This window comes from Sciurus vulgaris, assembly GCF_902686455.1.
Source record: "Sciurus vulgaris genome assembly, chromosome: 5".
Taxonomy (NCBI): domain Eukaryota; kingdom Metazoa; phylum Chordata; class Mammalia; order Rodentia; family Sciuridae; genus Sciurus; species Sciurus vulgaris.
This window is the reverse complement of record NC_136465.1, coordinates 37731079-37875257: the sequence shown is the minus strand read 5'-3', so window position 1 is coordinate 37875257 and position 144179 is coordinate 37731079. Positions and strand designations below refer to the sequence as shown.

At 40.7% G+C, this 144179-nt stretch overlaps 2 protein-coding genes and 1 long non-coding RNA gene across 5 annotated transcripts; 2 read left to right on the top strand and 1 right to left on the bottom strand.

Moving 5' to 3' along the window:
- Positions 1 to 32691: 32691 nt before the first annotated feature.
- On the top strand, positions 32692 to 33380 carry LOC306661461 (calmodulin-1-like). The gene has a single exon (XM_079140464.1). It carries the CDS (start codon positions 32766 to 32768, stop codon positions 33213 to 33215), a length of 450 nt encoding a protein of 149 aa, XP_078996590.1. The 5' UTR covers positions 32692 to 32765; the 3' UTR covers positions 33216 to 33380.
- Positions 33381 to 74192: 40812 nt separating this feature from the next.
- Positions 74193 to 134926, top strand: ACSL1 (acyl-CoA synthetase long chain family member 1). 3 transcript variants are annotated; one of them, XM_079142973.1, is made up of 21 exons: positions 74193 to 74353; positions 93618 to 93844; positions 106874 to 106988; positions 110453 to 110517; positions 113519 to 113620; positions 115897 to 115996; positions 116207 to 116385; positions 119486 to 119518; positions 119646 to 119697; positions 120212 to 120285; positions 122901 to 122978; positions 124476 to 124610; positions 125680 to 125814; positions 126456 to 126551; positions 127553 to 127625; positions 129179 to 129267; positions 129888 to 130004; positions 131009 to 131152; positions 132642 to 132743; positions 132860 to 132931; positions 133257 to 134926. In XM_079142973.1, the coding sequence occupies exons 2-21, from the start codon at positions 93650 to 93652 to the stop codon at positions 133395 to 133397; spliced, it is 2097 nt and encodes a 698-aa protein (XP_078999099.1). In that variant the 5' UTR covers positions 74193 to 74353; positions 93618 to 93649; the 3' UTR covers positions 133398 to 134926. The 3 variants fall into 3 exon arrangements, with proteins under 3 accessions (XP_078999099.1, XP_078999097.1, XP_078999098.1); XM_079142971.1 differs by lacking the exon at positions 122901 to 122978 and adding an exon at positions 122752 to 122829; XM_079142972.1 differs by lacking the exons at positions 74193 to 74353; positions 122901 to 122978 and adding exons at positions 91792 to 91910; positions 122752 to 122829.
- LOC306662830 lies at positions 75676 to 86742 on the bottom strand. The gene is made up of 2 exons (XR_013764276.1): positions 83112 to 86742; positions 75676 to 78593 (listed from the first exon to the last, which is right to left on the bottom strand). It is a non-coding gene; the product is annotated as an uncharacterized lncRNA (long non-coding RNA).
- Positions 134927 to 144179: the final 9253 nt, after the last annotated feature.

Sequence of the window (144179 nt, the reverse complement as noted above, 5' to 3'; positions counted from 1 at the left end):
CCCACCAGCAATGTATGAGTGTACCTTTTTCCCCACATCCTCTCCAACACCTATTGTTGCTTGTATTCTTGATAATCACCATTCTAATTGGGGTGAGATGGAATCTTAGGGTAGTTTTGATTTGCATGTCTTTTATTACTAAAGATGGTGAACATTTTTTCGTATGTTTGTTGATTGCTTGTAGATCTTCTTCAGTGAAGCGTCTGTTCATTTCCTTAGCCCATTTGTTGATTGGATTATTTGTATTCTTGGTGTAGAGTTTTTTGAGTTCTTTATATATTCTGGAAATTAGTGTTCTATCTGGAGTATGAGTGGCAAAGATATTCTCCCACTCTGTAGGCTCTCTCTTCACATTACTGATAGTTTCCTTTGCTGAGAGAAAGCTTTTTAGTTTGAATCTATCCCAGTTGTTGATTCTTGCTTTTATTTCTTGGGCTATGGAAGTCCTGTTGAGGAAGTCTGATCCTAAGCCAGCAAGTTGAAGGTTTGGACCTACTTTTTCTTCTATAAGATGCAGGGTCTCTGGTCTGATTCCGAGGTCCTTGATCCATTTTGAGTTGAGTTTTGTGCAGGATAAGAGATAGGGGTTTAATTTCATTCTGTTGCATATGGTTTTTCAGTTTTCCCAGCACCATTTGTTGAAGAGGCTATCTTTTCTCCATTGCATATTTTTGGCCCCTTTGTCTAATATGAGAAAATTGTATTTATTTGGGTTTGTGTCCATGTCCTCTATTCTGTACCATTGATCTACCTGTCTATTTTGGTGCCAATTGTTACCCTCTTTTATAAAAATGAGCCTTCCTGTGCTTAATCTATTTTCTAAATGACCCTTTCTCTGCTTCTCTCCATCCACACAGGCACCCACAGAAGGTGTTGTTATGTTTGTGTTAATGTCAAGTTTGTTGGTAAAGTCGAATCTCATTGTCTGAATGCAAAGGAGAACCCGTCTCCTGTGGTTCCGTGGGGGACACTCACAGGAGGGTAGTCACCACACAGCCCAGGGAGGTTTTTCTTTCCCCTGGATTTTTGGAAGAGAACCTTACGATCCGTTTAGCTACTGGTGTGCTTGGATTAAGAAATATCACAGGAGGTTAGGGATGTAGCTCCGTGAGAGCACTTGCCTAGCATGCATGAGGCCAAGGGTTCAATCCCTAGCAAAAAAAGAAAAGAAAAAAATATATATCTCACAGAGTACAGAGCAAACAGGCTGGTAAAGTCGCTATGTTCTCGTTGGATTGAATAACATTTTTATGAATTTACTGGTACATATTTCACGTCATTAGAAATGGCTTGACGTGGTATACTAGCTTGTGTGTTTTTTATTTGCTTTCGTTTACTGAATTTTTGTTCTGATTTTTCAGAATCTATACTGTGATAAGATTTTTAAAAAGAAAAGTAGAAGAGGAGGGAAGGGGAATATCAGTGCACAGAATGCCTGTGAGTTACGAAGGTTGGGTGGGAAACTTTGCTCTAGGAAGCTTCCTGCAGGTAGAGTCACCTTACGACTGAGTCAGTGCGAAAGGCAAAGCAAGCTGCTCTTGCTTTGGGGCTCTAATCGTTTTAAAGCACTATCAGTAGTTCACTGAAGTTCTGATCCAGAACTTCAGTGAACTACCGATAGTGATCCAGGATCCAACAATTGCTGTGTGAGAACATAAACTCCTGCAATGGCCACAGAAGACAGACATACCTTAGTGCTATGACTCATTCTAAGAAAGTCTGGAGTCACTACTAGGGTGCAGAACAGTGTCCAGGGAACAAATTAGGGCTTGGCACTATGGAGATTCCTCAGAAAACTTGGAATGGAACCATGATTTGACCCATTTATTCCAGTCCTCAGCTATATCCAAAGGACTTAAAATCAGCACACAACAGTGAAACAGTCACATCAATGTTTATAGCAGCTCAATTCACAATAACTAAGTTATGGAACCAACCTAGGTGCCCTTTAACAGATGAATGGATAAAGAAACTGGTATATATACACAATGGAGTATTACTCAGCCATAAAGAAGAATTAAATTATGACATTTGCTGGTAAATGGATGGAACTGGAGAGTATCATGTTAAGTGAAATAAGCCAATCCCCCCAAAAAACAAAGGCTGAATGTTCTCTCTTACATGTGGATGCTAACATACAATAAAGGGAGGGGAAGGGAAGAAAAGAAGTTCATTGGTTTAGACAAAGGGGAATAAAGGGAAGAAAGGGGGATGGGAGTAGGAAAGACAGTAGAATGAATCAGACATAACTTTCCTATGCTTATGTTGTTATGGGGCGCAACTTAAGAACAGACCGATCACCACTGAGAAGTCTAAATTTGAGTCTTTATTAAGCCAGCTGGCTGTCTCACACAATGGCCCCAAAAATGACTATTGGGAAAACAGTCTGACCACAGGTTGTAGGAGTTCTTATACCAAAAATCACATCAATCATAAGTGTCTGTTGCTATGATTCAAAATTATACATTAATATCATGAGATCATCAACAGAGGGGGAAGTGGGTCAAAATGACCCTTACCTAGTTACAAACTAAAGAATGGTTACTAACATCCACACAATCACCATTCACATGGTACATTGTTTAGGAGCAATAGGAATCAAAAGAGAGCAATTTTTCATTACATAAGATTTTTTCATTACATTTTGTATTACTAACCATGTCATGCTAAGTAACTGATGATGGGTACAGAGGTGGGGTGTTCCCATGGAAGAAGCTTATTTCCTACATAACATGGAGTCTCAGAGCAAAATGGAGTCTGTTTAGTCATTTCTCCCATAGTCTGGCCTATAACATTCCCATGGAGCCAGATCTGTCAGCCCATCACAATCATGTAGAACCACAAGAATGGGAAGTTCTACTCCATGTATGTATAGTATGTCAAAACACACTCTACTGTCATGTTTATCTAAAAAGAACAAATTAAAAAATTAGGACTTGGTCTTAAGTAGCCTTTGCCCAACTTTAAATCTAGATAAAGAGTCTTTGGTCTTGACCTAATATGTCACTAAGATTCCTTGGCCTGCCATTCAAGGCCACCACAAGCCACGGTCAACAAATATTAGCAGCCTTAGACCCACGTCTTCTCCACACTGACCTCTCGTTCAGTGGAAACAGAGCACTCAGCTTCTCCATCCATGCTGGTTGGCATTTCCTCCTCTTGCCCTTGGCACAATTCTTTCCTTCAGAAGGAGTCTTTTAGGACCTGGAAGGGAACGTTAGAACTTTCGTACTTTAGTCAGCTTTTTTGCTGTTGTGACTAAAAGACCCAACCAAAACAACAGTAGAGAAGGAAGAATTTATTTGAGGGCTCATGGTTTCAGAGGTCTTAGTCCATAGAAGGCTGCCCCCATTCCTAAAGGCTGGAGATGAGGCAGAAAATCATGGCGGAAGAGTGTGGTAGAGGGAAGCAGCTCACATGGTGATCAGGAAGCAGAGAGACTCCATTCACCAGATACAAAATATATGCCCCAAAGTCGCGCCCCCAATGGCTGACCACCTCCGGTCACAACCCACCTGCCTTCAGTTACCACTCAGTTAATCACACCAGGTGATTAATTCACTGATGGATTAAAGCTCTCATAACCCAATCATTTCTGAACCTTCCTGCATTGTCTCACACGAGCTTTTGGGGGACACCTCACATCCAAACCATAACAATTCACAATGCTTTTTTTTTTTTTTTTTTGTGGTACCAGGGATTGAACCCAGGTGCACTTAACCACTGAGCCACATTCCCAGCCCTTTTTTGACTTTTATTTAAAAACAGGATATCACTTGAGTTGCTTAGGGCCTCACTAAGTTGCTGAGTCTGACTTTGAACCTGCAATCCTCTGGCCTCAGCCTCCCAAACTACTGGGATTAAAAGCATGTGTCACTGTGCCTGGCTGTAATATTCTTTTTTTCACTGATAAGAAATTCTGAGTCTGGGGCGTCTGATCACTTTCTTTTCTATCCAGTCCCTCTTGCAGCCTGCAGCACCCCTTGTGCAATTAGGTGAGGCCGGGTGACTAAATTCTAGCCAATGGAGGGTGAAAAGAAACAAAGATGACTTATGTCCCCTGCTCTGCAACACTGCTAGCAATTTAATGGGCTGTGTGTGGCAGGGGAGTGGGACTTCAAATGGCCTTGGCCTTTGATGGTAAAAATGGGAGCGCTAAAGGATAAAAAGAGACTAAGACCCTGAATCACCACCTGGAGAACTACCCACCTGTCAGGAATTTATATCACACCTCCGGAAGTCTGCGTGTTACGGCAGCTATCCTATTTTCATTAATATCCCCGAGTGGAGAGTTAATATTGTACAAATGCATTATGTTCTTATACGTTTGGGTCCTCTCTCTTCAATTAGACTACATATTCCTTTGCAACGCATCTATTTAAAAGTCGTATATTCATAGAAAGCCTAGCACAGAGGTATGCACCTAATGAGCCTTCAGTAAATACCAAATGATTTAACAGACTTCAAATGGGATGCAACTGGGTGTTTGTGGTTTGTTTTGAACAGTACTAAGTTTCTCCCTTGGTAATCACAAAGGGCTAGCTCCATCCAGGACTCCCAGTGATCCAAAATCCAAGGTTGCTCAAGTCCCTTATATAAAATGATGCAGGATTTGCATATCCTCCCACATAATTTTAAATACTCTCTAGATTACCATACTACCTAATACAACTTAAATGCTATGCTGATATTGTTAAACTCTTTTAGAGAATGACCAGAAAAAAGAAGTGTGTACATGTTCAGTACAAATGCAACTCTGCTCCAATCGCTGGTTGGTTGAAGCAGAGGATGTGGAACCCCCATGGTAGAGAGGGTTGAATGTATATGGTTGTCTGTTCTTGCTTACTTTAATTCCTTGCTAAGGAATTTGGGACCCAACATGCTTTTAGAAAGTTGAAATCTAGTGGAAAACAATAAAATGAATATGTTAAAAAATTCATTTAGAATTTCATTGAGAGATATTTACCACTTTGAACCTAGAGATTATTGAGTTTAATGCAAGGTTCAGTCAAGATAAAACAGGACCAATAAGTGTTGGCAAGAATGTGGGGGGAAAGGTACACTCAAACACTGCTAGTGGACTGCAAATTGGTGCAACCACTCTGGAAAGCAGTTTGGAAATTCCTTAGAAAACTTAGAATGGAACCACAATTTGACCCAGCTATACCACTCCTGGGTTTATACCCAAAGGACTTAAAATCAGCATACTACAGTGACACAGCCATATCTATGTCTGTAGCAGCTCAACTCACAGTAGCTAAACTATGGAGCCAACCTAGGTGCCCTTCAACAGATGAGTGGATAAAGAAAATGTGGTATACATACACAATGGAATATTATTCAGTCTTAAAGAAGAATGAAATTATGGCATTTGCTGGTAAATGGATGAAACTGGATACTATCATGCTAAGTGAAATAAGTCAATCTCCCCAAAAAACAAAGGCTAAATGTTCTGATATTCAGAAGCTGATGCATAACTGGAGGAGCGGGTAGGGAAGAATGGAGGAATTTTGGATTGGGTAGAGGGGAAAGAGGGGATGGGGGGAGTGTAGGGGTGGAAAGGATGATGGAATGAGACGTTACTACCCTACCTACATGTATGATTGCACAAAGGGAGTGATTTTGCCCCACGTACAGCCAGAGAAAAGAGAAGTTGTGTTCCTTTTGTGTACAATGAGTTGAAAAGCATTCTGCTGTTACATATAACTAATTAAAACAATTTTTTTTTTAAAATGACCATGAGTTGGGAGGAGGTTAGGGGCCTCTTGATCCAACTGTTTCATACATTGTGTGACTTTCAATTTCCTTGCCTATAAAATGAAGTCAGTGGTTTATAAATTATATATATATATATATAAATATAAAATCTGTCTGTCTCCCCTGTACTTCTGATGCACAAGCCAGATTTGGGCCTGGTGGACTAGGTGATCTTATCCTCTGAGTCTATGCTGTTTAACTTGGAAACACAAATTAATTTTGCTGATCTTAGAACACAGAATTGAATAATCCATCTCTAATGGGAGAAAAAAATGGAACACTTTTAGCTAGTTCAGATGAAATGGAAAAATAAACATGCTTTAACATGATTTGGTAGAGGAAATATTTTCTTTAACAGGATATTAGAGAATCTGTCAAGAGTTATTACATAGGGAAGTCAAAGGTTCCATTGCAGGAACTCAATAAATATTTGTTGATTAACTGGTTGATGTGCTAATTCAAGCAGAGAAGGAATTTTGTCTCTGTTTTGAAGTCCAGATTTCTAATTGCTCATTCAGGATAAAAATGTGCTTTGTGTTCAGCTAAGCAACCTAAACTGTCTATTCCATTATTCAAACACACACCAAAACGGACTTAATGTAGCCTTTGGCAACCAAAGATAGGACTGCTGCATCAGACTTCTTTCAGGCAACTATTGCCAATTACTTTTAGTTATTGAAAGATATATAATCTGTGTGCTGAACTTGACCTAGGTTTAAATCCTAGCACCTCAGGAATTTTGAGAGTGGCCTTGTTCCCCGTCTGTGGATGTTTATTTTACCTTGGAGTGAAACCCAAAGGCTGGCTATGGCAGAACTTTCTACGATGGAAAGGATCCAAGGTCCTTTAAAAGTGCAGCAATCAGAGCTATTGATTCTGAAAGTAAGCAATTTCCAGTGGTCCCAAAGAATTGTCCTAGTCTAATAATTAGAATGTGTCTTCTATTCAACACATTCCAATTTTTTTCTACTCAAACATATTCAAAATGTGTTTTTATTCAAATGTTCAAAATGTTCATCCTTCAAAATGTATTTCTCAATAAGTCAGCCCCATCCCAAATCAGTGGTTCCCACCCTTATTCTGCAGACTTGGAGGTCATTTGAAGGATGCATTCGCTTTTCATGTAAATTCGAATTATGCACATTTTGAATAAGGCCATTTAAAATAGTAATCAAGTATCACTGACTGGGCAACATTTGAAGTAGTGGAAATTCCTCCAAATGTGTTTGATTTGTCCAAAGTGGTATAACAAAGCCAGAGCACTGATCTGGTGACACTGAGACCACACTTAAGTCTTTGTCTGGTCACAGTATGGTAACAAATTCCCACAACCTCTGGTGAATGACAGTAAACCAGGACACGAATGAGGAGCAAAGGCTTTCATGAGTCATCTTGGTGACAGTGGATATTTGAAACATTCATTGTTTCAATGATTTAACATCTTTTCTATCCTATGCTGATAGCAGTAGCTGGTAGTACCCGTAATGTCCTAAAATGATATGAGATTACACGAGATTATCATGGTACACTAAGAAGACCTAGCCTGGCCTTGTCCACAGTGCAGCTAATTTAGGAGAAAGACTGCAAAATAAAAGGGATAATGCCAGTACCTTTTTTAAAAAACATCATTAAAGCAAAAATATGCTACTGCAAGTATAGAATGACGCGCTGAGAATCTATCTCCTTTTTATTTTGTGAGTCTATCTGTGGAAAAATCAGGCTTGAGCTAGGTGAATTTTGAATGATGTCGTTCTTTAAGAATGCAATCGCCTTCAAGACATTTCATGTGTGTACATCCCTCCTAGATTGCAATCTCTCTTAGGAGGAAGCAGAAACCATCTGTTATTTTTATATTCCACACTCTTAACGACCTAAAAACAATAGTAGTGGCACTGTGCTAGAAGTTTACTATTTACAAAGTGTTTTTGTCTCAATTCGCCCTCATGATGACCCTGTGTATGAGTTCTCTTGTTTCCCCATTTGACAGATGAGGACCCAGATGTGTAGAGATTCACTGATTTGTGCATGTCATTAAACATGAGTGATGGGTAAGAGAACTGGTTTGGGAGAACTGTAATCTGCAGGCATTGGGATGGACTTCTAACTTGTACCTCTCTGAAGCACTGCCTGATTCCTTCCTCTGCATATAGACATATTTTGGCAACAGGGAGAATAAAAACCTCCCTCCTTCCATCTTTCCTGCATAATCTATGTAGTAGACTGTAGTCTCCTACCTGTTTTCCTGAGGAATCATGCAACACTTTGTTTGGAGCCAACTGGTGATCAAGAAGAATCCCTGGTGGACACCAGTATTCAATGCATGGTAATGTATCCCCTAGAGACGGAGAGAAGAGGAAGTCATGTCAGAGCCATGGGTCCCCATGAGAGCAGTGGAGAACATCAGGGACCGTATTTTGTTTCCATCATAACAAATCATGAGATCTTGGACAGACCTTCGATCTCTTCAGGACTTAATTTCCTCATTTGCAAAATAGGACCAATACTGGCTCAAACTACCTAGCAAGACTATTGTGAATGAAGGGACCCTCATTCTAATCCATGCCTCACTAGTGCAGGATACCCCAGGACCTATAGTGAGCCAGTGGGGTGACCAACTGGCACCCCACTGCCTGGTGGACATAACAGCTTTGTTATTGTTGATTTTTAGAAATAAGATAGGTTTTCCAAATTTTGAAAACAAATAGTGAATGTGATATGCCGGTCAAAGAAATGGAAATACATATTTATAAGCAAATATATTTTGCTAGTTTTTTACAGATAGAAAATTATGTCTCCTTTTGGTCTATCAACTAAAAATCTATAAAATCATCCAGATATAAGGACTGAAATAAATTGTAAGAATTTATTTTCAAAATGCCCCCACTAGATAATTTAGATGTTTCCATAAAGAATCTCCTCTCCTTGCTCTGAATTGTGCTTACGGTACAGTTCTGCCAAACCAAAGGAGATTTGGCAGAGAACTTGTCCTTGTCATCCAGAACGCAGGGCATGGCCGAGCAAGCAACAGGGGAGAAGGAGGTATTCCTACATACGTACCACCCTGGGGAGGGGGCTGGACAAAGGCAGACCCCCAGCAGAAAGCATATCGTCCTTGGCTCCAGTCCTGTCCCTCCCTGCTGCCTCTGGTGGGCATCTGATTTCACCTGAGTTACTATATTAGTGGGAAGTGATTACACATAGTGGGACTTGCTCTGGGAAAGAACAGCAGTGTCACCTTGTGATCTTTTGATTCTGGCTGCCAGGAAGGCATGTTTGAATATGAATCTCTGATAAAACCCGACTTAGGAGCTGAAAGTAGTTGAGTACTCATTTCACATTCCTTTCTCTTGAACCTGAAGTTTCCTGGGATGGTCTTGGCCGGCGGCCTATGGTCACCAAATTCTTAATTTGTTCTAAATACACTGAATTATGTATAAGTCAAGGGTTTATACATTTGCATATTGAAAAAAGTCTTCCCTCTTATTCATTGTGAAAATGTGGTATTTGCAGAATTCTCAAATTGCAGATGATACAGTGTTTTTAGTCAGCTTTTTCTCTGCTGTGACTAAACAATCTGACCAGCACAATTATAGAGGAGGAAAGGTTTATGTGAGGGCTCATGGTTTCAGAGGTCTTAGTCCATAGAAGGCCAGCTCCATTTCTCAGGGCTCGAGGTGAGGCAGAACATCATGGCGGAGGAGTGTGGCAGAGGGAAGCAGCTTGCATCATCAGGAAACAGAGAGAGAGAGAGTCTCCATTCTCCAGATACAAAACATATACCCCAAAGCCATGACCCAATTCCAATCTCCTCCAGCCTCACCCTACCTCTTCAATTAATTCCATTAGGGATTAATTCACAGATTGGATTAAGACTCTTACAACCCAATCGTTTCTCCTCTGAACCTTCTTGCATTGTTTCACATGTGAGGTTTTGGGGGACACCTCACATCCAAACCATAACATCTAGTATAGTTTTTGATCCATTCCCCCACCTCCAATTTAGCACCTTTAGAATAAGAAAGGTCCTTTTCTGAAGTTGAAGGAGGGGAGGTTCAAGAAGATCACACGATTTGTGTGAGGCCACTCAGTCAACCATAGAAGAGCCAGGACTAGAAAGAGCAATTTCTCTGCATCCTTTTCTTAGAACATCACTAGCATGACCTGGATATCTGTCAGATGGACCATACCACAGCAATCAGAACCTGGGTCTGGGAGAACCTCCTTGAATGGAATAGCCACACTAAAAGCTTTTGTAGAGAGCAAGTAGAGTTTGAGAAAGAGTCAAGTCTTTGAAAGCTGTGACTGCAGAAAGAGGTGGTATTTTCAAAGCTGTTGGAACTCAAGAAAAGAAGCTGGGAGCGGTTGATGTTGGGAGATTGTGCTGATAGATGGTGTTTGGTACCAGACCCCAAGCTCTGTGCCCCATCTTTGGGACAGTTTTCCTGCCCCTGGAAAAATGTTTGATCTTAGAAAGTCAGAAACTCAATGCCATGGGGACTGAAGTGGTTATCAAAAGACAAAAATGCATATTTGAGTTCAAAAACAGGACAAGAACCCAATGATCAGGTCAAAAAGATGGAGTTGATTTTGGGGTGCAAAATGAAAAATCAGGGACCAGAAAAAGTGTCAGAGAAGTGGAATAAATCTGCTAACCTTGTAGATAATTTTTATCCCAGAGGCCAGTCTGGGGTTGAGCCTGCAGATTTGGGACATTTAAGGGGTGTGGAATAGGCACAAAGGTGAAGCTGCTGACCAGGCAGAACTTTGCCTGGACTTTTAGCCCCAATGCTGTTTTCTATTATTTATCTGTTAGCTCCTGGAAAGCTGGAGGCTTTTCACCTCTGTGCCTTATACAAAAGGGAGAGGAAAGGAATATGAGGTTTTGATTTGCTCTTGTGAGTTCCACGAAAACCTATGTACACGTATGATCACACAAATGCTATGAATCTACGTCGTGTACAATCACAGAAACGAAATGATGGACCCCATTTGTGTACAGTGAATCAAAATGCAGTCTGTAAAAAATAAAAAATAAATAATTTAAAAAATAAAATAAAAATAAGCTATTATCTAAAAAAAACCCAAACAAACAAAAACAAAAAACTAGCTAGTATATGCCAAATTGTTTATCACATATTAAATAAGTCAAGAGGGAACTCGTAATCTTCAGACAGACTCTTCTATGGCACAACTTAAAGTTCTTCATAAATACTTAGAAAAATGGAAATTTAAAAAGCATAACATTAAATATGGGCATTTAAAAGTATAGCATTTAAGAGGTATGATCTAGTGGAAGGTCTTAAGGTCACTCGGCAAATGCTCTCAAAAGAGATAGTGGGATCCTGGCCCTTTCCTGTCTTTTCTTTCTGCCATGAAGTGAGTGATTTTTCCCCACCATTTGCCCCTACCTTCATATATACTGTCTCAACACAGCCCCAAAGTAACAGGGCCAACCAATCATGGACTTGAACCTGAGCTTTCAAAACTGTGAACCAAAATAAACATTTTTACTTTATAAATTAATTAGCTCAGGTATTTTGTTGTAGTGATAGAAAGTGGACACTCATCTTTTGTCTAATCCCACCTTCACTGTCTCAGAGCAATAGAGAAAGTCTAATATTCTTCTCACTATCTGGGCACATAAAATTATTTGGGATCAAGTCATAGCAAGTTAACCCTTTTCTTCATAGAAAATAACATACTATAGAGTTTCCTATGATCTCCTTGTAGAAGGAAGAATAAGAATAATGTTGAGTTGATTTATAACTAGTGAATGATCAGTTCTTTGGATTTGAATGCCATTGTATTGGCTTGAAGGAGATCATTAGATCTTTGCTCTTGGCCAGGGACAAAGTGACAATTTCATGAATAACATGGAGGAAGCAGAGGAAGCAGGCTTATCAGATCTGTAAGTGTGGGTAGGTTAATTAAAACCAAATAATAAATGCCATGTAAATAATGGATAAACAAAATCCAATAAATAGGAGCTAGGGTTGTGCCTCAATGGTAGAGTGCTTGCCTAGCATATGTGAGACACTGGGTTCAATTCTCAGCACCGCATATAAATAAAAATGAATTCAATAAAGGTCCATCAACATCTAAAAAATATATTTTAAAAAGCCTTTTAAAAATCCAATAAATGTTCACAAGGTTGTATTAATGATTTTAGCTGTGCTTTAAATTCAACAGGGAAACATTTAAAGAAAAAATTATGGCTACAAATTGTTTTAATTTCCCTGGGAATATAAAAGAAGAAGAAAGAAAAGGAGAGAAATGATAAGAAAAGGAAGGAAAAAGAGGGGCAATGTCACATGACTTGGAGCCTTCATGGATATTTTGATTTAGTATGAGGTTGATTTATGTGAAAAATAGTAAGGAAATGTGCCAAACTGTTAGCTATAATTAACTCATATTTAGGGACAGCCTGATAAAAATCTGCCTTGTTACTATATTTTCTGCTTATGTTTTCTGCAGTCATACGTATTGCTTTTTCAATCAAGGAGGAAAAGTTGATTTTTTTTTAAAGGAATTAAGAGTTGACTGACTACTTTGCCTGAGCTAAGGGTATAATGTTGTTACTAAAAGGTCTCTTGGAATCACAGGTTACATGCACATGAGCATAGTGCCACTTAAGGTCAGTAATGGCACCATTGTGCCCTCACGGAGCTCATCGCTGGAACTGCGTTTTATTCTGTGGGCCATGTAATGTCAGAGACATCATCCAGCATGAAATGAAGAATCTGCAACTAGGTCCAGTGAACTGAGAACAAGTACCTTGTTTGGAAAAGAAGACTTAAGGAGTCATGACAAGTATCTCTTTTTATATGTGAAGTTCTGTTAGGTAGAAGAGGGGGCATCTTCTAAAGTCAGACAATCACCAAAAGGAATCTATTCTCAACATAAGAAAGAACCTGAAAAAGTAAATTGGGCTAGAAATGGGATAATGTTTATGCCAGTTGTGAACCCTTATATATTCTGTAGGAAAGACTTCAATGTCCTATGGTCAATTTATAAATTCATGGAGATGCTCATTTATTCAATACATATTTATTGAGAAGATCGTGTATTTCAAGAAAGCTGGATTAAGTGACCTTTGGAGAGTTCTTTCTTATCAAATTGTGATTCTGCTCAGTTCTGGGTCCCTTATACTATGACTTCATTCAAGATAGATTGTATTGGATCCGAACTATCCAAGAAATATTTTTCAGCATCTACCATGAACAAGTACAAACTTAAAAGATTAAGTTTAAGGTGTGTGAATTCCAAACCTGCAAAGTAAGGCCCTCATTAGCAGTCACAGGAAATCCTGAGCAATCCTGAGAATCCAGATCCAATTCCAGACAAAGGCATTTTGCTTGACTAATCAGGTCAGGGAGCAAGAGAAACCCAAACAAGGGGTCAACAACCTTGAGAGAATATGAAAAGGATTTAAAGCCAGGACTTAGTGCCAGCAAGGCACCAAAAACAAGCATGCTAAGAAGGTCTAATCAGCATGAATGGAAACAGATGATGGGAAGAACTACCATATTTTCTTATAGAACATCTCTCCACCTTTCTACCTTCCTGTCCTCCTGGTATCTGCTCTATTTTGCAACACTAACCCTGTCCCCACTACTACCTCCATTTGGCTCTAAAGTCAATTTAGTCTTGAATTCTGATCGGATACCTAAGAAGTGATGGAATTTGAGGCATGTCCTGCTTTGCTAGAGGGTCCCTATAAAGAAATCTTCTTTCTCTTTTTTATTAGCATTTTTCCAAACTCTTTATCTCCTTGATTGCACACTCACACATGCACGAACTCACATACATACACATACAGTTTCTCTGAAGCACAGGGACATACTCTACTTTAGGCAAGAGGACCTGAGTATAGCTTCTTTTGTGCCAGTCTAGCTCATACGCAGGGTAAGTGGCACGGAGTGAAGACACAGACTTTTGAGAGTTGAGAGGAAGCAAGCTTGTGGTGAGCAGCTTGCAACTCGTTTATTGCGGGAACAGCTATACATTTTGTAGGTTTCTTGCTCAATCACAATGCGCCACTGGGGATCACCAGGTGGTCATAGGACCACCATGTTCCTATATGGGTTTCCTTGGTAACACTGAGTCAATTTGGGGGAGTTGTGTACTTTCCTAGGTGGCTGAAGCGGAACGCTCCTCCCTGCAGGTTTACACACTTGGGACGTTCACTGCTGCCAGCCAAGAACTAGGATTTCTCCCAACACCAGAGTGCAGGTCAAGAGACAAGAGAGGTTCTCACAGGTAGTCTGCCCATCAGGTCAAGGTCAAGAGTCTTAAAGGAGGTTCGCGTGGAATCCCCATAGCTCCTTTTCGACTCTCGTATGAATTCTCATCCCTAGTTGTCCCTGGGAAATGTCAGTCCTCCACCTCTCTGGGGCAGGTCTCTCAAGCTGGACTCACTTCTTAGAGTCAGGACATTGGCCAAGGCCAGTAAGCAAGGAACTGACCATACTAAGATTAGTATAGCCCAGCACAGGAATCCCATAATGTCCTGAGGAAGATGACATTTATTCCCTGGGCAAGTTTTCTATATCTGGCATTATGTAATCTGATATATGTTTGTGTATATACATACACACACACACACACACACACACACACAACACACACACACACACACATACATATATATAATATATATGTTTGAAAACCCTGAGTATATCATTCTAGGGTTGTATAAAATGAGAATGATTTTTTAAAATTTATTTTTATTGTAAACAAATGGGATACATGCTGTTTCTCTATTTGTACATGAAGTAGAGGCATACCATTTGTGTAATCATACATTTACATAGGGTAATGTTGTTTGATTCATTCAGTTATTTTTTTCTCTACCCTCCCACCCCTCCCACCCCTATTTTCCCTCTATACAGTCCCTCCTTCCTCCATTCTTGCCCCCTCCCCTCCATTATATGTCATCATCTGCTTATCAGTGAGATCATTCTTCCTTTGGTTTTTTGAGATTGGCTTATCTCACTTAGCATGATATTCTCTAATTTCATCCATTTGCCTGCAAATGCCATAATTTTATTATTCTTTATGGCTGAGTAATATTCCATTGTATAAATATACCACAGTTTCTTTATCCATTCATCAATTGAAGGACATCTAGGTTGGTTCCATAATCTGGCTATTGTGAATTGAGCAGCTATGAACATTGATGTGGCTGCATTTTTGTAGTATTCTGCTTTTAAGTCCTTTGGGTATAGGCCGAGGAGTGGGATAGCTGGGTCAAATGGTGGTTCCATTCCAAGCTTTCTGAGGAATCTCCACACTGCTTTCCAGAGTGGCTGCACTAATTTGCAACCCCACCAGCAATGTATGAGAATGATTGAATTTAAGTGACTTATTTAATATTGTCAAGTAGCAGGTAGTGATGTCAAAATTCAAGCCTAAATCAACTTTAGACCAAAACTCATACTGTTGTTGAACTGGAATGAATTGACCTCAACCAGTCTCCATACTTCAACAATGAATTAGCCTAAGGAATTTTTTTGTAAATAGCAAATTACAACCTAGATTGATGTACAAGCACATTGTCATCTAACCAGAGTATACTCTTGTAGCTAAGCAACTGAGCCTCAGCAAATCATAGTAGCAGACCCCTCAGTCAATTCCCAGTTGAAGACAGTCCAATTATACCCAAATAAGGGGGGAAAAGAACAAAACAAAAAAACACTGCACCAATCAATCAGGCAATCTCTGTACATCTTTTCCTGTCTTTCTGGTTATAAAAGTACTTCATCACATTTTCAGAGTTGGGGACATTCCGAACCATCTTCTGACTGGAATACTGCCTGGTTCTAGAATGTTTTTTCCTTGCTCAGACAAACTTTATTAAATTGAATTCATCTCAGTTTTCATTTTAGTACTGTTTATATGACACCATGCAACCTTTCTGAGAAGTGCTAATAATTAACTGGACTCAGGAGGGTGGGACTGTGAGCCAGAAAAGAATCAAAGACTATTAGCCCACAAGATCAAAGTCAAGAATCCAATATTGACAAGATAGATCTCCCTTCCCTCCTTCCTTTTCCCTTGTCCCTCTGTTCTTTTAGCAGCATGGGAGAGGCAGGGCCCCGCAGAGGTGGGGGAAGCTTGGGATGGGCCTAGAGGTGTACCCAGAGAACAAGGCTCTGTAGATAAAGTAAATGAACCAGAGCTGGGAATTCAACCCCACTTGAAGTCACTGAACATTCAACGGTGCTCAGTGCAGATAGTTCACATCTTCTTCAGGGAATAGGATATTCAGTTCTGATTATTAAATACCAGCAAATAGAGGCCAGAAGGAGGGTTCCAGGCAGCCAGGGCTTGGTCAGTATTTGAGATCAGAGGACAGCAGTGTGAATGAAGTGAATCAAGAAAGGTGTCTAAGAAGCCCACAACAACCACCACAACTATGCAGTTCAGAGTTTGTGGACTGAAAAAGTGAACACAAAGGGTGGTTTGAAATTAGAAGAGAAGAAAAAAGAGTTGAGATGGCATTCCAAGAAAGAAGAAAAATGCCAGAAAAGTCTTGGGAGCAGGAATAAGTGGAAGAGAGAGGGAAAATACCATGGTTCATATCCATGAAGAGTGGGGCCTGGCATTGAGTGGTTGGGCAGCACTGAAAAATAGAAACCTGGGAGGCCTAAGAAGTGTTTGCTTTGTCCTATAGAGATATACCTCTTAGAAGCACTTGGCATTGCTACTTGGGTGTCTCAGAAGCCGATCAAACTTAACTGGTTCCAAACTGAGGTTGAAATCCTGGTTTTTCACATTTAATTGATGGCAGCTCTATCCTTCCACTTGCTCAGGTCAAAAATCTTGAAGTTATTCTTGACTCTTCCCTTTGCCTCACAGATTGAATCCAGTCCATTGGGAAGGATTAGCTGTACCTTCCTGATCTGTCCAGATGCTACAGTGAAACCTCTTCCTGCCTCTCCTCTCACCTCCCTGGTCCAGGTCCTCGTCACTTCCTTCCTAGATCACCATGATGGCTCCTTGTTTGACCTCCCTGCTTCCACTCTGTGCCCTGGAGTCTGTTTTCAGGGCAGTGGCCAGAGGCATTGTTTTTTAAAATGCATATCTGATCAAGCCATGCCCTTACCCAAAACCCACCACTGGGGCCATCTCTCTTTGTGTGGAAGACCAACATCCTTACGCTGTCCCCAGTGACTGTAGTCTTGAGCCTCTTCTACCTTCCACTCTCCCCCCCTTCACCTCCTTCTGATTCTCCCCTACTCACTTCCTCTTCTTCAGTCATGAGTCCCTCTTTGCAGGTCCTCAGCTGCTCCAGGCAGGCTTTAACTTTGGGGTCTTTGTAATTGCTCTTCCCCCTGCCTAGAGTATTCTTCCTCCAGATATTGACCTGCCTTCCTCAGACCTTTTGTATATACTTACTCTAATTTCACCTCTGCACTCTGCTCCTCTCTCTTTATCGAACCTAAAATGATATTCTTTCCCTTAGCACTCTCACCCTTCCTTGCTTTATTTTTTTCATACTATTTATTATAATCTGGTATAACTATGTATTTAATTTATGTCCCTCTCTTGCAATTAGAATATAAGCTCTGTGAATGTATTGGTCCATTTTCTGTAACTGTAACAAAGTACACGAGGCTGAGAATTTTATAAAGAAACTTTAATTTAGCTCATAGTTCTGGAGGTTTAAAGGCATGGTGCTGGCATCAGCTTAGGTCTGGCATAGGCTTCATGGTGGATGACATCATGAAGTGTTGAGAGGAAGAGATCACATCGTGAGGCAAAGAGCAGAGAGAGATGGGGGCCCCACAAAAACCATATGAATTCCTTATGATGGTAGGTCCCGGTGACCTGATAACCTTCCACTAGGCCCCACATTTATTTTTTGGTACAAGGGATTGAACCCAGGGATGCTTAATAACTAAGCCACATTCCAGCTGGTACGTATGCGCGTGTGTGTGTGTGTGTGTGTGTGTGTGTGTGTATATATTCTTTATTATTTTTTTTTTAATTTTGATACAGGAACTCACTAATTTGCTCTGGGCCTCATTAAGTAGATGTGGCTGGCTTTGAACCTGTGATCCTCCTAGGCCTCACCTTTAAAAGATCATACCACCTCTTAACATTGCCATATTGGGGACCAGCTTTCTAATACATGAACTTTTGGGATGCACTTAAACCACATCCAAATCCTAGCAGCGAGGACTGGAATTTTTTTGTTGTTTTATTGACTGCGGTATAGTTAGCCCCTAGAGCAGTGCCTGGTATGTATTCAACAAATCAGTGAGAATGAATGAATGAATGAATGAATGACAGAACACTTGGTCAGAAAGAATGTTGAAACTAGATAACAAGAGAAACAACAACAATAATAACACTTTTTTAAAATTTAAGCTATTCTCTGCTTGTTTCAGCTCCACCTGGGTTTGGAAAGAGTTCTCTTATCATGTGTCTTTTCTCTGTTCACCACTGTCAGATGTTAGTTTTGCAGGTTGGTTGACAGAGAAGGGGTTTTAGACAGTGTTACAGGTTGTTTTACTCAGCTTTTCACCACTGTAACCGAAATACCTGGCCACGATAATTTTAAGGGGGTGAAGTTTATTTGGGGCTCTTGCGTTCAGTGGCCTCATTCCATAGATGGTTGACTCCAATGCTCTGGGCACAAGGCAAGGCAGAATATCATGGGGAAGGGACCCGCTGAGGAAAGTTGCTCAGCTCATGGTCAGGTCAGGAAGTAGAGGGGGTGGGGAAGGGGCCACAGGGCATACCCACAATGCCCCACCTCTTCCACTCATGCCTCACCTGCCTACAGTCAGTCCATTCAAATTAGGATGGATTAGACTACACTCTCATAATCTAATCACTTTACCTCTGAACGTTCCTGCATTAACACAGGAACTTATGGGGAACACATATTCAAACCATAGTATAGATTGAATTGTGCACCTCCCAAAGTGATATGAAGTCCTAATCTTCAGTCCCTTACAATAAGACCTTATTTAGAAATCGGTCCTTTACAGAGGTAATCAAGTTTAAGTTAAGTCCTTAGATAGGCCCTACTCCAGCGCAACTGATTTCCTTACAGAAAGAGGGAATTTGGACACATGCAGAGGGAGACAAGATGAAGCCACACACAGGGAGAGGATGATGGGCCTGTGAAGATGGTGGCAGAGGTTGGAGTAACGCCACCACAACCAAGGAATTCCTGGAGCTACTGGAAGCTGGAAGAGACAAGGAACAGATTCTCCCTTATAGTTCTCAGAAGGAACCAACCAGGCTGACACCTGATCTGTCCTGAACATCTCACCTCCAGGACAGTGAGGCAAAAAAATCCTATGGTTTAAGCACCCAATTCATGGTCTCTGTTACGACAGTCCCAGGAAACTAGTACAGAAGGAAAGCTTCCTCTTCACCAGGCAGGCAGCCTGATTTGGGTAGAAAATAGAAACCCCAGACCTCATCTTGCCCCATTGCTGGCAGGTGAGATGGGGAGATGAACGGGGTCAGTGAGCCTGTCAGTGGGGGCAGAAGAGCAACGTGAGGGTGGAGTGCAGCAGAGCACACCAAGGTTTTGCTTCCCACCTTGGCCATGGCCTTGTCCTGTGCCATAAGTGAATCACCCCATCTTTTAGGTCATCGTACTGTCACTTGCACAATAACTTTCTGGACTAGATCTTTTCCAGTGGCACTCCTTGTTCCTTGGTTCTGTGAGCTCCTTGGAGGTCTGAGCATCTGCAGAAGGCAAGAGGGAAAGACATTTGATGAAATGGTGACCAGAAAAATATTTTCAAAACAACTATTAATTTGCAGAGCTCAGCTGAACAATTTAAAAACTTTGTATGAAGTTCTCCTTAGCTGGTTTCTCGTCAGCATTTATTTCTAGCCTGGACGATGCCATTGATAAAATGAATGGAGAGGCGAGTCTGGGCTGCAGTAGGTGTTGGGCCCAAAGTGGTAACTACTAAATTAAGCCATCCGAGGCTGCCCAAGTTCAATTCAAAAGTGGAAGTGGAAAAAATATCACAAAAAGGGAGAGGACCAAATGAAGATAATTTTTAGTCTGTCAGAGAATAGATTTATGCAGAAGGGCCCAAAATAATACATAATTGGCAAGCTTATTGTCAACTCTGCCACTTTAGTCCCAGTGGTATTATATGTCAGTTGTACAAATTGCTATAAATAATTATTAGTTTTGTAAAAATTATATGCAGACAGAAAAGCTAGTGTCCTTATGGGAGCTAGATCTCTGAAACATCCAGATTTGGAAACAATTTACACTCTCCAAAATTGACCCCATAGTCTGTATCATCAAGGTATTTTCTTGAACAGTGTATCTGTCCTTAACGAATTTTGCTACTGGACTAATTCTTTTCTTCCTGCTTTATAAAATGTAAAGACTTTTTCAAAAGACATAAACTATTTTTTTTCCCATTAGGGACATCCATTATCTCTCCATTAGTCCATGTACATCACAAATTTTCTCAGAGAAAATGCCCTATATATTCAAAATAAACCAAACACTCTCTTTAACAAAGCAGAGTCATTTGCATTTGGTCCAATCCTGTTCTTCCAAAATTTTAGAATCTCCATGTGTCATATAACAAGTGAATTGCAGATTTGGAAGGTATGTAAGAGATTACTTCACCTTATTTCATTCATTCATTCACTCATTCACTCACTTCTTTAACTGGTCAGTGGTCTCCTCCAGGACCCATGTGTCTACCAATTTTCTGGCAAATGCACTTGGTCACAACTGTTCTTATATCCTGTATGTTTACTTGGAGCCTCCAGTAGACCAAGAGCTCCACAGGAGGATGTGGATCTACTCTCAGCACCAGAGTTCTCAGTGCTTACATGGTGCCCAGCACATGTAAAGCTCAATTTATGTTTGCTGAAAGTTAATTGAGTGACTGACTGGTAGGTGAATTAATGAAGGTTGAATATCCTAAGCTGTTCTGGAAAAGTCACCTAAGAGAAGATAGTTCTGAATTCATTCATGTTCTTCTCTTGCCTTTAATCACTTTCACCAGGAAGTTCAGAAACCAATAAATGTCCATCCACCATTGCAGACCATTAAAATCCAGCAATAAGTGGGCAAATAGATCCTGTAGAGCGCTCGACGAGCGTGTGCACGGACCACGTTCGAATCCTGCGACACCTGGGAGAAGAATCAATAAGCAAAAGTCCAGCAGCAAATCTTAAAATGACCAAAGCATTCATGAATATTTTATTTCTCATTTTCAACAGGTAAGACATGTACATTATTCCAAAGTTGAGAAATCTCATTTCCACCTGTCCTCAGGTACTCTATTCCCCTAAGACTCTCATTTCCCATCCTCTGTAGGTAGGGACCACAGGGACTAGTTTCTCTGGAACAGTTCCAACCTGGGCCTGTTGTCTTGGTATAAATATTAATAGTGGCCTTTTCACTCTCAAAAATATTCCACTTTGTGACTGAAGTTGTGACTCAATGGTAGAGTTCTTGCCTGGCATGTGTGAGGCCCTGAGTTCGATACCCAGCACCATATATAAATAAATTAAATAGAAGATCCATTGACAACTGAAAAAAAATTTTTTTTTAAATTTCACTTAAGCAAAAAGTACTAAGATTGTCCTATCTATAGTTAATTACTACTTCCTTCCAGCCTTTTTATTTATTTATTTTTATTATTTTTGTGGTGCTGGAAATTGAACCCGGCGCCTAGGGTATGCTGAGCAGGAGCTCTACTACTGAGCTACACCCCTAGTACTGAGCGTTTCTTTATGCAAAATCAAACAAGAAAGAATTTATATTCACTCGCCTAGACCCTGCTTTGTTTTTTCTTTTTTGTTTTTTCCTTTTCTTTTTCTTTTTTGATAGCGTGTCTTGCTATGTTGCCTAGGCTGGTTCCAAACTCCTGGGCTCAAGTGATCCTTCCACCTCAGCATTCCAAGTAGCTGGGACTCAGGGGACTGTCCCACCCTTTCTCATGCTCTCTTATGTTTTCTTTTCAGCGCTTTTTCTTCTTGATGGCATGGAGCCCTTTTTGTAGAAATGGTCCCCAACTTTCCTCCCTCCCTCCCTCCTTTCCTTCCCTCCTTTCCTTTTTCTTTTTGCAGCTACATGGCCCGCTCTGTGGATGACTATGGCTTATTACCCAGTTTGCTGTTGATGGGCAAAGCAACTGAGCTCTTTCCAATTGTCTCTTATTACAGTCACTGTAGCAATGTTGTCTGTAGGAGAGTACTCAGGAGTGGGATTGCTGGGTCAAATGGCAAATGCATCTGTAATACAGATAAATATTGCCTGATTTTCCTCTATTGAGGCTGTGACATTCTACAAACTTAAAAGAGATCATGTTTTCCTATAGCCTTGCTCTTAAATGTCTCACAGGCTACATGACTTGATCCAAAATTAGAAACCACCACCCAGCAGGGAACATTCTTGGCATATCCCTTTCCCAGAACCAGACCTGGCTCCCTAGACCTGCCAGAGAGAAATGCTAGTACATTAATAAATTGTCCCAGTAGTGATACAATCAGGTAATTTTTGCAAACATTCTTTAGACAAATGCTTTCATGGACACCAAGAACGTTCAGTATTTTCCAGTCTTTTTATTTTTCTCAATTATTAGCAGTTTTTGCATTAAATCTCTGAGCAATCTGGTGCTTCTTTAGCCTGATATATGCAGGGAATTATTATGGATTATGGAAAATTGCTGTGTCAATAGAATGTTGGGACTGCAGGAATTAGGTGTGTAGCATTTGGGAAGTACTTAAACTGTCATCATGCTTTTCAAATCCTTCTGGCTAATATGGGAAGGTGGGTTAATTACCCATGCCCTGCAGTTAAAACGGCCCTGCTAGAATAAGGGAAATGAACCTAATGGGAAGCTAAAAATGAGGCTATTATTTAACTAATTAATGAAGATTATCTCAAATGATGGTCCTTGGCCACCTACCTGTGAATCATGGGAGGTGCTTGTTGATACAGGAGATTCCTAGAACACTTTCTATCTACTCACTTTCTCAGTTTCTCTAGCCAGTCTCTTCACATGCCATTGTTCTGTTCACAATCACCGTTATCCATAATTGTTGACCAGAAACCACATACAGGACACTAGACCAATGCTCTGGTGCTTTTAGATTCTCTCACCTTGATTTTTAGAGAGGATTGCTTTTTCTTTCTTTCTTTCTTTCTTTCTTTCTTTCTTTCTTTCTTTCTTTCTTTCTTTCTTTCTTTCTCTCTCTCTCTCTCTCTCAATTTTTGAAAAATATTTTACTGTAAAAATGTTCAAATACAGATAAAACTAGAAAGAATAGTATAATAACCTTTATGTATCCACCACCAATTTTAACAATTATCTCATTACCAATCTTGTTTCATCTATAAGCCCACCAATGTGATTTCCCCCTCTGGAAATCACAGTCATTTCATTTGTATTTTCTGTCTGCATTTTTTGTTTGTTTGTTTATTTATTTGGTATTGGGGGTTGAACTCAGGGTGATTCACCCCTGAGCTACATCCCCAGTCCTTTTTACTTTTAATTTTGAGTCCGTGTCTTGCTAAGTTGTCCATACTGGCCTTGAATTTGTGATCCTCCTGCCTCAGCCTCCAGAGTAGCTAGGATTATAGGTGTGCACCACCATGCCTGGATGTGACTATATTTTCATATGCATCAGATTCCCTCCTGATCCCAAAAAGAAGCAGTGATGAAAGAGGGGACATGAGAAGCCTCTGGGTAGGTGCAGAGAGAGCATCTTGGAGGAAGAACGGCCCAGCTGGCTGTCTGGTGCATCACCTCTTGCTAAGGGGCTGCAGCAGCCTCGTTTTAGCTGTCCCCGCTCAGCCATGCAAGGACCACATATGAAGGGCATTCACTGAGGCCATGTGCTGGGCTGGGGAAGAGAGACACCTGATGTGGACACTTCTAAATATATTTCAGCTGCAAACAAAGTGTCTTGTTATGGCTTGAATGGTTTTGTTAGATTCCCCCCCCCCCCCCACTCTTTACAGGGTTGCTTTCTAAACTTCACCAGCATTTGCCCTCATTCCTCTGCCCTGTATTGCATTTAAATCCCCAAAGCACCCTTCCTCTACAATCCTCAATATTCTCCCTAAATTGGAAGAAAATCTTTTTTTCTGTGTGTGTGTGTGTGTGTGTGTGTGTGTGTGTGTGTGCGCGCACGCGCCTGCGCACGCGTGTGTCACACACGCTACTGGGGAGTGAGTCCAGGGGCACTTAACCATGGAGGCACATCTCCAGCAATTTTTTAGATTTTATTTAGAGACAGGGTCTCACTAAGTTATCTATGGCCCCGCTAAATTGCTGAGGCTGACTTTGAACTCACAAACTTCCTGCCTCAGCCTCCTGAGCTGCGGGGATTACAGGCCCGTACCACCATGCCTGGCTCTTTTTCTCTCTTTTTAAAGAAGTGAATGGTCATATACAGTATGAAGTCCATTTTTAAAGAGAAAATTGAAGTACTTTATTAACTCTGTTGTAAAATACCATGTTATGCTTTCAAAGCCATGACAAGACATTATTCATAATCCTCTAACATGTTGTAAGCCTTCAACCTGATTGTGGGACTGGCCTAACCAAACTCGAGGACAGAATAGACAATGGTGAAATCAAAGTACTTAGAGTAGATGCTCACGTCACGTTGCACCAGTCACAGAGCCAGCACGGGGGAAGAAGAATGAACCTCCCATAAAAATGCAGGCACTACAAAAGGAACCTCATAATTTCCTGCTAAGTCGTTATGCAGGAAGTTTAAGCTCTTGGATGGTTTTTGGCCCAGATATAGAAGGCGTCTTGCTGTCAGGATTGCTTTTCATGAAATTGGCAATTTCACGTTCTGATTTCTACAAATCTTCACTTCAGTGAGTTCCCATGAGCAAAGATCTTTCATCATCAAGTGGCCTCTGTCTAAAGGAGATATATTTTTTCCAGTCTTGAGACACTACTGTCTTTTGAAAGACCATAGTTTCAGCACAAAAAGCCAAGAATGGGGACACAACGCTCACATTTCTCCGACTAGCCAGAGCCTTGCTGTGTGCCTGCTCCTGCACTTGCTTCAAGACCCCTGGTGCAAACCCCTGAAGCAAAACCAGCTACTGTACCAGGTGCCCTGGGAAAAAAGAAGAGGTGACAGTTTTCATTTTTCTTCTTGCCTCTTTAACAGCTTTATAGATTGCACCTGAATAAAAAATATGAACAAGTAAAGAAGTGTGAAGTACAACAAGTTACTTTTCCACTCCTATATTTGACAGATATTTCAAAGGAAATGATACCCTAGATTAGCAATGATGTAAGAAAATGGGTCACTGATAAAGGGAATACAAGTTCGCACCGTGATTCTGGACAGCAATTTGGCAGTACCTGTCAAAACACCTTTAAAATGCATAGCCTTTAATCTTCTAATCCCTTGTCCAAGAATTTAGCTAACAAAACAGACTGGAGTCCAAACTGTCTACAAAAGATGTTTATAACAAGAGAGATTAAATGTTCAAAAATGTAGATTGGATCAAGTGAGTTGTTATAAATGTGTAAAATGGAAATCACTGAAATCATTAAATATTATGAGATGGCATTACTTTTATTGGCATAGAAACATTCCGCAATACATTTTCTTTTAAAGGTTTCCTTCTCTTTATGATGCTGGGGATAAAATCCAGGGCCTTGCACAAACTAGCAAGCACTGTATCATGAGTTGCATCCCCTGTCCTTTTATGCATTTTTTGTCTGTTTTCTCCATTTTTGCAATATACTACAACTATACATCAACTATAGCTAACAACAGTGAATAGGTACTCTATTCCATTTAATCCAGGTGGACATTGGGATTCTTAAGCTGGGAGTGTTGGCACACACCTGCAATCCCAGTGACTGGGGAGGCTGAGGCAGGAGGACCACAAGTTCAAAGCCAGCCTCAGCAACTTAGTGACCCCAAAGCAACATAGTGAGACCCTGCCTTAAAATAAGATATAAAAAGGGCTGGGGACATGGCTCAATTGTTAAGCACCCCTGGGTCTAATTCCCAGTATCAAAATTAAAAAAAAAAAAAAAAAGAATTCTTAGAGGACATGAATGTTGTTAACAGTTTTAATAAAATGGCACAAAGAAACCTCCTGGTTCCTTAATGAAATCAAACTCAGAGGTCATCATGTGGGTTCTACCTCCATGTGTAATGGTGGCTGGACCAACATTGTTCTTTAGGTAGTCACCTCCATTATCATTCTTGGAGGATTCTCTGGAGGGAATAGTTCCTTATTTAATATTTCTTCATCATGAAGGTCTTGATGGAAAAGTGAAATTAGTGCAGCCTAAATATTAGAAATAAGATGACACAGTGCTCATCTAATATTGAGATGGGTAAAAAAGGAAGGATTTTCCCTATTGTTTGAAATTCCCATGAAGATGTAGGCATGTTTTAGACATTATTAAAGAGAACAAAATGGAGAGCAAACATCCGAAGTGGATGCAGAAAATGCTTCAGAACGATTAGGAATTTGGTTTAAATTCTCCCCAAGCAATGACACATTTATATCTAAATTTATAAAGTTGTCCATTAAATAAACATTTATCAAGCACTTACTGTGTGAAAGCATGGAGATATAAAATGAGCAAATACATCTCTTTTCAATGAACTCCCAATCAATCTCTAGTCCATAAAGTCTGTTTCAGAGGCAGGAATAGTTGTAGTCCCAGCTGTACAGCAAGCTGAGGCAGGAGGATGGCAAGTTCATGGACAGCATGGGCAACATAGCAAGACCCCCTTTCAAAAAAAAAGGAAAGAAAAGGAAAGAAAGAAAGAAAGAAAGGAAAGAAGAGAAAGGAAGAAAAAAGAAAAGAAAAATATCCAATGTGTCAACCCAGCAATTCCGCTCCTGCACCACCCTGCACATCGGTCCTAGGCATCCGCATGTGTGTATTAAAAAAGAACAAGAGAGAGAGGCTTGTTTGAAAACTGAGCTTATTATTTTCATTGGAGGCAGGAGCCAGAGGGGGAGTGTCTTAGTCCGTTTTGTTCTTCTATATGTGAATATCTGAGACTGGGTAATTTATAAAAAGCATGGTCCGATTCCTCACAGTTCTAGAGTTTGGGATGTCCAAGGTCAAGGGACCCACATGGATTACATGTGGCATCCCACGTTGGAAGGTAGAAGGTGAAGAGTGAGAGCAGGAGAACAGGGCAGGGTGGAGGGGGCTGAACTCATTCTTTCTTTAGGAACCCACTTCCTCAATAACTACCTCACTCCTGCCACTAAGGGTGGATTAATCCCTTCATGAGGGCAAAGTCCTTGTGACTTAGTTACCTCTTACAGTCCCACTCTCAACACTGTTGCATTAAGTTTCCAACGCATGAGGTGTTCACTCACGTGATCATGGAGTCTAAGTTCCATGATCTGCAGACTGCAAACTGGAGGCCCAAGAGTGTTGGTGGTGTCCACTGGAGGCCATTCCAATGCCCAAACTCTGAGAATCAGGGGAGCCAATGGTGTAAGTCCCAGTTCTGAGAACCAGAAGTCCTGATGGCCAGGTTGAGACAATGGATGTCCCTGCTTAAGCAGAGAGTGAATTTCCCCTGTCCCTCTCTCCTTCTGTTTGAGCCTCCAATGAATTGGATGATACCCACCTGCACTGGTAATAGTAGATCTTATTTACTCAGCCTACCAATTTGAATTTAAATTTGTTCCAAAAATCTTTCACAGGCACACCCAGAAAACATAACAAAAAAAAAAAAAAAAAAACAAATTTGGGTGTCCTTAACTCAGTCAAGATATTCATCATAGAGGAAAGGAGGAAGGGGTGAGTGTGTATAGAAAGCAGGATTCCTGGGAAGGGGAAAATATGTATTGAGGAGTTACCATCCAAAGCTCTTGTATTTGATTCATTCATGGTAGACTCTTGGATTTGCTAGGTGGGTTGGATGTTTTACATTCTAGGTAGACAAACCCTATTCTCAAAACCTTCAATCACTCATTTGATTACTTTTTTTCACTAAATTGATTAAACTCATTTACCTTGATTCCTTCTGTGCCACATATAAATTGGCCTCCCAATGTTGTGGAGCTGGAGTGGGAGCAAAAATCAAGGCCAAGTCTGGATGCACAGACCACAGCAGGTTTGTTTTTCTTAATCAAAGAGAATTTGATACAAAGTATCAGTAACTGGCTACTTGTGGTAGTTTCTAATTGCTGCTGCAACAAATTACCATAAATTTAGTTACTTCTGACAACACTAACTTATTACTTTACAATTCTCAAGTTAGACGTTCAAAAGTAGTTTCACTGGATGAAATTAAGGTGTTGGCAGAACTATGTTCCTTTAGTGGCTCTAGGGACAAATTGTATCCTCCCTTTTTCCAGCTTCAAGAGATGCCTGTGCTCTTGTTGCTTGACCTTCCCGCATTGCCTCACCTGTGCTTCTGCAGTGGCATGCCCTTCTCTGACTCTGACTCTCTTCTTCCCTCTCAAAAGGACCCTTGTAATTACATGGGCGCGTGCAGATAATCCAGAATTATTTCCCATCCCCAAATCCTTAACAATCACATTTGCAAAGTACCTTTTGCCCTGTGAGGTATCTAGTCACAGGTTTTAAAGATTGGGATGTGGATGGGTATCTTTGGGGAACTGTTACTCTATTCTTCAACTGACAAGGCAAAAATAGAACACTAAGGGGGCGGGGGATATAGCTCAGTTGGTAAAGCACTTGCCTTGTATGCACAAGGCCCTGGGTTCAATCCCCAGCACCACCAAAAAAAAAAAAAAAAAAAAAAAAAAAAAAACCCACTAAGATATCATATGTAGACTCAATCAGCCACTGCAGGGAGGAACAACCTCAGCTAGGCTTGGATTAACAAAGGCAAAGGTGTTGGCGTGCTTGGAACTTAGAAGCTTTGAAAGGGGCCTGTAGAGCAGAAATCCAGATCTCTCGGGATGAAGTGCAGGGGCTGGTCCTGTGCCCCTGAAGCACACTAAGGCAGTTCTCTGAAAGGTAGGAGAAATGCACAGCTGTAGGGGAAGAAGCCAGAGTTCTGATGCTGACCAGAGCAGGAAACAAACAGGAAGGCCACAGGAAGCCATGTCAAGGAGCAGGTCCCTCTACCTTCTTCGAGCTGACCAGGTTTCCTCTAGTGCTCCTCTGCACTGACAGAGTCTTAGAGGGAACCAGCTGGCAAAGGAAAATATGTGCGGAGTCTCAGTTCCAGAATCACAAAGCAGAGCACAGAAGGTAAGTTAGAATGAAATGGAATGCATGATTTTAAATTTCCCATAAAGAAAACTCCAGATCCAGACGTCCTCGCTGGTGAATTTCACTAGATATTTAAGAAAGAAATAAGGGGCCAGGTGAGGTAGCACACACCTATAATCCCAGGGGCTAGGAGGCTGAGGCAAGAGGATGACAAGTTCAAAGCCAGCCTCTACAATTTAGCAACCTAAGTGATTTAGGGAAACCTTGTCTCAACGTAAAACCAAAAAAGGGCTGGGGATTTAGCTCAGTGGTTAAGCACAGCTGGGTTCAATTCCTGGTACAAAAGGAAAAAAGAAAAAAGAGAAGAAAAGAAATTATGCTACTTGTACCTAAGTTTTCCCAGAGAACAGAAAAAATGAGAACACTTTTCATCTTGTTTTCTGAGGCCATTTTTGCCTTAATACCAAAAACTGACAAGAATATAAGAAAGAAAAGCTACAGATCAGTATAGCATGTTTTACATTAGCATGAAAACAAATCTTTAAACCAGCTCCATTGTTCTTCTTGTAAAATACATCCAGAAATGTCTAAAAAGATGACTACATTGTGATGAATTTGGCTTACTTAGGGAATGCAAGAATGGTTTAACATTTGAAAAAGAGTGAAATTTGTCGCATTAACAGAATAAAGAGGAAGACATCAAAGGACTTTCTAGATAAGTGCTGCAAAAGAAATTGACAAAATTCAATGTGTATTCAGCACTGAAATTTTAAGCAAATATAACTAGAAATGCTTGAATCTCATGAAGTGAACCTATAAAAAACTTACACAAACTTTATGACTAGATGTTTAAAATGTTTCTTCTAGAAATCAGACCAAGATAAGTATTTCCTAGCCAATTTGATGAGCAAGATGAAGAAAACAAGTAAAGGACATGAACGGAGATCTGGAGATAGAGCTCATGATAGAGTACTTGCCTAGCAGGTTTGCAGACCTGGGTCCATCCCCAGCACCACAAAATATGAAGAATATGAGCATGAGCACTAAGTCTACCCCTGTTCATGAGTAATTTGGTGCTGTACATAGAAAATCCAATAGAATCTACAGATAAACTTTATTGAATTAGTAAGTTTAGCAAGGTTGTTGGACATACTAGTGTTCAAAAATTGTGTTTTTTCTATCACAATAACAAACAAAAAATCATAAAATAAAAATACATCATTTTATTTAGACAAATGGACAAAACTCAATTCATTGGTGGTTAATGTCAAGATAGTTAATACTAGGAAAGACTGAGAGGATAGGTGGGGAGCACCAGGGTTTCCTGTGCTGCAGGCAATATTCCATTTCTTGTCCTGGAGATGGTTACGTGGGTGTGATTACTTGGGGATAATTCACTGAGCTGTACAAATTGATTTGCTCACTTTGTGTGTGTGTGTGTATGTGTGTGTTTAATCCCTGAGGATTGAACCCAGGGATACCCTACCACTGAGCTTCATCTCCAACCCTTTATTATTATTATTATTATTATTATTATTATTATTATTATTATTTTAATTTTGAGACAGGGTCTTGCCAATTTGCCCAGGCTGGACTTAACCTTGCCAGCCTCCTGCCTACAGGAATTACAGGCATGTACCACCACACCCAGCGCCAACTAAAACTTTTTAAAAACTTCCTTTTCCCTAGAGACATCAAATGGTAATAAGTGCACTGGTTCCCTTTCTTCTAAATTGCCCCAAATTTGTTTCCTTCTGCCAACTGCCATCTCACTGTGAACCTTTAAAAGTTTTTTATAGTCCATCTAATGCATTCCGGGTACTTTTCTAGGTTCAGTTACATACGTCGCACATTTACTCTTTTTATTTATTTGTTTATTTATTTTAGTTGTAGATCAACATAACGCCTTTATTTTACTTACTAATTTTTATGTGGTGCTGAGGATTGAACCCAGTGCCTCATGCATGCGAGGCAAGCACTCTACCAGCAGGCTACAATCCCAGCCCATGCCCATCTACTCTTTACAACTCTGTGAATAAGGAAGTTATTATAACTGAGGCCCAGGAAGGTTTAGTGAACTGCCCAAAGTCAAGCCTCTACCAAACAGCAAGCAGCAGAGCCAGGATTAGGTCCTGGTGTATTTGCGCATTCCATCTTGCTTTCATAATCCAAAGATTAAAAATAGAAAATTCCAACACTTACCTATTCACTTGGGTACTTTGTTGATCTAGCTTAAAAAAAGATACTATAGAAAAGATGTGCCCACATGGAAGGAAAGAAGTCAATAACCTTTCCATATACTTGATATGAATTTTTCAAGTATCTAAAACCTTTTTACAAAGAGAATGTTGTGAAAAAAGCATAGACTTATAGTCAGATGCCTTCAAACCACAGCTTAGTCACTTGACACTTGAATTTTCTTAAAGTTTTTTAACCTATTTGAGCTTTGATTTTTTTTTCATCTGCAAAAAGTGAAAAATAACACCTATTAGTGGTAAGTAAAAAAAAATTGTATAGACTTCATTGGAGATTCCAGATGAGCTGCAATCAGGTTATAAATCCTAGAGAAAGAGGAAAAGATTCAACTTGTAATGCGAAAGACTGTAGCAGAGGGCTGAATTTGGGAAGCACCTGGCACACTGGAAATTCAGGTAGACTCTTACTATGTCAGACCCCCACTATCACCACACATACAACCCACTCATCCCACTTTCCACTGTCCACCTGCCTATCTCCTTTCACCCTGCCCTCCTCATTGCTGATTCCCCTACTGATTGTGTCAGAGCAGCCATGAAAAAATTTGTAGATATTAGGTAATATGTCTGAGGAGAGTCAAGTAACAACTCTAATGTAAATTAGATAAACAAGATACCACTTTTACTCAATCAAATTAGCAAAGACATGTTCAATGATAACCTTCAATGTTGGCTGGAGTACAATAAACTAACTTTTTGCAGCATAACTGGAAGAGTGCAAACACAAACAGACTTTTTGGAAAGCTAATTGACAAGCAAATAGGAAAGAAAACACTTAGATGTTTAGAATATCGTATACTCAGCCACAGTGATTTGCCTTCTAGGAATCTATCCATAGAAAATGTCAGTCACACACTTGGCTGAAGTTTGATGTCTGAGGGTGCTGCAGCTTTGTTCACCATTGTGAAGGTTTGAAATAACCTCAATGTTCAAACACAGAGGAGTGATTCAACGACCAATCGTGCACTTATAATGAGACTGTCACTTAATCAGATGAAATGTTTCCTGATGACAATTTAATAAGATGGAGAAATGTTCATGATATATTATAAATTGAAAAAAGGAGATGCAAAACTAGATGCAGTGGAAACAACCAAACAACCAAATGCCCATCAACTGATGGATAGATAAACAAAATGTAGCATATAGGAGCCATCTCTGACCTCCTGGAGGAAAGGTCTCTCAAGTTGCAAAGAGAGGAACTGAAATATGAGATCTCAGGGAAGATTTTACTATAGGAAATCAGAGACACAGCCTCACTGAGTTGCTTAGCACCTTGCTTTTGCTGAGTCTGGCTTTGAACTTGTGATGCTCTTGCCTCAGCCTCTGTGCCATGGTGCCTGTCTCATCTGGGCCATTTCTGTCAATATTCATATCCTTTAATCCTCACAATGATCCTTTGAGCTCAATTCACAATAGCAAAACTATGGAACCAACCTAGATGCCCTTCAACAGATGGATAAAGAAAATGTGGTCCATATACACAATGGAATATTACTCAGCCTTAAAGAAGAATGAAATTGAGTCCGAGTGGAGCGAGTGAGCTGAGTGGTTGTGCGGTCGTGTCTCGGAAACCGGTAGTGCTAGCAGCATGGCTGACGAGCTGACTGAAGAGCAGATTGCAGAATTCAAAGAAGCTTTTTCACTATTTGACAAGGATGGTGATGGAACTCTAACAACAAAGGAATTGGGAACTGTAATGAGGTCTCTTGGGCAGAATCCCACAGAAGCAGAGTTACAGGACATGATTAATGAAGCAGATGCTGATGGTAATGGCACAATTGACTTCCCTGAATTTCTGACAATGATGGCAAGAAAAATGAAAGACACAGATAGTGAAGAAGAAATTAGAGAAGCATTCCGTGTGTTTGATAAGGATGGCAATGGCTATATTAGTGCAGCAGAGCTTCGCCATGTGATGACAAACCTTGAAGAGAAGTTAACAGATGAAGAGGTTGATGAAATGATCAGGGAAGCAGATATTGATGGTGATGGTCAAGTAAACTATGAAGAGTTTGTACAAATGATGACAGCAAAGTGAAGACATTGTACAGAATGTGTTAAATTTCTTGTACAAAATTGTTTATTTGCCTTTTCTTTGTTTGTAACTTATCTGTAAAAGGTTTCCCCCTACTGTCAAAAAAATATGCATGTATAGTAATTAGGACTTCATTCCTCCATGTTTTCTTCCCTTATCTTACTGTCATTGTCCTGAAACCTTAATTTAGAAAATTGATCAAGTAACATGTTGTATGTGGCTTACTCTGGATATATCTAAGCCCTTCTGCACATTCAAACTTTAGATGGAGTCGGTCAAATGAGGGAACATCTGGGTTATGCCTTTTTTTAAAAAAGTAGTTTTCTTTAGGACTTGTCAGCATGTTGTTGTTGAAGTGTGGAGTTGTAACTCTGCCTGGACTATGGACAGTCAACAATATGTACTTAAAAGTTGCACTATTGCAAAACGGGTGTATTATCCAGGTACTCAGACACTATTTTTTTGTACTGCTGGTCTTGTACCAGAAACGTTTTCTTTTATTGTTACTTGCTTTTTAAACTTTGTTTAGATTTTAAAGAAAATCTGCTTATGGCACAATTTGCCTCAAATCCATTCCAAGTTGTATATTTGTTTTCCAATAAAAAAAATTAAACAATTTACCCCCCCCCCAAAAAAAAAAAAGAAGAATGAAATTATGGCATTTGCAAAGGAAGAAACTGAATGAAACCCAGGAAATGGAAACCATAATCTTCAATCAAATTGCAAGGCAGTGAAGGAGCAAGAGCAGAAGCCAAGTCTCTCCCTACTCTAATCTGACTCCATCCACAGGCTATGTCACCACAGCTGAATCAGACAGGAGGAAGCTCTGTAGAAAGTCACTGAAGTTGAGAATTGAAGAAGTGGTGTAATACTCCCTCCCATCCCCTACCACAGAGCATGGGAGAGGAGCCCCGGGGTGGCAGCACTAGGAGGGGGATTCTGCTTTGGAGCTCCATACCAACCTATCATCATGAATTTCAAGCCAAGATAGATCTAGCACCTGGGAGTGACCTAGTTTCTATATGAATGTCTAGAAGTTATATGTGTGATGCGATCTTTCCCCCAGAAAACAGCGGTGCATGTGAAAACCAGCATGCATCCAGGGCAATGTGTGGCTGTGTTTTGGAGTACTTTGTCCAATGTCCACTTTGATTCAGTCAACATTTGCTTCTAGATGAAGGCAGGGCACATGCATGGTCCCAGCTGACTCCCCTTCTGCTGTACCAGGATATTTCTCAGTGGCACAGGCAAGGTACTGTGGACAGTGAACTGTATATGAAGTGTGGTACCTCCTTTGAAATACAGAGTAGTCATCCTTTATCTGTGGGGAAGTCATTCCACAACTCAATGGACCTCCAGAGAGTGACAAACACTATATATATTTGTGTTCCCTATACTATACATACATATATATTATAAAGTTCAATTTATTAGTTAAGCACAATAAGATAATGAATAATAAAATAAAACAATATACTGTAAAAAATGTAGCATATAGATCTAAAGGAAAATGAATAGCCTTATAAAGGAATGAAATTCTACTATTTGCTACAATGTCAATGAATCTTGAAAACATTATGCAAAGTGAAATAAGCCAGACACAAAAGGACAAATTCAGTATGATTCCATTGTACCAGGTGCCCAGAAAAGGCAAATTCATGGAAATGGAAAGTAGAATAGAGGTTACTAGGGATTGGAGGGAGGAGGTGGGAATGGAGAAATTTTTCTTTAGTGGGTACAGAGTTTCAGTTTGGGATGATGAAAAAGTTCTGGGAATGGACATGATGGTTGCACAACATTGTGAATATACTAGATGCTATTGAATTGCACAGTTGAAAATGGTTAAAACTATAAATTTTACGTTATGCCTATTTTATCGCAATAAAAATACATAGGCAAAAAATACATACACACTATTTTACCAAAAATGCATTCTTTGAAATAGAGGACAACATATGGTTAGATATTAAGATATAATCTCTGAGTATTGACTGATGCATTCAAAAAAGAGAATTGTATTAAGCACCTTCTGTGTGCTGGTTACTCTTCTGGTTCTGGGGATACAGCTTAATAAATAAGACAACTGATCCATTACACTAATGGAGAGGAGAACAGATATTATTAGAAAATGCTTTCTTTTTTGCCCTTTCTGTATTTTCTGAACACTTTTCAATGAGTATGCTATTGTATTTGGGGAAAGATAAATGGCAGAAGGGAGGCAATAATGAAAAGTGATATTAGCTTGAGATGGCTGTAAATTTTCTTCTGCAGTGTGAATACATAGCCCAACAACACACAGAGGACAGATCAGTGATGATGGGTGAGGAGGAGAGTTGATCAGAACTTAAGGAACAGGAGAGAATCGCGTTCCTGCTGTCTCCATCCTACTCTTCTGTTGTTTGAGGCTTTCTGGCTTCCAGAGGCATCTGGTGCACAAGTCCCAGAGTGAATCCTAGCTTGCTGGGTCCCTTTCCTGTGGTAGTTCACATCAATTGTTCCTTTTTGGTGGCAGGATTTTATTGCTTTGAAATTTTTCCTGTAATAAGTTTTAAGTAATGATTTTGACACTCCTTCTACTTACAATAGGCCATTAAACTTTCTAAAGGCTGATCCGAAAATATCAGGCAGAGGTTAATAAAAGCATAGGCTCAGCTTCTTTCCTCTAAGAAATTGCTGCTAATTTTGGGATCCTCTTACAACATAGCAAAACTGAGAATAAGTTTAGATCTTTGTAATGTAAGAAGTCTCCAGGGGCAAAATTTCTACATCCCTTCTCCACCTCCAAATAATAGACCCTAGGTTCATTCCTGTCTGCTCTTGACTGGGATCAGGGGAGGGAGACCCAGTGGAACTCTGCTTCCAGATCATGGTGCACCATGCTGTTTGCACCTGCTCTTTGCAGAGATAGAGGAATTATTCAGACATCTCTTCGAGAGAGCTTACTCATAGCACGTTATTCCTCATTTGATAAAAGAGAGGTCTGCAAGATGAGATCCCAGCATCTTAGGCTGAAAGTATCCTTTGGCTCAGGGATCTATTTTAGGCAGCAACTTTTACTCTTCTGTCAGAAATCTCTCTTATCATTGAAGCAGATTTTAGAAATATATGAATATCCAGTTTTCAGACTGAGTGCCCTGAAGACTGATGCTATGTATAATTCTAGCTTTTCATTGAAATTTTGATTGATGCATATATGATGAATTATAAAACAGGCTTTGATGATTTCATTATAATCTTATTCCCAAGATGCATTTCACTCTCTATTTCCCTGACAAACACAGACGTGTCTTCACTATTTCAATGATTATTTTTCTCTCCAACTCCTGAAACTATCTAATTGTCAGCTTGTGTTGACCATCCCCCCTCATCCTCTGTTCCTGCTTGCTCCCTAGTATCTGCACCCAGGGAAATCTGTGTGTTTTGGGAGCTATAAAGAATGGGCTGCCTGAGTTCAGATCCTGATTCCAGCACTTAATAGTGGTAACCTCTTTGCACCTCAGTGTCCTCATCGGTAAGTTTGGACTAAAAATAGAAACTATGTTATGGGTTTATTAGAAGAGGGATAATGAACATAGAGTAACTGGCCATTGAAGAAGAATTCAATCAAGGTTCATTGCTAGTCATGTTTCTTAAATATGTGCAGGTGGTAAAATTTTCTTGATAGACAATCAGTTCTTGATAACCTCTGTCCTACTCTAGACTTTGTCACATGAGGACAATATGTATAACTAACCTCTGGAAAGGTGAAATCTGGAAGAACAGTTGGTTTGTGTCAGGGAAGAGGTGATTGGGAAGTGTCAACAGCTCCCCTCTTGCCCAACACCTTCCAGCTCAGGAAGCTCTTCCATGTGCCTCAGTTCCTTATACCTTCCAGCTATTTGACCGTCTGCTCAAAAGACTGAACTTAAACAAATCAAAGACGTACTGAGATCAGTGCCCTTACTCAGCAGCTAGCCTTTTCCATATTCATTCACTGAGGTATGTTTGTAGGAAGGTAGGTAGGTAGGTATTTGCAGGGCTAGGGCTAGAACCCAGAGCCGTGTGCATGTTAGGTAAGGGTTCTACCTCTGAGCTACACCCCCAGACTCTCTTCAAAAGAAAGAAAGCTGCAACCTTTTTCCATCTCATGGTTTAAAAGTACAATTTGCCTAGGGTCAAACAACCAGTGAGTGACAATGTTGTGTTGAAATTCCAGGTCTTCAGGGGACCGATCCAGAATCTTTGGGAGACACAGAGCTGTTAGGTCTGTCCTTCACTTCTATTTATTTTACCACTAAACCTACCTTGCTTCTCATAGGCCTTGTCTTCCTCCCAGCCACATCCTCTGATATCCTCACAAACCTGGTGGAGTTTGCAGCCTCAACCCAGGTCCCATGGCCTGCCCACAACTGCTTGGCTCAGGTCCTGCTTCTGGCACCCAACCTGGCCCAGCCCTGGAAACTGAACAGCTCAGTTCTGCATAAACAGACAGATTTCATGGCACAGTCCCTTATCCTCTTGGCTCTTGGGCACTTGAAGTCTACCTGCCTCCATTGCTCCCTGGCCTTGTCAGCCAAAGAACAGACTCCTTTCATGACCTGCTGCTTCAAAAACCAGGGCCCTGCTTTCTTCTTACTTTCTATCACCCATGTTGTCAAAGGACCTATAATATTTTGTATCTCAGTAGACTTGGTTTCTACAAACCATAGGATTGCAGTGTCTTTACAGACTAGAATTTGACTATTCCGGCTGTGACATTGGGCAAATCATTTCACCACTCTGATGACTTTAAAATGGTCATCAAATTATATGATATCTTTATGCTAGAAAATTCTTGAAATAAGGGCTGAGACATCTTTTCTGTCACATGAGTATTCTAAGGGGGGGAAACATGGTTATTCGGCTAAGTCACAAAGTCACTTTGGTCTTTAAGTAGGTCTGTATGTATTCCAGGAGGAGATTCTGGAAATTTGCTCTATCATAAGCAAAGATCTCTAGTCTTTTTTTCTTTTTTAAACTTTTTTAGTTGTAGATGGACACAATACCTTTATTTTATTTATTTTTATGTGGTGCTGAGGATTGAATCCAGTGTCTCACACATGCTAGGCAAGTGCTCTACCACTGAGCTACAACCCCAGCCCCAAGACCTCTAGTCTTTATTTCCAACTCATATCCCTCCTGCTATTGTTTTTGTTTGTTTGTTTGTTTGTTTGTACCAGGGATTGAACCTAGGGGAACTTAAACACTAAGCCACATCCCCAGCCCTTTTTACTTTTAATTTGAGACAGAATCTAGCTAAGTTGAATAGGGCTTTGCTAGGTTGCTGAGGTTGACTTTGAACTTGGGATCCTCTTGCTCAGGCTCCCAAGTGGCTGGGATTACAGGCATGCAGCACTGCACCCAGCTTCTCCGGTCATTGTTTGAGAACCACCTTTTCTATCTCTGTAGCTTATATCACACTGGTCATTTTTATTTTTTACTTTAAAGTCTACCTTTGACACTTTTGTAAAATACCCTCCACTTTGTACATTATGCTACGGGCACGGAAAGCATGATAATTAATTTCAATCTGAAAATAGTTTGGAGACATAAAATAATGAAAATGACCTTTAAAAGGAAATGTCATGCTGATACTATTATGGAAATTTGAAGTCACTGGATTTCAACTATTTTAATGCTCTGTACTGTTTGTCTCTCAATATGTGCTGCAATTGTTGTCTAAATGATTAATTTCATAGTTCCTTCCTCATCTCTGCCTCTGAGACTTTTTGAAAATTTCTTTCTTGTTGAGCAGAATAAGTTCCCACCATATGACTGAGTTATGGTCTTATATTCTTCCTTCAGTGCAGAAGAAAACTTCATTAATTTAATAATGCATCCATTCAACAAATAAACTCCTATAGTCCTCATTTATTCACATGCTTGTACCAGAGAAAGAGTGAGACAGAGAGAAAGAAGTTAGTCTTATACTTTTTTTGAGTTTTCACAATATAAATCCTCTACCTGAAACTGAAAAATTACATATTTATGGGTATGTTGGTGGGCAAAACATGAGCCACTAACTAGATTTTTTAAAATCCAATTCAGTTCTATACTTTTCTCTAGAACAGAACAGATTGACTCATCAAGTCTAGTTCTTTTTCCTGGAAACACAATCATATTAATTTCCCAGTCACCACTACATCCACCTGGGGCCATAGGACTTGTTCTCAGGCAATAGAATGGAGTGCAAATGTTCCAGCCGCGTAGGCACCAAGGCAACTCTTCCCTCTTCCCTGAGTGCTGACAGGAAGATATCCAGATGATCTGGAAACCACATATTGAAGATGGCAGAACTGCAAGAAAGGAACTATGTCCCTGGATTATTATGTGGAAGGCCACCCACCTGACACCTGCTAGACTGTGAGGTAAGGCAGGAGGGTTCTAGAATTGTTTGATGTTGCAGTTAGCAGATCCTAACTCTTCTCTTCCCCTTTGCGTTGAACACATATAAGACTACACATTCTTTAGAGCAGCCTTGCTGCATGGCATGTTTAAAGATGGTGCTTCTACTATGTACTCCTCCTTCATGTTAAGTATTTTGAATGATATTTCCTCAGCAGAAGAAGAAAGGGGTTCAGAGTCATGAGCTCTCACCCTCCTTTCAACGTGCCTTTGCAGCTCGTCCATGGTAGCCAACCTTACAGGTCAGAGTTCAGAGCTTGGAAGTCTATTGAGATCTCCCTCTACTTTGGCATTGCATGAATACAGAAAAATGGGCTCCCTGGTGTGATTCAATCTCAGAAATGGAAGCAAAGCATTCTTACCTAGCCCTTTAACTTCTTTCTGATGATTCAGTCATCTGTTTTCTTTCAAAATATTGCAGTTATCTAATCTCCTTTGTTAGTAGGTAGTTAAGCAATGCTCTGACTTTCCATGACCTAACTCAGGAGGTCTCTGAGCTCATTTAAGGTTCTTCTGCTTCCTTTTCTGACAGTGACAATTTTATAAACATGAACGCCTTGGATCTCCCTCTTCATTATTCCCAGTCCAGCTTCCTATTCATTTATGTCTCCTTATTGTGAGTAGTTTCCTTTCTGTTCCTTGAAAGTGTATCTCAATTTATTTCTATCTTTTCTGATACACATGAAAAAGTTTTAAGTAAAAAGTTCAATACTCCAGAGATCTGTTTCTCTTTTCCACACCCAGCTAGCACCACCTTCCCAACTTCCCCTCCTGTTTCAGGCCTCTTACAGGATCATTGGAATGCAAACCACCAATTGCCAATTCAAATCAAACCACATAATGTTCAATTGCTCATTTTCCCCCCTCAAACTTGTCCAAATATTTCATTTTCCCCATCGGTCAAGGAATAAATTCCTTTGGTACACTGTAGCAGGAGCTTTGAGATAAGAAGAGAAAGAAGATGAGAACTGAAGAAATAACAGCAAGCTCACAAGTAACGTATGAGATTCATACAAGTTATCTAGTGTACTTCAAAAGTGCATTCAGAATTACAGAGGGGCAAGATCAATGTGTGCTACAGTAGTGGGACCATTTGATAGAGTTGGGATTTGGCCCTTAAAACCTGTTACCCTCTCTCAAGAGGGAGTACAAGCAATGTGAGTAAAAGCACAGAAGCAGAAATATTAGTAACAATCACAGCGAGTCCTATGTATTATGCACTTATTAGAGGCCTGTACTACCAAGACCATCACATTTATTATTTATGATCCCTACAGCAAGCCTAAGACTATGAGGTGGGTGTCTGACAAATGAGAGAACTCAATTTTAGAGAAGTACTCAATGCACTTCCTATGTGGCGCTTCACCCATGACATAGGAAGTTGGTGGCAGTTGAGGAGTTACCACTCTGGGAAGTGGAAAGGCCAGGGTGGATTGGTGAGGCTGAATTATGGAGACATTGCCTACTGAACTTGAACTGTTACAGACTTTTCAGTGTATCAGTGTAGCGTGACAAACTTTGGAGTCCAACAAGATCTGGGTCTGTGGTCCTGTTTCATGTCAGCTGTGTAACTCTAGAAACCATGGTTAAACTTGCTGAGACTCTGTGTTCTCCTTACAAAAAGTGCTCGACTGTAGTAGCAATTCATAGAATTGAAAGGATTAAATGAGATAATGTATTTCAAGCTTCTCCTAAAGAACCTGAGATACAGTAAGCATTTAATACATGATAGATGTTGTTGATACTACCACAACAGTGTTTAAGGAAGACAATAGAGAAAAATAACTATTTCCTGGAGATAGCTAAAGAGATGGCTTGGGGTTCTTGGGATAAGGAGAGACAGGTCAGCTTGAACTTTCAAACATGGCAAAGAGCAATCCGCAGGACTTGGTGACTGATTTAAGGGACAAAGGAAAAACCAAGCCCAACAGTTACACATCTAGGAGAATGTGGGAAGTATAATAACATGACCAGAAATTAGGGGGTAAGGAAAAGAGCTAGTTTTGGGGGATGGATGATGAGTTGAATTCAGATATTTGAGTTTCAAATGATGATAATACATGAGGGAGTATATAAGAAATGTCTGTTTTGGTTAAAGTATCTAAAACTATAGATTTTGGGATAATTATATGTTTGTTTATTTTTATACTAGGGATTAAACCCAGGGGTGCTTAACCAGTGAGCCATATCCCCAGTCCTTTTTAAAACATATTTTATTTAGAGACAGGGCCTCTAATAAGTTGCTTAGGGCCTGGCTAAGTTGCCGAGGCTGGCTTTGAACTCCCAATACTCCTGCCTCAGCCTCCTGAGCTGCTGGGATTACAGACGCACGCCACCACACCTGGCTTATGTGTGTATTACTGAAAAATAAAGATGAACTGAAGTCCAGTCTCAAGAGAGGAGACCAGAGGATCAGGACTGGTGCTTAGAGGTGCCCACAGTTGGTGTGGAGGAGGAGTCAATGAAAGACATTAGGAAGGAGAAAGAGGAACAGGTAAGATGATACTGTGGATCACAGAAGTCAAAGCAGGAAAGGATTCTCCAAAAGGAGAGGGAGGTCTACTGTGCCCAAGGTTCACAAGGGGAGACGAGACTGGAGACTAGGACCTCTGCAGTTGGTGCAGTGACAACATGGAACCTAGACTGGGAGGATCTAGGTGGAACTGAAAGACCACAGTCGCAGACTTTTCATTGGGAGTGTAAGTACATAGAAAGAACCAGAAGTTGTAGCAAGACAAAAGAGGAGGATTTTTTTAGTTCTTGGAGGAGCCAATATCACCCATAATCCTCAGTATGAGCCTCAGCTCATCCCTACCCCTTACCACGGCACATACCTTCATGATCTCATTGCTGAACCTACACCCTTGCTGCATTGCTACTGCCACAGTCTTAGCCCGATCTCTATTATCTCTTGTCTTTTTTAGATTTCCTTGTTGCTCAAGGTGAACCCGTCATTAAGGTGAACCCATCCCACCATTTCTAATGATGTCATGATCTTATAACTTTCATCAAGTCCATCTAAGTTTGTCTGTTTCTCCTTCAAAGGTGTCATCAGGAATGAAGAGCTTACCTAATTTGTTGTGTTTTGGTTTGACACAGTTAACTAGAAAAATGATAGCAATTATTATCATTGTTGGCTTCAGACCTCTCCTCTCCAGCACACACTAAGTGCCTCTTCACTATGATTTACACCTGACTGTTTTTTGGAACATGCCCCAGAAAAAAACCTCCCTGCTCTGGTCCACTTCGTAAGTAATTCTTAGAGGCCTACGTCCTTCTCAAAGCGTATCCAGTTGGATTGATCTAATTCCTGCCCGGGTTAAGCTGAGGATTTCCATGATTATTTCCCATCTCTTCCCAAACATGTTTACTGCATTTAACCTCAGGTTACAAATATTACGTGCCAATAAACAATGTAGATATGGTTCCTTCTGTTGTAGCATTTACCCAATAAGCTAACCAGGTGTTAACTTCATTTATATCACCTTCCATCATACAGATCAGAAACTGTCTAATTCAGGGTGTCTAACTAGGGGTCAGTCCCTGTCCTATAGCATCTCTGCAGAATATCATGTTAAAATGGCACCTTATAAACGCCACTTGTTGTTGACTTAATAATGACCATGATCCCATTCCTGTCCTGTGCAGTTCTTTCATGGGGACAGTTTCACATTCCTTCCCTTTTCTGCAAGCTCACTGCAGTCCTCTTAACTTTCTTACTTGTCTATGGCTCTGAGTTCCAGTCTTTCCTTCAGAGAATTTGAATAAAGACCTTCTTTCTTCATATCTACATCACAATGTTTTTCTGCTTCGATTGAATTTTATTCTGCCTTTGGAGAGGTACAACAATTATTTCTGGCTTCTCGGGGTTCCAACGCTGACTCCAAAGCATCCTCGTTCATCTCACAGGGGGATTCTCTGCAATCGAGCAGAGATGTGCACGCAGACTCCCTACCCCCTTTACCATGGCATGAAACATGGACATAACAGTGATTCTAGGTGACCATTCTCCACTCTCCACCCTACCACCAAAAAGCCCTCAAGGTCACCAAAAGGAACTGTAGACTCAAGTATGATCTTGACTAGGATGGCATATTTCTGAGAGGAAGGAGATGATGTAAATGGCAGAGTTGGGTGGAAGATATCTGTTACAATATGAAAGTTTAAGTTCTTCGACTTTCCAGAATGGGGTTGATTCATGACTGCTCCAAAACCAATTTTTTAAAAGGTGAACATCTTCATTGTACATGTGTACATAGAAGAGTTTCATTTTGAACTTAAAATAGAAGAAAATTGCTTTGGTTTATAAAGTTAAGGCCCATCGGATCCGGGGCAATCTTTTTCTAGGTTGGAGAATCAGGGAAGGATCATCATTTTGCAACAGTAGATTAAAGCAGTAGATTAGTGTGGTCCATTAATTCCTGGTGACCCTCACAGAGGATCTGAAAGATCAAAATGACAGTTTTTTTTAAAGATGTATATTTGCCTTTTTCTCTGTTAACATTTTTTTCTTTTTATTTATTTTTTATTGGTGCACAAAGCCAGATATTGATTGAGTTTAAAATGCTAACTTGAACTGTAAATATCTTTAAAAGAGAGAAAAAAAGCTAGTGGGATAAAATTTAACAGGATGAGTTCTGAATTTCAATTTAAACAAATTCCATAAGTACAGGTCAGGGGCTGGCAACAGTACATGCTGTCAAGTTTAGTTGATCGCTGGTCAGCGGGAGACTGTAGTGGGGTATGGCTCATAAAAATCTATCAAAAGCTTATCCTATGTTCCATAGTGGTAGTAATAATCTAAAGCATGTTTGGGTTAAAGAATGCATTCTGATCAGAAAAATGACTTACACAGGCTTAAACATCATAGAGCAAGATGCATGGAGATAGCTCCCTGTGGCTGGGAATTCTGCGTCAGCAGTTTGCTACTATCTCTGGTATTCTCTTAGCCTTTCCCTCATGGTTTCCATCTCTCAGTCACAAATGACTGCTACAGCTTGGACTAATTTCCAAACTGAAGTCAGGGAGAAGACAAAAGAGTGGCCACCACCATGTTGGTCCTTTCCCAAGCATTTCCCAAGACAAGATTTCTCATTGTCTGAAACCATAATCACATGGCCATTCTTAGTTGCATGACTGGCCAGAGAGTCACAATTTGGACTTTCCATACCTGCATTAGACATGGGCAGGAAAGGATTGAATTTGGGAAACCAATCGTGCCAGGTACTTTACTTATATTGTCTCTAATCTCCATAGTAATTCTGAAGAGTAGGTATTTATTACCCTCACATAACTATTAAACTAAATAACAAACAGAGATTCTCCAAAAGTGAAGTTTATTTGAGAACAGCCTTGCGACGGGGATATGTGTGCCACAGTAAACTGTGTGTGTGTTCACAGAGGCTGAGGCAAGGGGGAGTTTTAAAGTGCAAAATGTGGGATATTACATAAGTTGTTTTGAACTGGTTATCCTCAGACAGATGGATCAATAACAAGGGGTGTGTCAGTTCAAGGTTGAATAGGCAGTTGTTGGACAGACATCCTTGTTGAAGTATTTTCTGCATAAAGTTTCACTGGCCATTGTGCAAGGTTATAGATCTGGCAGAGTTTTTTCTGATAGCTCTTGTTAAAAGGCATTATAGGCTTATATCCCTTCCTTCATGACTTCCTGTCTTCATTTATTTCTTGTTAGGATGTGACAAAAATGGCTCCATTTTTGCAGTTTTCACACTGGTGTAGGAAACCAGTAATCCTAGACATTTTACTTAGATGATCCCTAATTCCTACGGCAACCCTGGAGGGTAAGTATTTATTATCCTTATTTAGCAAATGAAGAAAATTAGAATCAGCAACATAAAGAAAATTTGAGGAAAGCCATGCAATTAGTAAATAAGAAAGCCAGGTTCCAATTCAGATCAGGTTGAATCCAAAACCTTTGTTCCCTCCCATGATACCACGTCATGGTGTTCAGGTCATGGTGGCCCAGAAAGGAAGAATCATTTTCAACACAAGTCACCACAAATGTTCACCACATTTTTTACCATTTTTTAAAAACTGAAGCTTAACGTACATAGAGGAAAGGGTATATGTCTTTGTGCATAGCCGAGGAATTTTCCTGTGTAACCAGATTAAGAAACAAAGTATTATAGCACCCCAGAAGAACCCCAAATACTCCCTTCCAGCCCCTCACCCACTCTCACTTCACAAATTCTAAGAGCATAGTTAAGTTTTACCTGTTTTTATAAAACGTCATATAAATGGAATTATACAACTCATATCTTATATATTCCATTGGCTTTAACTTTCCTGGGATCCAGATGGGAAGCCTGATTCTAGAAAAGGACAGAAGTTCAGTTATAAGAACTGAGTTAAAGGTCAAAGGCAGATTAGAGTAGGATCAAGGGTAAATATCTGTTAAGACTTGAATATTAGCTTACGACTTGAATATTAACCTTCAGGCTGGTTAAGACCATTTTGGACCTTGAGCAATGATATGAATCTTCTTTACAGAAAAAGCACATAAGCACAAGACAATAAAATCTTGCTTGCAACGTCAGGGAGTTCACGAACCCTCAAGGAGTTCATTGATGCATTCCTTGGGGATTAGCAGACACCTTGATAAGAACCTTTGTCCTACAGAATGGAGCAGGGCTGAGCATGCAGGTGAAGGTCATGTGATTCCAACCGTGGAGAGAGAGGTGTGTAACGTGGGAAAGGCCCCTGACACAACTCTGCCAATAGCTTCTTTTTCTTCTTAAAATTCTTTTGAAAAAGAAAACACACACACACACAAGCACGAATACAACAAGCTAACTAGTAAATCGAACCTTTTTCCCTTGTTAGAGCCCCTATCTTCTCAGTAACCAGACCCATAATCTCTCGCTCCGGAGACAACCAGTTACCACTTTCTCGTGTGTCCTCCCAGAAATGTTCTGACATAGAATCTGATCTAGTTATTCTACTTACAGTTTCTACCTCTCATAATTCATGCCAAATTTGTTTTCCTAAAACATTCAGATGATGTTTCTTGTCCTGCTTGTGAATATTTAATAGCTCCTTGATACCAACATAATAAAATGCAAACTCCCTAACTTGACTTTCAATGTTCTTCTTCACCAAAACTCTGAAATCCTTCTCTACTGATGAAAACAAAACAAAACAAAACAACCCGAAACATCTTCTGTCCCCGGGGAAGACTTCTACCAGATCCTGTGAACCCAAACTACCCAGCTGTCATTTTCTGTTAATTCTTCCATTGAGATTCCTTACATCTCTTCCTTTCTTTCCTTGACATCTTTTTTCCCCCAGCCTCTGAGCAAGGACTGCTCACTTCAGCCTAGCACAGGGCACGGTAGCAAGTGTCACCTCCTGGAAGCTGCTCATAAGCATTTCATTTTCCTTGCAGACACCTTCATTGACTCTGTTACAAACTCCTTTCTCTGAATAGCTGTGGCAGTGAATCAAGAGATTGAAACAGAAACCAAATGGCTGTGAACAAGTAAGCTACCAAGGCCAGATCCAGATTTTTGTGGGGATGAAGTTTATAATCTAGGGGACCATCTTCAAGAAGCAGAATAGAAAGTAAAAATTTTTTAAAATCAGGTTAAAAAGTGATAATTTATTTAAAAACTAATTAAATGCTGACCAATATCACAAACATCATCCATTAAAAAGTAACAATATTTTTAAATGAACTGCCACCTATGACTTAATAGTATTATTCTGCTCTTCATTGGCTTAGCGTCTCCCTATTGCTGAGGCTCTCTTTGAACTCTTGATCCTCCCACCTCAGTCTCCTGAGCTCCTGGGATCACAGGCGTGTGCCATGGTGCCTGGCTGTAGTGTAATTTTAAGTGAGACTAAAGAAAGGTGATTTAGTCTTTCATTTAGCATGATTGATTAGAATTTGTTCTTTATTATTAATATCAAATGTTATTGATGCATTTTAGGAGTTTGTAAAGTTCAAGAAAATTTCTATTAAGTTTCTATAAGACTTCAAGTCTTTTAAGTTTGCTTATATAGTGGTCAATCATAAATACTCTGAGCTGATTTCACTCATGAACCAGTTTGTTATCAATGTTCTCATTAGAGATATTAGATTTCTGTTATATTTGCTGAAATCAATATCTTAGGACACATCATTAAGAACCTGAAATCTCTTCCTAAATATCTTCATAGGGTTCTCTCCTCTTCATTGGCTAGATCATCAAATAATCCAAAGATTTATTCCTTATTGCTATTCCAAATGCATCTCTTTCTCCTAATGAATTTCTGTTTTTTGTATGATTGAAAATTATTTTGGTAATTCATTTCTTGTAATATACATTCACTCTTCATAATATCTACCACCATCTTCTTGATAACATATGGCAATAGATGAAAATATTTGTATTTTATGGTTCATTTATAATTGTAAATGGTGCATAATTAAGTATATTCTAGTAGAAAAGAATTTTCCTTTGAGCAGGCATTATCTTCTGCTCAGAAGTTTAAAATTTGTTATTTTGAAATTTTTTCAAACTTACAGAATTGCAAGACTGTCAAAACACACTCCCAAGTGCCTTTACCCCAAACTGACAATTTCTTTTTGTTTGTTCTATTTAGTTATACATGATAGCAGAATGTACACTAATGGAGTACAACTTCTCATTTCTCTGGTTGTACATGATGTAGAGTCTTCATGTACATAGGGTAATGTAATCTTATTCATGTAATCTTACATGTACATAGGGTAATGATGTTTGTCTCATTCCACCATCTTTCCTTCCCCCCAAAACTGACAGTTATTCAAATTTTATTACATTTTTTTTGTCATTGTTATTTATGTGTGGTATATATGTTTCTTTTCTTTTTTTCTGTATAATTTGAGAACATATTGCATATACTATGCCATTTTACCCATTAATATGTATTTTCTAAAAAATTATATATATATGTTCATATATAAGTTCACATACATGTCCATACACATTTATATATATATATATATATATATATATATATATAAAGAGAGAGAGAGAGAGAGAGAGAATACCATAACCACAGCATAGTCAACAAATCCAGGAAATTTCATATTTATTCAATATTGTAATCTAACCTAGAGTCTATATAACAATTTCACCAATTATGCATTTATGTCTTTTGTAGTGATTTTTTTCCATTCAGTGTGTAACTGGATGTTCTTTAGGTTGTTCTTTTATCCTGTAGCTATTTTTGTAGAGCACAGGCCAGATGTTTTACAGGATGTCCCTCAGTATAGGTTTATCTGACATTTCCTCATGACTAATCAGGTCATGAATTTGGGTCAGGAATGCTATATAAGCAATGCTGTGTCTTGAGCTTGGAACAATGAATGGTTCCTGGCCTTTTGGGTGTCCTTACCCATTTGAGAATGGGTTGAAAGCTATATGAATCCTCTTTTTATAAAAAAGCACATAGGCACAAAAACAACAAAATCTTGATTGCAGTGTCAGGAAGCTCACAAACTCTTTAAATTTGTCTATGCATTCCCTGGGATTTATGGACACACAAGTAAGAACTTTCATCCTATGAAATGGAGCAGAGTGAAGCACAAAATGTTGGCTTGTGACACTATTTGCTGTTAATGTCTGTCTCCTGGTGAAAGTGACATTGTAAGTTTCTCTATGTAAGAGTACTGTTTTTCTTTTTATAACAAATAACTTGTGGAGAGGTGCTTTGTGACTTTATAAATACCCTGTTCTTCATCAAGTTCTCACTCTTGAGGTTTAGTATCTATTGATGGTTGTTGCCTGAATCAATTTTTGCTGTGTTCTTGTGAAGTGGAGGTATTCTAACTCTATCATTCTTTCTTTATTTTAGTTGCATTCTAATATGAGGTAGAACTTTCCTTCCTTCTCCATTTTTTTATGTATATGTGCATGTTTGTGTGACTGTGTGTGTATTTTCATATGGAAATTTGGGTTCATACTTTGTCCCTTGGGTTAGAATACATTACTATGGCTATGGTTCAGTTGTCTTGGGGCTGATTGGTGGGAGCCCATTTAAGCTGGTCCCTCTAACCTTTTGACATGCCTCCATCATTTCTTTTTTCTTTTTTTTTTTTTTTTGAGTTTTCATTGTTTCTGGCCCAATGAGATAAACAAGATGTTCAAGGATCTTCTTGTACTTTCTCTGTTCCCATCTTAGAATCTGCCTTTTCTCCAAGATGTCCTTGTTAAGCTAAGATCTCGGTGTTAGGTGTGTTCATTGCTACTGGAGTGGCAGAGCTGGATTACATGAGTTTATTCTGATAACTCAATACCCACCTAACTTCACAGGTTCCTTCCTACCTTCTCACATTCCAGATTTGTACCTCCCTTCTTCCACAGGGAGCATACTGACTTGCAGTATCGTTCTATTTACTCATTTGCTTAGTCCAAAACTATACATAATATAGTTTCAGAACTTTTACCCCTATAAAACCCTGAAAAATAAATCTGTTAGAGCTCAAGATTTTTTGCAGTACCTTTTTCTTCCTTTGACTAGGAGTTTATAGTCAAAAAACTATTGCTAAAATAATTGGCGATAAAATTTCCCCCATCATTTTAAATAGGGTTGGACTTATTCTGTTTCTATCTATAATAAATTTTAGGGTTTTCCTTTATTCTTCTTTCCTTTTTGAGCATATTTATTGAGATACAATTCACACACCTAGAATTCACACATTTAAAATATATAATTCAATAACTATTAGTATATACACAGAGTTTGCATCTACCACCACAATTTTCAAACATTCTTATGACCCTATAAAGAACTCCTTAGCATCATTCATCAATTCCCCCATCCTCTCAATCCTCGATGATCTTAATCTTCTTTCTATCTCTATGGATTTGCCTATTCTGACATTTCATATAAATGTAATCAAACAATATTCTCTTTGGTGCCTGTCCTTCTTGACTCAGCATAATATTTTTAAGGTTTATTCATGCTGTAGTATGAATCAGTACTTTATTCTTTTTATGCCTGAGTAATATTCCCTTGTACAGATATACCATATTTTGCTTATCTATTCACCATTCTATGGGCATTTGGGTTGTATCCATACTTTGGCTATAATGGATATGCTGCTATGAACATTGATATACATACAAGTTTTTGTGTGGACATATGTTTTCATTTCTCTGGAGTGTACACATAGGTGTGCATTGCTGGACTATATGGTACTTAGAGATGTTTAACCATTTGAAAGAACTGTTACAGTTTTCTAAAGAGCTTGCACCATTTTAGATTTTCACCAGCAGTGTATGAGGCTCCAATTTCTCCACATCCTCACAAACATTGTTATTATTTATTCTTTTAATATAGCCATCCTACTAATATCTTTGTGACTTTGATTTACATTTCTCTAATGGCTAATGGTTAAAGCACCTTTTTTCGTGCACTAGTTAGCCATTTGTACATCTTTTTTAAAGAATTAGCTATTCAGATTCTTTGTCCATTTTTATGGTTGAGTTGTAATCTATTCCTTATTTATTCTAGATACAAGCCCCCTATCAGATCTGTGCTTATGAAAATTTTCTCATCTGTTTATTGTCTTCATTGTCTTGAAGATACTTTTTGAAGTAAAAAAAAATTAACTGTGGTCATGTCCGATTCATCTATTTTTCCACATGTTGCTGTGCCTTTGGTGTCCATCTAAGAAACCATGGTGATAAATATTTAAACCTACCTTTTCTTCTTAGAGTTTTATATATTTAGCTCTTATGTAAGTCTTTGGTTCATTCTTAATTAATGTTTGAATAAAGTGTGAAGCAGGGATCAAAGTTCATTTCTGCATATAGATATCCAGTTGTCATAGCACCATTCTTTACCTACTAAATTGTTTTGGTATTCTTGTCAAAATAAAATTTACTATTTATGAGAGCATTTACTTCTAGACTTTTGATTCTGTTCCATTGATCTTTTGACTATCTTTAGACCACATTGTCTTGATTACTGTAGCTGCGTACTTAGATTTTGAATCTAGGAAGTGGAATTCCTATGACTTTGTTCCACTTTGTCAAGATAGTTTTAGTCATCCTACGTTCCTTGAATTTCCATATAAATTTTAGGATCAGCCTGCTAATTTCAACTGGAATTTTGATAGGATTGAGCTGAATCTGTAGAGTTATCTGGGGAATATTACCATTTTAATAAAATTAATTCTTTCAATCCATGAACATAGAATGCCTTTCAATTTATTTGGATTTTTCATTTCTTTCAACAGTGTTCTATAGTTTTTTATGGGGGGGGGTTGCACTTCTTTTGTTACATTTAGTCCTAAGCATATTATTTGTTTACTATAAATAAATTTGTTTTCTTAATTTCATTTTTGGTTTAATCACTACTACAACATAGAAATGAAATTGACCTTTTTTTTGAATTTTGGCCTTATATCATGCAATCTTGCTGAACCTCAACCATTTTTATTTAAGTTTGTTCTTTGAATATGTGAAACATTTAAAAAACTTTTAAAACCAAAATTATGCAAAAAAGTATCATCCTTGTAATTTTATATGTCTACTGATTGAAAGAATTCATCATAGACTAGTTTCTGACTATGTACATTTCAAGCCTTATTTTTCCTTCAGTATTCATATATCTTCATTCTAATCATGTATACCATAGGACACAGTATATATAAACAGCATGACTTCTGGTCATTGACTTCAGTAACATAATGCCAAGTGAGTCAGCCAGTAAGCATAGGTGTATTCCTGGAAGTCATTTCTGTACCAGAATGCCCAGTAATAAGTGCATATTGGAGTTACTGAAAACCATATCAGTTTTATCTATACCACCAAAACCACATGTATCTTTAATTCAATTTTCCCTTAACTGGATTTCTAAAATGCTCATAACAACTCCAATGACATCTGACAAAAGATAAATGGGATAGAGGGGAGGTCAAAGTAAAAAGGTACCAATTATAGTTAATGTATCTTACCTGTGATAATTTACAAAACATATGACTGTGAATACGATTCTAGGTTCCTTCTAGTGTCCTAGAAAAAAGTATCAATGCTAGTGAGAGGTTCGGAAGCTAAAGTTTTATTAAATTCTTTGCAAATTCACTCTTATCCAGACCTCTGAGTTTGGTTTCCTTATTTGCAAAATCAGGATAATATTTGCTTTGCCAGTTTTAAAGGTATTGTGTTATATCACGAAATCCTGCATATTTTTAAAAACACTTTATATTATTTATTGCATTCTCACATGCATTTCTATTCTTACAATTATTATTTTGACATGCCTATCATTGAAACATAATGTTTCTCCTCCCCCATATTTAAATTTTGTTAGGTTTGTGACCAGAGCAAAAGTGATATTATAACTCCCAAAGCTAGGTCATAAATAGCAGTAAATCTTTCACCTGGCTCTCTTGGAATACTTACTCTTGAAACCCACTGCTATGAGGAAGTCTGAGCTATCAAGAGCTCACATAAAGAAGAACAGAGAACCTCATCCAACTTCCAGCCACATGAGGAAGCCCTCTTGAATGTGATCCTCCAGTCCCAGTTAAGCTGGCACAGATGGCAATAATGACAAGCTATAGATTTATAAGCAAAATAAATTATTGTGGTTTTAAGCTTTAGACTTTGGAGTAGTTTGTTACACAGCAATAGATAACTGATACACCCATCTGTTTTTCCATTAAGTCCCTCTCTTCTCACTCCAAACTTCTCCTTATTCTGTCATCACACTTTACTATTGTCCATCCCTATGCCTTTTCTCAAGTCATTTCTTCCACCAAAATGCCCTTTGCCCTTTGAAATCTTACCTATTCTTAAAGGTCTTCCTCAAATGCCACTTCGTCTATGAAGTTCCCTTAATTGCCCCAACTGGTTTTGACATCCTCCTCTGAAATCTTGGAGAACTTTGTTTCTGTCACTTATGGTACTTATTATCAAGATTGATATGCAGTATATTTAGTACCGATCCCTCAGAAGGCAAGTCTCCTGAATAATCCATTCTGTGAGTTACCTCTGCTTTTCAGCAAAGTGTGTTCCACACATTTCCATTTCCCACACTAGCCCAGAAGTCCCTTCAGGGCAGTGCACCTCATATGTTTCTCTAAGAGTCCCCTTCTCCTATGCAAAACATAGGACCTTGCAAGAAATAAGCTCCATACATTGTTTAACAAATAATTTGTCAAGGCTTAAAAATTAGGAGTCTGACTAATAAAAGACCAGGTCCACAGAAAATACTCAAGGGCAAAAGGGGAGCTTAAATCTTTAAAACTGTAAATAACAAAAATAATATAGTTTTCTTAAATTGGGATCTTGATGTCACAGGACCTTTTAATTTGAAAGCTTAGGATTCACCTGATTGGTTCTCACACTTTTTTATGCACAAAAGAATCACTTGAAGGAAACTGGATGAGTGGGAACACTGATTCTGGATTTCACCTTGGATGTTTTGAATAAGCAGGTCTGAGTGGGGCTGATGAAGACTTCTTTTTAAAAATATATTAAAGATTTTTAAATTGATATAATAATTATATATATTTATAGGGTATCATGTGATGTTTCAATACATGGAGACATTGTATAATATTCAAATCAGGATAAGTATGTCTATCTGTAAACATTTATGGTTTCTTGCTGGTAAAAACATTCAAAATCCTTTCTTCTAGCTATTTTGCAATTTGCAATATGTTATTATTATTATCTCTAGTCACCCTACTGTACTTCTATGCAATAATGCATGAGAAGACATCTCAGGTTTTTTTTGCATTGGTGGGGATAGTGCTGGGGTCTCACCCAGGGTTTTGTGCATGCCAGGCGAGTACTCTACCACTGAGCTACACCCCTCATCCAAGACGTGTCCTTCTTAATGAGCTCTTGCAGTGACTCGAATGCAGTAGTCTGTGGACCAGTTTCAGAAGCCCTGGTGAGGCCAGCCCCTCTGTCAGTGTTCACTTGGTTCCCTTGTGCTGTGGTCACATGTCCTTTGAAGTGGCTGTGGTTGCTGCACTGCCATGGAGTGGATGAAGTGGCACAGCCAGAAGGAAAGAAAAGCAGGGAAGCCACAACTCTGGGGCTGTTTGATGGAGAAATCTCTGCCTCTTTAATCCTTGGGTGGTGGCGAAAACAAATGAAAGCCTTCACCAGGATCAGCAGGGAGGCGAGCAGCCTGGTTGGACTATCTTCTGTCTGTGGGTGTCCTCAGATGGGGTGATGTGTTTCCTCACAGTCAAGTAGATTATTACCAGTGTGAATCACTCAGGTATATTCAGCCTCCACCCTCGGCTACCTGGTTCCTACCAGTCCAACATCTAATTTCTAATTAGAGCCCCAAGGTTGCACCAAGATTCTAACTCAAGATCACCTGCTTAATATATCTTTTTTCTCCAGCATAGAATCAACCTAGTTCTAAATTTTTCAACTGTTTAGAAATAAACCTATGGCATCTTTCCAGTTTTGCTCCACATCTTCTGGAATCCTTTAGAAGATGAGTGAATCTGCCCGGAGAGCTGTCTGTGGATGAGGTCTCAAGCCACTGCTGACACCTGAGACCTCACTCCATACCTCCTAAGAGGCTGTTCCACGGCCTTGCACATCTCCATAGAATTAGGACTGAGGGATGTCCTTGAACTAAAACACCACCAGTGTCTTCCTCATCTTAGAAGCAGAAAAGCAAAGGAGCAGGGGCAAGTGGTGAAAGCCTTCACCGACTTACCACAAATTGTCACCAACTGTGTATTATTCATGAGATGCAGAATGACCATCAGTGGCTACTCTGAAACACTCTTTATCTCTCTGATCCTTATGCATGTTTAATTTTTATAAATGTCTGCTCAGATCATAGTACAGACCACCAACATCTAAATGACTGAAACCCTGTGAAATTGAAATACTGGAACAGCATGCAGGATTATAAAAATATATAACCACAAGAAGGACAAATCTCTATCATTGCCACAGACCCTCTTTACAGCAAAACACCAGAATTCCTGTCATTCATCTTTAATAATTGTGCTTTGTTGGTTTTGTTCCATGAGCACTCCTATTAACATCATATAAAATACTCTATCACAAAATTTCATCTCATTTGATATAACACTATAAGATAGATACTATTTTAAGATCAAGAAAGCCAAGGTTCTGAACTGGACACAGTGGCATATGCCTGTAATTCCAGAGACTCAGGAGGCAGGAGGATGGAGAGTTCTAGGCCAGTCTCAGCAACTTAGCAAGACCCTGTCTCAAAATAAAAAAATAAAAAGGACTTGATATGTAGCTCAGTGGTAAAGTATCCCTGGGTTCAATCCCCAGTATAAACAAAAAAAAAAAACAAGAAAGCAAGTCTCTGAGAGTTTTAGTGCTTTCGTTTGAATGTCCCCACCAAAACTCCTGTTGAAATTTTATCCCCATTGTGAGCTACTTAGAGATGGGACCAGGCGGGACCTTTAAGAGTTAATTATGTCATGAGGGCTCTGCCCTTATAAATAAATTAATCTATTCACGGATTATTGGATTAATGATTTAATGGGTTAACTCTCAAGAGTGGGTCTTTCCTAATAGCCAGTTTGGACTTTGTTGTGTGCACCCCTCCCATCATGTAATTCCCTGTGCCAACTCTAGACTCTTCAGAGTCCCCACAGCTGGGAAGGCCTTCACCAGCCCCCTAACCTCCCAGCCTCCAGAACCATAACCATAAATTACTTAGCCTGTAATATTCAGTTATAACAACAGAAAACAGACTAAGACATTTAGTGACTTACCTAAGATCACAGAACTGGTAAGTGACAGATCAGGGGTGCAACTCAAAATCTCCATGCCAATACCAGAGCACATTCCACCATGTCACGTGGTACTTGCTCTATGTTTGCACCAAGCAGGACCCACACAGTTTGTCCATGAGACAATCTGGGCATAGGCCTCAGCAACAGATATGAGAAGGCACCTTGAGGAGCTCCCACCCATCCCTGAGAGACATGGGACTGACTGTCTCAAGACTCACAGCCTACCTTGCAGAACTTGCCTTAGACTGCACAAACGCTGAGGAAGCCTCCATTCTATCTGCCTTCCTCTCCTTCACTCAGGGTCAGACTGTATGGTGGTCTAACAGCAATCTTACCTTTCTCCAGCTCCCAGGTATAACCCCAGGCTGCTGCTTCCCAGAAGAATCAGACTGCCACAGCCATCTAATCTTGTACCGCTAATGTCCCTGCAGGGCATATCTGCGGCCTCAGGAGACAAAAAGAGAGTACTCAAACTCTAGTAAAGGAGCAAATAAACCAAGAAAGCAAAAGATAGAAAGGTTAGGTAAACCTCAGCATGCATGCCAATACTGGCCTGAATCTATCCTTGGCCAAAGAGCAATCTTCAAGGGGAAATTTAGGCAGGGAAACTGTCATGGGCATGTATATATATGTGCAGACACCTTGAAATGGCCACGAAGACGTGATGGTTCCTAAGCAGTGGGTCCTCTGATAAAGCCCATCTCACTGTGGAAGACAAGTTATTCCTGTCTGACTTTTTGCATCCTCTACGGTTTGTCCTTGAGGTCTGGTTTTGTTGACCTTCAAACTGGACATTAAGAGGAAGAGACAACTTACCATACTTGTTAATGAAAGATACATCTATGTTGATTTCTCCCGACAGGGAGATGTCAGAGAAGGCATTAGACATTGCATCTGTCATTCGAAGAAGGAAACAGTGTCAAAAACATAATCCCACACACTCTTCTCCCCTAAATCATGGAACAGGCCTGCCATTCTCATGTTTGTTCATCTGCCAAACACATTCTGAACTCTATTGTACCTGGACAGCAGGATGCAAAGAAGAAATGCAGTGTCACAGAGAAACCACCAAGTGTCAGGCAAACGCGGGAGACTACAGGATTGAAACAGCTTTTACTAAAAATATACATATTTTTTTAGTATGCTAACAAATATACTTAGTACAGCAACAATGCTCCCACTTTAAAAATGCACAACAATTATCTTCCAATGGGTCACTGGTTAATCCAAGCATGGCTAGGGACTGCTGGATACAGATCGGTGTAATAATGCCATCTGTAGCCTCAGATGGTCATTCTGGCCCTTCAGGCAGTGCAAACTGGTGGTTTTGCTCCAGGGATAATGATCCTTAGAGTTTCTACCTCACTGACTTACAGTATCTGGGGCCACCAAACAGTCCCCCAGTGTCTGGAGAAGGAAGGGAATTGAGACATCAAGGAGTAAAGTTTCAGTATCCTCTAAATCTGTGCTGTCCATGAGCCACATGAAGCTGCCAAGCACTTAGAAGGTGGCTAATCTGAACCAAGATGTACAGGATATATAAGGTACACAATAGATTTTGAGAGAACGTGACAAAAAAGAACACAAACTCTCTCAGTAATAACTCTTATGGTAATGAAATGAACTGACTTTGGATATGTTGGATTAGAGAAGTAAATGATTAAAGTTCACCTCACTTGTTTCTTTTCACCTTTTTAATGTGGCTATAGAAAATTTCAACTTACACATGAGACTCACATTCTATTGCACAGATGTCTAGATGTCAAACTCAATGAGAGCAGTGACTAATTGGTTTTCTCGATCCAGTTCATAGAATTCAGCACAGTGCTTAGCCCTGAAAAGCACTCAAATAATTATTTGAGGAACAAATGAAAATATGAATGAATAAACGGACATCAGTTATGAATCTCTCTTGAGCATCAGTTCTATGCCTTCCTTAACCTAATGTCTGAGAGGGAGGTAGGAGATTTGCAAACTTATCACCCAAACTAGCATCTCTAGCCCTGACCTTCCCCCAACACAGGGCACATCTGACTATCTACTTGCAAATTCCACTGAGGCATGGAGCAGGCATCCCAAAATTAAAATCTCCAGAGAAGAATTCTTTATTTTCCCCACAAGGTCGTTCCTGCCCAAGTCTTTGTTCTCTTAACACCATGATCTACCTAAAAGGGCAAAAACCCATGTATCCTTCTTGAGTCCTCTATTTCCCTGCTTTTTTCTTATCATTAGCACCATCATCCAACCCCACCCAGTCAAGAAACACTTCCCTCAATTCTATGGAAAAATCTTTTCTAGATATGTGCATTTTCTCTACTATCACTTCATGTCTCACCTGTGCTACTGTTCATTACTATCCAGGTATTGCTAACATCATTTTCAGAATTTCTGTGAGCCTTTATGACCCTTCTGATAAAGACAAAAAAAAAAAAAATGCACCCTAATGACTTTTACTGTGAGATGATGATTTGTATCTTTATTGGACAAATGTACTTTAATATAGAGTAGACAAACTGCAAGATGGAAACAGCTAGGGACAGTCATCTAAATATACACCTGCCTTCTGCTCCATTTATAAAGCTCTCCATGGCTGTAGGGTCCAGAGGCAGGCAGGCCTGGGCTCTGACCCCAGTTTTCTCCAGGGGTGAGCATCACTCTTCACCACAGAGCCCTTTGTGCCAGCTTTTGGGGACCTCACTAAGGGTATTCCCAAGCTCAGAAGCAAGTGAAGCATAACCCTCACCCTTCAGTTGGATGGTACCAAATGTGAAAAAACAATCTTCATCTGCAGGATCACAGAAAAATAAAGAAGTCAAGTTATGGAACTAAGTCACAGGTATATTTTGCTGATTTGGTTGTTTAATGAACTCCTCTTGCTGTAGAACTGCAGGGAAAACGGACTTAACTTAGCAGAAAGGGGGACACACAGAGCCTGAATCTTACACATGGGACTTATGTGTTCTCCCTTCCATGACAGGAGGGCAGGGACCTCTGAAGCTCTTTTCTGCTATCAGACTTGGGGTCCAACATCTTCATGTCCTTCCCTCCCCCGTCCCTAAATTTTACCTTCTCTTAAGACCATCTCCTTAAGGATGTTCTCCTTTAACATCCACTTCCCCTGCAACTCAGTGGGCACCTGAAAACTCACCCCTGCTCTTGTCCTCCTTGAAGCCATCTTTGACCCCGCCTGCATCTGGTCACTCTTATCCACCACCTGCTTGTGTGCATTCCTTCAAAGGTTTCTGGGTCCTGTGGGCACCATCTGGAGCTGGCCCATATCACCGTTCTTCCACATGACCACAATTTTCCCAGGAAAGGTTCTCTCTTCACTCTCTTCCTTACTGAGTCTTACCCATCATGCTCACTGCTGCCAGGTCGATCTTCCAAAGCACCATTTTCTTTAAGTTGTGCTCCCAAATAAGCGTGTGCAGTAGCTCCCTATGGCTTATTCATCCATATTTTATTTATTTATCTGTTTGATTATTTCGTGGTACTGGGAATCAAACCCAAGGCCTCGCCCTTGCTAGGTAAGTGCTCTACTACTGCACTACATTGCCAGCCCTCATTCTTTTTTTTTTTTAATTCGTTTTTATTGTAAACAAATGGGCTACATCTTGTTTCTCTGTACGTGAAGTAGAGGCATACCATTTGTGTAATCATACATTTACCCAGGGTAATAGTTTTTGATTCATTCTGTTATTTCTCCCCTCCCCCCCCCACCCCTCTTATCCCTCTATAGAGTCTCTCCTTCCTCCATTCTTGCCTACTTCCCGCCCCCTATATGTGTCATCATCTGCTTATCAGTGAGATCATTCGTCCTTTGGTTTTTTGAGATTGGCTTATCTCACTTAGCATGATATTCTCCAACTGCATCCATTTGCTGCAAATGCCATAATTTTATTATTCTTTATGGCTGAATAATATTCCATGGTATATATATATATATACCACAGTTTCTTTTTAATAAAATGTGTTTGTCCACTGGGCACGGTGGCACACACCTATAAGCCTAGCAGCTCAGGACACCGGGGCAGGAGAATCGCGAGTCCAAAGCCAGCCTCAGCAACTTAGCAAGGTCCCTAGCAACTTAGCAAGACCCTGTCTCAAAATAAAACTTGAAAAGGGTGCAGGATGTGGCTTAGTTTGTAACTGCCACTGGGTTCAATCCTTGGTACCCCAAAAAAAAAAAAAAAGTGTTCGTCCAACACTGACATTATGCTAGGTGCTGGGAATAACAACGAATAAAACAGACCCAGAACTCCTGGAGTGTGAATGAGCTCTACTCTCTACTGTATGATTTTTTAATATCTCAGCAGCCCCCAGACAGACCTCCGCTCTATGATATCCATAGCATGGAGCTCCTTCCCCACTCGTCTTCATTTGAATTTCGTTCATATCCAAAGAGTCAATTCAAAGTCTCCCTCCTCCATGCTTCTGTGAATCCACATCATTTACCTTCTGCACACCATTTATCTGATTCCTATCCTCCAGTCTTATTTTTTGTAATGTAGTTACCTTTTTATTTGTGTGACTCTTATCCCCACAATTAGATACAAATATAAACACCTCGAGGAGGGTTATCCTATAGAGTCTAAGCATTATATAGCCTTGAAATAATTTTTTAGATGATTCTATTATTTTTATTTATTTGTGTATGTATTTTTATACCTTTATTTTATTTATTTTTCTGTGGTGCTGAGGATCGAACCCCATGCCTCACACGTGTGAGGCAAGCACTCTACCACTTAGCCACAACACCAACCCCTTGAAATATTTTTGATTAATCGATTTATATAGGAATTTACTATTTGAGGAATTTATTCTATTATGGGAGAGTCACAGAGAGGAAATTAGACTATTTATTGTTGTCATGTCAAATTGCTGATCTGAGTCTCTATATTCAAATTTTATGTTAAATATTGAGTAAGCAGATATTTCAAATCTATGCTTTGCACTGAAAAATTGTTTATAAACTATTTGTAAAGCAGGTGTCATGCTTAAAGTCAGGGTGTTTGCTTGTTTTGAGTAGTCCTGGGCATCAAACCCAGGGCCTAGTGCATGCTAAGCACACACTCTACTACTGAGTTATACCCCTAGTCCTAACGTGAGCATTTGATATTTCACTTTTTGTCATTATTTACTGTGCTTAATATAGCATTGAGCAAACAGAAAATGACTGATTTAAAAAAAATGATTGATTGCCATACTTTTCAATATTTCAAAGGTTAATTTTTCTTGGTTAGCTTCACTAATGACTTATTCAAAAGCAGGATAGTGTTTCGTTCACTGCTGCACCAAGCAGGGCCCAGGACAGGCCTGCTCCCATCAGAGGAGGAAAATTGATGAATGTGATGGATAGATTGAAAGATGGTTAACTGGATAGATGGATAAGTGGATGGATAAGGATGTAGAGCGGCAGGGATTTCTTCCAGCCTGGGTTATTAGAAATTTTCTGAAGGAGCTGGTAGTGGAGCTGTGCCTTAAGGTCTAAGGAAGACTTAGACATGTGAGATGAGAACAAGGGCAAACCTAGACGAAGCAAACAACTCAAGTGAATGTTTAACGGACCAGAAGAGTGTGACTAGGGTATAGGTGGCAAGAAATGGAGTGACAGGAAATAAGACTGATGACTTAAAATATCTTTGCAGTTCTTCTGAGCCATTAGAAGGACTTTAAGCTCCCCCAAACCAAGCCAGCTCATGGTTGTACTCCCAGAGTCTAGCCCAGTGCCACCCATGATGGAACAATGGAACAATCAATAATCCGTGGAGGAAGGCTGGCCCTTGACTTCTCCCCTGAAGTCATCTACTATCACTCTTTTCTGGCCCACTCCACCATAACCTATTGATATTCTTGATGCTTCTTGAACCTGACATGGAACCTTTGCATTTGTTCCTTCATTAACCTGAAAATTCCCTTACTGCTGTCTTTCAACATACATCTTGAGCCAGGCATGGTGGTGCACACCTGTAATCCCAGTGGCTTGGGAGGTTGAGGCAGGAGGATCTCGAGTTCAAAGCCAGCCTCAGCAAAAGCAAGGTGCTAAGCAACTCAGTGAGACCTTGACTCTAAATAAAATACAAAATAGGGTTGGGAATGTGACTCAGTGGTGAGTTCAATCCCCAGTACCCAAAAAAAGAAAAAAAAAAAAATGCCACCTTGATACATTTGCACTACTCATTTATTTAATCTATTTCCTAGGAAAATTGTTCTATTGATTTTCATGAAACTTGATCCCTTCCTTCATTTAAATCTTTGCTCAGAATCTCTTTCACTTCCTTGAGAGGCCTTCCCTGCCAGCCTGTGTAGATTACCTCTGCCCTTTTGTCACTCTCAGTCCTTCCAACCTGTTTTACTTCTCTTTACAGTAAATATTGCTACCTTAGAGAGTTGCTTAATGTTGGCTAGACAAGCCCCCAAAACCTGCTAGAATATAAGACCTTGTGCCAAAGACCTCATATAAAGCTAAGGGCTTTTCTTATTTATTGTCATTTCCTTGAAGCCTCGCATAGCTCCTGGCTTATATAACACTCAATACATACTTATTGAATAAATAAATAAATAAGTGACTCAAATATCTACCCTGTCATTTAAGACCTTCCATAGTTGTCCTCCAATTGACCTCCAAGCTAAGTCCTAGAATTTTAAGCTAGAAGAGGCCACGTTAGAATTGTATTACCCAATCAAAGCACTTATAAGAAGAGAAACAGCAAGCCTAGACAGGTAAAGATGGAATTGGAGGCCAAATCACACAGCAAATTAGTGAAAGAACCAGAATTAGAAGCTTGGTCTCTCCAGGTCTACTCCAACCCACACCAGTTCCTGACATCCACGCTCCATAGAGGGATACAAGTGAGCCTTCTAAAATGTACATGTGACTGCTTCTGTTTAAGACTGTGCTGTATCCTTCTTCATTCAGTCTCACCATCCAAGCAGGCTGAGGAAAGCTACCCATTGGTCCCCATCTTCTTCCTATACTCTCCCAACTTCATACTCTATGCTGTTCCATATTCTGAGGCCTCAGCACAAGGTACAATTTATGCCTGGGCTTATTATTATATTCTTGGTGATTCTTATGCATCATACTTAAAAACTTGGCTTTAGGGTCAATTCCCTTGGGAGGTTCCCATTAGTCTCCCACACCAAGACCTCAAGAAGCAAATAATCCCTTTCCCTCAACTAATTCCAATTCTAGCACTTGCCTTATTGAATACAGAACATTGTGACCACTGTCAGTTATTACTATCAAGGATTTAACCCCCTTCCTGCTTGGGAGCAGGGCATCGTATTACCCTGTTTGCAATTGCAGATGACAAAACAAAGATTCCCTTTATCTTTCTCTCCACCCGTGACAGTGAGGGCATGGGTACGGGACCAAAGACCAACAACCAGAAGCTCTTGTCTAGAATTCTGAGCCTTAAGTGATTAACAGATGAGGGGAGGCCTGGATTGCACTTGTGGCCACAGCATCCAGCAGTATCCAGCACGGTGCAAGTGATCACAGCTGCAACAGCAACATCCTGATTAGATCATTCTTCTTAAAAGATAGCTACAGTTTTTCCTGCTTCTTGGCTCTTGAGTCAGAACAGATATTTCAGACTCTAAAATTCTCTAGTTTCCTTCCAGTGAATTCTGGATCCACTCAAAATAGTCACAGTTGGTTTCTGTTATTTATAATCAAGAAGTCAGCTATTTTACACTCAATAGTACTGTGCAAAATAGTAGGTGCTTGGTTAATGAGTTGACAGTAAAGATGAACATACTTGAAAAGGAGACAAATCAAAACAGAACAATTAACCTAAAGTTTAGATGAGATCACTGCATTATTTTTATTTAATATACAAATTATGGGAATTCATGGCATGCAGTACCTCAGTAGGAACAACACCAAGGAGACAGAGATTTCAGAACATTAAAATTATCTAAATCTAGTCTCTCCAGATTATTACCAAAAAGCCAGATCTGGGGCAAAGTGGGAGCCTAGTATACCAGCAGTATACCGCCAAATTGGCAGACTTGAAGAAGACACCCTGAAAGCAGAGACATTCAGACATTTCCAACAGTGAGTCCAAATGTCCAGAATACCATAAGCTGCCTGCATTTCAAATGGAGAATTGTATTAAAGAATAGCCTGGTGAGTATTAAAAAATAGGTATTTTCAGGCAGATACAAAATCAGCATCCACAGAACACATTTTAATAAACTTTAGCTTTGCAGAGTGCAACATTATAATCGATTTTATCCAGTCAGTGACAACATTGATATTTACCTCATTGAACTAATTCCAAAACCCTGTATTCAAGATATTCAGGCCAAAGACACCTTGCTCAATTTTGACTACCCAAGAATATTTGTGATGGGGACTCTTGGGTTCAAATTTAACAGTCAAGAAACAGAATGTATGCACAGAGATAAATGGGTGCCAAACAAGGGTCAGACTTTGATCACAAGATCAAGGTACTAGAGGTATCAATAATACCACATCTTTTTATTAAGTTAATTAGGTAAAATGTTACATGCTAAAAACTTCAGAAGATATTGCATTTCAGGGATAGATTGGCACTAGGTCATCAGATTGGGAGTTTTTCGAGGTCCCATATTTATTCAACTCTATACACCTTTCATGATCAGGGCCAGCTACACACACACACACACACATACACACACACACACAGAGGAACCTGCACACCCCAGCACCTACCATTGTGATTACCACATAGTAAATGCTCAATAAATGTTTTTTAAGCAAATACACAAAGACCTAAACTTAGACTGAAACTCCACCCCATCACTGACTACATGTGTCATACTGATAGTGCCATACAACATATCTGGAAGGCAGGGATGGAGAAGTTAGAATAAAGGTGTTATTATGTGGCAGGCCCCTTACAACCTGAAGTGCTAGCTATTATATCTGGTTTTCAGATGTGAAAAGTGAGGTTCAAAGAGATTAGTCACGGAACTGGAAAGAGCATCAGGCTTTGAACTTAGATCCTTAGAATTACCAATCTAGTACTCTTTCTATTTTACCCAGGGCTCTTAACCAGGGACCCTAAGAAATCCACATAATGCATTCAGGAAATGTTTATGAGGTGAAGATCTGTACCTTTCATCAGAGTCCAAGGTGGTTTAAGACCTCTACAGGGCTTACATGTGAGCTCCTGGTCACATGTTAGACTGGCATCTGCCTGGTGCACTGGAGAGGAAGGTAGGGAGCCAAGGTGGAAGAAGGTGGTAGTGTTTCCAGTTGCTCAGATTCAACATCACTCCAAACTAATATACTGACTCCAGATGGTACTAGTGTCCTCCCTGCAGGGACATAGAGTGACAAATGACCTGATACAAGTTCTAACCATTTTTCACATGCTCCTCAGAGAAACTTACAACGTGTGTGTGTGTGTGTGTGTGTGTGTGTGTGTGTGTGTGTGTGTGTGTGTGTTGGGCAGGGGTGTTAGAGTGGCCATCGGGACAGGAATCAGGCCTCACACACCTGGAGATGGAGCCATGTTGCATTGTGATCCGAAAAAGAAGAGAGAAACCAGTGGAGCTTAACCCCTAGGAACAGAGTGGGAAAACAACCAGAGGTGGATTAAATACTAAATCTAATTCTACTCTGGACTTTTGGTTACACGTCTTCTTGGATATAATACAGAGATTGAAAACTCTGTTTTTATTCATTTAATGGGTGTTTGAACAGTATACACCGATACCCTGGCAGGGTGCTAGGGAGCTCTGTGTAATATTATGTGCCTTCTACACAGGTGCATATTACGCAAACCTATAATCACAATTCAGTGTGACAAGTCTATACCAGAAACATGATAAAGAGCTGCAGGCAAACTCCCAGAGGGGAAAGAGAGATTACACCTAGGGGAACAAGAAGTGGCTCTATTGGAGGTGACTTGTCAGTTCAATTAAATAAACATATAGCAAGCTCCAGGCACTGGATTGGCTTGGGGGAAGAAGGTGTCTAGACTCAGAATGTCTGCCAGGTTGGTGATCTTAAAGAATGGAAATTACAACCTGGCAAAACAAAGGCAATGTGTCTGAACTACAGGCTGACACAGCTCTGGGAATAACAAACTGTGTATATGTATTCTGGGGAAAGGGATATCTAAGTTAGATTTTGAAGGATGAATGAAAATCTACCAGGTTTCATGCAGAAAAATGCATAGACTCAAAGACTTCCCAAAGAGAAGCAAGAATAATAGTAATAGTATTTATAGAGCATTCACTGGGGACCAAGCATTGTTCTAAGTGCTATATAGACATTATCTCACAGATCAAGCCTTTGAGTAGGCCCTATTACTATGTGCTCTTAGGTATACATTTTTTTCAGACTTTAATATCTATGGAATCAGGATGTGTGTGGATTACTTGTAAAGTGGCCATATAATTCCCTTTTCTTATATCCATGTGCTTGGAAAGTTCATTCTCATGCTGATTTTTGACATGAATTTATTATTTGCTTTGGTCAATGGAAATACAGCAAATATGATGTAAGTAGAGGTTTGAAAGACAGTTGTATATTGAGACTTATCCCCTGTGCTATTTGGAGCTGCCTGAGACCAAATTTGAACATGTTTGGATTTGTTTGATGGAGTGATCATGTAGAGAACTGAGGGACCTCAGCAAATAGTCTGTGGACCATCACACATGTGAGGGAGACCATCCTAGAACATCTAACCCCAGATGATCCACCATTGAAAAGTATCTGCAGGAGAGAGCCCAAGAGATACCAGCAGAGGAATCGTCTATCTGCACCCAGTCCACCAGCCAACCCACAGAATGAGGAGCTCATAAATGTCTGTTGTTTTAAGCTACTCAATTTTGGTGTGATTTGTTATACAGCAAAAGCTAACTGATACAAAGTGCATCTTCAAATGATAGTGTCTTGCAATTAAAATGAGCAGCACTTTTTCTTTCTCGGGGATTCATAAAATAATTTGCATTTTATAAATTGTGACTTAGATTTGATGCAATGCCATTTTATACTCAGCAGTTTCAAAAGCTAGGGATCTGGGCATTATTTGCCCTAAGTCTGTAATTAGTAAGTAATGGAATTTGAATCCAAGCAATCTGACATAATACTTTTGGATCTTAACCTGCAAATAGTTTCATCTAGCTGGAGAAAGAAATGACAAACTGGTTGATAAGGAAAGCAGGTACAAGTTATGTAGGTCAACTTAGGAGATTTTGGAAAAAGTTTGAATTCTACTAGTTGAGAAGGAGAAACTGGTTGAGTTAGAAAGATGGAGGAATGAATAAAATCTTGATATTAACTAATTAAAATCCTCATACCAAGAAACAGGAAGTAGAGTGGTGTGGGGGTGTATGGTGGGGTCGAGAATCCCTGGCCTCTTTCATGGCTCTAGGTTGGGTAGAAGTGCAATGGCAGGAAAGGGCTTGAACAGCAAGGCTGGGGGAGCTGGTGGCCTCTGACACAGAAAGAAGAGGGAAATACCCAGAGCAGTTACTGCATTATATTTAAAAATTACATGGGGTGTGGGTAGAGAGAAGGCTATGGCTTAATTAGGGCCACTGAAGACCACGGGATAGTCATTAGTAGTTATAGAACAGTGTTGGTTTGGCGGAAACACCCCTTCTTCCTCACTGCTGGAAACCCAAGAGAGTTATACTTGCAAATCCAAACACTGGCACAGTAACAGTGCAAAAAGATATGCTAACTGGGGGAGATTAACTTTTAGGCTAACATGGTTTAATTTTCAGAGCCAATCACTTATAGCAGCCCCATGAAATTTAGGGAGGGGCCCTAGTAACCTGCTCTCCATAGTTAAATGTTCCTCTAGTCTTTGCAAAAGATGATTTAGATAATTTATCCGTTGGTTTAGCCATCACTCTATTCTGTCTCTTCTGTCACCATCTCTTGCTTGGTAGTGCTGAGATCATTTTTGGAACCCAGATAAGGGGTACTGGTGTTGGTCATATATGTTCCTTTGGGTTTGGGGATCTATATTTAAGGAATTTGCCTCAACAGAAATGTTTTCAGGATGACTCCATCTGCTCTGCCAGCTTACCTAGCATCCTGTAGGAGGTTTGAGGTCAGAGGTTCACATCTCCAAATCAATCTGTCCTAAGGCACCTACCTGGAAGTATGTGGTCAGAGGAAGAGAAATGCAGAGTGAAATGTGCATAGCCAGAAGATATATCACAGAAAATTCTTCCAATCAGCATGCCTTTAAAATGGAGAACAATGGAGTTCATTCTCACCAATATCTAATCAAAACTCTAAAAATGCTGGGCCTGGTGGTGCAAGCATGCCTGTTTTCCCAGTAACTAGGGAGGCTGAGGCAGGAAGATCAAAAGTTCAAAGCCAGTCTCAGCAACTTAGCAAGGCCCTCAGCAACTTAGTGAGAACCTGTCTCAAAATAAAATATAAAAAGGGCTGGGGATATAGCTCAGTGGTAAAATCCCTCTAGGTCCAATCCCTGGTATCATTAAGAAAACAACCACAACTCTAAGAATTCCATCAGTCATGTGAGAAGAATGACTGAAAGACTGGATTTTCTTTCTATTCACGTTATTAAAAATGTCACATGGGGCCAGCAATGTAGCTCAGTGGTAGAGTGATTGCCTAGCATCAAGAGAACCTGGGTTTAATCCCTAGTACTACCAAATTAAGAAAAAAAAAAAAGAGTCCTATGTTACTTTCCTACCCTGAATACATAATCCCAGTCTAACCAAGAGAAAAACATTTGACAAATGCCAAAAGAAGGATGTTTTTCAGAACACTTGACCCATATTCCTTAAAACTGTCAACGTTCTGAAAAACCCCCAGTCAAGAAAAGCCTAAGGAGACATAAGAGACATTACAACTAAATGTAGTGTGGTATCTTGGTTGGGGTCCTAAAATAGAAAAAGGTAAAAATTAGGGAAATCTGAATAATGTATGGATTTTAGTTACAGTAACGTATCAGTACTGGCTTGCTGATCTACTTACCATGCTCATGTAAGACATGAATCATGGTGGAAGGTGGGTGAGAGGTTTGTGAGACTGCTACAATTTTTCCATAAATTGAAAACTGCTCTAAAAAATAAAATTTATTAAAAATCTCATACAAAACACCATTGCTGAGTACACAGCCCAAAACATGGGGGGGAACCTTAGAGTTGTAGTAGAAAATAATTTTCTTAAAAATTTAGGTTATTTTTCTGGGTTTTATGAAAATTTTGGTGCAATTATAACGGGCAACCTTATTTTCCTTCCCACTGCTGGGAAGACCAAAATTTTTAGAATTTGTATTTCACTGTGATTTCTGTTCTCATCCAGAAGAAACATTCACTTTTGTATTCAGCTTTGTATTTGTAATTTTCTTAAAGAGCTCCCATAAATTGTATAAGTTTAAGGTCCCACACACCCTGAATCCATCCTTGATTGACCCTGATTACATGCGAATAGTTAGGAAAATGTCCAATTAAACACGTGAATACTATTACGTAAATACTAGGCTAGGACTAGCAGTGGAATGAGAAGGAATGGGATGGCTCATGAGGATTCATGAGACACAGAGCTTGCCCTCCTGGCACTTACAGTTTCACGAGGGACAGGGATATATGTCTATTTTTTTTTAATGATTATTTTGCATATTCCTTTTTATTATTTTTTTTACCTTCATTTTGTTTATTTATTTATATGTGGTGCTGAGAATCGAACCCAGGGCCTCACACATGCCAGGCAAAAGCTCTACCACTGAGCCACAACTCCAGCCCCAATATATGCCTACTGTAGATGTGGCCTCAGAAGAGATTGAGCATCATTCACTGATGACAACTTTCATCCAGTTGCCAAGACCAGGAATTAAAAGCACATTGACTAACATTAATTGATGTGACTTGACTTGACCAAGCTTGAGAGCATTAGATATAGAAGATCAAGAATAATCACAGCTTAGCAGTTGACAATCCTAAGTGAAAACTTTTGAAACAATGTCATCATCAATCCCCCAGAGGACTTGGACTGTCTTTAGCTTCTCTAGAAGACTGACCAATTAGTTTTAGACGTAGAGATTTGAATCTAGACACAATGAGCCACAAAATTGCGATCAGGTCAAAATGTAATGAAGGCTGGCACACATGAAAAGAGACTCAAACTTCCATTAAGAAATTTGCTCTACTAATTGGTTCTTGTGCACTTGGTTAGAGGAATGTTTGAAAACAGAAATCAGAAAAGAGGATTAAGATCCCTCTCCCTAAGTCACAAAATGGAATGTTCAATTTCGGAGTCTGGAACTTCATTGAATGGGAAAGCTGAGGGCCTGGGCTGTCCAGTCCTCAGGACACTGTTCTATAATAGGTATTATTCCTGTTTACAGAGGATAAAATAGGGCTTAATGCAGATTTGCCCAAACCTAAAGCTTGTATTCTTAACCACTGTGCAATACAACCTCCCATCAAAGTCTTTATCTGATGGACACAGGACAACCCTCCCCTCCAAATTGTGAAACACTTTGAAATGTTAGGGAGAAAGGCTTTTTTACTTTTTTTCTTCAGTGTGAGTGCTGAAAGAGACCTGAGAGACTGAGATTATTTAGTTTGTTTCCTTTATTTCCAGAAGGAAAGTCTGAGGTTGTAAGGAATGAAGTTGCTTTCCAACGTCATATAGCAGCTTCTGCCAGAGAGAGTAGGAACTCAGATCTGATTCCAGATTGTGTGCATTTCCTACTTTAAAGTTGTAAAAGTGTTCGACATCTCCAGTAATTAGAGAAATGCAAATTAAAACAACTCTAAGATTTCATCTTACTCTAATTTAGAATGGCTATTATCAAGAACACAAACAATAATAGATGTTGGCGAGGATGTGGGGAAAAAGGCACACATTGCTGGTGGAGTTGCAAATTGGTGCAGCCACTCTGGAAAGCAGTATGGAGAATCCTCAGAAAACTTGGAATGGATTCACATTTTGACCCAGTTATCCACTCCTCAGTTTATACCCAAAGGACTTAAAATTAGCATACTACAGTAATGCAGCCACATCAACGTTTACAGCAGCTCAATTCACAATAGCTAGATTGTGGAACCAAACTAGATGCCCTTCAACAGATGAATGGATAAAGAAACTGTGGTATATATACACAATGGAATGTTATTCAGTCATAAAGAATAATAATATTATGGCATTTGCAGATAAATGGATGGAATTGGAGAATATCATGCTAAGGGAAATAAGCCAATACCCCCCCCCCCCCAAAAAAAAAAAAACAAAAAAAAAAAAAACAAAAAAAAAAAAAAAAAGGCCAAATGTTTTCCCTGATAAGTAGATGATGATATATAATGGGGGTGGATGATGATATATATATAGAAGAATGGAGGAACTTTAGATTACATAGAGGGAAATGAGGGGGGTATGAAAAATGGTGGAATGAGACAGACATCATTACCCTATGTACATGTATGATTACACGAATGGTATGAATCTACCTTGTGTACAACTTTAGAAATGAAATGATGTACCCTATTTGTGTGCAATGAATAAAAATGCAGGAAAGAAAGAAAAAAAGGAAGGAAGGAAGGAAGGAATGAAGAGAGGGAGGGAGGGAGGAAGGGAAGAAGGAAGGAAGTTGTAAATCACCTGTATTAAGGGTTAAGAGCCCAGGGAAAGGGTTCCAGTTTGAAGGAAAAAAAAATATCTTGAAGTGGAAGAGATAAGATGACAATGGCCTGCATGTTATGAAAAGAAGTGGTGTCCCCATCCCGCATTCATATGTTCAAGTGCCTGAGCACGTGATTTTATTTTGGAAATAGGATCTTTAACAGTGGCAATCAAGTTAAAATAAGGGCATTAGGTTGAACCCTAATGCAATGTGATTGGCGTCCTTATAAAAAGGACATTGAGATATTGTAAAGCGAAGATAATGTGAAGAGCCACAGCGAAAAGACAACCATTTGCAAACCAGAGAGACCTGGAGCAGATTCTTCCTTCTAGTTCTTAGAAAGAACCAACCTTGTCAACACCTTGATATCAGACATCTAGTCTCCAGAACTGTGAGCCAATAAATTTTTGTTGCTGAAGCCACCTAATTTGTGATACTTTGTTACATAGCCCTGGGAAATGAATATACTACAGAACAGGGGAAGTGCTTGAGGGTGCCCTGGGTCTGACAGATTGGTCAAAGAAGTAAGAAAGGACAAGAGAGGATAAAATGATGAAATCATGGGTGGGGAGAAAGAGACCCCAGCAAAGAAACCAAGGATTAGCCAATACAGGATTGCACAGTCTATTCGTTTCTAATAAAAACTTTTTCTCTAATAAAAATGAATGCCTGTTTTTTTTTTTTTTTTTTCTTTTTTCTTTTAAATAGGAGAGAGTAGATCTGGAAGATACAGATCTTGAAGTGGAGCTAGAAGCATCCAGCTGTTAAAGAGGTTGCTGGTGTGTGGGTTGCTCTCACCACAGAGCCCAGCACAGCGTGGAGGAAACAAATACAATGGCTGTCATTAGATGTTCTAGAAAAGTTAGAGATACCCAGAAAAAGTCTTTAAGATATTATTTGCAGCCAGATGCAGTGGTGCATACCTATAATCTCAGTGACTAGGGAGACTGAAGCAGGAGGATCTCAAGTTTAAGGTCAACCTCAGCAACTTAGGGAGACACTGTCTAAAAATTTTAAAAAAGGCTGGTGATGTGTTCCAGTAGTAAAGCAACCCTGAGTTCAATCCCCAGTGCCCCTTCCCTCAAAATGATGTTATTTGCTGGAGTCAATTTGAGTATACTTGAACCTGGAAGGAATACATCTGACCAGTGTTAACCTCAGTATAATCCCACTGTTGTTATGTGCATGCTTTGGAGACAGACCATTTTGAGTTCCAAGTGTAGTCTTGCCCTCAACTGGCATATAACTTGTGTGCCTCTATTTCCTCTTCTGTAAAAGGGGAATGAGGACAGCACCATCTCATAGGGTTATAATGAAGATAGGGTCATGCATGGGCAGTGTCCAATATCAAGCACCCAGTAAGGGGTATGTTATCACCAGAGACCTTTATGGGAACAATAATTCTTCTCATTCCTCAAATTCAAAGCAGTACTAGACAAGAGATCTCTGCTCAATGCAAATACCACTGTAACTGGACAACTATTAGAGCTGAAGGATACTAGCAGGCCTCAGGAACTAAGAAGAAAAGTAACATTTGAGATTTGGGTCTGAAAACAATTGCGTCGGTGTCTGAAAAATCCCCAAAAGTTCATCCCATAGAATCCCTCAAAACTGCACAGCTAAGGCTGAGCAAGGCAGACAGGACCAAAGAACTCAGCAGGTGAATGTGGCACTTGAGCAATGTCTAGTCTCTTTGGCTCTAAGTACCCTGGGGCCTGAGTTGTCCAGGATTGCTTCATGTCTAAGACATTGCGGAAGTCCACACGGGTCTTCCCTGCCAGGGACTGTGGCGAAAGTCAGTGTGGGGACCGTGGTGAAATCGTGCTAAAAGGGGTCGCTTAAGTTCGTGCCAAAGAAAAATGGAAAGGGAAACTCTTTGACCACCAGAGAGAGATTCTCAAAGCAGAACCCCGGACCGACAAGAAGTCAGTGGGGCAGGTGGCAGGGCGTGCAAGGTGCAAAAGGACGTCTTCCAACTCAAGGCATCACAGACCTCGCGGTTTCCGGGCCTTTGGGGCTGAGGCACTACAATTTACCCTTTGCCCTTTCTCAGATTCATTGTGAAACCTGAGGGTAGTTCGGGTGACTTTGCCCGCCACCCGCCTGCAACTCAAGAGCCCAGCAGGGGGGCGGGGCCTGCGGGGCGGGGCCTGAAGGACTGGGCAGGGCTTGCCGGGTGGGGCGGGGCGGGCGCGGCACGCGCACTTACAGCAGCCTGGCTCTGCCGCGGCAGCCGAGGGGGCGCAGCCAGTGGGCAGTGGCGGTGGTGACTCTTTAAATAGCACCAGGACCCGGCGCTGAGCTGGGAGTGGACTGCAGTGACAGCCGCCGGCGGAGCGGCCCGGCTAGCGGAGGAGGTGAGTGCGCCTGCCGCGCGGGGCCGCGGCTGCTCCCGCTGTGGTGCCTGGTCTCGGCGGAGGCGCGGGGCTGAGGTTGCACAGACCGGCCGATCCTCCCGAGGCGGTGCGCGGCGGGGACTCAAGAACAGCTCGAGGCTCCCGGGGACGTTCCTCTTTTCCGGTCTCTGCTCTGCGGCCTCGCTTCCCTGGGCAGCCGGAGCTTCCAGGCCGCCCCAGTCTGTGCTGCTTCCTGTGCTTGAGCCGGGGTTGCCTGCTCGCCGCTTCCCGCTGGCGGCGTGGCCGCGGGGCTGGTGCACGGCGGATCCGAGGGACGCGCGCCGCGGGACCGGCCCCTTGTTGGCGTGGCGGCGGGGACCGTCCTGGCCCGGCCCACAGCAGGAGGCCGAGCCCAGGTGCGAGGAGGTGGTCCTACCAGACCCGGAACGGAGTTCTCTGGGCTCCGGGCATCCCTCTTGCCCCAGGGGCAGGGTCTGTAGGGCGGGCTCAGACCGCGCGTGGAGCTAGACTACGGTGCCTTGGTGCGACGATGGCCCCTGCGCTGAACGCTCGCAGGAGGGTCAGAGGCAGCACCAAAAGCCGGTTGCCATATGTAGAAATTCTCGCGGTGTCTCCAGAGGAGCGTTCACAGCCCCTGCACATAGCCGTGATAGAATCATTGATTTGAGGCACTGGCCATTTTTTGCAATTGGGCAACGAAGATCATCTGTATCACTTTGTAGCGTTGAGGGCCAGCTTTGGTAGATGACTTGAATAAAGACATGGATTAGAATCTAGAGACAGACTCCAGCTAATCAGCGTTGAATGTCAGGGCTTGCAAACCCTATCCCCACTCCACCCAAGCTCAAGGTTATGGAGCCTAATTAAGTATAGCCATTACAAAAGTGCCCTTCCAGTGCCCTGGTTAAGACTTTTAAGCTGCCTCTTGATGCTTTAGTATCCAAAGTACTCCCACTATCAATCAGTACCTTTTAGTTATTGAACTTTGATTAATGTGAGAGAAACTGGTTTAATTGCATAGTTTCTGACACACCTTTCACAACTTAACCTGTAATTATCCCAAAGAAAGCAAGTATGACTTAACACAAACAAACAAACAAAACAAACAAAAACTTCTGGTTGATTCTGTTTCTTTTCAGGTAAACATGGCAGGTTATTTTTGCCCAAAACTTAGTTTGAGTTAATGATCCTGAGTGCGTGGGTTTGAGAAGGTAAAGCTAAAAAGAACCCATCAGTCTGGAGCAAGACAGGGCAGTGTGATACAGTGGAAAACACAGGACCAGGTCTTGGGAGATATTCCTTCTTGTTTGGGCTCAACTGGGAAAATCCCTTCCTAGCCTGAAAACGACTCTTCATTCATGAAAAGTCTGCATTAGACTAAAATCTTTCATGAGCTAAAATTCTGTGTCTGGAAAAGGAAAACCTCCCCTCTCAAAATAATGTGGGCATATTGAAAACCTCTGTTTTCTAAATTTACTGTAATAGAAGACTTTTAAAAATCACCCTTCCCCCATAATTATAAGCATTTGACATATTTCCTTCCTGTCTCTGTTATTCATATTTTGGTAGTAATTTTATTATTATTGTAGGCAACCTGACTCAAAACAAATCTCTGGGCTTTTTAATTTTTGACATTTAAGAGGTGACATGTGACAGATGCAGGTAGGGACAGGCCATCTATTTATACCATAATGGTAGAGTTTTCATAGCTACCTCTTTGCTTCTGAGTCAGGTCCGGGATTACTCAAAGTATATCAACATGCTACAGTGTTGTACTTAATGCCTAAGTCTTAAAACATCTTTAGTTTTGATGTGACAATGTTGTGGAATATGGCTATGTGTTTAGGGAAAGAGCCTGGGAAAATATCTGGTTCATTTACAGCTGGAGATTTCTGTCTCCTAGATTTGCTTTCTGGAAAGAGGAATAGGAATACTAGTAATTTCTAAGTGTTTACACTCGTAACTTCAAAGGACTATTAGTTTTCAAGATCAGTTGAATTTATTGAATCATCTTGTCATTTAAAACAGATGCCCATTATTCCTTTGCATTCACTGTCTCATAACCAAAATCTGTTAGTTTATAATCCATTAGTAATTTTATGGACAGTCTTGTTTGGAAGATGCAATGTGCAAGGCTCCTGTGCTACAGAATAGAAAAGAATTTCCTTTAAGGCAGTTCAAAGCTGCTGACATCCTAAAGACTTTAAGTCATACTCTCCAACAGGCAGGGGTCAGTCAGAAGATAAATTAAGGTGTCAGAATTTTTATTGCGGGTCATCAGTCCAGTTTAAACAAATACATGAGTGTCATTAAAATATGTTTGACACTGATGTCTGAAGAAGAATTTTCAGTGAACAGAGCTAATCTGAAGCTGCCAGTTGTTAAGTACATGTTAGCACTTCCAGGGGCTTCTGAGAACTTTAAAGCCTTGAAATAGCAGCTCAACTTAATGAACTAAAGGCAGAGGCAGTTTTACCAGTGTTTGTGAGAGCAGCTCTGAGATTGTCGCCTTGTAAAATGCTGAATGTCAACTCCTAAGGGATTTTAGTTCGTTTAATCCTAGTGTGATACGTAGTAGCAGAAGGGAAAGTCATGGTATAGTGAGTTGTGTTAATGTTTCCCTGTTCTTGACATCCTGTCATTTACCGGTTATTAACTGTGTTGGAGACAACACAGTGTTCAGCTGGTTGTAACCTTAGAGGAACCAAGAAGTGGAGGATGAAGTAGAATGGCTTCTTCCTTGATGTGGCTAGAAGGATGTCACCCTTGGACAGAAACTCACCTGGAGGTGGGAAAAGGCTCTGTGCCCTTGTGACATCTACCTCCACATGTATTTACTGATTCCTAAATCTTTGATTTCAATATTGGTGACGTGGGTGTTTTCTTCAAGCATTATTTGCTTGTCCTCAAGTTTCAAATAAAAACTTTGAAATTTTTCTAATATCTAAATCAAAACCATTTGCCCCCTCCCAGGTTGTATTTTTTTTCTTATTATAAAAGTAATGTATGCTTACGATAGAAATTTGGGGAAATACAAAAAAATAAATAAATAAATAAATAAAGGTCTTCCAGAGATTAAGTACTATTATAACACTTTGGTGTATTTTCTCTCATTTTTTTTCCTTTACAAATTAAAAAAAATTAAAGCATACATTGTTAATCGAAGACAAAAAAAATTGACAATTCAATTTTAATCACCCAAATTATATTGTGAACTTTTCCTTTATGTTATTATATACTTTTTAAAAAATGAGTTTTAAAGATGACAGCATTATGTACTTTATGAAATATGCTTTATTTACTTCTCCTTGTTGGATATTGAGGAATAACTACTTCAAAGCAGTTTACCAAGATTTGTTAGTTTTTCTTTTTTTAATTAAGGCAGGTCTGCTTTAAATCTCTTGAAATTGACAATGATTTGAAAATTGATTTTATTAGTGTATAGGTTTTATGGACTTTTGGGTTCTAATGAAAAGTTGTTGAAATAAGAATTTCATGGTTTGGAAGGATAAATTGAAAGAAGTTGGGGCAACAGAGTAGAAGATGGGGGTTGCCTTTTAGACCATTTCCTTATTCTGGGTGGGACTTCTGATGAATGTCTTATCTGTCCATTTGCACCGTTTTGGCTGCTGTAGAAATTGGCACTTTCCCCTGAGGTTTGTTGTGGAAGAAATATTCAATATCCATTAAGTTAGAAAGTCGTAAATGTCATTTATTAAACAGAAGCAAGAGAAAGTTGCAGTAGAGACTGGTTTCTCTCTCAAGGCATAGCTGTTAACTTGAAGCAGGGCTCTGGCAGCTATAGGAGTGGTAGCTGCAGTCTGAACAGGGACAGGCTTAGGGATCACAGAGGTGATTGATGATAGCGACTCACAGGTCAAGGCACTGTTCTTGGTGCTTCAGATATGTTAGCTCATTAGTCCCCCAATGACCTTGTAAGGTAGGTCCCACTCTTTCTTATCTGTACTTTACAACAGTCGATGTTCAGAGGTCAAGTTGACCACTCCAGCATTTGAACCTAGACAGTCTGACGTCAGGGCCTCTACCCTAGTTGCTTGGCTCTGCTGACCTCTAGAACTAGAAGGATTCTTAGTGCAGCAGGTGCTGGAAAGTTCCAGGTTATTGAGCTGGTGGCAAAAGAGGACTGTGCTGAGTCTCCTCCTCCTGTATCATTGCTCCTTGATTTTTCTCCATCTCGTTTACAATCTGCCATGAATTTTCCCTTTGTGTCATCAGAGTACTAAAAGAGACAACAAATTTTGATTCAGCTTGGTTCGGTGCATGATGCTATCATTTGCTATATGGTAATGACTTTTTAGAAATTGAAAAAGTAAAAGGCTTTGCCTGCCCTTGAACTTGGTCTTGGAAGCCTGGAGGGCAGTCAGGACACATGATTAATGCAATCAGGTGTGCAGGAGGAAGAGAGCAGCTTTCAGATGTGCACAGGGACCGAGGCTTAGCACAGGTGGTGAAACAGTGCTCTCTATGTAGGAGGTTGGCCTTTCCATGACACATAGGTTTGCTTTCTGCTGCATTTCTTGGAGTTCTTTTACCAGAAACAGACCTCCACATGTTCTAGATCATGTTAAAAACTTGTAACGGAGAAGAGATTAGAATTGTGAATTTTGGGGGAGGGTTTGAAGGCAAAGTAGCATCGCTAGTGATTATGAGTCTCTTTTTCCCAGTGAAATTGTAGGTGGCACTTCAAGATGTAAACTAAATAAGAATAGAGCTGCCCTGGTTGAAGTGGGGAAGCTGGGTATGGGTAGAATCACAGATCACACAAATATGGTTGTATCTTCTGTCTCCCTTGCTGCCTTGGAGGCTCTGCAGGACAACCCCAAGCTCTGAAGCAGCCCAACTCACCCATCTTTCTGAAGTAGTAATTGCGCTGCATGGAGAAGAGGTGACTCAGCCAAGGTTACACAACCTGCCTTCGCCTCTGGCCATGACACACATGGAGTTTTGTTCCTGGGCCCTGTGCCTATTTGAGAAATGGCTGGCCCTCCCTGCTGTCCTTGACTTATGTTCTGAAATCCCATCAAGTCAGCAGGTTCCGCTTATTCTAGCCCATTCTCTGTACAATATTGCCCAATACACACACACATTTCTTCCTTTCGTTCTCAGCATCACCAGGTCAGTTAACCTCTGAAGATGGTGCTGGTCTAGTCTGGAGCCTGTCACCCCTGGATTAGACAGTGAAAGCCTTTAGTTAAATGTGGCTGGAGGGAGGGTGACTACTCTTTTTGGAGCAGAGCTCTGGTTATATCCCTCTTGAGCAGAAACTGTCAGGGCGCCTTTCTGTAAGTCCCCAAATTTTATTAAGGTTGTCTGTTCTGGGACTTCTATAGCTTGGCTCCAACCTGCTGTTTTCCCTACCTCTCCCAAACCATCGCATACTGTGATTTATAGAAGACACATTGGTGGCACAGGGCTGAAGGGTCTGTGCCCCAAGACTGTATGTGGGCTGTCCAGGTGCCCCGCTGGCCATCCTATGTCCTGGAAGAGCCTCTGGGCCCCACGTGCCCACCTTGGCCCATGTGGAATGCATTCCTCATCCCAACCTTATTGCTCAGAGCCCTGTTCTTCAGAGACTCTTCTCATGCTCCATCACTCACTGAAACCTGAGGCTCAGTGACATTCATTCAGCCAGAATGCACCAGCAGCCATGCTGGTGGTGAAGATGTTGAAGTACTCCTGTGCTAGTTAGAAAACAGCTGCTGTGCGGGGTGCTGCACCCCTAATTCAGAAACCAAAGGGCTCATCCACTGCCCGGCAGAGCTTCTGACCTCTGGTCTGGCACAGTGGCTGAGTCTTTTCTGATTGGTTGATGTCTGGCCATGTTGGTTATTAAATATTTTGAATAGCATCCCTGCCTCTATCCTTCATGTGTCTTTTCATGTGTGTGGATCTTGCTTCTTCACATAGACACCTCAGCCACACTCTAAGCCTAGAGCATGCGGGAGACCTAGTCATTGTCATTTCTGTGTTTTCAGCAACTTTTAACATAGCACCTTACTGCTCCTAAGGACGTCATATTATCTGATGTTTGATTGAGCCTAGGAGACATTCAGAGGGCCCCACAGAAATGGCCCCTGACAAGAATACATGTTTTTGTTTTTGTTTTTTTTGTCATATAATGTTACAGGTTTGTCTATTCTGTGCATAACTTAGATCTTATAATTAAGATCCAGGAACTGAAAAATCTGAAGACCAAAACCTATGTCTTCGTTGGGGTGAACTTTGTGTTTAGGAATACATCTGAGGGATTTATTTCTGTTTTGTTTCAGTTATGTTAGATGCAGGTGGCTGCGGGCTTTGCAGGATGTGGGAGGGGAGATTAGTGTCAAATTCTAGATAATCTTACATAACTGTACTATAGTCTTCATTTACCTGGTATTCCTATTTGAAAACTGCACCTTGTTTCTATACCACCAGTGAAATGGTCAAATAGCTCTTTGTTCCCTCTGTAGGACAGTCATGCACATTGTGCCTTAGGCAGTCTTCTGAGGTGTTCCAGCATGTGGAGTGGGTGGGGACCTAGTCTGCACAGTAGTCCAGCCCAGCACCTTATGAAGCACGAAACAGAAGTCCAGAGGGTGCGGCTAAGCAGCCTGCCTTGTAGGTTAGCCTGTAACACTGCACAGTCTATGCTTTCCTCTCCTTTCTCTCTTGCTGGTGATAGCAAGACCTCTCTAGATTCAGGCAAGGTGAAGATCCTCAGCCTTGGGGTAGGATCTGATGCTGTGGGGTAACCAGGACAGATCTCCTTAGATGAGGCCAGTCTCTGAGTCCTGTGTGGCCCCATTGCTTAGATTATTCTTCCTCCAGAACAGCTATTTCTGAAGGAGTCCATTTGACTCCTTCAAAATGACTAGTGAGAGTCACCAGCATGGTTGCCCTCTCCAGAATGTCGCTTTTGGTCACCGGGTGATGCTGAATCTTTGTCTCACCCCTAGATGTGCGTTCTTTTGACAGACTCGGTGGTTTTGCCTCTCAGATGTGGCAGAGCTGCAGTTAGCAGTTTTGTATAGCGTTGCTCATAGGAGGAAACTGACAGTGACTCCATCCAGGCAGGTGATCAACAGAAGCTACAAGTAGTGCACAGAAGACTGACAGATAGTTCTCAACATGGGGCACACTCACTCTAAAGAGGCAGCCAGACCACCAATTAGGGTACAGGATGGAAATATTAGAACTTCCATAGATATTTCTTTCTTTCTTTCTTTCTTTTTTTTAAACTTCATTTAATTTCTTACTTGTTTTACAATATTCAGAAAATATTTGGGGACTGTACATATACAGGTTATGGAAACTATTTAAATATCAGGGATGCTTGTATTTATTAATAATTAGATTGTGTTATCACAAGTTTAAAGAAATAGAAAGTTCAGTCTTTTTCTACCAGCAGCATGGCAAGAGACCTCTGAATGCCAGTTTTACAAAGAAGATGACTCAATGTGTGGGGTATAGAAACTGAAACTCCTCTCTAAAAACTAGGTTGTGATCCATGTTAGAATGAGTCTTTGACTTCAGGAGAAAAACCTAACAATGTGGAAACCTCAGTAAGATTGATATTTTCTCTCTCTCTCTCTCTCTTTTTTTTTTTTTTTTTTTTTTCTTTTTTCTCTGTTTTATCTCCCAAGGCTGGAGCTGTGCTTGGCATATAGTGGATACTCAGTGAATATGTGCAAGTGGAATATAAGGACCTTTTTCATGCTTGACAATTAAATATCATCCTGGGTTAACTGCTTCAAATCAGTGTTTAAGTTGGTCTCCTTTGTTTAAACCTTGGGGGCAGTTGGCAGGATACCATATATGTGCCAGTCTTACTGTTACACAAATGATTTTCTGAACTGTAAATTCATAGAACTGTCAGACCTCAAAAGTGTCATCTGAATGACAGTATGTTTGAGATTGCTTTTAAAAACTTTTTTAAAAACATGGATATAATGAAACCATATTAGTAAAATGTTGATTTTGATTGAATAAGAAGCACGGATAATGCATACATTGTAGTTTTATTATACTTTGTCTACTATTGAATAAGACTTGGAACTTTTCAGAATAAAAATTGAAACAAAGCATAAAAGGAATATAGAGACCCAAAGCTAATGTCACCTATTCAGAGCAGGTCATGACCAAACAGGACGATCTCTTCTCTCCTCCCTCTCTTCTCTCTCCTCTCTCTTCTTTCTCTGTGTTATTATTCTATAATCTTATGCAACTTGTTAGATTTGTTTTGCTTTTAGGCTTCCCAGGGCCAGTTACTGCTTCTGATGGTTACCTTAACTCTCTGTGTAATTTTAACTCACATCCTAGTGTATTACCAGTACCTCTCTTATCCCTTCCCATACAATGAGCAAAATCCTGCTTAACCTTTTCTCTGTCTTTCCTGTTGTCCCATGTTCCTTAAATGCCCTGTGAGTCCTGAAGAACCTTACCACATACCAACATTCTGTAGATTTCATTTGCTTCTGCTTTTTGCCCATAAAGTTTCAAGTTTTCAATTGTGTGAATATTTCAACAAAACTAACACAGGTGCATTAAAGGCAATTGGAAATCATAATCTAAGGCTTATATATACTATATTGATATTGTTATAATTATTATGTTATAATGTAATCATATTCTTATTATAACAATTATATTATATTAGCATATAATTATATTACATGTTATATGCTGTATTTAAGTTTTCATAGGTGTTCCATATCTGGAACAGCAGGATAAAATGGATTAAAGGAACCACAGTTACCTGTTGAAATCTGTAAACACTGAAAAGTGACTTCTCCAACCTTGAGAGTAGCTGGTCTTTTCTCTCTGGGTAGAAGTCAGTCTTTGTGTTCTGTCTGCTTCTCACACCTGTTCCGCCAAGCCATTTCTCTAGTTCAGGGCTCACTCTGAAACCTTGATCTATTTTAAGAGGTGTAAGTAACCCTACCCAACCTTGTGTCCTGTTCAGCCTTCTTATCCAGGTCACTGGTATTTGATAGCTGCGTCCTCTGTGAGCTGCTGGGCTGTGTGGGTTCCTTGAGGACAAGGACTGGGTGTGTTCTCCATTTCCCACACTGGTCTAAGCCCTGGCAGGGACCTGGAGGGATATATAAGCTATACACCCCTCCGCGAGGACCAGCCTCTGTTGAAAAGGATGCTGTCCTGGCCTCTGCCTAATGACACTGGCTTCCCCTGCCCACCTCCTTGCTCCTAGCGTGACGGTCTGGCCTTCAAGGGTCTCCCCACCCCCACATGTCTCTGCCTGTTTAGATTTGGCCTGGTTTCACCCTCAGCTCTGAGCCCTGGCCCTGTCCTCCAGCCCATACACTGTGCTTTCTCCCTCCTCCAGGGAGCACCAGGCCCCAGCATTCACTTCTGAGGTTATCGTCCCCCATCTTATGTGGGTGGGTTTGCTCTCTCAGGTGTGTTTGTCTCCATTGATATCCTAAACTTGCCAAAGGTGGAGAAAGTACTGTCAATGCTTTTTCTTCAAGGCGATGGCCTTCCGTGTGCAAGGGATACTGAGAGTTTTCTTATCCCCTACAATTTTCAGAGGATTATTTGTGTATTTGCAATGAGATCTTTTTTCCAAGGGACAAAGGAAGTTGCTAACCTGGTCAGTGGTGAGCCAGGGCCCAACACAGGACAGAAGGTGAGAGCTTAGATATGTGTTTTCTGGGAGGGGTTTATATCCCATCTGTCATTCTTTAACGAGGACTGGTTACCACCCTAAAGCCTTTGTGGAGCAGGTGGGAAATATATAAATACAAGAGGAAATTAACTGGACTGACCCAGTTATATCTTATTTACCTTAAGAAATATTTTCCGGTTAATACAGTTAATAGTTAATATGACATTTTATGTGATATATTTGCCACAATTAAAAATTAGGAAAAAGTAAAGCAAACTATAATTATAAAATAGTAGTAGTAGTAAGAAGTAGTAGGAGGAGGGGGAGACACGTAGTCCTACCACAGAGCATTGATGATTTTAGTTATTGACTGTTTTCTTCTTATGCACTGTTACCTGGGGCTTTCTGGGATCCTGTTGATTTAGTCCTGGCTGTCCTTTGCCTTTTCTTACAGTCTTGGAGATGCTCCTCATGGAAGGGGGTATGTAGCTTACCTTGGTTCCCCTACAGTCTCTTAGCCCCCCTGAAGCCCATACAGGCGAGGAATGGGTCATGATTGTGCATCAAATGGGGGCACAGCCGGTGCCTGGAATGGGATCTTTTTGCATTGGAGTCTAGGATTTTCTCCATGTTTCTGTTTTGATTATTTCCATAGGTGCCACTAAAAGATACCAGCTTTGTACAAAGCACCTGAGAGGACCCCATGACATAGTTCCCTTCTTTGTGGGAAGTTTCCCAAACAAATGGACCTTATTGCCCATCCCTAGCCCCTCAGTGGAAAAGTGTTCCTGCCTAACTGTGGTCCAGCCCAGGCTATCATTAAAGGACATGGTATCTCCTCCCTGACGAGGTGCTCTTCCTCCTCTCAATGGGGCCTCTTATTTCAGGGTTTCCTTTGTGGCTCACCCCCGTCCAGTAAGGTGAAGGATCTGTTCTCCTGGATTGTTTAAGTGACAAAAGGAATTTTCTTTCTCTAGCTATTATAGTTACAGACTAGTCATCTTGCCTAACATCTTAGACCATGGTGTCATGTCCTTCAACATGCGGTTGTATAGACATAATGAGGGTTCTTCCCTATGCCAGATGTCAGCTGAAATGACATGCCCTATTCATTCCAGTTGGTGAGTGGGAAGTCTCCAGAAGCTCTTCTTGTCTTGCTTCTTGCAGAGTAGCTGGGCCAACCCATTGAACATGTCTTATCTCCAGCCACTAAAGCTGGGCTGAGACTGGCTCCTCTGTCCAGGTCCAGTCCTTCTCCAGCTCTTGTCAGTAAACTTGCCTGCCTTGCCATGATATTTAGACAGAAATCATGGAGCAGTGTTAAATCAGTATTTGAAGGCAAATGGAAGAAACTTCCTTCTCTTAGGAATTTTTTTGAATGGAAGCTTTCCCTCATAAATGTATCTCCTAGAAATCTAACCTTGCTGTCCTGCACAAAGGCTTTCACATGACTTGGATATCTTCATAAGGCATGTCCAAATGATAACTATCATTTTCCCAGGTGGAAGTCCATGAAAGTCTTCTTTGTATCTATCTGCATGTAAAGAGAGGAGGGAGGGGAGCTATATGGTTTGTTTGTTTAGTTATTTATTGCTCTGGAGCATGTTGGGCAGGTCCTATTGCCAACATTCCTTACATCTGGGAGAGCCACCCACCCAGCACTCTCAGTGTTTTGGAAGCAGTCTCCTTTCCAGAGCCTCACATGGCACTCCAGGTCCTGTGCTAGAATAAATCTGGCCTTACTTGCTGCCTTCGAACAAAACTCACTCACAGACTTGGCTAACTCTGTTGTGACTCTGGGTTCGAGTGCTTCTGGCCTTTGCTTTTCTACCTAAGAAAGGTGCTAGTGGGAGCTCTTCCCCTCCCTATGAATAGCCTTGATTTGTTTTAAGCTAATCAGCAGTCACATGTCTAAATGTGTGTCTAAATGTCTTTAAGGAGAAGAGGACCCTGCTAGCCTCTTAGTGTTGCCAAAGTCCTTGGGATGGCATTATACATAAGCAAAGCAATTTGAGAAACATAAAACATTGTGGTGAGAGAATACTTTTATGCAGGCTTTAAATCATAGTCTTGCTAGCTGCCCTTGCCCCAACCCACCACCCAGGAAATGCTGTTTACTCTTTTCTAGTATGTGGACTCAGAGCAATTCTGGGGGGTGGGGGGGTGGGGCAGGGAAGGAGAATACTGAAATTTGGAAATTCTTTGAGGGTCCCCTTCCTCTTTGGAGAATCACTGTTCTATAAATACATCCTTTAGGGGCGTAAAGTAGAGAAATGGTCAGAATCACAGAGGGCCACTTATGACTCAGTAAATATTCCTCAAGTACCTATTTGGGGCTAGGCACTGTGTTAAGGCCAATGGCAAGAAAGCAGAGAAGCAGCTAGAGTTACTGAGCGTCACCCACCATAAGCATAAAACAGGAGGTGCTAAGTACCATACAAGGGTTGCAAATAAAGTTTTGCTAGAATTCAGAGGAAGGACTAATTGCTTTTCTCTGAGGGAAGTATGTAAGAATTTGTTAAAGAAAGTGACCTCTGGCCTCTGGGCTGAGGCTGTAGCTCAGTGGCCTGAGCACTTGCCTAGCATGTGTGAGGCACTAGGTTCAATCCTTAGTACCACATAAAAATAAATAAATAAAATAAGAGGCATGCTGTCCATCGGCAACTACAAAAATAATTTTAAAAAAGGAAAAAAAAGCGGCCTCTGACCTGTTTGGGTTGGATTCAGGCATTACAAAATGGATCAGGGATGGATTGTAGGTGAAGGGGGCAGAGGGGGAGGGGGAGGGGGAGGGGGAATGCAGGAGAGCCAGGTTTGGGAGAAGACTTTCTTGAGGAAGGACGGTAGGGGCACCAAGGACAGGAGAGCCAAGGAAGAGCAGAGGTTCATGCACGTTGGCACCCGCCCTGTGGCTGTGTTGTCGGGGCACCTGCAGGGTAGCCCCTCTGGCCTGGAGGAGCAGAAGAGACACTTTCTTTTTACACAGGAAGGAAGGCCCCTGAAATGTCCGACTGGTAGGTCACAAACCACCTTCCTGTCCACCCTTTCCCATTTTCTAAGACTACACTCATCCTTTGAGGGCCAGCTGGTCACGTACTTCCTCCACGCAGCTGGGGTGGAAAGTGAATGCTCCCTTGCAAGATTTCTTCTGCACTAACTGCTACCTTGCTATGCACTCTTTTATCTGTGTATTAATTGTTCTACTTACAAGCTTCCGGAATGGGTCTGCCAATTTTATTCAGTTTGTACTCACATCTCCATGTGAAATAATTCTTAGACCCCAATATAAGAGAAAGGTTCTTCAAAATACTTTATCAGCCGTAATATTAAAGTCTTACCAAAGCGCTCATATTACATGGTGCACTGTCAGCTTCTTTCTTTGAACGGCATCAGGTAGAGAAAGTAGCTTGTCCTGAAACCGTATCAGCCAATCCTAGTCTTGGGTCTTTGTAGAGGTTTAAAAAAAAAAAAAAATCACTGAATTAGACTCTTCCTAAGACAAAGAAATATAAAACTAGTAGGGTAATTAGTTCTTGGTATTCGAACATACAAAGACAAGAGTTGGATATTGTTATAAAATCTTTTTTTAAAAACTAGTTTAAATATTGAAGCATGAGTTTTAGGTATATAATTGTGGATCTACAGGACAAAATTCTGTCCTCTCCTACTATTTAAATAGGTTCTTGTGACTTGGGAGAGGTTTTTTCAGTAATAGGTACATACATGATTTCAGAAAATGCTTCAACCTAATTTAAATGAAAGAGAAATATGTGATGCGTCACACAGAAAACAGATGCCTCAGAAAGGTGACTTTAAAGATACCTAAGACCTTATTTGAACATGCATGTTTAAAGAATTTTGAATAAAATATTTATGGAATGTGAATTAAAAAAAAAAAAAAAAAACTATTTCCGAAGTAATTTGTCAGGTGACTTAAATGTCTATGGAGCTGAATGAATATGGAAGCTACCATAATAAATATTTGGATATTTCATCTACATCTCTAAAAATGTTTCTTTTCAAGTTGGACATGTCACATTTGGGATCTTTTATTTTGGCAGGGGCACATATAATAGTTGTTACCTGTGGCCAGTTGAATGGGAAAGATATGACCCTTATCTTATTTGTTAGAAAAAAATAGCATTGTATTATGCTTGTGTTTGAAAGTGGTGTGTCCCATTCTTTCTCTGATGACTTTAGGAGGGGTGAGCAGCAAGTGGTGTGAGCGTTGAAGTATTCAACTTGATTTGAAAAGTTCATGAAATCATGTCTGTGAAAACAGGGCCGCCTTTGTTTGCTTTGTTCCTCCTTTTTTAATCTTCATGGAAATTGAATTGGTAATCCATTGAATCCCTTTAATGAAAATTAAAAACCCACTGGTTTAAGGTTTATTGTACTTAGTTGAGAAGAAAAACCCCAAGGCAGTGGATGGGAATAATTAATTCTCTATGGAACTACAAGCTTCTTTCTTTCTTTTTTTATAACATTTTCCATTCTTTTTGTTTATTTTTTATTTTTTTAGTTGTTGATGGATCTTTATTTTATTCATTTATTTATATGCAGTGCTGAGAATCGAACCCAGTACCTCACACATGCTAGGCAAGTTCTCTACCACTGAGCCACAACCCGGCCCTACAAGCTTATTAGTGCATGGGGTCTCAAAGTTACCCAAATACTCTTTCTCCTTCTAATGACAGGGGCAGCAGTACCACGGCAGAGTTCCCTAAGTGGCATGGGTTTGGACAGTGACCTCTGCCTTCCTCTCTAACTGGGAGATGCTGGCATCTCTCTAGAGCTTCAGTGCCTCCCTCTCTCTAAGGACAGCCTGACTGCTCTTTTGGTTCAGGAGGTGGTGTCTTAAGCAAATCTAGCTTTAGGTGTCTTGCCAGCCGGGGTGAAGGAGCAAGAATCCAACAGTTCTGGAGTGGCAAATTGAAAGACCAGCAAATGGCCTGGCTGCTGCTCTCTTGTTCCTCCCAGAGGCCCAAGCTCTGCCCAGCTTGTGTAGGACAAAGAGGGTGCTTTCAGCCTTCTGTAAATAGCCTATTGTACAGAGGAGGAGATGGGGCAAGGAGTGGCAGTATCTTGCCAGCTTGGCTTGCTGCATTAAGGAAAGATGTCAGGATTTCTTAATTTGCTGCTGCCAGGGCAAGATTGCTATTTATGTGGGTTTGTTTCAGGTCTGTTTTCTTAGTGAAATATTCATTCAGACTGCTATTATTCAGCTTGATGAAAGATTGAGGAACTTCAGAAGGAGAGGAACGTTCAGAGCACCTGTTTCGGTTTTTTTTTTTTTTTTTTTGGTTTATAAATGACTGGAAGAAAATAAAATGCTAATGTAAGTAAAAGTCTATGGAATTACAGGAACTGTGTTGTGTGTGTGTGTCTGTGTGTGTGCATGAAGTGTGTCCATGTGTGTCCTTGGAGAGTGATGCCCTTGTGAGTCACCTCTGGCTCCAAGTCACTTTCTTCATAATACAAACTCTGGTTGGAGGTGAACCTTTGTGTACAGTGGGCCGTGAATGCATATGCGCAGAGGGGCCAGGGTGATAGGGCAAGTGCTGGCACTTATGTAAGACGTTGGGAGTTTATGTGGATTTCAGATGTGGATCTCTAGACCATGGAGTATTCTGCTGGAAGGACCCTGAGTACCTGTTTTCATGGTTTTTTAACTGGACTGGCTGAAGGGGACTTGCAAACCCTATGTGCAAGGTAATCATGTGGGTGTTCATGGGGTACAGGGTCAGTGGCCCAGCAGAAGTTAGGAATCACTCGTGTAGATTGGATTTAGAGCCAGGTTAGTCTCCTGATCTTGAAGACACCTTGGGGAAGCCTTTTAAGTCTCTGGCCTTATTTTCCTCATCATCACTGTGCTATTGTGATGTTCCAGTAAGGTGCTCCCTCTGTTTCTACCCATGCCTATGCAAAGGCATCCTCTGCTCTAGTTCTTTATATCTGGGCTTGTGCCAGATTTTCCTGATGATTGTTACCTTCCCTGTCATTCTGTAGTTTTAGACTTTAGTTTTGAATTACTTTATAGGCAATTCAAAAGACCCAGCTGAGCAAATTCACTTTTTGTAAGTGAGGGGAGGAAGGATGCCCAAGAATAGCTGTAGAGGGAGAAACTAGCTGTCAATAAACTTGTGTGTTCACAACTGAGAAATACTGGCTTCCTAAGCCTTTACTCCAGTTGAGTCATATTCTTAGCAAATAGCAGCAGGATAATTTATAGGCCTGGGCTATAAACTTCCTTAGATGACAATATGGAAATTTGCTTTTGAAAGAATAAAAAACAAAACAAAACCTCCAACTAGAACACCATTGAAAACAGAATAGAATCCATTTGTGAGTTTTAACCATTTATTAGCAAGTACATAAATCAATATTTCTTAGAGACTCAAAGCATGGTGTTTATGTTCATATAGAGCACATTAAGACTATTTATTGCCAATCTCATTTTCTTTTTCTTAATAGCATTTCTTTTTCTTAATAGCAGATAAATAGAAGGGGAAAGATTGTGCTGTCAGTTTCATGCATGAGAGTTGTTTTTCACATGGCTCAAAATGGGGTATTGTCTTAGTTCTTTATATGTAGTTTTCCATTGTACAATATTAACCAATTTGCTCATTGAAGTTGGTTTGTAGCTTGTTACCTGGCTGCCAGCTGAGGGGCATGGCTTAAAAACTCCAATAGTTTATCACTATCACCCACTAAAGGTAGGAATTTGGCTGAATTTAAATGCTTAGTATTACAGATTAGTATCTAATAAAATACTCTTACATGTGAGCCATTCAGTCTGCAGTTTTCTGAAGGTTTTTTAGAAAGTTTTTCTTCCCAGACTTAATAATCTTTCTTGTTGATATAGTGCATTCTGTAGCTTGGCTGCTGCTGCTTTAAATGAACAAATTAATCCCCTGTGTATGACTGTATTTGTGTGGAAAGGAATCGTTTGCTCTTCTCACTCAGGGATGGGATTCTATTGGATAGCCCCCATGAATTCACATAGTCTAGAATTTATGGGAATTACTGCAGAATCTTTGGGGAGAGACAAGAGAAGGACCTGGGTGGGGGCGTGTAAGGGGTGAATAATTCCTATTCAGATTGAAGAGTGATGAAGACAACTGAAAGGTGGAATGATTTGAGGGCAGGGCAGGTTTGCACATTAGATTCACAAGGTTGTTGTCTTTGTTGAGTTGCAGTACTGTTTGGACAGTTTGTCTGGAAAGACACTCCCTGATGCCTGGCAGACTTTGCTTGTTTAATTTTGTGTCTTCCCTAGTAGATAGCCCATTGAAGGCCACACGTGGCCGCTGGTATAGTCGCCCCAGCTCCCAGTACTGTGCCCCATACAACCTAGGCGCTCAGATGTGCAAAGTGATGGGAATAGCACAATTCCTATGAATTCATCTAGAATAAATCTGTGGTGAATGCGCTCTTGGCAATCTGTTTCTTTCTGAGTATGTCTCGTGTTGGTTAGACAAAGCACCCCACTTCCTATTTCATTTCAGTGGTTAAAAAAAAAAAAAAAAAATATATATATATATATGCCCATTGTCTCCTCTTACTGAGAAGCTAAGCAGAAAGAAAACAGTGTCTGTTTGCAGAACTGGTACTGGCAGCAGCACTCACTGATGCTGGTCCCTGCCCATGGGTGGAGCAATGGGGTGACTCTGCTCCCATCTCCTCATTGGCCCATCCTCCACCCCCTCTTCTCCTGAGAAGTCAAGTATGGATTTTGTCTGCTAGTTACCTTTAGCCCAGTGGGCAGCAGTGTAGGACTCGGCATGTGACTGGTGCCCTGAAAGACCTTGGCAGGCCAGGCAAGCGCCAGCCGAGTGCCTCCAGCCCCCGCCCCACCCCCAGCCTGCTGCCCTTTTCTGTTTCTGCAGTGGTGTGTCACCTAGCAGTCAGCTGTTGGTGACACAGATGGTGAGTGGTTTTGTGAGTGCTGGAGCTTTCTCTCCAGAATTTTGACCTGAAGACAATTGCTTATCTGTTCTTTCTCTCTTGTCGTTTAAACCTTGAAATTCCCTCTGCATGTGTGTGTGTGTGTGTGTGTGTGTGTGCGCGCGCACGCGCGCGCACCTGCGTGCACATCTTACCCAGAGCCCTGTTAACCCAAGCGTTATATTGGGTCCTGTGATATTATAGGTCAGTAAAAGCAGTTTGATATTCTGCTACTCTTTGAAAAAATATATAGTAGTATCGATTTGAATTTATACAGAAGATTTCTATATTTAAGAGAAGAAAAATAATCTTTTCAGTCTTATGACTTAGCTATTCAAAGGAATATATAGTAAGTAGCTCACAAGTACCACAGGAACTTAGAGTTCAAGTGTGAACACTTATTGGAATTGCCAGAGGAAAGGCTTTCAACTCAGTTACTATTATTTCCTTCCCTTTGCTGCCAATCAGAATAGTTATTCATCAATAGTTTTCCTGCTAGAATTATTCTCATTTATTATCTGTAGTGCACATTTACTTTTTAGACTAATATACATAATATACATTAAATATATACATACATGTATATATATATATAGTCTATAACATTAAATTTGGGGCTTTGACATATATCAAGCTATTCATCTGATTTTCTTCTGTGTGTTTTGACTTCCTAAGGTTGTTTGCAAACAGTAGGCAAGCACTGTTTTTTATTACCATTGTGCCTTCCAGATTAATCACAGTGTTGGTCGAGGAAAATAATAGCAATATCTACCATTTTTTGTGCATTTTCTGGGGTATGGCATCATCTTAAGCTATTTATTTGAATCATTTAGTAGTTATGGACGTCCAGTGACATAGGTACTATTTTCATCTCCATTTATAGATAGAGAAACTAAGGTACAGAGAGCTAAAGTAGTTTGTCCAAAATCATACAGCTTATAAACTGAAGAGGCTAGATTTAATCCCAGAACCTTGTATCCTAAATATTAATCTATACCTTTTCTCAAATACTATGTGATCATCTCTTTCTAGATATCTAGTTTAAAGTTTATGGACACTAATTTATTCATTTCTTTTATATATAATGTCTTGGGGAATATCAAAGAAAATGATCTAGTCAGAATGGCCATCTGTGAGTTCAGCATCTGTGTGCCGCTTTTGTGGCATGAAGAGTGTACCAGGAAGGTGAGAGACATTTTGAAACTTGGATCGGTCTGTTTTACCAGTTGGGGAACTTGTTCTGAGACCTGTTGGAACTGACAACTTTAGGTGGTTTGGGCTTGTCTGATCTCTGCACTCATGTTTTGGTAAAGAGAGTGGGGTGTATTTGGTTAGCTGGAAGAGAACAGAGATGTAATATCCCAGAAGAAAGTAGATACTTTTGCCACTTACTTGAGCATCTTGTGGTAAGAATTCTTCATGAATAAAATATTTTTAATGTGGTTAATAAGAGCAAAATAACATCTTTTTTTCTTTCTTTTTATAACACAAGATAATGGAGAAATGGAACAGAAATGAATTCCTAATGTGTTTTAGAAAAATGAAACTTAACAACCGGGGAAAGACCTGGACCATGGGCCATCAGGCTGTGGGCTGAATGCCTTGCTGGGTCACCAGCCACAGCCTCTGGGGATTCTGGTGAGGAGGCCTTTCTCTCTGTAATGAATGTGACATTTTCTCTTCTGACAGAATTCGACCTAGGGAACCACCAACCCAGGACCATGCAAGCCCATGAATTGTTCCGGTATTTTCGAATGCCAGAGCTGGTTGACATCCGGCAGTACGTGCGCACCCTTCCGACTAACACGCTTATGGGCTTTGGAGCATTTGCAGCCATCACTACCTTCTGGTACGCCACGAGGCCCAAGGCCCTGAAGCCACCATGTGACCTCTCCATGCAGTCAGTGGAAGTGGCGGTAAGTCACGGGCCCAGCCCCCCTCCTCGCCTCCCCCGCTGGTTAAGGTCACTGAAGGTGATATATCAAGATCATAGTCCCATTTGAATATGTGTTTGTAAGGACACTGTGTAAACATAAATGTGCTCAACTAACAGAAGTTGTTGGTAATAGTAAAAAGAGAAGCCAAAATACAGGGGAAAGGGACAGAGGAGGTGGTGTAGGTGGGTCATCTCTCCATAGTCACAGAAGAGCATTCCAGAGATCACACTGTGCTTCCAGCCTGGCCTGGGCTCTGTGCAGGCACAGAGAATTCTGCAAGAGTGAAAAGACAGTCTCTGTCCCCACGGGTGTTACATTCCAGCAGGGGAGCATCAAACAAATGTTCCAGGAAGGACAATTTCACTTGTGTAACATCTGCTACTGAGAACTTATCCTCACACTGTCAAAAGGGACACTGGGATTTCATACAGCACAGGGCTAGCATAGGGACTTGTCGGAGTAACAGCTGCAGCGTCTAGGATACAATGCAAAGAAACAAGAGAGTTCGAGAGACACCCAAGCTTGAATTGTTGAGTGCCATGGTTGTATGAGTAGGGCATACTGAAGGTCATGCCCTCCCAGTCCCAAAAATAAAATCAGAATATATGCATTTAGGGGTTAATGGGTGGGCAGGCATAAGGAAAACCTGAAGACCCTTTCAGGAAGATTCTTTCTTAGTGCTTCTGCTCTACCTTCCTTCCCTTCTTCATCTCTTTTAGAGTTCCTTAAAAACATGAGAGGTTGAAAGGAAAAAGGACCCTTCGCCTACTCTTTGCTTTGTGGTTGCTTGCTTTCCTTTCCCTAGGTAGCATCACTGTTCAGTATTTCTTACTTTCAACACTATGTGGAAGGATGTTGGGAAGCACAGGACCCCCTCACTCACTGCTTTTAGGTATGGAGGTAGAGTAAAAGGCCCCCCTGTTTCCCTCAGTTGAATGCCAAGGAGGAGCGTGTGCACCCTTGCACAGAGAGCCCTGGCTTGCTTATTCATGTTTTGTTATTAGCGAGGTTTTCTTTTTCTGTTTTAGACAAGTTCTTGGATTCATCCATAGGAAATTTTCATATACCAAACTAATCTATGACAGAGCTATACAAACATAGAATGAATGAACTACTGCAGAGAACTACTGCTTTATTCCTATTGAGAAGGTGAAGGTACCTTAATATTTCACCTCAGCTAGGCACATACGAATAAGGAGTAGAATTTAACTTTCCCTAAGAGGTTGGCAAGCGGCTTTAAGCATTCCTCAGTGGCATTGCCATTGCTGTGGCAAGGGTATTGGCAACTACACAGGGTAGACATTTCTAATTTAGCAATAAGTATAAGAATGCCTGATTCTGAATATGTGAGAACTTGTGTGGGCATTTACAGTGTGGTTTTTAAATTCCAGCTTAGCATAAAGTCATTGTGCCTTATTAAAATAATTATACAAGTTCTCGGTAGAACAATTCAAAACTCCAGATAAGCAGAAAGAAAATTAAAATCTATAATTTTATACAGGCTTCCTGATTTTTCTCTGTTCCTGTAGAAGTGGATTTAGCTCTGATTTTCAGCATTTATGGGTCTTAAGAATAGATACTGAACTTGCTTTGCCTTTAAAAAAGGTGTGTGTGTGTGTGTGTGTGTGTGTGTACATATAAATTTAAATTTAAAAGTACTCTGGAGTTTGGGTGCTTACCAATTGTAGATGCTTTGAGCTAGCTGACATTGTTATATATGGACCTCTATGGCCGGGAAAGAGGAGCTTCATTCATTCATAAGGTATTGGTGAAAATACTATTTATCGGGAACTGTTTTAGGGGCTGACAATCAGATCGAAATGTCGTGGCCTTGTTCCTACTTTGAGAACCAGGAACACCATTTGCCTCCCCGATTCCCAGCTCACCCGGTTTTTATCACTCGTCTCTTCCTGTCAGCTTCACGTGGATGTGAAAACGAGAGGAGTTGGCACTTTTGGTTTGGCCGCTTCTCCTCACAGCCCACGCTGCCTGCTTCCCAGCTCCCCTTTTTTAAAGCAGCAGCACAGAGGATCCGTGTAAACTACACCTTTTAAAAATTCCCTCTGAATGCTCAGAGTCCTAAAGAGGACGTCCACACTCCTACTGCAGGTCCATACCAGAAAGGCAGTGGACACCTGCAGGGTGGCCTAGACAGGGCAGCTCGGGTTAGGACCAAGAATCAAAAAGCCTTTCTTAAATTTTTGAGCATTGTCTGATCAGGGCCCTGTTCCAAGAGTCCTGTGGCTGTGTGTTGTGTGGCAGCTCCCCAAGCTGCAGCAGTGACCTGAAGCCAGACTGTCCCTGCTGGCCAGGGTGGAACACCGTCTCCTGTGTTCCACCGTCTGTGCTTAGTGCTGCTCTGTAACTCTGAGCAGAGGATGGAAGCAGTCTGTGGGGTTGGTTTTTAGAACACTTTCATACTTGATGTGCAAGCTTTCCGGTTATCTTGTCCCAGCTTATTTGCTCAGATTAAGAGCCAGCCCCATAACCCCCTAGTGAAGATGCTCTTCCCTAGCGTGCCCAGAAACCTTTTGGCACTGGCTGGGGCTCAGACCTTGTGGCTGCACGTAAGGGAAAGGTAAGGCATGTTGGAGCCAGAAAGGACTGGGGAGCTGGAGAGCCGCGGCAGGGGTGGCCCTGCTCCTCTGCTGGACCAGGCAGCCCTGGGCACATTCCCCTGACTCTTCTGGCCTTCACATCCCTCATCTGGAAAATGGAAGTGATGGTCCTGCCCTCCTTCAGCTAAGAAGACAGTGCAGATACCCAGTGTCTGCCTGACCCACGATAAGTATTAAGGAAATGTTAGTTTTCTTCTTCCCTCAAGGTCTTCTCTTTTAACGCTCACATTTTATACACGAGAAAACTGAACCCAAAGAGGTTAGGCCATAGAATTGGTGGAAGGTCTGGGACTCGGTTGGACTGCCTTCACTGTTGCAGTTGAAAGCTGTGTAATATAACCAGGGCTCAGGAGAGGGAAGATAGGAGAATGATAAGGGAAGTTTAGTTCAGTCCAGGTGGCTGGAGCCATGGAACCTAGGAGCAGGCACTTCTGAACATGGATATGAGTCTGAAGGTGGGGATGGAAAGAGGAGACTAGGTAAGGTAAGAAAGAGTCTAGATTCTGCACACAGGTTGGATATAGAATCAGAAACTGTCAAGAATGAGGGCTCGTGAGAACTGAGAGGGCAGGAAGGAGACACAGAGCCAGGGAAACCTGAGTAGTTCTGTCCTTCCTGAATCCTCTCCCACTGAGCCAGGTCAGACCCAGATGCTGTCAGAGCAGAATGTCATACCACCAGGATCTCAGTCCCACTCATCAGGTTCATGGGATTTAGGACACAAACCTGTATGAAGCACAAATGAGAAATGCCGTAACCACTGAAGGTGGTGGTAGACGGAATCTGTGGGTTACTCTAATTGCTGAGATGCCATATGACGCTGGCATGAATGACTTGTCCATTTAGGTCCAAAACATTTTTGACAACTACCACTAGGTCACGAAGTACTTAAAAGGAAAACCCCTGTGATTTGTGGTTGGTTGTTTTCAACCTTATAGAAGGTTATAAGCCATAGCGAGTACAATTATTTTATGCCTTTCTAAATATCAGAACTTCGTTTAAAATTTACTTCTGGTGACTAAACCAGTGAGTCTATAACACAGTCAGTGTCTAGACGCATTAGACTTTGGTTCTAGTGTGGATTCATATCTTATGATAAGTGAAAACAGTTCTGTGGGTATAACTCAACTTGTTTCTGAGTTGGGTAAGTAACTTGGTTCCACACTAAATGATCTCATCAAGTTTAGATCACGTGCTAATTGGTGACCCTTTTTCTTGAAAGGTTGAAAGCAGTACATATATATATTGAAATATACTTGGTTAGCAACTTTTATTAGCATTTTAATGATGTGCTCTAGGAAGTCTAATATGTGGGGTGTAAAGCTTTGGGTTTAATCCTCTAAAGTTACAGAGAATAACTGTCATATATGTATTCATTCAGGAAGTACTTGAGCTTCTGTCATGTGATATGTATAATACCAGGCAGAACAGGTTTCTCCCTTGTGAAAACGTACAGGCCAGTGGGAAGAACTGCTTGGGACTCCTATCCATGCAGAGTGAGAGCCATCTTTAAACTAAGTAATGAAAACAACCTGTTCTCCTTTCTTAAAACTGTGGTCATTCTCAGGTCAGAACTTGAAAGAGGCAAACTAAACATCACATTACCCTGTGTGTATTGGTCTCAAAATCCAAAGCTTACAGCCCTCTGGAGGTTTTCTCAATGCCATGGCTTGCACAGACACACCACAAACCTCTCAGCTCATATGCACACTGCAACAGGGTTAGAATTCTTAGTCCACATCCACAGGGTGTGTATGGAGCATATTATGGACTAGGATTTGTTCCGTGTGGCTGGTAGAATCACTTTTTTCCACGTCATCCATTTATACCCAGGTATATATGTAGAGAACCACTAACAAACTGGCACACGCCATTTCTTCAAGAGAAGAGAACAGGTCATCAATTCATAAGTTTTTATGGAAACTCACACCAGAGTTGTGGGGGCCTGTAGAGATAATGATGGTAGAAACTGGAAGAACGGTGATGCCCTCCTGGACTTGAGCATCCGGGAGCAGCTCTGAGCTAGAGAGCTCTTGTTGAATAGGGCAGGAACAAATACTACTGTCAGGCAGACATTTAGGGTCAAATGAAAGCTGTCAGAGAACAGGAGGTAGGTTTGGATGGTGGTATCTCTGACTCTCTCTGACACTACCCTAGAAGTCTGCAGAAGGAGTGTCAGAACCAGCCATAGGCTGGGGCATTAGACTAATGATTTTGATCCAGGTGGAAGGTAGCATGTGATTTCCAAAAGATATCATGAACAGTTGCAGCATTGGTTATTTCTGTTGCTGTCTGTAAATGTGACATCATCTGTATTGTTTCTGTGGTCATTTGTGAATAGAAACCTCATTCTTACCTTTGGGAGGCCTTGGGTCCCAGTAGTTATCAGATACATGTTTGACCAGAGGTGCAAATGAGACTTCAGAGGGATTTCCTTGTCTAGTGCTCTGGCTTCCTACTTGGAGCCATCTTGGTGTCACTCTTGTCTATTTCCAGGCATTCAGTTTCATTTATTTAGCTTTGTAACCATAGCTTTCCCCATGGCCTAGTTTTCCCTTGTCTTTATCACAGTATAATTGTGCAAGTGATCAAATAAAGAGGTGAGCAAAGATTTGACCACCTCATTCTACCGTGAGCAATTCCAAGAGTTCTTGGTTGTGTTTTCCTGCAAAGCATTCTAATATATGAGGGCACTTTCAGCAAGCAGTCCTCGCGGTTGGGATGGTGGGGGAGGATGGAGCATGTTTTAGAGTGCTGTTTCTGTTCAGAAATATTCTTCTGGCAGTGTGCAAGCTTCAGTATTTTCATACCTTTAGATAATCTTAACACCTTTTCTAAAACTTAGCAGGCTTCTTAATAATAAACTATAAAAAATAACTTTCTAAATTCCCTTTTTTTTTAATGACTCTCATAGGAAACTGAGTGTAAAATGTTTGTAAGACCTTTCTGCTCACTTAGAAACACTCTAGCAAGTGACTGGGATTTGATTAGGTGGAAGACGTGTTGGCAGGAGCCATGGCAAGTTGGGTGAGTGCCCTGCAGGTGAGAGGTGGGAATTATAGAGAGCTGGAGGCAGAGTTTCTGGCCCTCATGCCAAGACCAGGCCCCAGGAGAATTAAGTAGCCATCTTAGGAATTTGAGGAAAGAAAGAGGTTGATTGTTATTTTTAAAGAACTATTTGCTTCTGGATTCCCTTCAGTAGGAAGAAAAAGCTAATGTTCATTCACTGTATAGGAATACAATAAAGTGGGTCTGAAAGCACAGTGTGATTTCGTAGAAATGATACCACTTCTCACAGGACTCCTTAAACAAGGAACACATGTACACGTAAATCACAGAAATGCATCCTGTTAATATTTATTTGCATTTTAAAATAGCCTCCCCCAAAGGGGTCTAACTGGGACCAAATAAAAAATGACAAACATTGCCTCTCTCGGCCGCTAGGCAAAAATCCCTGTTGCACATCAGCATCCAAAAGGGTGGGCGACAAAGAGTAGGAGATGTGGTCCCTGTAGAGGAGGCAGAGGTGAAGCAGAGTGCCTGTGTGTTCTAAGTGGATGGCACGGAAGAGTTCTGCAGGTAGTCGTCTTGTTCTGCTGCATCATCATATGTTTGTGGCCATTTAGATTTTGTGAATTTAAACTTTGTCCTCTTCCGTTGAGATGGGATATTGTTCCTCCAGTGACTGGCAGAGTTTTTCTGGTGAGGTGCTATTTTCTAAGCTCTGTGTCAGTCTCCTGCCCACCCCTACTCCTCTCAAGCAAATCCTCTGATTAGGATAGTGGAGGCTCAGGAAATTAGAAACTGGAGAATGGACGAGGAGTGGAAAGAAAAAAGTTCTGAGAATTAGAGCAAAGTGTGGAAGAATCAGAAAACCCAGGTGGGCATTGATGACCTCCACCCAGTCTTCTTAAAGATGCGAGTGAGTGTCCTGTGGGCCAGTCTGGAACCTGCTTGCCAACCACAAAGCAAAACTCTTACTCAACCTGATGTCTCCTTGAGCTGGCTTTGAATCTCTGCTCCATCACTTTATAGACCTAGAAATATAAAGGGAAAGTGTCCCCCTGAGAAATTTTCTATCTGAAAAGTGGCTGGCTTTTAGCAAACACTCAATAAATATTCACCTTCCTGCATGTGTGGGTCAAACCCAGCATTGACTGTTACAGGGATCCTTTATTTGCATTTGAGCAAAAGATCTTGGGAAGTTAGCTAGTTGTGTAGTGAATAGCAAACCTGAGGGTTCACTGTTACCCTGTGACCTCTACAGTGCAGCGTACAGTCCGGGTGTCCTTCAGATGTCCTGCTCATTATCAGAAATTGTTGTAGGGGATGTGGACAGGTAAGACCTGGTCCCCATGGGGGGGGGGGGTAGCTCAGTAGCCCATGCAAGGCCCTGGGTTTGATCCCTAGTACTGCAAAAACAGCAACAACATCGAAAGCAAAAAACCTGGTCTGCTACATCAAGGTCAAATGTTGCTTGAACCTCTGTGGAAATTCATGGCAAGAGACACCCCTCTGAAGGACCACTGGAGAGAAAAAAAAGCGGTTTTGTTCCTTTGTATAAAAAGAAATGAATGTTGGTGGTCTGGCCAGAGGAAAAAAGCTGTAAAATGTAAATGCTGGGAAGAATACTCCGTGTGGAAAGGACACAGGGTCACTTTTACCTCTGGGGCTCCACATGCTACTTTTCTCTCTGAGGATGAATGTAGTGTTAAAATTCAGCTGAGTGGTCACACTCTCTTTAGAAGTCACTTCTTATCACCCCCTTTCTTTCTGTCCCTCTTCTCACTTCCTCTCATTTCCCCCTCTTCCCTTCCTTTATCTTTCTGCCCACCCCCTTCCAGTCCTTTCTTCAGAATGAACAACAGTAACCCAATAAGGCATCCACCTGATACCAGTAAGGCCTGTAGACTCGCATTGGGTAGACTGAGATGAGCGAGGCCACAAATTATAAAGCTTGGGCCTTTCTAAAGCCTCTGAGAAATCTTCAGGGATGTAATATGCTTATGCATTTAAATATGAGAGTGCACAGAATAACTTGTCAGCAAGAGTTCCTGTTTGTCAAGTATTGGCAAGAGCCCTAATCTTAGGAACAACTGATCCTTAGATGTTTACCATTTTCCTAATCCTAGCTTTCTCCCTTCCTGCCCTGAAGGGGAACTTAAACTTTTATTTCCTAATTCAGCCTGGGCCTTTATTTCCTTATTCAGCATGCAGGAAGACTGATCTCAAAGGAACCTTAGTTTGTCTGTATGTTGGAGGATGTAATGGTGACCACTGACTTGGCTGTAGTGTGTTCCATGAACCCTCTTTTGTTTTAAAACGGAAAAACTCTGTAACCACATGAAAGGTGTCTATAACAGAAGGCATAAAAGACCCATAATCCTTCTTGACTCATAGTCTTAATGACTGGTCAGGGCTGTCTGCTTAGTTCACCTGCTTCTTGAGTATAACTGACCCTACCCCCAACCTCCAATCAGCAGGTTATGTCAGAAGGCCACACTTAAACTGTTTTTCATTTCCGCAGATGTTCCTAGAAATAGCCACATGGACTTGGATAACCCAGTAATTAAATGCCTGCTTTTGAAGTGGCTATTTTGTAACACATACAGACACTGGGGGCTCCAGTTAGTTGTAGCCTGCTTCAGGAGGCAGAATGCAGTCTGCCTTGGCGCTTGCAGGTATAACAGAGGTTGCAAATACCCAGCTATGGTATATAACATTTGTATTCAAAAAGAAAGGGAATACTAATGCACATCAAATATGATGATTCTTTTAAGGGAATATGTGATCATTTCATAAAGCAACAAATTTCAAAGCGCAAATCTTTGTTGCTTAGTACCCCCACCCATTTCGCTTATCCTTCTCTGAAAATTATAGTACATGCCTTACAATTGAGTGGCAGTGTAACCTTTTTGCCCAGTTTCACCTGTGCCTTGAAGCTTATACCTCTTTTTGGCATACATCTCATTCACTGCTTCCTTTTCAAGCTTTTGCTAATTAGTTTAATTGCTAATTAGAATAATAATAAATATCTTGTCCTGAGGTTATCAAGGGATATAATTAACTTCTTTAGCTTTGATTTGGCAGTTTTATCTCCATGTTTCTCAAAGTCCTAAAGATTATATACAACTCAAAATTTAACCTAACTGAAGGATTATTTAGCTGAAGGTTTGTTATAAAATGAACCTCTAGAGCAGCGATTTTCAAAATAAGAATTGAGATGGTAACCAGGACAGGTGGCCTGTCCTGAAGGGATATGGTCTCCATATCTAAGCTAAACCCAGTCTCTTTCTCCAAACCTACCCAGTGGCCCCGGTCTTCCATTTGTCTGCATGGAACTGCTCTCTTCTCAGTCCTTCCTCCTTTTCTACCACTTACTGGTAACCCTCAGAACCTGTGCATGAGTGCAGAGGTGCTTCCAGCATCTCTTTTTGCCTACAGACCTGGTCCAGTCATTGGTTTCTCTCTAGTCTCTCCCTGACTCCTGTTCTTCATACTGGCTTACACACTTTGCTCTTTCTACAGCATTACCTTGATCTTCTCCTCTTCTCCATTGGGGACCTTAATGGCTCCAGGATGGTGCTTCTCAAACTTTAACCTGGATCAGAATCCCCTGAAAATCTTGTTAAGATGCCTGTTACTGGATTGCACCCCCCGAGTTTCTGATTCTGCCCTGATAATTCCCTTTCCTAACAAGTGCCGGGTGCGCCCCAGACTACACCTTGAGGACTTTGACTATAGCATAAGTCTGTGCTCCTGAGTTTCCAGGCCTCCTCCTGCCTGTGCATTTTGACCTCTTATAGTCTTCTCAGCCAATGATCCTTGGAATCTCTTTGGTCACTCAAGGGCAAGACTTGGGCTCCTTCAGAACAAGCTTGTCCTATTCCCTTGACTTTCATCTGCCCCATTTACAGCCATGAGAACCCTTCTGCAGAATGCAGAAAACAGTAGTGTTTTTCAATAGACACTATTGAGAAAAGTCATGAATGAGTTAATGTCATCATGGGGGGGTACAGAAAGTTCCATCCTAAGCCAAGTGTCAGAAGGACCTCTTCGTGACCGGCCAGGCTGCCTGTACTTCTGTCCATGTCTTGACAGGCAGACTGGGTTGGGCCAGTGACCAGGAAGCATGAGTTACTTATGGCAGTTGACTCTTCTGCACACTTAATTTCTTTTTCACTCTTCCTTATTTTTCCTCTTCTCTGTCATTCTGTCCCCTTCCCTGGCTCTTTTTGGTGGCTTCAAGGGTTGAAGAGGCTTCTGATGCTTACTATAAAACCACAAAATTCCTTCTGAATTTTAGTCTGTTGGTCGAGGTAAATATGTAGTTTGTGGAGGATTTGTACTATAGTTAGTGCATCCTATTGGTTATGTGATTAATTTCTACATTCATATTTTTTAAATTTTTTATTTGTTGTTTTTAGAAATAAATGACAGTAGGGTGTATTTTGACATCGTATACATACATGGGGTGGAGCCCATTATAATTTTGATCCCATTCTTGTGGTTGAACATGATGTAGACTTACACTGGTCATATATTCATGTAAGAACACAGGAGAGTTATGTCTGATTCAATCCACTGGCTTTCATACCCATCCCCCTTTTTTCCCTTCATTTCCCTTTGTCTAAACCAATGAACTTCTATAATTTCCCTCCCTCCCTTCCCTTGTTAGGGCTTAGCATCCACATATCAGAGAAAACATTTGACCTTTGTTTTTTGGAACTGGCTTATTTCACTAGCATAATATTCTCTAGTTCCATCCATTTACTGGCAAATGCCATAACTTCATTCTTCTTTATAACTGAGTAATATTCCATTGTGTATATGTACCATATTTTCTTTATCCATTCATCTGTTGAAGGGCAGCTAGGTTGTTTCCATAGCTTGACAATTGTGAATTGAAATGCTATAAACAGTGGTGTGCAATCATACACGCACATGGGTTATCACCAGGGTATTACCCTATGTGTGTGTATGATTGCATGAATGATGTGACTCTGGGTTGTGTACAACTAGAGAAATGACAAATTGTGCTCTGTTTGTGTACAATGAGTCGAAATGCATTCTACTGTCATGTATAACTAATTAGAACAAATAAAAAAATTAAAAACAACAACAACAACAAAAAGGAAACATTGATGCGACTGATTTTACGTCCTTTGGGTATAGGCCAAGGAGTGGAATAACTGAGTCAAATAATGGTTCCATTCCAAGTTTTCTGAGTCATCTCCATACTGCTTTCCGGAGTGGTTACACCAGTTTTCAGTCCCAACAGCAATGTATGAGTGAATATTTTTTCCTACACATTCATATTTTATAGGAACATTCTTATTTAACTAAAAATGATCCTGGGATGAACATATAGAATCTTCATTTTACCAAAAAGAAAACAGACTCAGATTAACATTCATGCATGATATGAAAGTGAAGATCTTTTTCTAACTTTGTATGCATGAAGAATAACTTCTTTGCTTTATAAAGTAGCATGTTATAGCTGATATGTATGTTTAGAATTATGACTGTAGTGATTAGAAAGTTTCTGCCAAGATAGAAAAGATAATATTATGATTAGCATATATTATCAGGCCATATTTATTCCATAAAACTATTATAAATCAAGAGTTAAACATGAGGACTGGGGATATAGCTCAGTGGTAGAGCACTTGCCTAGCATATACAAGACCCTGAGTCCCTGGAATCGAACCCTAGCATTGAAAAAAAAATTAACATCCAGATATAGTACAGAGTAGATATTAAAAGAATGTATATAAATGTGTAAACATAAGAAAAGGTTTGGAGAAATATATCACATTATGAATGGTAGTTAGTAGTCTTTTCCTTGATATACTTCTGAATCATGCAAATAGTTTTAAAGCAGCATATAAATTATCATTTAAGGGGGAACAAACAGGCCAAAGAGTTTATAGTAAGAGGGGTGAAAAATTATAATTTTAAAAAAGAATCATAGCTTGAAGTGACTCAGTAGTAGAGCTGTTGCCTAGCATGCATGGGTCCCTGAATTGATCCCCTGCATTGCGGGGGGGGGGGGTGGGCGGGAAGAATCCATAAATACAAACTTGGTTGGCAGTCTCCCATTGGTGCCTCCTTGGAATGTCTGGTTCTGTCTGCCTATCTAAACTGTTCTTTGAGACCTGGCCCTTTGACCCCTGCTTCATGAGTTATTCCTGTTTTCTTTCATCAAACTTTAAGCCGGAAATGATCCTTTCCACTTCTGAACAGTGCTTTCTCGTGGTACCAGAAGTTATCATATTACTGTATAATTTCCCCAAGAGTTTCCTGAGGCCTTTTCTGAAATTAAAAAAGAAAAAAGGCTCCATTATCATAGTAGTTGAGCTTTTATTTATCAGTCTATAAAGAATGCTTTTGGGAATTCCTGTGGATACCCGCTGCAGTAGCTCTGTGGCTCAGAGGACTCAGCCATACTCTTGCTTTCGAATGAGGCTAGGAATGGTTGTCTTATCCTGGGCTAGAAGTTGGTATACATAGTGAATGTACTTATGAGCCAGCATATGAAGACAAATTAGAGAAACATGTTCAGCAATATCAAATCTCCACACCTGTTTATGCTGCCAATAAAACCAGTCCAGACCTGTCTCTGCATCTCTATATATTTTATAGATGAAAAATTGAACTAGTAGAAGCTGTACAAGAAACCAACATTCCTAGTGGATTGTATTGCAGTCAATGAACAGACAGAACAGTAGAAATGATCTTATAAAGAACGCAGATGATATTACAGAGGTAATACTGAGTGGTGTGTCATTTCCACAAGCTGAGCAGGATTATCCTCTGTGCTGTTGATGGCAGTGCTTTGAGGATTTTCACAGTGCATGTGATGGTGGCAGTTTCCTGTTGTCCTCCTGCTCTCTTTGGCTGTGTCTGGCAGGAAAGATGCGTATAAGTCTATGAGCCTCTTTTTCCCTCAGTTTCCTGTCTTAGCCTTCCTTCCTTAAAGCTTGAACGTACCTCCCAGTGGAGGGTTGATTCATATTAGTGCATCCCGTCATTCATTCAGCAAATACTCAAGAGCATGGGTGATGGGGATACCATGGGCCACTTTGAGCTTTTCTTTTTATGTATTTGTGTTTAATCAACAAATGGAGATTGTATATATTAATGGCGTACCATAGAAGGTGTAAGTTCAAGAGGTCTGTTTCACAATATGGTGACTATAGTTAATCACGATGTATCATACACTTGAAAATTGCTAGAAGGGTAGTCTGGAAGCGTTCTCATCACAGGTGATAAATATGGGAGGGAATGTACGTGTTAATTAACTTCATTGAGCCATTAAACCCTCACGTTGTAGGCTTTTTGTTTTCAACTCCTTCTAACATGCTCCTCTGCCTGTCTTCTTCAATAGGGTAGTGATGGTGCTCGAAGGTCCACACTCCTTGACAGTGATGAGCCTTTGGTGTACTTCTATGATGACGTCAGAACGGTATACGAAGGCTTCCAGAGGGGTATTCAGGTGTCAAGTAAGCCTCCACTGCATTTGTGTGACTGATGCTTAAATGTTTTTCTACAAAGAAAGAGTGACCTTCCTTTCCAAAAGGAGCCTTGACTCAAATCTTTCACCTACATAGCATTGCTCACACCCCTGTGTCTCCTCCTGTAGCTTATCCTGAACCAGCCTCAAACCTCTCTGGACCCTCCCGATGCTCCCTGTGGCCACAGAGGCTCCACAGCCAAATATGTCCTCTATTTTTTGGAGAATCACATGTGCATTAGCTTCTGATAGGCTCTTAGGTCTCCTGCAGTAAAGAGATCTGTTTGATTAGGTCAAATCCACCACTTTTCAAGCTTGCTGGACCACAAGACCTGTATTTTGAGAAAGAAATACTGACATCTCAGGGAAGCAGGGTTCTGTCAAAGGCATACAGGGAATGGGATTGCCACATTGGTTCATGGGATTACCTTGAATTATTAACTGTGGCCCAAGAAGCCTGCTTCCTTTCCAACATCTCTCCCTTGAATGTTCCCCTCAAGCAAGATCACCTCAAGACTTCTTGTACTTTTTTCTTCCTTATCATAAAGCCTATCTTTTCCACTCCCAGCCAGCGCCGATGATGTAGTTTTTTTCCCCAGTACTGGGAATTCAATCCAGGGAAACTTTATCACTGAGACATATCTGCAGCTATAATCATCACCATTATTTATGTTGAGACAGGGTTTCACTAAGTTGCCTAGGCTGCCCCAAGCTTATGATCCTCCTGCCTTAGTACCCCAAGTAACTGGGATTATAGATGTACACCAGCATGCCTAACTCATGATGTTTTCTTATGAATCTTTAAAAACTCATATTGCATTTTACTGGTTCTATAAAATCTTCCTGGCCTGTTGTTTTCACCGCTTGTGCCCAAATGGGGCATATCTCCCCTTTTCCTTCCCAGTACCTTATGCCTACTTCTGTCATAAGCCCCTCATGGTACAGAGGTGTTTACCTGATTCTTTGACCCATCAGCCTGTGCTCCTTGAGAACAGGACAGCTCTCAGTGGGCTCTTCTGTGACACATGTATTTAGTGTCTGCACACAATGAACTCTCCATTAATGTTTCTTCCATGAAGAAGGAATGCCCTATTTTGTTTTAGTCATTTCATATTTTGCTTTTACCAGGTTCCTGTATAGAAATGGTCTTTGGGAATTCATGCTTTGTTATTTAAATCTTTTGTTTGTTAGCTAGATTGTAATCTTCTTAAAGTGGGGGGAGGGGAGGTTAGGTATTGCTTTCTCTGTCCTCCATAATCCCTTGCAAGCAATACGCACTCAAGAAGTGCCTTGGGTTTTTTTTTTTACTTGATACTGGTATAGTTGGATTGCTCAGTTCATTGTGTTGAAACTTGTCCTATAGTAGGTTCACTAAGCTCCACCATAAATGGAAGGCAGACTTACCTATGTATTATTTAATTTATGAACTTCGTGAAAGTTAGTGTCAGAATTTGTCTGTGATAGTGAATATGCATAAGATAGAAAGCAGTCTAGTATAAGACCACATGAAAGTATATGTGTATAAATATCTATGCATTTTTTCCCATTGTTTGCAATGAATGGGATTCATTTAGGAGAATGGAGACATATAGCGTACTTCTGACCAATTGCATAACCTTTTTTTGTTGTTACTATGCTGTACTTGGAAAATGAAAGTTAGTTCTTCTATAAATGTGTTGAAGAAGAAGGAAAATAAATCGTCTTCTTCATCTATACTAATTAAAGGAAGTTGCTTTGCAAGTCACTCTTTTTCTTTTTTCTCAGAGGAGCTTTATATTCTACACTTTAATTTTCTTGGGCTGCTCTAGGATTAAAGTATTATGGAAGAGGAAAGTCCAGGATTTGTGTAAGGGGATCAGAAGTTTGTGGGATGATGGGAGAAGCCAGCCTAGAATTTAAAAAAATTTTATTTTAAAACTGTACCGAGGAAACTCTTTGTAAAGATAAAGTGCCCTGTTTATCAATAGCTCTTATCCTTAGATGCAATTTAGTATCACTTGGGGACACAAAAAAATAGTAAGGCCCAGGCTTCATCCGCATTCAATTATATCAAAGATTTTATAAGTAGGCCCTGTGTATAAATCATTTTTTAAGTTCTGCAGGTGAGCCTCAGGCTTAACCACCACTATGCCAGAGCTAGTTGGCACACTTTTCCTGCCAGAGGGTAAATATTGAAGGCTTCTTGGGCCATATGGTCTCTATGGCAGATAGGCAATTGCAGCCTCAGACAACATGTAAATGAAGGAGTGTGACTGTGTGCCAGTGACACTAATTACAAAAACAGGCAGTGGGTCTGACCTGGCTCTTGGCCATAGTTTGCCAGTCTTTGTTTTTGAGAAATAAAATAATGTCATTTTATATGGTCAGTGTATTTTTCCCTCCATGTGAAAACAACATCTGATAGAACTTGTCATGTACTGCCCTGTCTTTGTTACAGTCTCTGTAAGTTGAAGAGGGTCTGAGAATAAGCTATTTCTGTTTTCACCAGGTTAGTTTTTAGGGGTGGCAGAGAAGTCACTGTCCAGCTTGTGTTGCGCATCTTCATGGCTGGTACTGAATCTGCAGCACATCACACTTCTCTAGGGTGTAAATCTAGGTAAGAGGGACTAGGCTCCTTCCTTCCCAAATCAAGTCCCCAAATCAAATGAAAACACCTTCACAAATTCAAACCTGAAATAGTGAAGCTGGGTGTGTAGTGATCTCTTTCTGCTTCATTGGTACCTAGATGGAAATCAGAACGCATCCTGATATTTCTTAACTTTTGCTTTTGCAAGTGTGCGCTTCTTACCCCTCTGCTTGCATCTTTTCTTCATCAGCATTCCTCAGCAATCAAGAGTTCACCCATGTAATTAGGATTCTATGTGCTTCTAGCTGTTACATTTGGTCATCAGAATTTAGACACATAAAAAAATTGTGTTTTCCATTTCATATTCTGAGTTGAGTTTAAAGTTGAACTTCTTTAGAAAATTTGAGGAAGATCTCTTCTTGAAAACCTACAGCAAGGTGTCTGTAAAAATAAAGAATATTTTAATAAAAAAATGCAGTCTGTAAAAAATTAAAAGATAATAATAAATAAATAAATTAATAAATTAAAAAAAAAAAGAAAACCTATAGCAAGATCTCTTTACCGTCCAGTTACTGAGTCCTAGTCCAAACCAATAGGGTGCTAAAGAGAATTTCACAAGTTAAGTGTCTTTAAAAGTTATATTTGCCTTTTCTTCTCTATTCATCCCTCTCTCCTTCCTTATTTAAGAAACAAAACAAATAAACAAGTGCAAAAATCAAAATGCAGGGAGAAAACATTTCTAACCAGAACTCATCATTTCTAATTTGAGGGCAAAAGTGGACTCTATCTATGTTTTATAGAATGAGGTAAGATGCAGATTGAAACATAGGAATATTTATACATGTTAAGGCCATCTTGCTTTATCATTGTATTTTTTCCTTTTTTAGATAATGGCCCTTGTTTAGGCTCTCGGAAGCCAGACCAACCTTATGAATGGCTTTCCTATAAACAGGTGAGTTTTCCGTATTGTGAGCTATCCATGCATGCTGTAGAATGAGCTTTATAGAGCTGGGAAGTTTCTGCATGTGCTGGACTAGCTCAGAGCTTTTGGAAAAGCATGGAGCATTCATGGAAAAACTCTCAACACAAAGATCCAAGGGGAAAACAAGTTCAGTAATTTAACTGAGGGTTTAAAGCACTTCATTTTAAAACTGATGCAGATGCATTGTGAAGTAGGCTATCATTTTTAAGATGAATTTCTAGAAACTAGACTCCTCCTCAGACATCTGGAGGAATAGGATTACTTCTCCCGTTTGAGGGGTACTAGTACATTTAGATACCCCAATATGGAGTATCCCTCTCATTTTATAGATGTGGAAAGCATGCCCTAGGAAGAGATGTGACTTTCCTAAGGTCACAGCTGTTCAGTAGAACCAGGATCAAAAGTGAGGTCTGCAGCCAACTTCTGTTGGGTTCTTCTAATGTGCATACTGACCCTCAAACCTGTCCTTGGCCATCTCTCCATGAGTGTGGCATTTAGCCCCAGTGCCGCTGTAGGGAAGAGCACAGATGTTTAGAGAAGACACCTGCCATACTGTATGAATGCAAAGGAACCTGGGATCTGGGTATTTTTACTCTTGTCACTATCGAGGTGCCGACGATGGATGGCTTTAACTATTTAGCAGTTTGTGAGTATGAGCAACAGGTCAAAGAACAGGAAGCCATTAGTTTTTATTTTTATTATGATTGCACCAAATCTAGATGCCACTGCCTTTCCCTGGTCCAACCCAGAGGATAGGCAGGCACAGCTGCAAGCATTTGTTTCCCTCCATCTGTCCAGGAAACAGCTGTCAGTCCCTGGTCTCCCCATCCCTGCTCCAGGGCCAGGTCACCTGGGGCGTTCATGAATACAGATTAATTTCCTCCCTCTATGTTTTGTGTGAAAGGTGTTTGTAGTAGTTGGTCTGTTTGAGGGTGTGTCTGTGAAGGGAGTTGTCATTTGGAGCCACACAACACAACCATAAACACAGGGTTACTTCCCTCTTTGGAGAGTGGTCTGCAAGACTGTGCAAGCCTCCTAGGGAGGAGTATTTGTCTCTCTCTCAAGAGAGAAAAGATGAAAGAACTACCACACCTAGCCAAAGGAGCTGTTATGCAGGTGACCAGAGGGATTTCCCTGTTTTTATTTTTGCTTGACCAAAGCCATAAGGTGGTTTCCTATCCAAATAGTAGTTTCTGAGATCCCTCATTTTCATAAGTGGTATAAAAACATGGTTTGTGTTGGAACCGTAACACAGAATTGTCGAACATTTTCTGGATTGGCTAGAAGAAAGAAGAAATGTCTATTGCAGATTGGGTTTTCAAGGCAGATTGCAAATCACTGAGGTTTCTAAAGGTGTTAATCTATGATTTGCACATTTTACTTGGAGGTTGGTAAAGATATAAAACTGGACTTAACTGAAGCCAACTTTGATTTAAATTTTTTAAAAATCTTTTTTTAAAATAGATTAAAATTTAAATCTTTTAAATCTTTTTTTTTAAAGATTTAAAATCTTTTTTTTTTTTTTTTTTATTCATTTATTATCTCAGTGAATCTGACCTTTTGAAGTCTAGGAATCCCTCCGAGATTTTCTAGAAGTACAATAAGGACCCATCTTTCTAGAAATACAAATGGATGCATATTGTCACAATAAACTCTGCCAGCTGTTGCAGGCATTTCTCAGATTCCAGTCCCTTAAATGCAACCAAGAGCTGTGAACTAGGCCACAGAGTAGAAGGTACTAAGCCTGTTCATGCTACCCTGCTGTCACCCCAGCTGTGTCAGTCTGGTTCCCATTGGCAGGACTCGGATGGCACCAGGTGCTAGATCCAACAGGATTCCTGGCAGGGGTGGGTGTGGCTACACTTCCTGTGGGCATGGGTGTGCTTTAAAAGTGCTCTTGAGACTTTATCAGTTGAGAATAAAGACAAGAACTCCAAATGTTAAGATTTTTTTAAAAATGTTTAGTTAATTTGGGGTAGAATTGGGGAGAAGATAGACACGGGTATACAGCACTGGCTAATTTTTGTAAATCTGCCTAGTTTTACTTAGTTTTCATAACAATGTGCCAGTTTGGATTTACTCAGGTTGCTTATCATTGTCACTAAGACTACGGTCTGATGGGTTTCTCATGTATTTACCTAGCTATGTTGCATTTCCTCAGAGATTTACCATCATTTTCTTAGTCATCTATTCACTGGTCTTTTTTTTTTTTTTTTCTTTCTCTAGAGTTTTTTAATTTCAGGTAATTTTGAAATGTATATCTTCATATGTAAAGCTTATAAAACCTCCAAGATTAAATTATTTACTAAGAATAAATTCTTAAATTCTTAAGAATGGAATTGCCAAGTCCAGTGTTAAGAGCTTACTCTTATATTTTCAAAAGTCTCAAAAAACTTGCTGCTTCTGTTTATGCCAAAAGACAAGTTTTGGCTTCTTTGTTGTTCTTTTTTTTTTTTTTTTTTTAATTATTTTTTTATTTTTACAGACTGCATTTTGATTCATTGTACACAAATGGGGTACATCTTTTCGTTTCTATGGTTGTGCACGATGTGGATTTATACCACTCGTGTACTCACACATGTACATAGAGTAATCATGTCTGTCTCAGTCCACCATTTTTCATTATCCCCCCTTCTTTATAAGCACAAAAAGCAAAAACAAAACTATGTTCCTCTTTTGCTTCTGTAACTGTATAAAAACTAAAATAGAAAAAAAGAAATAGATGAGAAACCCGGACATCTAATCATTTGTGACCTGCTGCTGTTGAAATGATAATAATTCTCTGCAGAAGGAACCTTAGGATCAGTTTTTGCATTTTACAAAAATTTAACACAAAGAGCTGTCTCCCCTTTTCTGCACAGCTCTGCTTGCTGATGGAGGTACGAGTCTGTCACCTGGTATCCTTTGTTGCTTGAGAGGGGACCTGATTCTATTTTCTGATTTTTTCTTTTTCCCTCCTCATTCATTTCAGGTTGCAGAAATGTCAGAGTGCATCGGCTCAGCGCTGATCCACAAGGGATTCAAGGCCTCTCCAGATCAGTACATTGGCATCTTTGCTCAAAATAGACCTGAGGTATTAACCATTAGTCACTTACAGGACAGGGTTTGAGAGTCCTAAACCAAGGAAGTAAAAAATTCACACGTACTTCTACTTGAGACCAGATTTTGTGGTCTAATTTCTGCTGAGACTATGACATCGTGTAACACCTTAGGAAGTTAAATGTATGAAAACCTAAACCAGGACTTTCTTAATCCTGAAAAGAAAAAAAAAAAAAAAAAATTTACCACCTTATTATTTGTTATTGTCTTTATTTTTCAAAAAAACAGATCCCCAAACAAAATTCTTAGAACAAATACCTAATGAAGTCTTCTCACCTTAAAGGTCACCTCTATGATTAGAAAAATAGCATTAATATATTATAGAGAAACTTGAATACATTTTGTTAATAGCAGAGTCTCATCTTTTTATTTTTTCTGAAACATCTGAAACTTTTCCTCAGGTCAGATTTCAAAGTTTAAAATACTACAGGCCACGGAGGAAGTACCTCCCTGTGAGCTGGCCTTCCTGAAGACTCACAGCCTGTTATTAGGCTATCAAGGCCGGAGCATGGTGTTTCAGGAAAGCATTGTATGAAAGTGAATTCAAATGAGAGGCCCTCTTGGAGGTGTTGCTTATATCATTAGTCAACACAGTAATGGCACAGCTGGCTGAAAAAAATCAAACATCTGGCTTAAGTCAAATGTATTCTTATACCTTCTTGTGTCCAAAAGCATATTGACTCAATCCCTGTTCTACTTCCTATTTTATAAATTAGTGGCTTCTTGGGGTTTCATTTTCTGCTAAGATGAAAAAACGGCATTCTTCACAACTGGACTATGACAAGGCTCATGGAATTTGGCTTCTTTCATTTGGAAATGAACATATCCAAAATTTGTGTTTTAGTGGAATTTTATCATGAATATGTAACTACGAAACATATTCCTTACTTCAAGAAGTAGACTTCTTCCTGTATGTTTGTATGAGTTATTTCAACTACCATTTATTGAGCACCTAGTATATGTCAGACACTATGTGAGACACCAAGGCAACAAAACAACTTGGATCTTTTTCCTGCAGTACCATATAAGGGAACAAAGACCCAGAAGAAGAGACTTTAGCTGTAATGTGGTAACTGTGGACACAGGACAGGATTATGGGAGGTCAGCCAAGGAAGGCTTCCTGGAGGTGATGCCCAAGTAGATACTTCAAGGAAACAGAGGTGGAGAGGCCAAGGGAATACCAGAAGTGACACATTTTTACATCAAATAGCATGTCTGCGTCAGGGAACAAAGCTTTTCACAGTGGTGGAGTTTGGAGTTACAGGATAAGGGGTAGAAAAGAGAGGGCCATTTATAAGTCACATGTGCCTTTCTGAGGAGCTTGGACCTGACCTCCATGCTAGTATCTTAACATCTATTCCAGGAAAAAAACAAAACCCCCACCAAATCCTACTTCTAGATCAAGTGAGTGTGAATGCTTACGTTCCCTTCTCACGGCAGCCGTGCCTTCATCTGTCCTGTGTCAGAGTCCTGCAGACAGTTTCATTTGAAAAGTGCAGCCAGAGGAAACGGGGTGCCCCCAAGGGGTCATAAATGAAGGAGTGATCATGCCACACTTGTCTTGGAAGTAGGTCAGTTGCTGTGTGGCGGATGAGTTCAGTAGCAAGACGACCAGTAGCTGTATCACGCCTTTCCTTCATCACTTTTCTGGAGAGATTTTTATCAAAACAAACACATATGTGTATCTGCGCCCTCTTTCCCCTACTCCCAGGCTCTCAAGCACTGCTGCCAGATGGCTCTTCCTTCAACCCCACAGCCACTGTTTGGCCTAGAACCCTTTGTGACACTGCATGGCCTATGGACTAGAGCCAGATTGCTAGAGCACAAACTCGCCAGCCAGTGCTTTTAATCATCCAGTTCCCTCTATTGAAAGCCTTTGTCATCCTCTCTCCTTCTCCCCACCCTCCTCCCAACTGTGCTTCTTCTGCAAAGGGCAGGCTCAGGTGCCTCTGGCAACCTCCCAGAGTCAGTGGCGGGCGGTCCTGAATGAGTCACTCACTCTCTTGTACTGTTAATGATCTTTCCACCTTTACCTCCATTCTTCAGACAGATTGTAATTATTTCTTTTTTAAGAAGGGGACAAGTGTTATATTCCCATTTGACTCCCTTATGGCACCTGGCACACAGTAGCAGATACACCAGTGTTAATTTTGCTACATCAGATGTTTTCCCTTTGAATCTCAGAGTATTGTCCTCCTTAGTGATTACTGTGTGACATCTCGGTTTCTCTCCCCAACCTTTTCTGTTTAGTGGGTGATTATTGAACAGGGATGCTTCGCTTTTTCAATGGTGATCGTTCCCCTTTACGATACCCTTGGAGCCGAAGCCATCACGTACATAGTCAACAAAGGTAAGTCTGTGGCCTTTGGGTGGACGCTGGCCTAGTTACTGGTGGAATTCAGTGTCTTTGCAGTTGCACATCTGGACAGGGTTTACATTTAAATATACATGTACTTTTCATCAAAGGATGTAGCTCTTACAATACCCTTGTGTCCAGTATCATGCAGGTAAGCTTTTGATACCTGAGAGCTTATTCTTTGCCATTTCTCTTCATTTACAGCTGAGCTCTCTCTGGTTTTTGCTGACAAGCCAGAGAAGGCCAGACTCTTATTGGAGGGTGTAGAAAATAAGTTGACACCAGGCCTTAAAATCATAGTTCTCATGGACACCTTTGGCAGCGATTTGGTGGAACGAGGCAAAAAGTGTGGAGTGGAAGTCATCAGCATGAAGGCAATGGAGGTGAGTCAGTGGCCCAGCCCACTTCTCTGAAAGGTCAGTCATGACGTCCCATGCCACCATGCAGTCCCAACACTGGCCAGTTGTCTTTGCAGCCTGTTAAAGACAGAGGACAGAAGTGCCTTTTTTTTTTTTTTTTTTTTTTTTTTTTGTACTAAGCATTGAACCCAAGGAGACTTAACCATTGAGCCACATCCCCAGCCCTTTTTATTGTATTGTATTTATTTTGAGACATGTTCTTGCTAAGTTGCTTAGAGTCTCAGTTGCTGAGGCTGGCTTTAAACTTGAAATTCTTCTGCCTTAGCCTCCCAAGAAGCCGTTGGGATTTTGGGTATGTGCCACCATGCCCAGCTAGAAATTCCCATCTTATCACTGAAAATAAGGATTCTATGGCATGCCCCTTGTTAGTACACGTCCCACAGGAGTTCTCACTCAGAGAGTGAGTTGCAATGCCTGTATTTATTCCAGAGCACTGGCAGGCCATGCCAGTCAATGCCTGAGCTATGAATTTCACCCGGAGACAGCTGCGGAAGTTTTATGTTTGTCTTCTTTAGCTTCAGTGTCTTTTACTTACTGATTTGTCTCTGAAACTGAGCCAGATACAAAATCTGCCTCATGGTTCTTTTCCCCAGGTTGACTTTATAGAGTCCTGGTGAATTTCCAGCATAGATGTTTGATTTGGCTTGTTTTCATACTCAGGATTCACAGTAAGCACACTTTATAAGTAACGGTTCTAGGAGAATGAGTGTGGCCCATGTGAACTGATCCCCCACCCAAATGGACTTGGATTAGAGTTCAGGGGAGCCAGCAGGAGAATCTTTCTTTATACACATCTTAGGAAAAAGTAGGCTAAAGAGAGTAAGTCATGCTGTTTCTGAAGACGTTGTAAATATTTTTATGAAACTGTTATAAATAAGGTTTTAAATTTGTATTTATAGTTCTCTCCCTTCTACAAAGACTTCAGGGCTACAAGGAAGGACTTTAGAACCTTTCCTGAGGAACCTCGATGTCATAGGGAAAATCGTTCCAACAGAACCTTTCACCTCATGTGTGCGGACGCACACAACACACACACACACACACACACACACACATATACAAACTCTGAGTGACTTGCCACATGACTTCATATGTATTCATGACTGTGCTTTGTGATTTAATTGGTGTTTTAGCTAACTTTTTACCTACTTTCCCACTTTTTTTTCACTTATAACCCCCCATCTTCCCTTCTATCCCTCCCCCAAGAAGACAGACACACACGCACACACACACACACACAGGCACACATGTACACACACACACACACAGAGTTATTTTGTCTTTGTGATTGCTGTATGATAAAAAAAATTTTAATGAAAACATTACATTGTAATATAAAGTTTATACTAAATCTTAACTTATAAAAAACATTGTTTTGCTCTTACCTGCCTGATATGATTTGTACTTTTTAAACACAATTATAAGCAAAAGATGATGGTTCAAAGATGTGAACTTAAAATTAGCATTGTGGTTGATCATGGGATCAAGTAAAAATATATTTTTATCAGACCAAAAATAGAAACATTGGTACTTGGAAGGTTTGCATTTTTTCAGCATTTTAATTTCAAAAAATTTCAAACATGCGAGTAGTGGAAAGAAGTATACAGTAGATAGCCAGCCATAGTCCCCTCACTAAAGTCTGTTTATGAAAGATTTAATAAATTTGCTATATCATGTATTAACCTATCTCCCCTTTGCTATAGACATTCAACAATGCATCTTATTTTTATGCATTTTCAGTAGGTTACAGATTTTATTTCCCCTAAATACTTAAGAATGTTTATCATTAACTAGAACTCGGTTTTATTTATGGTTTTGTTTTAACCTGAAAATGGCAACTTTTTTTTTTTTTTTTTTTTTTTTTTAATTTCTTTCAAATGGTGACAAGGCCGATTTAAGCCTATGAAACTTCCATGGGAAATAATGCTCTAATTTATCCAGTATTCATCCCTCAAAATTAAAAACCAAGTTGCATGTAACTATTGCTTTATTTCACTTGATATCAATTTTTGAAGAATTGAAGGTCTCCAGAAGTTATGTAAGAATTTTAGACGGAGGAGTAAAAATTTGGAGCTAATAAAGATTATTTTGAAAAAAGATTTGCTGAATTATCATTGCTTTAGCTCCTACCTTACTTCTAATTGGGCATCACCATACCTGTTTTTAATCGTGGTCTTTCAGGTATGTAATTTAAAATGTGATTGAGATTTCAAACCCTGCGCTTGATGAAGCCCACTGAGCCCTGAGCATGCCTGTCTAATTTTCATTTTATAATAGGCTGCTTGCTCCATGTGCTCACTCAAGCTGTTCAATTTTAATAGGAAAAGATTATAAATAGTTCATTTTTGGAAATTAATGGGTATGAAAGTTTGCCTTAATGCAGCAAACTGAGCCAAGTCAGTGGAAGCCTGCCTTGGCAACTGCTGTACCTCAGAAAGGAGTCAGTGCTTAGGAACCTTTGTGTTGATTCAGGAAGGTTTCTGTTGAGGTCTGATTTGCAATTGGAGGCCCCTCAGTCCTCTCCTCTCTCTGTGTGGTGAGTACAGATATTTGAGCCTTACCTAAATGGCTAGCAATCTGACAGGTTGGTTTCTCTCCCCACCTGAAGATGTCAGCTCCACAGAGCTGGGTGGTCAGGTGGTGCTACACTCTGAATCAGTAAGGGTGAAGAGGCTCTGCCATTCTTTGGTTATGACTGAGAGCAGGACTTCTTAAAAGCCATAATAGGAGATGTGAGTGGGGACCAGAAATATAGTGTAAAAGACTTTGGTTGCTGTCTCTTGAATAATTTATTTTTCAAAGGCCAGTCCTCCTACCTCTTAGGTAGTTTTATAAAAGAAAGGAGAAAACTGGAAAATGAATTCTTAGAATAGCAGATAAGTATTTTGGTTCTGGTTAATTGAAAGTACCACAGTTTATTTAACTTAAAAATTATGATGTCTTTGAACTAACGGGGAGTGCACTTCACAGGAAAGGCAGCTTCAAATGACTGGATGTGACCTTACTCTTTATAGTTAGAAAATGATTCCACTTAAGAATTTTTTTTTTCTTTCTTCTAATGAAGGACCTTGGAAGAGCCCACAGAAGGAAGCCCAAGGTATGTCACAACCCTCTCTGAAATTTGCAATGTCTAGTCATATGGAGATTATTAAAGTTTGGGTGATACCTTATGTCTGATAGTTTTCCATTTTGATTTATACTGCTTTTTTTTTTTAAACCTTCAGCCTCCAGCACCTGAAGATCTTGCAGTAATTTGTTTCACAAGTGGAACTACAGGTAAATTTCAAGATGGAGTTGCTTCTACCTGGTATCTGGAAATCTGTACTCTCAATCCCCCTTTTTGAATGACTTATTTACAAATAGACTGAAAGAAAGCAGGAGAGACAGGTAGTTCAAGTGCTGTCTTCTTGTTTCTCTCTGTGATGTTCTCAGAATCTGAGTGTCACACACACTCAGACATTTATTGAAGGTGATGTTAGAGTCACCCGTCTTGCTAGGGCAAACTGTTGGTGTCTCCTAGAAATAAAATTCTTGGTTTTTCTTCTCTTACTAATACACGCATCCTCTAAAATTTGTCTATATTAATGAGGATTGTTTAAGATAATTTTAAGATAGTAAGTTTCATTGAATGGATTGCAGGTTACTCAAGAATTGATGTTACTCAACATTTGACTCTCATGGGTGTATCTAACAGGAGAGGAATTAGAAACCTTAATTATACAGGGTTTCTGCCATTCTTTGATGAATTACCTGTACTTTGACCTTGTTATGTTTTCTGTGTGCTCTGCAGGCAACCCCAAAGGAGCAATGATTACTCACCAAAATGTTGTGAGCGACTGTTCAGCTTTTGTGAAAGTGACAGAGGTAAATTTGGGTGGTATCATCTTCCTACACATTAATGCATTGGCTTTAGGCCTTCAGAGTGGAAGTGCGAAGGTGACTGCCCACCACCCAAGCTGGGTCCGTGTTGTATTTAGAACGCTCCTGGAAACATGGGCATGGTCTGAACTTTAATATTAGCAAGGCCACCTTCTCTCAGATGGTTTTCCTTGTGGACATAATTAGCCCTTTCCGGACCATTGAGGTGAATTGAGAGGTGGAATACCATAGTGTTTACATAGGAAAGTTATTTGGACACTGTCCTGTTAATATTTCTAGGAAACAACGAAGGCAAAAGGGACTCTCTGCTCTTATACACTATTCCAATTTGGGAAAATAATTTCTCTAGGTTGGAAATGAAATCTTATATAAAGACTGCCGAAGGGTTTTGAAATATTATTTCGTGGTCAATTTGATTGCCATTGTAGGAGAAGGACTAAAGCCTCAAATTTCAATTAATTTCCTATAATCTTAAAGTATGCTACCCACAGGTCTTAGTTCTACCCAGGTTGTCATAGCATAACAGACTGGGTGACTTAAACAACAGACATTTATTTCCTAACAGTTCTGGAGCTAGAAGTTCAGGATCAACCGCTAGCGAATTTGGTTTCTGGTGAGGGTTCTCTTCGGGCTTGCAGATGGCTGCCTTCCCTCTGGGTGCTCTCCTGTCCTCTCCCCTGTGCATGCTTGGAGAGAGAGAGCTCTGGTGTGTCTTCTTATGAGACAACATCCCTATCAGATCAGGGTCCACCCTCAAATATGGTCCTCTCAGGGCCCTAACCTCCAAATACATGGGGGTTAAGTCTTCAATATATGAACTTGAGAGGGGAATATAATTCTGTCCCTACAATCAAAGTTCTATTTCAATTTTGTCTTTATGAAGGTACTTACATTGAACAGTATAATTCCATTTCCCCCATACTCATTTCACATTTAACACAATTTGTTTTTGCAATCTCTCGAGAGTATTCTGTAGCACTAAATTTTGTAGCAAAAGCCTGTGCTTACTGGTTTTGGGGAGTGGCAACGGAAGTCTGATCTTTGAGGATTCCTGTCACTTAATTTTACTCCACAGTCACTCTCTTAGTCCCCAAAACCACTTTTTTTATGATTTTTAAAATTTTTACAGACTGCATTTTGATTCATTGTATACAAATGGGGTACAACTTTTCATTTCTATGGTTGTGCATAATGTAGATTCATACCATTCGTGTAATCATACATGTACATAGGATAATGATGTCTGTTTAGTATACAGTTTCTAAGCAGAGCTCAACACTGAGCACTTTACCAAAGGTGAAATTTTAGTTTCCCAGTAGTCCTTCAAACATACCTTGAAATGCATTGGCTTGTTGAGGAAAATGATTACAGAACTTTATTCAAAATCAGTTATACTATCATTTGATCATGACAATGAACATTATTTTTAATTAAATCAGAACATTTTGAACTATGAGGGCTGGGGATGTAGCTCAGTGGTACACAATGTGCTTTTAAGTACATGAGGTTCTAGGTTTAATCTCCAGCCCTGTTCCCCCCCCCAAAAAAAAAGTATGGATGTTAGTGAGTCTAATTTCTCATTATGAAACATTTTTGTAGTAAGAAATCCTAGTTGGGATGCAGGTCACACTTGAATACAGCTAAGCTTACCATATCCAAAACTCCTGGGGCTGCTGTGTTTGCCCAGAACTGGTGTTTTCACCAGTTGTCACTTCATTGAGGACATCCAGCTTTGAAAAGGGAAAGGACACCCTCATATTCCAGTTGATGCAGTGCAGCTGCTGTTAGCAAGAAATTATTATGTTAATAAAGAGAACATTCCAAGCACACCCTCACCATGCCTGCCTTTAAATCAGGCCCTCTCTGAGGGATACAAGATGTCTAAACTTAATCTGCCTGTAGACCCATCATGATCACAATTTTATAGGAGATCAAATTTGCCCAGTACCAGATCTGAGGGTGCCTTAAACAAATGGTGACATTTTCATGGGGGTAAAAATGTTCATCATACTCAAAACACTGTAGATGCATTTGTACTATAAATAAAAGGATGTTGTAAATCTTACCCCCCCCCCCCATTTTCCCTTTGCAACATAATGCGCTATTTTATGTTGGAGTGGATTTTATATTTAAGGTGCAGTTGAACTTGCTGGGTAGCGGATACTGTTAATTCTGAAATAAACAGAGCACACAATCCCTCAACATCCCAATTTGGGCAAAATTATCCTTACAAGAAAAAAGTCCTGAAGTGGATGTACTTGGTTGCCAAGATGACCTCCACTGTATTTGCATGAAGTATTTGTTTTCCATTTCATTCTTTGGCGAAAAAAAGTTGTAAGCTATATGCAAAAGCAGTTTCTCCTGTGTTGAGGTACTGTGTGCTTTGAAAGGAAGTGGGAAGTTGATGGAAGTCTTAATGCTTCTCTGCTTTGCTGGTATCTTTGCTTTCAGAACGCAGTCACTCCTTCCCCAGATGATATTTTGATATCTTTCTTGCCTCTCGCCCATATGTTTGAGAGAGTTGTAGAGGTAGGCATTTGTTTTTGTTTTGCCCGCGTGCATGCTTGTTTTGTGTTCTGCTAAGTTGTTGTGTTTTACAGAAAGTACTTGCCTTGAATGCCAGTGACACACACATTTCGTTTTTACCACTTGCACACATGTATGAGCACCTCATGGAGGTAAGTGTGACGTGCAGGTCGCCATCCCCCAGATAAGCCTTTGCTCAGCCCCATCTTAGAAATGGCACAAATTATTAGAAACAGTGTTAAGTTCTTTTTCTGCATCTGACCTAAATACCTGAACCCTAATCCTTCATTTTAAAATTAGATACTCAAGCTTTTGAAGGAAACTATATATGGACATGATTCCAGGAAGATTAATATAAAAGGAAGATTTTTATCCATTCAATCTGACAAAGCCTCTCAAGGCTCCTGTTTTTGTAAAGTGTTTTTGATTGTACTTGTTCCTAGTGTACGAGTTGATTTAAGACTAGCTTTTCAGCAAGATTGGAAAAAGCAGGTGATGTTTAACCAACCTTTGGCTTGAACTCCCTGTACATAACAGAGCAATTAATTTTGAAACCAACCAAGAACTTTCCTTTTTCCCTTCTTGGACAATTGTGGATTTTATAAGAAAAACAGTGGGTACCATTATTCATTTACTGAATATTGATTGAACACCACCTGTTACAACATGTCAGGCATTGTGCTAGGTGTTGTGGACAGTTGACTAATAGAGTTGATGCTTTGGTTGACTGTGGTCCTGTGGGAGTTACTTACCCCTTAATGAGCAAGGATCACTAGATCCTGTCATGCAATGTGTTACTCCACTTCTTGCACACCTCAGAATCTCTTGTGTTTATAAAATTGATCTCAAGTCAGTTACCAGGGTATTGTGTGATCCTAAATTTAGCTTCAGAGGTTGTGCTTAGGAGGCAGGTCTGAACTTTAATTTTTTTGTCAGTGAAACATGATATACCTGTCTAGTGGGTCAAGCCATAGACTGATGGCACTTCCATGGCACCATCTTTTGAATCTCCTTTTCTTTTTAAACTTAAAACTGGCAGTCTGTTTGACAAGTCCATCTGGCTGCCAGAGCAGTTAGCACTAGGCAGAGGGAAAAAAATCCTGCCATACACTACAACAGAATGACAAGCCACTCTGGCATCAGATTAGATATCCTGGTCTGTCAACTTCAGCATATGCAGTGTGTTTTCAGAAATTTGCGGTTATATTCAAATAAAAGAAAATGAAATTTTAACAAGCCTGGACTAGAGATACGTTGTTAAGTTTTTCTTTTGAGAATAAAAAGTCCTGAAGTTTCTGGAAGTCTAAAAATATTTGGAGTATATAATACCATGCAATTCATTCAACAGATATTGATCATGAAGCCGAGATAGAATCTCTGTGATCATCATTTAAGACAACAGATCCTAGTTTCATGATCCTTCCTGTATCTTCGGGATGATCAAGAGAAATAACATACTTCGGTGTTGTTTGTACAATGAACAGTAAATGTGGAAGCACTTTTTAAGAAGCTGCCTATATTTAGAAGCTTTTAAGATTTCTGGAAACTGGCTTGAAACCTAACACTGATGTCTCGTGCCTTGCCTTCTGTGTGCTGCGTAGCTCCTGCTGCAGCAGTAAAGCCTGTGCTGTTTCTGTTCACCTCCGTAGTGTGTAATGCTGTGCCATGGAGCTAAAATAGGATTTTTCCAAGGAGATATTAGGCTGCTTATGGATGACCTCAAGGTGCTTCAACCTACTATCTTCCCTGTGGTTCCAAGACTGCTGAATCGGATGTTTGACCGAGTAAGTTCCAAGCAGCGAAAATGAGGGCTGGAAGGCTGGGCTTTGAGTCAGAGGCTGGGGTCTCACTCGGGCTCAGCTCCCTACCATGTGTGTGACAGTGGACAGTCCTCTTACTTTCACAGAACTTGTTTACTCCTCTATAAAATTAGAATACCATGACTTCATGGAGCTGTTAGTAAGGAGTATTAGAGAAGACATGAGTGGCTTCGTGAAGGATGCAGGCGGGTGGCGGGAGGCCAATCCTTTGAGCCTCTATTTCTCATCCACGAAATAGACTCTTCCAGTTTTCCCTTGCTGCCTATCTCACAAAGCTGCTAATTGGATCACACAAAATAACAACTATGAAAGGGCCTTATTGACTATATGGCTCCATGCATGTGTAAAATATTATTTACCTAGCTCCATTGAGAGAAGCGACGGAGCTGAGGCAGAGGCTGAGGGGATGCCAGTCCTCTGTGGTGGCCACACTGCTGGGCAAGACCAACGAGCAGTGACCAGCGAGCATTCTCCAAAGTGAATTTTAACCAGGCAGTTTTGATATTGTTTAATTTGACACAGAACTTTTTTTCTCTCTAAGGATCTTCATTTTTTTAAATCATTTTATGTAGCTGTTTCTTCATCAGTGGTCATTTGGGTTGTTTCCAGCTTTTAGCTGTTATGAATAATGCTCCTTTGAACATTGGTGTGCACATTTCTGTTAGGTGTATGTTCTCATTTCTCCTGGGTGTGTGCACCTAGGAGCATAATTGCCAGGTCTTAGAGTCTGACTCTGTTTAACAGTCAGAGGAACTGCCAGATGGTTTTCTTCCCTCTTTCCTCCCTTCCTCCCTTCTTTTTTGCATTAGTGGGGATGGAACCTGGGGCCTTATGCATGCTAGGCAAGTGCCGTACCACTGAGCTACATCCCCAGCCCTGCCAGATGGTTTTCCAAAGTAACTGCATTGTTTCCATCCTAACCAGCAGGGTGTGGGGGTTCCCATTTCTCTACATCTTCACCAGCACTTGTTATTATCTTTTTATTCATGTCATCCTATAGGTATGAAAACCTTCTTATTTCTTGCTTCATTAGATTTTTGCACAAGCAAACACCACACTGAAGCGATGGCTTTTGGACTTTGCCTCAAAGAGAAAAGAAGCAGAACTTCGCAGCGGCATCATTAGAAACAATAGCCTGTGGGATAAACTCATCTTCCACAAAATACAGGTACAAGCAGACTCAGCTATGATTTCTCATATAAATTCATTTGGACTTCAAAATTTCTATGAGGGCTATTTTTTTAAAGAGATATGAAGAGAAGGAAGAGAACAGCATGGTTTTATTAATTCTGATACATGTTTAAAAAATTAAGGACAAAGTCATGAAGTAAACCATCTCAGTGTCCAGGGTGCATCTAGACAGTATTGTAGTCAACTAGGGAAAGAGGATGCTTTTTGAGTCTCCATTTTGTCTCTTTTCTGGAATGAGTATGTCATTCTTGAGGTAATTTTTTAAAGCTTGAATGATGAAGAATGTGCAATGACATTACGTCCCTCAAAAGTGCTCAAACTGTGGTAGCTTCCATAAATTCGCCACCATCTTGTTTTAATTCCTTAAATTGCCCACAAGCAGTGGCTTAGTTCCATACCTGTTGGGAATTAAGGGGTTAATTCTGGATGGAAACAAAACGTTAAGTCCTATGTGAACACCCCAGAGTTCTCTGTTCTAGGGGGAGTCCCATCTAGTGCCACCTGCAGAGGAGCTGGCAGGTTAGGGCACAGGGGGGTCCCAAGCAGGTATTTTTGACTGAGGAGCCCACTGACTTCCAAATATGTAACCCTCACCTCCTGCTCTCTGTACTTCGCAAGTCAAGCCTGGGGGGTAAAGTCCGGTTGATGGTCACAGGAGCCGCACCCGTATCCGCCACAGTGCTGACGTTTCTGAGAGCAGCTCTTGGCTGTCAGGTAAGGCACTTCCTGTCACTGGATCATTCCAGTCTTTATAGTGCCAAGTCCTCTTCTTTACTTAAAGTCCATTTGTTTCTCTTTGTGTGTGTCAATTTTTAAAAACTGACAAAAATTATGTATTTTTATGGTATAAGACATGATGCTTTGATATATGTGGCTACATTGTGTAATGGCTAAATCAAGCAAGTTAACATACATATTACCTACTTCACCTTTCCATGTGTGTGGTGAGAACACTTAGAATCTACTTGCTCAGCAATTTTGGAGTACACGACACATTGTTATTAACTGTCATCTCCATGCTGGCAGTAGATTGCTCGAGCTTATTCCTCTTATCTGAAAGTCCTTTGGCCAGTGTCTTCCCAGTCTTCTCCTCTCTCCACTTTGTGTGTGTGTGTGTTATTTTTGTTTGGAAGATATGTTATTACTAGGTTGTTTGGAGAAACAAGTATGTGTGTGCATGTGTGTGCATATACATATATATACACACACATACCTACATATTTATCTATTTATTTTATGTCCCTTAAGCAGGAATGTGGGCTGCATAATTTTTTCTGGGGTGGGACTCAGCCATGCCTTTAGAGTTAGGCATGCAGATACAGGAATGCATCTTAAGAGAGAAACCTGCCTGCAAAGCATGCAGAGAACCTATTTTAAAGGGGAGAAGCAGGGGAATGTAGTTAACGAGAGGACATGTGCAGGGCACACCTACGAAGTGACAAAGTGGGAGTGCTCCCTGGTGAGTAGTGACTGGTCACATGGGGGTTCTCTCTTGCTTGTCCTCAGGATGTTGAGTAGAAAATGGACATGGACGACGGCTGGCATTTGGCATGGGCCGGGGAGGGGGAGATGTTTGGGTGCATGTTGTGCCATGGGGTGAACTTCAGACTTCATAATCAGTGATTACTCAGGAGTAAGTGGAACTTGATTACTTGTGTACTTCCTGCAAAGGCTGATTGTCCCCCTGAATAATGTCTTCTCTCTTGGTGACCCAGTTCTATGAAGGCTATGGTCAGACCGAGTGCACGGCTGGCTGCTCTCTCAGTGTGCCTGGAGACTGGACAGCAGGTATGATTGATGGAGGGCCATTTGCAGATCTTATTCAGATTGGGTTATTGAAATGTTGGAATTGGGTTAATCCTTGATCAGTTCATTAACCAACTTAAACAAGTGTTAGGTCTCAAGTAATTCAACCTTGAGGCAGACAGTCTTGTAATTCAGGCAGCCAGGTGAAAATGCCCTTCTGCTCCTGTGGCCAAGTGCGGTAGCATTTTGGGAATCTGACTGTAATGCAGTAAGCAGTAAGTCTTTGGATCCAACAGGCTACATCTGAGAGAAGATGTCTGGCCCTGTAGGGCTTGCTGGTAGATTAGGGTCTCATCATTTGCTGATCATTTTAATCCATATCCATAATACACTATGTTCTATGCTATGTACTGGGACTGTAGACAGGAATAAACACAGTGCTTTTTTCTCAAAAGGGAAAAAGGGAAGGACAGATAGACAAATAAATTGACTGAGCACCAGTCATGGATAAGCTTCCTCAATAGATGCTTAAGATGGACATTATGTGAGGGTAATCCCAATAATATCCCCATGAGATTGGTACCATCTCCTGTGAGAGGAGATTGTAGATTGTTGCTTAAATAGCATGTAAATAACAGAGAACAATTTACACAGCATTCTCCCTTGGAACTAGGATTCCAGCTTGAGTCTGACTGCACATGTTTTATGCTTTCCTCTCTGTGACATTGGTAGTTTATTCTACACTGCAATTAACTTCCCTGATTTATTTGGTGCTTTATACATATTAGCACTACCTAGTGACGTGGATTTTAGCATCTAGCACTAAATAATAATATACTTCTACTGGAAGGAATGCTGACAGTCTGAATCATCTTTATGGTGTTTGTTTTATTTTTAATCTCGGGTTCCTTAACAGCCAGAAAATTTGGATCCCCATATGTTAAAATCATTAAGACATAGGCATTATTTGCAGTGCTCTTCAAATGCATCTAATATCTGTCAATTTTGTTTTTGGAAAAGACAACCCAATCCTAACACCCTTTGACAAGAGAATTAAATTGACAGTGGAAATAAGCACTGTCCTGTCTTAATAAACTTAAGTGTAGAATATGTTTGTCCATATTGAAGGAGATAAAGGCAGTACTGGTCAGAACCAGATGGTGCATGACAGAATAATCAAGGTTTGCCAGAGCTATGTGTATTCTCTCAGAGACAATAGGGACGTGAAGTGTAAGGGCTGGGCAACAAATGAGTGCTGTCGATCAGATCACAGAAACCAGGTAAAAGAGTTTTAGATAGCACACTTCCAGGTATTTGTGCTACCTAAATCAGCAGCTAAATTATTTATACTTTGAAAAGTAATTCAGAGCCTCAAACATGGGTCAGGTCTTGCAGAAATTTTTGAATGTTTTCATCTGTTTTCTAGGAAGAAACCTTCTTAAATTATTTTACCAGGGAGAGAATGGCTTTCATTGCAGAAACCAGAAGTTGGTAGCGGCTTTGATTATGACGAGGCTTGTTGGTTATAAAAATGCTTTGGCTTGAGGATATTAGCAGTCACCTTAGGAATGATCGCCCTCTTATTTAATGCACAGGCCATGTCGGTGCCCCCATGCCTTGCAATTTTATAAAACTTGTTGATGTGGAAGAAATGAACTACATGGCTGCCAAGGGTGAGGGCGAGGTAAGTGAAACCCCATTAGTCAATGACCCACCCTGCCGTTTCCCATAATAGCTGGCCATTGTGGGTGTAGCTCCAGTTCCCGACACCACTCAGTAAAGCTGTTGAGCTCGACTTTATTGGTGATCTTGGAGTCCCCGGCTTCTTATTGAAGGTACATTTGTGTTTAACTCCCAAGGGGTCAGAAGACAGACGCTAATGACTGCCTTCTGCCTGACATGGAGGGGTTTGAGCTCAAGAGCGTGATACAGAAGCTCAAGTGACCCAAGTCCTCAGGGCCCATCTCCTGTTTGCTATTGCCCTGGATACCCATTAGGGAGCTGCTGTCTACTGGGTGGAAAGCCTAATTACTTGAAAGTGATTACATCCCCTTGGGGGCTTTCCAGCAGCTTTGTGCTGGAACTGAGGGCAAGCATTAGCCCCATAATTGACTGCAGCTAAGGTAAGAAAGGGACGTAGGGACATTGGAGGTGCCTCCAGGATCTTGAGGTTTCTGGCAACTCCTTCTGGATCATGAAAGTCAGGGCTTCCTTGCTTAAAATGGGGACATGCACGTGCCCTTTTCTTGGGAGAATCCCCAATCAATGCCATTAACAGATTTTTTTTTTTTTTTTTTTTTTAAGGTGTGTGTGAAAGGGCCCAATGTGTTTAAGGGCTACTTGAAGGACCCAGCAAAAACGGCAGAAGCTTTGGATAAGGATGGCTGGCTGCACACAGGAGACATTGGAAAGTGGCTGCCAGTAAGTTGTCAGCTCTCCTGTTCACACATGGTGTTGTTCCATGTGGGGAAGGAAATGTCCACTGGCCACACAGCTGCCATGTGTCAGTGGCACCCTACATTTTCTCTTTCCCTTTTTACCTCATTGAATGGTATGTTGTAGACTGTTTCATTTCCTACAGGAGACAGGCTAATACTCTTACCATAACTATTCAGCATTTTGACTTTAACTCTAGCAAATGTGTGTTTTTTTTTTTTAGTTGTCCATGGACTTTTACTTTATTTACTTATTCGTATGTGGTGCTGAGAATCAAACCCAGTGCCTCACACATGCCTGGCAAGCATGCTACCACTGAGCCACAACCCCAGCCCACAAATGTGTTTTGTTGGGACGCGTAACATTAATTCTGGTGGCTGCTTCCCACTTGAACTCTAAAAAAGACTAGCTTTTCACAATATAAGTGCTGTGCCTTGATGGTGGTCATTCCCACAGTTACTTTGTGGCAGGCAGCCAGCTGACACTTCCCAAAGGGCCAGGAGTTACCCCCGTGTCCCCTGGTGATGCTGAAGGAATTGGGGTTCTGCCTTAGTGTAGTGAGCACTGCTTGAGCCCTTATTTTGCACAAAGCATGGTGGAAAGAGAAGTCTGTGCCCTGCTCTCACAGAACTTGACTATGGCCAGTCAGAAGTGCATGTGCCTAATTCAGGTAGGAGGCTAGATGAATAAAGGGATCAAGCGAAGCACCCCTGGTGACAGACGAGTCACTGGTGCCAAGTGGTGAAGCAAAATGAGCTTGGCCTCTGGAGTCCCTTTTCTATATCTGTACCTGGCCAAATGGCCTTGGGCAAGTTGATAAAACTCTCTAAACCTTAGTTTCCCCTCTCTGTAAAATGGGATAATGATGGGCCTCTCTGAGATGTTTTTAGGGTGAAAGGATAATGCATATTAAATGCCTTGTGTTGTGATTGATGGGGTTGCAAACCAGCCAGGGACCTACTCATATCCCCTTCCTCTCTGATAAACAGAATGGCACACTGAAGATTATTGACAGGAAAAAACACATATTTAAGCTGGCACAAGGAGAATACATAGCACCTGAAAAGATTGAAAATGTTTACCTGCGAAGTGAACCTGTTGCTCAGGTGTTTGTCCATGGAGAAAGCTTGCAGGTATGCACTTTCTAGGCTGAGAACTCTGTTGCTAGGCATTGCTAGTGCTGTGGACTGCAGGTGTTTTAACTATGATTGGCCGTTTGAGGTAAGTGTACAGTGACTTTCATGTCTGACTGCTAGAATATCATTAACTCAATATATTGATTTTTGTTGCTTGGCATTTCCTGCCCAGGAAAGTTTTTGTTGTTGTTGTTCTTTCTCTTTAATTTCTGGGAATTTTTATTTGTTTTTATTGTTATTGTTTTGTTTTTATTTTGTTTTTGAGGTACTGGGGATTGAATCCAAGGCCTCACACATGCTAGCCAAGTGCTGTACCACTGAACTACATCCTCAGCCCCCTGTGTTTTTATATTTTATTTTGAGACAGAATCCAGGCTGACCTGGAACTTATGATCCTCCTGCCCTGGCCTCCTAGCACCTGGGATAACAGGCCATGCTACTACGCTTGGCTTTTCTCTTTAATTTCTCTATTTTATTTTTTAACTTCAATGGTCTGGGTACCAATGATAGTTGCCTAAGTTTGCTTGTGGGGCGGGTAATATCTATTTCTCATTTAATTATGAAAGAAAACAATGATATGGATTATAATAAAATTTTAGATTTTTAAACATTAAAACCGATCTTATTTATGATATGCCTGCTGAATAATTTTTGAGCAAATGGTTGCTAGGAGCCAAGCATATTCAAAGTTGAAAAGCAAAATCAATATGTCAGTAGAATGTAAATTTGCCAAAATGTTGGACAGATGGTGGCAAAAGATGAATATCTTGTTTCCCAAAAGTTGATCTTTGGACAAATTTTAAAATTAAAAAAAAAGAAAGAAAGAAATCATTTTACCCTAAGTAACTTGGTGAGACCCTGTCTCAAAATAAAATACAAAAAAAGATCTGGGGATATGGCTTAGTGGTTGAGCACCCCTGGGTTCCATCCCCAGTACCAAAAAACAAAATAAAAACAAACATTTAGAAAAAAAGAAAGAAGAAAATTTAAGTTTGCACCAAATTTTTTTTTTATTTGCTCTAGAGTCTTACCATACGTTTGATATTTGTTTAATATTTACTAAGTTGTAAAGACTGTGGTACTAGAAGGTTTTTAAAAGAGGACCGTTTTTAAATTTTCTTTCACTCTTTTAAAGGTAATTATCTGACATATGTCACGTTGTTTGCTCATTTAATTCTGTTTTATTTTTATAAAATACTTTTTCTTTGAACAAAATACATAAAAGTAAATGAAAAATGGGGTTTAATTAGACTTTGATTTCCAGTGCTTCTTTTGAAACATTAGTTGCAGAATTCCTGATACTATCTGTATTTCAGGGCCAGGAGTTCTTCACCAGGGCTCAGTGAACTCCTGGGCGACAGGGTACACTCTCAAGAGAGGGCCCATGTCAGACTCTCCCAGGGTTCCTTGATGTGGCAAAATAAAGAACCACTACTTTGGAGTCCTTGGATGAAGCCCTGTAATAACTCACTTGTCTGTGTTAAAGGCCTTTCTTATAGCAATTGTGGTACCAGATGTTGAGATATTGTGTTCCTGGGCCCGAAAGAAAGGCTTTGAAGGATCCTTCGAGGAACTGTGCAGAAATAAGGTAAGGCTCTGAAGCATCCAGGCTACCTTCTGTTTCTCCACTCTGTATTAAATGTGCCTATGGCTCTGCACAGACCTCCTCACAGAGGAACGATTTTATTTTTCTTCTGTTGTTAGGATGTCAAAAAAGCTATCCTAGAGGACATGGTGAGACTTGGGAAAGATTCCGGTCTAAAACCATTTGAACAGGTATGCTTTTCATTGATGAGAAGATATTTTGCAAGTGGATTATAGAAGAGAATAAGGTGACCCAAAGAAATGCATGAGGAGTGGTTTGACGTGAGGGTTTTTTACCCATGGGTGTGACTTCTCTCTTCTGCGGGTCACAATACAATCCTGAGTTCTGTCCTAACACCTGTGCTGTGCTGAGGACTCAGCTTGGCTGAAGTGAGAGGGTAGATGGAATGGATGCCTACAGGGGTCTTCATCCCTTCTGAGGGCAACTACCTGCTGTGGAGATTGTAGGTTGTATGCATCTGGGGACTTCCTCCTTTTACACTTTGCTTATTTGCAGGTCAAAGGCATTGCTCTACACACTGAATTATTTTCTGTTGACAATGGCCTTCTGACTCCAACAATGAAGGCAAAAAGGCCAGAGCTACGGAACTATTTCAGGTCACAGATAGATGAACTATACTCCACCATCAAGATTTAATATGAGGCAGAGAACTCAGAAGAAACAGCACACCTGCACAGTCCCTTCATCTCCTGATGGCCTTCATGTTGGTAACTTTGACTGCAGCAAGCTTAGGGAAGGAAACGTCCGTGTTTGACTTGTCCGTGCGGGGTCTTCTCATAGGAATCCTAGAGGAAATGGAACACTGCCTTACAGTCACCTGGTGTCGCAGACCATGTTCACGGTGATATACAATTTCCAAAATGAGCCTTAAAAATTGTAAAGGGGAAATTTATAAAAGTGCTAAGTTATTTAATACTTCCTCAGTTAATAAGGTGGGTGTTAAAACTTCTGTCTCCCTGTTTTTCTAACCAAGGGGTTAGGACTTTGCTATTTCTGAGATGTCTGCTACTTGCTGCAAATTCTGCGGCTGTCTGCTGCTCTGACAAGTACAGTGCACTGGAGGGCAGCTGTCCCTTTAAAAACAAGAGCAACTGTCCTGGCTGGAGAATGTCACAAGTGGACCAGAGATTTCTTCTTCTTCTTCTTCTTTCTTCTTCTTTTTTAATCCCTGCCACCTTCCCTTCCCTATATCATACAACCCTTCTGATTTCCAAGGGTTCAGAATAGTCCCCTGTTGTTCCTGCTGGGATATAAAGTTCCCAATCAACCAAAGGACAGATCCACCTCAGAACAATGTGGGTGCTGAGTCTCTGAAGAAGAGCAAATGGCTTCTCACTCACATAACAGGATGCTTTTGGACTCCTCCAGATCTAGTTCCCTTCCTCCAACCTTCCCAGGGGTTATTAAAAAAAAAAAATCTGCCTTAGACTCTACAGCGAAGACAGCATTTCAAGAATCACCTGGATCTACCATGCTCAACTGTGATGCCTGAATAACTATCCACTTGATCTTTATTGAACTACTCACCGTTTGTAATGGCCGAGGGGCTTTCAAAGTGGTTTTCATATCAAATGACGATATAGTGATTTGGTCGCTTCCCACTCCCCAAAATGAACTCTCACGCAAAGCATGTGCGCAGAAATATTAAGGGAGTATATACATTTGGGTACTTATTGAAATGGACAGTAATAAGCAAATGTTCTTATGTCATAATACTATCTGACCTCTAGGAAATATATTTGATAAGCCAAAATTCTGGGATGTAGAAATATGGGGGACAAAATTCACTTCCTGGTTTTAACTTCTCAAGGAATTTTTTTAATTTGGGAAATTAACAGGATTTCACTTAATTAAGAGTCTTTGCAACATTTGACTGAATAGACTGAGCTGTTGTTTATACATTTAAAGCCACTGTTGTTGGATATGTGAGAGTACATGTATTATACAAGCACAACAGGGTTTGCACTAAAGAATTGTCATTGTAATAACACTATTTGGTAGCCTAACTTCATATCTGTATTCTTAATTGCACAAAAAGTCAATAATTTGTCACACTGGGGTTTTGAATGTTTGCTTTAAGTGTTGGCTATTTCTATGTTTTATAAACCAAAACAGAATTTCCAAAAACAATGAAGGAAACCAAAATAAATATTTCTGCATTTCAAGTGAGTGAAGGATCTCTTTTGATGTCAGGTTTAACTCGTGGGACAGCCTGTGATGTGTATAAGCAAAGAGGAAGAACGGTCCATGGCTTCAGTTCCCTCCCACCTGCTTCCTGCCCTGCCCAGGTCTTGTTCCTCTGTCTGTCATTCTGTGACACTTCCAGACTGACCTGAATCTCCCACTAGGTTGTCTCTGGCAACAATCCTAAGGTATTGGGGAGAAGAAAATCATGCTGTGAATAACACATGAAGATTCCTGAATGGAACTTCTTTGTTGAAATGCTATATTTTAAGAGACATTGGCAGTGATTAGTGGTCCTACAGGGGATTTAATTCTGTTATATTTTAGTAATCCTCTTACTACAGAACTGTTTCAGAAGCTATCTCAGTGATAGCAGCCAACTTTTCCCTTTTTCCTCTATCCCTATCTTACTCCCTGTGTTATCATTTTAAAGATTTCCTTTTCCATGGATATTAACTCCTAATTTTTTCCAAGCCTGTTGTTTTAAATCAGTCTTCCTTTGTCACTTAAGTTTTTATTTTTAGTGTGTTTTATGTTTTTTTTTTCCTTCCTCTGAAGCCCAAGCCCTATGCTCATATCACTGATAAGGCTTATCTTAGCCATTTTCTGTTGCTATAACAAAATACCAGAGACTGGGTAATTTATAAAGATTTAAGGTTACTTAGCTTATGATTCTGGAGTCTGGGAAGTCCAAAAGCATGATGCTGACATCTGGTGAAGGTCTTCTTCCTGTGGGAACTCTATAGAGTACCAAAGTGGTACTTGACATCATGTGGCAAGGGGGCTCATGAGAGCTATCCAAGTTGACTCTTAACAGACTCACTCTTATAATAATTAACCTACTCTCTTAATAGCCCATTGTGTAGAATAGGTAAACCCATTCCTGAGGGCAGGGGCCTTATGACCTAATCCCTTCCCAAAGGTTTCCTCTCCAATTATTAATAACATAGGACTTTGAGAATTAGGTTTCCTTTTAATAACTTTTTGGGGAGGGGGCCTGGGTATTGAACTCAGGACCTCATGCATGCTAGGCAAGCACTCTATCACTCAGCTATATTCCTAGCCCTTGGGAATTAAGTTTCCAATATGTGAATTCTGGAGAACAAATATTCAAACTACAGCAAGGTTCCTGGATCATTCTGCCTTCTTCAGTTATTAAAACCCTGTCTAATCCTGTCTTACCTCCCTCTTCTTCTCTTCCCTGATTGAAGTCTGAGGTTCTTGAGAGCAGACATTAGCTTCCTTTTCCCTCCTTTAGCACTTGAACACAGGGCTTCAAAATCAATAGATGTAAGCCTTTTAAACAAATGCTTTAAATTTTGAAAGCTCCTCTTGCAACTGGGTCAAAAATAAACACTGGGGCTTGTTTAATTATGGTAAAATTCACATACAGTTGCCATCTTAACCATTTTTGAGCATGCATTTCAGCAGTATTAAGTATATACACATTCTTTTTTTAAAATATATTTTTTAGTTGTAGGTGGACACATTACCTTTTTTTTATTTTTATGTGGTACTGAGGCTCAAACCCAGGGCCTCACATGTGCTAGGCAAGCGCTCTACCATAGAGCCACAGCCCCAGCCCCCTACATACACATTCCTGTGCTGTCCTCACCTCATCCATTCATAAAACTTTTCTGGAATCATACAGCATTTGTCCTTTTATGATGGGTTTATTTTACTTTGCACAATGTCCTCAAGGTTCATCTGTTGCAGCACATGTCAGAATCTCCTTCAGTTTTAAGACTGAAGAGTATTTGTTCCATTGTATTTATATACCACTTTGGTTTATCCATTCATCCACTTATGTTGTTCCTATCTTTTGGCTCTTGGAAATGGTCCTGCCATTCACACTGGTGTACAGGTAACTGGTTGAGTTGCTGCTTTCAATTTGTGTGTGTACCAGAAGTGGAACTGCTGGATCACATGATAATTCTGCAAATGTATTTTTTTGAACTGCCATAATGTTTTCCACTGTCTGCACCTCTTGACATTTCCACCAGCATTGCACAAGAGTTCCGGTTTTCTTAAATCCTCCGTAACACCTGTTGTTTAATGTTTATATGGTTATTTTGCTTTTGTTTTTGTTTTCTTATCCTAATGAGTGTGAAATGGCATCTCATTTCGATTTGCATTTTGCTTATGATCGTTGATGTTGAGCTTAATTGTTGGATGGCCATTTGTACACCCTCTTTGGAGAAATTTCTATTCAAATCCTATGCCTGTCCTTTTTTTTTTCTGTAATAGGGATTGAACCCAGGGGTGCTCTCACACTGAGCTATATCCCTAGCCCTTTTTATTTTTGTTTTGAGACAGGGTCTTGCTAAGTTGCCTGAGCTGTCCTTGAACTTGTGATCTTCTTGCCCAGTAGTCCTCCTGAATCACAGGGATTTCAAGTGTGCACCACCACGCCCAGCTACTCATTTTTAAAATTGGGTTTTTCAGAGTTTTGTGTTATTGAGCTATAGGAGTTCTTTATATATTCAGGCTATTAATCCCTAAAAACTGTTTTTAATTCTTAACTTTCATGATGCAGTGATTGGGTTCAGTGTTTGCTCAGCATTACTGAATATACAATAGTGCTTCTTCCCACAAACCAAAACTGCATTTCAAAAGCCCACTGAACTCTCTCCCTCTTTCTCTCTCTCAAATCCTCTTCTTTAGTCAGTCAGAAAACAGGAAATAAGATTGACCACAGCTGTGTTTCGCCTGGCAGAGAGGAGTTGTTTCTTCCATCCAGGCCTCCTGCATCTGCCTATTAAGCTTCTTCAGCAACTGCCACTCAAGCTGGTTCCAGTGGAGCTGAGCCAGGAGGCCTGTGTGGGGAAGGCAAGTCCAGCAGTGGCAGCCTTGCCGGCCTCAGATCTCTACGTGTTCCCTCCCTCCAGGCCCCAGCGAGGGTGCACCCTCACTTTATATCGAAATTGGAAAAGCAGTTTGTTTTTAAGCATATTTGATGTTTAGTAAATATTTTTGCCTTTCTCCCTAGCTTCACTTAGGATAATAATGACTGAAATGTATGGAGTGTTGCCACACGCCAAGCACATTTTACATAGATCAACCCATTTCATATTTACAATCTTTCGAGCAATTTCTGCCTATGTCCCCAGTTTCCAGATGAGCACATCAAAGCACACGCATATTCTGATGCATGTCATGCACCTGAACAGAATAGCACTGGCAGTCTGGCCCCAGAGACTAGACTCTCACCATGAGCTTTTCTTTCTTGTCTGCTTGTGGCAATGTCTATGTCCTGACAAACTGAGCATCAGAGCACAAGGTTTTGATTGCTATCTGATGGTTTTCCTTTGTCATAGCAGAAGCTGATACCACTTTTATTCTGGATTCATGACTTAAATTAAAAGTCAACAATTAAGTACAATGGTAACCCCAAATTCACCAAGGACCAAAAGCTTGATAGAACCAGCCACTGCATATTAGGAAGAAAATGTGCATCAAACTGGGACAGAGACATTTTGCAAGTTCATGCTGTTCCTTAGAACTTCTAGGAATTTCCAACTATGGAGGGGACAACAGCTACAGGTATTGTGGATTTACTATGGGGAAGTGTATGCTGTGCTGCTTGCATGCTCATTTAATTCCTCCCAAAACCCTGTTAACGGGTGATCAGCCCATAGTTATGTATTTGCCATCCCCTAAGTGCCAGGCTTTGTTCTGTTCTATAGGGATGCGGCAGAGAGCGCAGCAGACACTATACTTGCCCTGGAGAAGCTAAAAAATGGAGATAGAGAATAGTCAAGAAAGCAAGTGAACAATTTAAGATTGTGATAGATGCTTTGAAGAAAACACTTGTCCATTCTTAAGTGGTGTGATCAGGGAAGGTTTCCATGAGATGACATTTAAAGTGATAACCTGAAGAGTGAACAGGATCCAGCTTATAAAGCTTTGGGGAAAGTTTTCAAATAAAAGAAATAGTGAGTGCAAAGGCCCTGGGGTGAGAAAACTCAATATATTCAAGGAACAGAAAGGAAGGCGATATGACTGAAGTATCATAAGCAAGGGAGAGAGAAACCAAAAGAAGTTAGAGATTCCAGATTACCTGGGCTGGAAACCCTGAAAGAAATTCAGTTTTACTCTGAGTTCAGGAGGAAATCATTGAAGCCTTTGAGGCATAAGAGTTATATTCCCTGGATTGCCCTTTGGGAAGGGAACCTCTGTCTGCTCTGGAAAGGTCTAGAGAGGGATGAGAACAGAAGCTTGAGCCCAGGTAAGGACCACAGAGCATAGGATGGCCACTTGAACAAGGCTGGTGGCAGTGAAGAGACTCAAAGAGAATGGGAAAGTGATTTGGAGGTAGAAGTACTACATACGGGGTCTCAGAAGAAGGGAAGGTTTGGATGTAAGCAGAGCTGGTAGAGTCGTACACTCTGAGACAGGGAAGACTTGGAGATGCATATGCTTGAGGGGAGAGACTCCAGAGCTGGCATGTGGATAGTTTTCATTTTTAAGTTCCTGTTAGAACACCAAATAAAGATCCAGATGAACCTGTAGCTCAGAAGGCAGGTGGAACTGGAGACAGTCATGTGGAAAGTCATCAGCTAGAGAAGGTATTTAGAGCTGTGTGACTTCATCAGGTAACCTGGAAGATGTGTGGATGGGAAATAAAGGAGGGCCTCAAACCAAGTCCAGGGGAGGAGGGTCTCTGGTATTTGAATGGAAGTTTAAGAAGAAGCCAGCAGCCAGGGGTGAGAATTACCTTCTGTGGAGCAAGGTGGAAGAATGTGAGCCCGGTGGGCCTGAAGCCACGAAGGAAAAGTGCTCAGGAAGACGGTGAGGGGTACCCATTCTGTCACATCCTGTTGAAAGGTGGAATAAGCGGGGGACACAACAAAGGGTGGCAACTATGGCAATCACTGTTCGTGTGGAGTAGGAAGGAGAGCCAGGTGGCCGGGTGGTGACTGCGGCATGAACTCCTGGGAGCAGCAAGAAGAGCCAGGAAAGCCTGTAAACCCAGCAGCTGAGGAGGAGGAGCCAGGAGGATTGAGTTCAAAGCCAGCCCCAGCAACTTAGCAAGGAGGCCCTAAGCAACTCAGTGAGACCCTGTTTCTAAATAAAGTATAAAAAAGGGCTGGGGATGTGGCTCAGTGGTTAAGCACCCCTGGGTTCAATCCCCTGTACCCCCCAATAAAGAAAAGCAGGCAGCCCCTTTTGCCGTGAAGGACGTCAGATAAATGGATGGTAACTGGACAAAGAAGGGCAGAGGTGAGATTTTGATTGCAAGTTGTGGTGGCTCTTACGATGCGAGACACCAGAGCATAAAAACAGGCTGATACCTGTGGCTGAGCCAGTGGAGAGCGAAAGTGATGGTTTGGGAAAAGGGTAGACTGCGGACCAGGGAGGGTGGCAGGGCTAGAACTGAAGTTAGTGGTGGCATTGGCCAGTGATGTGGCAGGAAATGGGAGACCTGGGCTAGGTGTGGGAAGATCCAGGGTGAATGGAGCAGAAAGGTTAGAAAGCTTCCATATATGAAGATATACACATATTACATGTAATAGAAGTATTAAAAAAGTATAAATATATATATAATAGAAGTATATATATGTAAACTGCTATTTCCTTTATAAATATTATATACATAATAGAAGTATTAAATATAAAGTATAAATGCATATAATAGAAGTATATGTATGTAAACTGTAATTTCCTTTATGTAGGTGAAAAAATGAGACTGGGAAAGGTGCGCTAACTTGTCCAAGGTCAGACACCTAATGGCAGGCTGAGCGGGGCTTTCTGACTCCAGGGCCTCGCCATGCCTGGGTCACTTGTTTTGCTGGTCCTTCTCCAGGGTGTGATGCCCAGTGCTTTGAGCATTCTGAGCTCTCGTCACCGTGGAATGTTTTCCTAATTAGCCAACCTGAGGTGCAGCTAAACTTCCAGTGTCAATGCACCATTTGTAGAAGCTCGTTAAGCCATTGGGTAAAGGAGGAGAAATGCCTTGGACGGTGGAATTTCCTGTGTTTTCATCCACATTTCCAGCTGCTCTTTCCTTTCTTGGCAGCCTAAGCAGAAGAAGCTGGTAGCCTGTCCTAGATGCTGAGGTGGAGCAGGTGGACAGAGGCTGAGGTCTGGCAGCACCTTGGCAGGTGAGGGCCTTGGCCAGTTAGACTGGTCAGGCCCAGAGCATCCCTCCTGTTCTACCTCCAGCCCACTCCTCATTTATTGTGGAAAGTGGCTACAGCTGCGAGTCTGATACCTGAGGTTCCAGCCAGAGGCAGCTCTAACTCCTATCCTTAAAGCAAGCATGGTTCCCGGTACTGACAAGCCTGGACTCCCGGTTGGACTGGAGCCTCAGAATACAAGATTCTGTGGGCCACCTCCCGCCCACCCGCCTCCCATCAACCCTGGCTGTCCTTTCACGACTATATCCCTAATTAGATTCCAAAATACGTGTTGGTTCATATTAAACTCACTTCTCCACTCCCACTTTATTTCTTACCCATATATTTGGCCCAGAAAAGCAATTTTAAACTTCTTTGCATCACTGATTTGCTCAAACAGCAGAAGCCTTGATAGATGAATTTTGCTTCTAAGCAGTGTTCTTCAGGTACAGAGGGATTCTGTTTTTGGCCCCCAACAGCATTTTTGCCCCCACAGATGTATTTTGCATAGAAGTTCTTAGTCATTCTTTTTGGTTGAGAGTTTTCACAGAGAAAGGGGAATAGTCTCAACTGTCAAATTTCTCAGATCAAAAATGACCATGCTCAATCATACTAAGGCTGCTGGATTTCCCCCCAAGACCTCCACCAGCTTTCTTTCTTTGCATGTGGCTTGAGAAAACTGGGACTTGGGTGGGAGGCTGAGTGCTGGGACTAATCCCAACGCCAGTGCCCTGCTGCAGGGGTGGGTAAGCACCACTCACTGATGGGACATGTGGGAAGCATGTGTGAAAACCAGTTTGCTCACATTGTATATTAAGCAACATGTGCCAATGCTGAGGGACTCCCATTTTTGAGCTTCTTACATTCTCACACCCACTGATACTACCTTCCCCCAACCTGCTGGTTCTCTGCAAGCTCCTCAGCCCCACCCAGTCTCAGTTGTCAGAGGGCCATGCATTTGAGAGAAATTTGGGGCTGGCGCAGACAGCCCCAGACACCAGGTCTTATTGATACTTTCTCTGTTGTCTATCAAATCTGGTCATTTTTCATTGGGCTTAGTAGTGCATGTCTGTGATCCCAGCTACTCTGGAAGCTAAGGCAGGAGGATCACAAGTTCAACACCAGCCTCAGCAACTTAGTAAGACCTGTCTCAAAATAAAATTAAAAGGACTTGGGATGTAGCTCGGTGGTAGAGGACTTGTCTAGCATGCACAAGTCCCTGGGTTCAATCCCCAGTACAGCTGGGAGGAAAGAAAAGAAAAGAAAAATCTGGCCACTTCTCTCCATTCCTCATGCCCACTGCCCAGTCAGGGAATCTGAAAGAAGCAGCCACCTCTGGCCAGGACAATTACACCAGCCTCTTAACTGGCCACCTGTTGCCTTTCTGGATTTCTGCTAACTCACCCACTTTGCAGCAAAAATGATTTCTCTAATTGACAGGTCTTATCATGTGACTCCCCCAGCTTAATCTTTGAGAGGTTTCCTATTGCTCTGCAGTCTGAACTGCTTGATATAGCCAGAGGAGGGCTTTTCGAATTTCACATCACCTGAGGAGCTTAAAATGCAGATTCAGATTCAGTAAATCTGGAATTGTCATTCTGCATTTCCAACAAGCTCCTGATGATGCCAGTGCTGCTGATCTAGGTACCCCACTTTGAGAAGCAAAGAGCTGGAGGTCCCTTGCTTGCCTCCCTCACCTCATCTTTTGCCGCCTCCCCAACTCTGTCCCAGCCATGCTGAACTTATTCCAGTTCCCAGGATGCACCATGCTCTTGCTCTCTGCAAGCTTGATGTCCTTCCCCCTTAGAGCACTCTCTTACCCTGGCCCAGTTACACCTACGCCTTTTGTTCAGTAGGATTGTAGATGCTACTTCCTCCAGGAGGCTGTCTCTGACTCTCCAAGCCAGGAAAAGGAGTTGTACGTGTCTGCAGTCTGGCAGCGATATGGGGAATGGTGACAACCTCTTATGCTAAGTCACAAGGTCAAAGGGGGAGGAAGTGAGCTCTGAGGTACAGGGTAGAAGCCAGGGGTGGGTGCAGGGACTGTGTCCTCCTAGGAAAGTTTCTAGGCAGAATGATTCTGTCACCTGGGAAGCCTGCCTGGTGGGTGCTGTTGATGGTGACTTTGGCTGCCCCACTGTTCCCTTCTGAGCTGAGCAGGACTTACTGAGGTAAGGATACTGGTTGCTGGGAACCCTTTGAACAGGGCCAGCCTGTGTCTATTCTCAGGCTACCAGAAATAATGTCAGAGTGAGTGACCAAGGTCATTAAAAAGGTGAAAACTTTTTCACAAAGTTCTTTTCTCATAACAGTTTGAGGGAGAGTTATAGGCAAGTAGAAATTTTATTTCTTTCCATATTTTTCCTTATTTATTTCCAAAAGAAAGTCTTTTTCCTTGGGGTGTCCTTTGACTTTATTCTTTCTTAGCTTAAGTGCTCACTTGGCCCTTTAACCTCAGCTTGAGTTATAATAAAATTATTTCCTAAGCAGGTTGAAAGTCTGCTATTCCTTGGCTAGAAAAATCCTGGATGTTGCTAGAACACTCCTGCCAAGATTCCAGCAGCAGCTCCTCCCAGCCCTTCAGGGAGCTGGAAATGGAATCTGAAACACGTGACATTGTATGGTCATGATATACTGGTCAGACCTATTTAGCCATGTGATCTCAGCTTGGGCAGGAACAGTGCCAGTCAGGGCTGGAAAAAGTAGGACAACATTAGTTATAGAGAAAATAAGTTTAGTCGTCGGGTAAGAGAGCCAGGGCACTGTTGGAAAGCATGTGACATGTGAAGGAATCCAATGTCACTGCAGTTTGCTACAATGGAAAATCTTTCTGCCCTCCAACTTTAAAAGACACTGACCAAGTACTTCCTTTCTGGGACTTATTTCCTCTTAAAGGGAACAACGAAGAGAAAGTATCCTCCTTCCCTCTTCCCTGCCCCCCTGCCCTCCTGGGACATCTCAATTTGTTTTGCAGTGTCATAGTCACAGATGTTGAGCAGTTGGTCTGTTTAGAACAGATAACTTGCTTAGTTTAACAAACGCAAGTTTAGTGAGATATTCCTGTTTACCCAATATTTAGTATGTGCTGCAAGAAGGTAAATAACAAAGTAGGAAA

What these genes read in the sequence shown, in the direction of transcription:
- LOC306661461 (XM_079140464.1), top strand. Translation starts at nt 32,766, where the DNA reads ATGGCTGACGAGCTGACTGAAGAGCAGATTGCAGAATTCAAAGAAGCT.
- ACSL1 (XM_079142973.1), top strand. Translation starts at nt 93,650, where the DNA reads ATGCAAGCCCATGAATTGTTCCGGTATTTTCGAATGCCAGAGCTGGTT. An exon ending in TTGCTCAAAATAGACCTGAG is followed by an intron (nt 113,621 to 115,896) that starts GTATTAACCATT and finishes TTTTCTGTTTAG; the next exon opens with TGGGTGATTATTGAACAGGG. An exon ending in CTGCCAAGGGTGAGGGCGAG is followed by an intron (nt 129,268 to 129,887) that starts GTAAGTGAAACC and finishes TTTTTTTTTAAG; the next exon opens with GTGTGTGTGAAAGGGCCCAA.